Genomic DNA, 144179 nt, shown 5'->3' with positions numbered 1-144179 from the left:
TTTTTGTTCTGTCATTCACTTGTTAATATAGTAAAAATATGATTGACAACTGCTATATACAAGGTTATGATCATTTGGATTTATTACATATAATGTATCATCCATATACTGCTTACTAATTAACATCTACCAAAGCAGTCAACAATGAAGAATCAAGAATGGACACCAACCTATTTGTTCCTCAGTATCTTCATGTTTTATTCTGGATGGTTCTGGATCTCTCATGTCTTCAATCTCCTCTTTAATAAACTCCATCTTTAACAGTCACACAGATTTCAGCTGCTACACCTGGAGTTTGTCCTTCTCTTGTAGGATGATGGGAATATTCCCAGTATTTATTGGTGAATTGTTGTGGGTGGGGCTTCACTGCAGGTGTGAACTGTGATCACTGTGTTTTTATCCAATCTGCATTTAAAAAGTACAGGGCCATCATGTTAAACTGCTGCTGAAAACCTCTTTGTCTCCAAAAGTTCCCTGTTTTCAGCTCATTTATTATGGTGATGTCTGAGATCTTCAGTAAATTGGCACATTAAGCTCATTTTATTGTGCCAACAGGCTGAAACAAACTACAGCATCATCACCTTTAACTTCAGTTCTTGTCTCGGCTTCCATCGGGTCTGAAATAAACACATGAAAATGTGACCCTGTATATTTGTTAGTGTTTTTAAAACATAAGTTGTTAGAATGAGTTCTGGAGGATAAATGTGAATTTTCAAGTGAACCCTGATTTAATAACAGAAAACAAGTGAGATCTGCTTATAACATATTATATTTCTGATGTACCAAAGGTTAATTTTGTAATCCTCTTGTTAATAGTCAAAATGTGAACGACAACTGCTGTACAAGATTATGATATAAGTGCATTTATATTCCTAGATTATTTGCTAATATTTCACAGCTCTTATGATTGGCATGTAATAATATAGCCTATAAAGCATTTTAACTAATATATATATATATATATATATATATATATATAATATATATATATACTTACATAAACTGAACTTACATAAATCAGTCCACAATAGAAAACAGTCCAGGACAGGCAGCAAAGAATCACGAAGAGAATAAACAGTCCAAGAGTAATCCACGGGAAGACAAAAACACAGGCAGAAACGCTCAGAGATGTTCACCAGGGCAAAACAAAACTTCTCAATGAGGAACTTCTTCTTCTTCTTCTTCTTCTTCTTCTTCTTCGATTTTATGGCGGGTAGCACCAACATTAAGCTGCATTATACACTTTGGAGTGTGGACCAGAATTGACCCATTTCATAACATTTTTTATAAAACCCTCTAAATTTTCTTAATCAGCTCTGTTCTCTTGAGATAAAGAAATAAACTCTCTATTCCAAGTAATTCTATTTTTAAGCTTTAAATCATCTATTCCCATCTTTCTAAGTTCATTTCCCATTATATTTGTCTTTCATTATTATACTTTTGACAAACACAAATAACATGTTCTACTGATTCCTCTACTCCACATAATCCTGTTGGATGTTTATTTATTATTTTCAAGGTTTTATTCAGCATAGTATGTCCAACCCTTAATCTTGTTAAAATATTTTCCTCTTTGGTGCTTCTTTTAGTTATCCTCACTACTCCTACTTCTCATTGTATTTCATGTCAAGTCAAGTCAAGTCATCTTCATTTATATAGCGCTTTTAACAATGTAGATTGTTTCAAAGCAGCTTTACAGAGATAAACGTATAATTTAAGGTAAGATTGTTTTGGCTTTATAGCGGTTCTTTAATAAAGTTATTTTACAGCTAAAGTTAGTTTTGATTGATTCGCTTCCATCGCAACGATCATTTGTTATTAAATTAGGGGCCGCCAAGACGACACCATTCTCTCTACACAAACTTTAAACACGAACCTGTGATAAACGCTGATGGCATTCACATGCGCATTAAGAATTGGTTCTATAGTTATGTGCGTTTGAATATATGTGCGCAGGTTTGGAATTCCTTACAAACCAAGCCTAAACAAAGTACTGGTGTTTCCTTATAATTTTGATACAGAATTTTATTTTATTTTAGCAATTCGGGGTAGGTACGCGAATTGAGTTTTCCCGACGACGCTTTATCTGTAGAGTGGTAAAGGGATCATCTATGGCGTTATTTTTTAGTCAAAAGTTATGAGCGTGTAAGACATGCTCACGAGCACATTATGTCATTTCACACGCGCAAAAATGAACCTTCACCTGGCACGATAAAAGTACTCGCGCACAAATTCAACAACCAAGAGGTGTACAGGTAGCTGCGAGCGAGCGCCTGGCATACTCTCATAGGTTAACTCTGCTTGAACAGTGGAATCCTGCTCGCGCGCAGCGGGCTTCTGCTCGCGGAGTGCTGTTTTGCTCGCGCAGTGGATTTCTGCTCGCTCAGCTGATTTCTGCTCCCTCGAGTCTACATGACTTTTGACAATTTGGGGGCGGAAACCAAGGAGGGCACTGACCCTCTTATGATTGGTCACTTTCATCGTAATCACACCCACAGGGACATCCTTGTTCCTTGATTGACAGCTCTCATTACAGGAAGCACGGAGTCAAAGTATCTGACGGAGTTCAGTCATTCAGTTAACACTGCACAGTGGACGGAATGGCGGCGACACCTGAAGATGTAGGCGTAAGTGATATTGATATATGATGGTTTGACAATGTAGCAATTTAATCTGAAATTTGTTTGGAACATGTAAGTAGCTGACATAAGCTAATCAACCTTAAAGGAACACTCCGACTTTTTGGGACTTTAGCTTATTCACAGTATCCCCCAGAGTTAGATAAGTCCATACATACCTTTTTCATTTCTGTGTGTTCTGTAAGTGTTATTTGACGCACCCACCGCTAGCCTAGCTTAGCACAAAGACTGGATATAAATGGATAAGGTAGCATACTAATCCCAATAAGTGACAAAATAATGCAAACATTTTCCTATTTATGTGTTGTGATCTGTATAGTCACAGAAGCCCGCTGCGCGCGAGCAGGATTCCACTGTTCAATCAGAGTTAACCTATGAGAGTATGCCAGGCACTCGCTCGCAGCTACCTGTACACCTCTCGGTTGTTGAATTTGTGCGCGAGTACTTTTATCATGCCAGCTGAAGGTTCATTTTTGCGCGTGTGAAATAACATAATGTGCTCGTGAGCATGTCTTACACGCTCATAACTTTTGACAAAAAAATAACGGCATAATCCTCCATAGGGAGAGACTAGTTGGCACTTCAGCACTGCGTTGTCATCGGGTCCAGGCGAAGGTCCTTCATCAGATCTGGATACGGCCTGGATCCGGCAGGCTGCGGGAAAACCTTGGGATAAACAAAGACACTAAAATTAGCATAGATGTCATTCTTCTTATGATGTAACGAGTACATCAGGATTTATGGGAAGTGTTCCCGGTTCCAGCTGACCTAATCTATGCAGCCTAACATTGAATTATAGAAGTCTATAATGTATTATGTGAATGCTAGGTCAAAGAGATGTGTCTTTAATCTTGCTTTGAACTGACAGAGTGTGTCTGCTTCCCGGACAATGGTAGGAAGACTGTTCCAAAGTTTTGGTGCTAAATAGGAGAAGGATCTACCGCCAGCAGTCGATTTTGATATTCTAGGTCAGGGGTGCCCAATCCTGCTCCTGGCGATCGACTGTCCTGCACAGTTCATCTCCAACCCTAATCAAACACACCTGCCTTTAATTTTCAAGTGATCCTGACGTGCTCTGAAGACTGTTTTGAATTGAATTGGTTGCTTCAGGTGTGTTTGATTAGGGTAGGAGATGAACTGTGCAGGACAGTCGATCGCCAGGAGCAGGATTGGGCACCCCTGTTCTAGGTATTATCAACTGGCCGGAATTTTGAGATCGCAATAGACGTGAAGGACTATAATGCGTTAAGAGCTCGCTCAAGTACTGTGGAGCTAAACCATTTAGTGCTTTGTAAGTAATCAGCAATATTTTAAAATGTATGCGCTGTTTAATAGGGAGCCAATGCAGTTTTGACAGAACCGGGCTAATATGGTCATACTTCCTGGTTCTGGTAAGAACTCGAGCTGCTGCATTTTGAACTAGCTGTAGTTTGTTTATTAAGCATGCAGGGCAACCACCTAGTAGAGCATTACAATAATCTAGCCTTGAGGTCATGAACGCATGAACTAATTGTTCTGCATTTGTCAATGAGAGCATATGACGTAATTTAGATATATTTTTAAGATGGAAAAATGCGGTTTTACAGATACTAGACACGTGACTTTCAAATGAAAGATTGGTATCAAAGAGCACACCCAGGTTCCTAACCGACGACGAAGACTTAACAGAGCAGCAAGTGTTAGACAGTATTCTAGGTTATTACGTGAGGACGTTTTTTTGTCCAATAATTTGAATCTCTGTTTTTTCAGAATTTAGAAGTAGGAAATTACGAGTCATCCAATTTTTTATATCAGCTATGCATTCCATTAATTTTGTGAATTGGTAAGTTTCATTAGGTTTTGAAGAAATATAGAGCTGAGTATCGTCGGCATAACAGTGGAAGCTAATTCCATGTTTCCTAATGATATCTCCTAATGGTAGCATGTACAGAGTGAACAGCAGCGGTCCTAGTACTGAGCCTTGTGGTACGCTATACTGATACTTCATAAAGATGACGTCCTGTATTTACTGTATATCCCAATTATGTTGCCACTCTTTCGTGGTATATGCTTTAATTACTGCTTTTGCTTCATATTTACTAAGTGAAATATTCATGACCTCCAAAGCCTGTTTTGCTAAACTATCAACCTTTTCATTATCGTTTATCCCTCTGAGCCGGTATCCACATAAATATTATCATGATGTTCATATTCTTTAATCTATACAGATTTTCATAAATCTCATTTACTATATCTTTTCGACTGTGAGATGTGAATGATTTCAATGATTTTAATGCCGAACATGAATCTGTACAAATTATAACCTTTTTGATTTGAGTCTCTTCTATCCACTGTAGTACTGTTGCTATTGCCATCATCTCTACTGTGTATACTGATACATGATCTGATGTTCTCCTATTAACATAAATGTTTAAGGATGGAATACTGAATATTAGGATCTTTAGATCCATCCGTATATACTGGGACAAATGCTTGATATACAGTTTGTAGTCTATCTTCAACAACAGCTACAATGTTTCCAGATTCTTTCATTAACTCTAGCATATCAAAATCTATGAGTACTGCAGGAAACAACCAAGGTTATTGATAATGATACTGTTGAAATGTATGTTTTCTGACTTAAAATCATTTCTCTAGCTTTTGTTTCACTATTCCATGCAAAACACTTCCGTTTAGACCTTTCCTTTTCCCAGCACGGCAGGAGTACCTTTACTGTTGGATGACGGTCTTCTGAATGTTCTTGAAGATATACCCAGTAGCTCATCATTAACTGCTTTCGTCTGATTTGTAATGGCATTTCACCAGCTTCTACCTGAAGAGCAGATACAAGAGTCGTTTTAAAAGCACCACAACAAAGTCTCAAAGCTTGGGTCTGTATCACATCCAACTTCTTCAACAAAGTTTTTGCTGCTGAGTCATAAACAATACTTCCATAGTCTAACACTGATCTTATCAGTGCTATATAAATACTTTTCATTGCAACTCTACTCACTCCCCATTCTGATCCTCTTAGACATCTCATCACATTTAAAATCTTTTTACACTTAGTGTCAATCTTTTCAATATGTTCATTCCATGATAATTTTGCATCAAACCACACACCCAGAAACATAAAAACTTTAACTTGTTCAATAGTTTGTCCATAAATCTTTATTTCTGTATCAATGCCTCTTTTCCGAGTGAACATTATTATCTACTGAAAACCTGAATCCCCATGCATATGACCATTTTTCTTCTACTTAAATTGCCTCTTGTATTTTTCCTGTGATATGATTTATATTCCATCCCCGTTTTCACAATGCCCCGTCATCAGCAAACAATTAACGCCCCATGTCTCCATGAACTTGAGAAAATACATCATTTATCATAATTGAAAAGAGAATTGGACTTATGACGCTGCCCTGGGGTGTACCATTTTCTACCATATATCTTCCAGATAAAACTTTCCCAATTCTGACTTGAATAAATCTATCAAATAATTTTTGTTTAATCCAATTATAAATTATACCTGTTATTCCTATCATATCAAGTTTGATCATTAACCCCTCTTTCCAAACCATGTCATATGCCTCTTCGACATCAGAGAAGACTGCCATCACTGATTCCTTAACCTTAACCTTAACTTTTTGCATTCCGTACAATTTTCCTTACCTTTGCTTGCATTTGCTTATATTTAATTAAATTCAGAAAATTATGAGTTCTTCTTAAAATTCTTAAAGCTTTATTTCTTTCTTTAACTACTGCACTGCATTCATCTGTCCACCAAGGGACCATCTTCCTCTTAATTTGTCCATTACTTTTAGGAATTGACTCATTAGCCGTTTCAAGCAATACTGTTTTCAATTTTTCATTAATCTCTTCAATATCTTCATTTAAATCTATTTTGTCTATTTCAGATCGTAAACAAAGGCGGGGGAAGCGCGGAGGACTAAGAGCTAAGCTAAAGCTAACACCACACCGGCTCTCTTTACCCAGCATTTTCCTTGCCAATGTACGGTCGCTGTTGAACAAAATGGAGGAGATTCGACTCAACATCACATACAGCAAGAGACTTTTGAACTGTAACGTCCTAATTTTCACGGAAACATGGTTAAACAGCGGAATACTGGACAATGCTATTGAGCTAGCGGGACGCCATACATTCCGGGCGGATAGAACATTAGATGGCTCCGGTAAGACCAGAGGTGGTGGATTGTGCATTTACATTAACAAAGCTTGGTGCACAAACTCTACTATTGTCGGGAGACATTGTTCAGCTAACCTTGAGTTTCTCATGGTTAAATGTAGACCGTTTTATCTACCGCCGGAGTTCACTTCCACTATTATAACTGCAGCCTATATTCCCCCGGATGCTGATGCCAAGTTTGCTATGAAAGAACTTCACGCAGCCATCAGTAAACAACAGACCGTTCACCCGGAAGCTGCGTTTATTGTTGCGGGTGATTTTAATCATTCAAACTTAACCCTCTGAGGTCTGAGCTGTTTTCTGGGCCCTGGGGGTGTTCTGACATGCTCTGACATTTGTGTTTTTTTTCTGTTACTAGTGACATTTTCATGGCTAAAGTCTAATTACACTGTATTCAGCACAAACTCTGCTACAATAATATATCAGCAGCATGTATGTAAAAGTTTGTAGTTTTGAGATAATGACATTTATGCGTGGTTTGTGAAAATACAAAAAAAAATTCTCACTGAAATAAGGCCATGAAACCCATACTGATTATTTCTTCACAAGACTTTTGAAAATTGTATGACATAGCCTAGAATATTTGCTCCAAAACTATGTGAAAATCACCCTGACTGCTCATTCAGATAAGACAATATATTGATTTAAAATTTCTAAGACGTGTTTTGTGTGACAAAGCCATATGCGAAGAGGCGTGATCATCTCATGAATATGTAAGCCTTCAACACATGAGAAAGACAAAGACACTCCCCTAACTGCCCTATTAGGAGCGATCAGGCCCTGTCATTCAGAGCAACCTTGCACAAAGAATGAGGAGATTTAAAAAAGAATGGCTTTTAGATTGTTTGGATTTATTTACAACACAACACAATCCAAAAATACAAATGACAAAAGAGCACATTGAAAACAATGATCCAAAGACAGAGACCTTTGTGCCATTCCTAAAAACATTGTACATACCTTTCATTTCCAAGTTGTTTGATTTTCACTTTACCATGTTCATGTACAGAGACTCATGTGAATGTTGAAGTCAGCAGGACTCAGTTGCATCTGGTCCCTGAAAGAAAAAAAAAAAGAAAAAACTGTGAACATACTGATATCAAGAGAAACTATAGGGCTGCACGATTTTGGGAATAGATTTTAGATTTTTCTGGTTAAAATTTCTATTTAAAATTCACAGAATACACACACACACACACGTTTCCAACAATATATAATGAACACCAGGTTTGTTGTGCCTTGTAGGCATAGGCTACGTAGTGCTGCATAAAATAATAATAACAATAAATTAAATCTTCCAAAAGATTTCACGAACAACTACGCAAGAGAAAAATATATTGATTATCATATGTTACTTCAAATTTTTCCATTCGTTATGATGATATGAAATGAGATAATAGTAAAAACATAAAGCCTAATGTTTGGTGCATTTTTCCTTTCAAACGCAATCGCGCTCCAAAATATGATACATTAAAACCCACAGCGCGCTCCAAAATATGATACTCAAACCCACAGCGCGCTCCAAAATATGATACATTCAAACGCCATCGCGCTCCAAAATATTAAACATTATGGTTATACATATCTATGTTTGAGACAGTGTTGTTTTTGGCAGCCCTTTTAGTTTTAGTCTTAGTCTTAGTCTTTTGGACGAAAATGCTTTTTAGTTTTAGTCACATTTTAGTCACTTATAAACTTGATAGTTTTAGTCAAGTTTTAGTCGACGAAAACGCAAAAAGGTTTTAGTCAAGTTTTAGTCAATTTTAGTAAAAAAAAAAAAAAAGTAGTCTTTAACAAATTAATTTAGGTTAAAAAGTATTGGAAATGGGCTTAGGTTTGACAGCAAGTGTTGCAATTCATAAAACAACAGTTAACCTTAAAACCTTTGCATAATAAACTAGACTTTCTCATTGATGGAGATGCAGTGCTGCCAAGCTGTACTTCATTGTCGCATTGGGCGGAAACCTTTTATCCCCATATTTCAAGTTATATTTTTTCCATGAATTGATGCTCTTCTAAAATTTCAGCACATTGGCTATTTTCACCAGTAATCACAGGAATAAAGGAATGGTTTACAGTTTAAACAGCAAAAAACTTTGAGCTACTACAACATTACACACAGATAAAGTGGTAACAGTGGAATCACTGTTTTACTCAAAAAAAGCCAGGAATAAAAACATTCTTACTTTGGCAATTGTGGCTTTATTATATAATTAGTTAAATAATAATTTATGTTATAATCTAAGTTATATAATAATTATATATTACTTTGTACCAATTAGCCCACTAAACTAATGCTCGGACACACTCGGTCTCTCTCGCGTACACTCGGTCTCTCTCGCGCGCAGACACACTCGGTCTCTCTCGCGCGCAGACACACTCGGTCTCTCTCGCGCACTTTCGGTCTCTCTCGCGCAGTTCGTTTCGCTTTTGTCAGTCCGGCGCCTCATATCGAAGATGTGTGGCGAGTGACTAGCCGCAGCCGCAGGTGTGTTGTTGTTGTTGTGTGGAATCTGATGCGCGGCATGGCAGCAGCCGGGTGGTGGGCGTACCCAAAACAAGGATAGGAAGCGGCAGCATTGCTGATACTTTTTTTTTTTTTAGCTCAAAACAGACAGATTTCACGCAAATTAGGCAGAAATGACATGCATTGTGAACGTCAGACTTATAATCATTTTCGTTCCGTCTCGTCTCGTCAACGAAAACTCGAAAACGTCTCGTCATGTTTTAGTCACCTTAGAGCCATTTTTAGCTAGTCATCGTCGCGTTATCGTCATAAAAAAAAAGGTGCGTCAACGAAATCATTTCGTTATCGTCATCGTTGACGAAAACAACATTGGTTTGAGCAGATATCCACAAACAGTATTTAACAGGAAACACGGGTCTAAATAGTATAATATTCACCATATATCTAGCAACAGTTCAACTGCAATGTGAAGTTTATGCAACAATACCATAAACTAATAAGTAAGAATTTCTTACCTTACATCTTTCTTGTCTTCAAATCGCGTTCTTCTTCTTCTTAGGTAAATCCAATGTAAGCTCAGACGTGTCTTCCAAACTCGACGAAAAGCAGAGACTTGTGAAGTTTTTTGGTGTTTTGTGTTTGAGGTAACGAGGGCGTTCGCGTCCCATGTGGAGATTTGCATGTGAATCTCTTTTGCGCGAGTGGGCGTGTCGAATTAAAAAGTAATTAGCAAGCGTTTGAGATACTGGACATCCTGTTGGTTTTATACAAATTACTTAAACAGAGAATATTTGTTTTCAGTTTGAATCCGATCATTTAAAAGTACACACTTAAATGTGTATAAAGGTATATGGCTCATAAATGTGTGAGAAGTATTCGCTGAGTTTTGTTTCAGTTTATAGACGTGCTCAAGAAAAAAAAGTTCACCGCGACGGAGAGGCAGAACGCACACCCTGTTTATTTTCTTTATTTTACAAAAGCAAAATGTTTTGATTTGATTGTAAGTGGACACATACAAACGTAGAAATATCACAGATTATTTTTTTATATTTCTTTTTTCTGTATAACCATAAATGACGGAGTAATTTAAGTTTATGTTGCTGCTATGTGAAAAAAATCCAGCAAAACGCGTCGGCGCGTTTCTCGACCTCAGAGGGTGAAAGTCAGTGCTACCAAAATTTCACCAGCATGTTTCCTGTCACACCAGAGGAAACAAAACCTTAGACCATGTTTACACAAACATGGCTGGAGCTTACGTCGCGACACCCCTCCCCCACCTGGGACAGTCAGATCACCTTTCTTTGTTCCTCACCCCCAAATATACACCTCTCATCAATCGCGTGAAGCCATCAGTGAAGACCATCAAGGTGTGGCCTGCGGGGGTAGATTTCTCACTCCAGGAAAGGTTTCTACACACAGACTGTAGCATGTTTGCTTCTCAAGCCACCAGTGGCTCTCACACGGACATTGACTGCTACACCTCCTCTGTACTGGATTATATTAATACCACCATTGGCAGTGTTACAACCCAGAAGCAGATCACCACATACCCAAATCAGAAGCCATGGATGAACGGGGAAGTGCGACTCCTATTGAAGACACGCAATGCTGCCTTCAGATCAGGAGATGCACAAGCCTATAGCACATCCAGAGCAAATCTGAAAAGGGGCATCAAAGAGGCCAAGCACTGCTACAAGCTTAAGATAGAGGGACACTTTTCCAACGCTGACCCTCGGCGCATGTGGCAGGGCATTCAGGCCATCAGTGACTACAAACCCACTCACTCCACCCCCGCAGCCACTGATGTCAACTTCCTGAACGAGCTAAATTACTTTTATGCTCGCTTTGAAAGAGACAACAGAGAAACTGCCACCAAGCTCAAATCCTCAGCTGACCACCCGCCGATCACACTCTCCTCCACAGATGTCTGCAATGCACTGAGCAGGATCAGCGCGCACAAGGCTGCTGGACCAGACAACATCCCTGGACGCGTACTCAGGGCATGTGCGGAGCAGCTCGCTGGGGTTTTTACAGACATTTTCAACCTGTCTCTTGCCCAAGCAGCTGTACCAACATGCTTTAAATGCACTTCCATTGTGCCAGTGCCAAAACACTCCAGCCCGAAGTGCCTTAACGACTACCGCCCTGTAGCACTCACACCCATCGTAATGAAGTGCTTTGAGTGGCTGGTCCTGGCACACCTAAAAGACTCTCTACCATCCACATTGGACTCACACCAGTTTGCCTACCGTAGCAAGAGGAGCACAGAGGATGCAGTTTCCATGGCACTGCACTCTGTGCTCACACATCTGGACAATAAGAACACTTATGCATGCATGCTGTTTGTTGACTTCAGCTCAGCATTCAACACTGTCATCCCAACTAAGTTAATAGCCAAACTTGGAGACCTGGGCATCAACACCTCCATGTGCAACTGGATTTTGGACTTTTTGACCAACAGACCCCAGAATGTTCGATCAGGCTCCAACTGCTCCACGTCCATCACACTCAACACTGGTGTACCACAGGGCTGTGTGCTAAGCCCGTTTCTCTACTCCCTCTTCACCTCCGACTGCAAGCCTGTGTACGGATCTAATTCCATCGTCAAGTTTGCGGACGACACTACGGTGATTGGTCTCATTAGCAACAACGATGAGACTGCCTATAGGGAGGAGATCAAGCACCTGGCCACATGGTGCACTGAAAATAACCAGCTCCTCAACACCACCAAAACGAAGAAGCTCATCGTGGACTTCAGGAAAGTGTCAAGAGGCACACACGACACCATCCACATCAATGGAATGGCTTTTGAGCGTGTCTCCAGTTTCAAGTTCCTGGGGACCCACATCTCGGCGGACATGTCCTGGACAACCAACACCTCCTGCCTGGTCAAGAAGGCTCACCAGCGCCTTTTCTTCCTGAGGACACTGAGGAAGAATCAGCTTTCATCGACTATCCTGGTGAACTTCTATCGCTGTGCAATAGAAAGCATCCTGACCAACTGTGCTACAGTGTGCTAAGGGGGATGTTCTGTTGCAGAGCGCAAGGCACTGAAGCGGGTGGTGAAAACCGCCCAGCGCATCACTGGGACTCCACTACCTGCCATCGAGCACATCCAGAGGAAACGCTGTCTGCATCGAGCTCGCAGCATCCTTAAGGACTCCTGTTTTCTCTCCTGCCCTCCGGCAGGCGTTTCAGGTGCCTCCGGACCAGGACCAGCAGACTAAAGAACAGTTTTTTCCCCAGAGCTGTCTCTTTATTAAACTCTAACCCTCATTGATCCCACTCCCCTCATATACTGATTGACTCTCCTCTCCCTCCTCACACCTGCCTCCATTTTGTTATTTGCAATACTATAATGTTCATTTGCACTGCTGACTGTTATTATAGTAACAACTGTTTACATATGCATCTTGCACTACTTACCTAGACTGGAATATGCTCAATTTGCACTGCCGACTGTTTATTTATACAGTACCAATTGTTTACATATACATTTGCAATACCGTACTTTAACCCTCTGAGGTCGACAAACGCGCCCACGCGTTTTGCTGGATTTTTTTCAGTTCAGTTCAAAAGAAATTAATTTTGCTCTGTTGACTTTGATATTACAAGCAAGTTTCATACATCAATCGATTCTGTTAAATGTGTATTATTTTTGTGTATACTCACAATAAAAACAAAGTGTTGTGCTTTTTGCCAAATAAAGAAAAATAAACGTGATGCGAGTTCTGCCTTCTCTCTGTCAGTGAAGACCATTCTGAAACGCGTCCGAAAATGAACAATAACTCAACGAATACTGAGTCAAACAGGCATACAGTGTTGTGGTTAATTATTTCTTTTCAGGGAAATGACTTCAGAGATTTTCGATACCAGAAATATTAGACTTTATTAACAAACAAAGCTGAGAGACCCTCTGCAGAAAGAGCCCCTGCAGAAAGATTGTCCAGCAAACGTATATACCTTCTCCTTCTCCCAAATATGGTAATACATTCTATAGGTATTTTGAGAAATAGTTTGTACCATGTGACATTACTGAAATAGAATTCTCTGCTGTAACCACACAGCTCTCAGGTTCCAAAGTCACCCAAAGACATACACAGACAGAAAGGAAATAATAGTGTACAAAAAACAGTTAAATTACTTATTTTCTAAATAATAAAATCTTCAACATTCCCTCCTCTGGGGCTTATCTAAGCCCCACATTCGCTATCGTTTTCCAGAGTGTAGTTTCAAAATCCAGTCCCCTCCGTTATACTACCTTAGTGACTAAATTAAATCACTCATTCTTATTTTCAATGACTGAAATTATGCCACCACACTCCTGGAGGAGCAATCGAGCCAAACATCTTTCTCCATACATTTTTCTTTCTTTCAGTTGTTTTTCTTTCTTTCAATGGAGAAAGTAAAAGACTCGAATCCTCCCTAATCAAACATCAAACATTGTTACAAGTGTGTTGATGAAATTGGTTCAGCATTGTCTGTTATTGTCACAGTTATGTATAATATGTCAAACACAAAAATCCCTTATACAATTAAAAGTTCTTTTGTGGTGTAGATATCCTCTTCGACACATACACCCAGGATCTGGCTTATTCATTTTCTTCTTCATCCTTATTCGAAGTACTTCCATCAACGTCCATTGATTGTAAATCTCAGTTTGGTTTATAAGCCCAATCTTAATAATATATGATTTAGTTTCCCTCTCCATTATCTTCTTAATATGGAAAGTACACAACAGAATAATAACCCCCTTTCAATATTACAACTTCAGAAAACATCCCTTAATCTTTAAATCAAGTTTTCCTTAACTTTTTGACTCAATCGTTTTTGCTAATTTTTCTCCAAACATAGGTCATTCTACTTTTTTCATGTAATGTTTTCATTATAATAAAGACAAATCATTATAATAAATCTCTGCTGATTATAATAGAATCATTGGTTTAGTTTGCTTTTTCATTTTGCATAATCCATATGAATTTTGATTTAAAATAGGTCTGGGTAAAAATAACTTTCTCTCTTTTTTATTCGCTTCTTATTTTTATGAAGGAATATCAATTCTTAAATTTGAAGAATCAATCTTTTAGTCAGTCATTTTTAGTTGATTAAACAAACTTAACATTGTAGTGCACCTTCTATCCATTCAATCGCAATATGCTTCGTTATAACGTTTTACATTTCAAATTCTGTCTACTTTATTACCAAATTTAAACAATAAATAAAATGTTTAATCTCACGTGTTGCAGCTTCTTCTCATTATAGCTCCTCAGTTCAAGCATACTTTAACTGAATACCTTTTCTTCCTTTCTACTAATTTCTAAATGAACTATCATGAATAAACTTAATTATGTCACATGTAATCACTCAAACTAAGAAAGCTTTAAGAGCAATGTTACATTTACTTCATAAAAGTCATTCAATAAACTCATTAGACAATTAGAAAAAATAACTCTCAAAAATAACTTTTTATACTATCTTGCATATTCATTGTACGTACATTTATTTTTCTGTATATCTAATTTTAATCTTAATCATTTCAAACATAAAGCATTATAACTTAAAACTTCCTTTCTATAATTTAAGTTTCTGCACACAAATAATTTTAATCTTCAATTTCTCTGGAATGACTGCTGTCCCATTATCTAAACTTATTTCTGATAGAATTTCAAATCTAAGGAATACTTCTCTGGGAATATTTAATTACTTCTCCTGACCCTCCTCTGCTGATTTCATTGCCTTTACCTTTCTCTATCTTGCTCATATAATCCATTACCAGGTGTTTTATTAGCCCTTCTGGTACTGATATATGGCCTATTAGTGTCACTGTTCCTTTTTTACCTTTATTTTTGGCACAAATTTCATATGTGTACAGTCAGAAATTGCCAGAAATGCCTTTTATTTAATTTTCCTTATTCTCAATCCCTCTTTACTCCCCCCTTGCGCACTTTGGTGAAAACCATGCGCATCTGGATTGAGACTATTCAAAAGTATGTTTTTGTGCAATAACCTGTCATTCTTACCCTCCTCTGGTACCATATAAATTGTTCATACTGCCTGTTTGTAATTGAATTCGAACAACTTACAACTGAGGTGGTCATTCTATTAGCTCCATTTAAAATACATTAAATTAGTCAATAGCATATTGAATCAAATCATAATCTTATAACTTAAATTGAAATCAAATGTTTGTTAATAGCCAGTGTTAATATTTTCTTTAATTTTCAACTGTAGCCTTAAATTAATTACTTATACTCCTGTATTGACAAATTACATTCGAGTAGGCCTACCATTTATGATCTTTTTTTTTTTTTTTTTTAAATGTCATTTAGTTCTAGTTGTATTTTCCTTCATGACTTGTCTTAATTCTCACTATGCTATGACAATTACTTGAATTAGTCGCTTATTCATTATTTTGTTTCTTTTTAAATCATTTATAATTTCTTTTCTATGTTGTTTTTGATATATTCTTTAATTCAATATTTTTCCTTCTGGTGGGGTTATTATTAAGTTGCTACTAGTATATTCAAAGGCTTTAACATTACCTTAAAATAAAGTTTGGTTGATGTTGACTTTGAACTTGTACTCATCTCTGTTGATTCTCTTTTCTTTGCACAATTTTTTGTGAGCTTTCCACATTCTGCAAATTTTCATTTTAAGTTCTTCTTGTCGTTTGTCTTCTTTTTGCATTCATGTTGATCATTCAGTTTCACCAGGGTGACTCTTTACGAGCCGTTGCAATGGGCTTCCCCTCGACGGCGAGGGAGGCTGTTACTAGCACGAGCCCTTGATCCCTCACTTCCTGTTGTGCAGGGTTGAGGCTTGTTGGTGTATTTTAAGTTGAGAGGTATGGACTCAAATGTCAGTTTGCTGATCAATGCACAAGCCTTTTCTGAGATGACAAAGCAGTCACTGGTTCTTTTTGTTTGAATCGTCTTAGTAACCTTCCTGGAACTGAACTGTTCTCATCTGTGAATGAAACCTTCATTATTTCTGTTAGTTCAGTTAGTGACAACAACATATTAAATCATCTGCTCATCTGCTCCATTGTCCTTCTTGCTGTCACCTGTAAAATGATCATGTGGGCTGAGTGGTGTTCTGTCCCCTTTTGGGGGTCTTAACCCCCTATATTACTTTTTACAATTAGTCAATTCAGCTCAGTTATCTCATTGTTTTGAGTCCCACTGTTAGCACACTATTTATCAGGCATCTTAGACAACACTCAACCCACTTTACTAAAAGACAATATTTCATACTTTTGACAAAACGTCAGCTCCTTCATGATATGCTGAAAAGAAAATCAGATGTGTTATGCTCCTTCATATTCTGAAAGGAAAGTCAGATGTGTTAGGCGCTGCGCAAATGTGGTATTGTTTTTTCTTTTCTTTTCTATTGTCACTACAGTTTCGACCAGGAAATTAACCAAATCCATCCATTGTCATTATTGGGCAGCTGTGGGCCCACATATCAAATTTAGATACAGCTGTAGGCAAAATAATGGATTTGCCTTGGTGTACACCATCTCTCACTCATTCATACTCAGTCACTCATTGGCCATCACACATTCTTCTTCCTCAGGTTGTGCTCTATATGCGGATCTTGTAAATTTAGCTGTGGAATTCTAAAGGTCTGACGGACACCGTCACACACAGCTACGCAAACACTATTCAGAAGTGTCAGTGATCTTAATGTTTAGTTTAACACCGTTGTTATAAACCCTTTTTTCTTTTTCTTTTTTCAAACTCTAATAGATTAAATATTTCAGAATAATAGGCCTTAGTATGGTGCAGTTGAGAGTAAGACCGCCAATTGTAATTTCTCAAATGCATTTTTTCTTTCATTTGTTTGGTTTACTTTTTCATATTCTTTTTATTTTTGCTCATGAGCTGCTTTAAGAAGAAAATTGGAGATCTCTACCTAATCTTGGATCCATGGCCAATAACATTTCCATCTCATTCTCCCAGTTTCGACAGCATTTTTGATTTCATAATTTTTTCTTCTCCAATTTATCTTTAGAAAATTATTAAAACAAGATGGAGTGACCAGTATCATGGTTTTGCAAACAAAAATAATAATCATTCTTTGACATTTTGTGTCTATCTTTTTCTTTGTCCTATATGTCTAATATAATAGCCCTCACTATACCAAATCCAGCCTCAGTTTTAACTATTTGGTGAGTTGAGCACCCACTTCTCTGTATTTTCTTTTTCTTATAGAGCTGGACTTGTACCTACTGAAAAAGCAGAGAGGGTTAGTTTAGCAGAGAATATAAAGAATTGCTATGAGACCAGTGAATAATCAGAATGAATAACGTTAATATAATAATTAACCAAATTTGAAGCAGTCTCTAGAGTGTTCATAAGTTTTGTCACACCTGTCGTGTCGTAAGGGTCTGTTCTTCTGTTTTTAGCTTGGCTGTCGCTCTGCATATTTTGCCAGCCTAGCTGTCACTCAGGCTATTGCAGAGTGGAGAATAGGCTCTGTTGTCTCTCTGTCTCTTCTTAGTTTGGGCTTTTGATCAATCCTGCCAGTTTTGCATCTCAGGATTTCTATTTGTCCTCAGGAAAAGTCTTCAAGTGAAAGTTTCACCTTTTCCAGTCTTTGCATTAATTCAGTCTTTCTGAGTCTTTTGATTGGTCAACTTCAGGAGGGGAGCTGAGAACCCCTCACCCACTCTCTGTTCTTCTCTTGTTGCTTCCACAGGACACTGAAGCCATCTGCAATTTGAACACTCAGAGATCTGCATGAATCAAATTGAACTTTCACATATAAGCTATTAGCTCTTTATCTACATTCCACTTTTTAACCTGCATCTTTTCACTATTTATTTTTATATAAAAAATCTCACTGGTTGACAATAGCAGTTCCCCAATTCTATTAGTAAAGCAGTTCTTCATTGCAGGAAAAAGCAATCTAGTTCTGTTTTTCTATATCAGCAATAACTCTGATGATCTGAGAATAATACAATTGAATAATTTTCCCTATCATAAAATTAGACTTCAATCTTTCTTCTATATTTGCATGCAGTGTTCACAATAATCTAGTATGTTTCTCAACAAACATCAAGGAATTCCTCTTATTATTTACTCTCATCAACTTCTGAAGTATTCATGACTTTTGAAACTTGGTCACTCAATCTTGTTAACCTTCAGCACTGCACCAGTTATTTTTCTCTGAACACAAACTTATTAATCTGCAATGGAATACTTTTTCCACTCTGTCTTCAGGGATAATGAGATACAAATTTTAGACGTCTTCAGATATAATATATAATATATTAAGCACGTGCAATCTTATTTGTATTCATCTATTAATATATCATTACATTTATTGATTAAACATATATCTTATTATTTTAACTTATTTTATACAATATTCTTTATAGTTAATATCTTGGAACAGTTGTTTTCCCTTACTTTTCTTTCTTAATACACACCATTTAACATCCCTTTCATTCACTGGTCATTCACACGTTCTCTGTCCCTTCAAGCAACCAGGGTCAGAGGTCACTTATTTTCAACCACAGGCACAGTCACAGGATCCTACAGGCACACCAACATGATCTCACACACTTTTTTTTTCTCTACTCTGTCAGATCTGAACAATACATTAAAATATTACACTTTTAACTATCCTATTCCATAAACCTCTGTGATTCACTTCCTCAACACAACAGAGTCATATATGATCTTAATTCCCCTGAGCAAACTCTTATTAGAGTAATAAGGTACCCGGAAATTGACTTAATCTGCAATCATGCTCATTTGTATCCTTCAAGGCCCTCTTACAAATGTCTGCAGATCAACCATCTATATAAGCTAAACTACACCTGTATCAATCAATGCCCACTTACAGGTATAAAACATCAATAACTGATATCCTTATATCAGTACGCTTGTCATCCATCAAGGCCCACTTGACAAGTAAGACAAAACTTCTTCTGTGTTCATGCTATTCTTGTATCCATCAAGGCCCACTTACAAGAACCCACAAATCAATAATTGATATCCTTATCAATAAACTCAAACCCTTTGTGTGCATGCTTTTTGCTCATCATCCTTCAAGGCCCACTTGATGAACAAACACAAAACTTTTACGTACGTACGTCAAAACTCTTAGCGCTAAATCAGCATCCCCAGTAGTTATAGAATCCACTCAGGATTAAACAAGTACTGGCAAACACTATCGGGAGCTCCCCCAAGCTATTACCAACTACTTGACATTTACAAAGACAATGCATGCAATTATTTCTGATATCAAAAATCACTTTTTAAGTTCTTTAAATTTGGAGAAGCTTTTTCTTACCACATCCGGGCCACTGGTGACTAACACATACCTTATTCAAAAGCAAAACTGCTCACCTCAAAGTACAGCGGCCACTGTTGTCTGTGTCAGTCACCAGCGAGCCCTTCGTGGCTTCTTCAGCTCCTGAGCCACGTCCTGCCGGGGTCGCCATTTGTTGTGGTTAATTATTTCTTTTCAGGGAAATGACTTCAGAGATTTTCGATACCAGAAATATTAGACTTTATTAACAAACAAAGCTGAGAGACCCTCTGCAGAAAGAGCCCCTGCAGAAAGATTGTCCAGCAAACGTATATACCTTCTCCTTCTCCCAAATATGGTAATACATTCTATAGGTATTTTGAGAAATAGTTTGTACCATGTGACATTACTGAAATAGAATTCTCTGCTGTAACCACACAGCTCTCAGGTTCCAAAGTCACCCAAAGACATACACAGACAGAAAGGAAATAATAGTGTACAAAAAACAGTTAAATTACTTATTTTCTAAATAATAAAATCTTCAACAACAGTCACACAGGCATGAAGCTTGAATTCTCTTCTTTAAAATGAGGTAATTTATATATAAAAAAAATATTCTCATCTTGTGAAATCTGTGTTAAAAGAGAGCGATTCCAGTCGAGCTCATTAGAGCTCATTCAAAGGTAATATGACTCCGCCCATGGAGAGCGCGCGCTATTCAAACGCAAATTACTGAGGCAAACCTGTGAACGCCCCCATATCAGCTCGAGAAAACACAAGTTTAATCATATCATTGTAGCCTACGTGTTTACACCATCTGGCAGCGCTGTGAGGAATAATAATAACGGAAAATCTACCTCAGAGTGCGGGTATTGCAGGAGAGAGGATCCGAATATGTAGTAAGTTTTTTTTCCTTCTCAAGTTAATCGCGTTTCTGTGAATGAATGAACGGCAGCCGCAGAGATGCGCGCTGTTTATCACAGCTCGTAAAAAGACAGTTTAAATTTAAATTGCGTCTCTGTGTGAATGAATGATGATGTTTTAGCAAACTGTATTGCTATACTCAGATGAGTAAACTGAAAATTAACATTTATATGCCCTAATATTTCATAAAAACAACGTTACAGTCAGGCGTTTCTGTTTGTGAATGAATGTTTCGGTTTTAGCAAACTGTATTGCTATACTGAGTAAAAATCGACTGAAATGTTGAAATAAAATGTATTTGTATAAGCAACGTATTAAACTGCAAATTAACATTTATATTTCTTATAATAAAAACGAAAGACCTATGTTACAGACATATGAAAGACAACATTTCGTTGATTAGTTTTGGATAGATTATACATTTTTACTGTAAAATATCTGCCAACTCAAATAAGCCAATATTTGTTTGCCAATATTTGCTCATGTTAAATATAGTATGTTTTGTCAAAAATAAAGTAATCAAATAATCAATCAAATCCTTAACTTTGAAATATGTATGATAAAATGTATACTTTAGTTTTTACAAAGAAAGATTACACTTGAATTGTTGTTGTAATTGTAACCTTTTTAATAAAAAAATATATTTACAAGGTAGATGTAAACAAACTATTAAAAGGTAATAAGGTAATAAGCCTTTTCTTTAAATAATTTTTATTGTGTTTTATTAGTGACAAATTTGGGGAGAGGATAAATATTCCAAAACTGAAAATACAGTATGAGAATTAACTGCACAATTACTAGACATGTTTTCCTTGGATATTATAGGCCAAATTGCAAGCACACTATGTGGAAAAATAAAAAATAATTGAGATGCTTCCAACTGTTGCTCTTGCATTCTTGTGGCTCAGTGACTCACCTGAATGAAAGGGTCATTAAGTATGCAGGCCCCATTGTCTCCTAAGGTGTGAACCACTAAATATGCATGATCGTTGACGCCCACTCCGCATATTGCCTTTCCAAACAGAAAGTGCTTTGCAAAATTCAAATCAATGTATTGTGTTATGTGAATGATAAGGGCAGGATGATTTTCACATCATTTTGAAGAAAAAACACTAGGCAATGACATCTATTAGACAAAAGTCTTATTGGCACATATTTAGTATGTGTTTTATGGCCTTATTTCAGAAACTTTAGTTTTTAGTTTTTTCAATAACCACGCATAAACATTATTCTCTCAAAAATGCAGACATGTACATTCTTGTTGCTCACATATTATGGTAGCCCTGTTTGTGCTAAATAGTGTGTAATTTTTTTTTGCCATTAATATGTTTATAAGCAACTGAAAAAAGCACAAATGTCAGGGCATGTCAGAACATCTCAAGGACCCCAAAAACCCCTCAGACCTCAGAGGGTTAAGCCACTAGACTAGAGACATACGAGCCAGCGGCAAACGTCAGCAGCACTAGCCGAGGAAAGGCTGTTCTCGGCGGGGTACATGAGCGCCGAGCGTCCGATTAATTCAAATTTTTTAAAGATCAAATTTTCAAATAGGCACTCTTTATAAATAAACCAAAGATTTGAGCTTTAAACAACTACATTCTCACCTGAAAAACTACATTTCGTGACACAATAACAGTAGCATTTTTAAATTATGCGGGTTTTCTAATCTGCTATTGACGCTTGCTAGTTGGTGTGAGAAGCATTCTGGGAAACCTGGCTGTCTCAAGTCCACACAAGTCACCTCTCGATGCCTCCTCGGTAAAAGGGGTGGATCAAGAACACATCCGGGGATTTGAACTGGACTTGGTTAGATGTGAACTTTGAATTGGAACAGTACTTGGGCAGCGACTGATGACGTTTCACAAGAACAGACAAGTACGCATATTGAGAAACAGCTTATTGCTCTTTTGGATTAGCGATCGATCACACTACACGGCTTGGCGGTCATTGACTGTTTGTGGAGATATACTTGCTGGATTATTTCACCTTGGAGATCGCCTCACAGGACAGCGCTGTTCCTCATCGTGTGCACGGACTTAAAACGGCTTACCGGTGAGGTCGATTCAATGCACACATACACAACATTGGACTGGAACACACACTTACATTTTTGGATATTGATTTTCAGTGCTTTCTATTTAATACACTTTGGGTGGTCACTTGATCTTGCTTGTTTTGTTTACATTGTGAGCAATTCTATCCAACGCTTTCATAGAGGGTCTAGAACGTATATTTTGTGGTGTATCCTGCCTTGTATAGGCAGAACGTTACAAATTTAGATGGCTTAGGCAGAAACTTGGCTTGTTTAGTTCAAGTCAAGAATCTCAATGCACAAAAGAAAAAGGTTTAGTAGGGCAGAAGTCAAACTGAGAACAGTCATGAAACATCCAACTCCAGACAGAAATGAATACCAAAGAGAAACATGTTGAGTTTCATGAAGTTTATTAAAACACAAAAATTCACTTGACCAGGTTAACTTGTCCACTAGACACCACAGTTTGCCCACTAGAGATGGTCTTGACATGCGTGTCCCTTCCTGTAAAAAGTGGTAGAAGCATGAGGGGCATTTAAAAAAAAAAATCTCAGTTCCTGAAGTCAACTTACAGCAAGCACTCACTTTTCCTAGTGCAACTTTGCTCACAGGAGCCAGAGGAGGGATGGCACACCGCTGTACTACAGTGGATGAAGATCTAACAGAGGGGGAAAGGGTTAAGCCATAGAATTCACTGTAAAAAGCACTAATATTAAGGGTTGAGGTAAGGCTGCAGAGCATACGGTTTCCTGCAGAGGAGCCAGTGATGCTGGATCTACAAATGTGAACATCTTCACAACAAAGCGCTTGTAGTGGGTCGGGAACTGAAGACCAGATGATCCAGCCACTGGAACCAATGTGGTCAGGTAACGATCATCCTGGTAAGGGCATCTGAAAGGCAAAGAGGCAGTCAGAAATGCCTTACAGCACACTAGATGGATAAAGACTGGCCTTACTCACCCATCAACCAGAAGATCCCATTGGGGTAGACTGAGTGGACTGGGGGTTGATGTCGCCCAGCAACGTCCCAGCATCAGGACAATGTTGGGGTCGGTCCTCTCCAAAATGTGCACCTCAACATACACAGGCTCCCGCAGGACTTTTGTAACTGGATAATCAGCATCACTGTAGTAGGACGTGTACGCCTCATCCCCTGAGGAAGAATGCAGTGTTTAACTAGAAACTGGAGTTTTAGAAAGGCTTTAGGCATACTTGGGACAAACACTTACCTTCTGCACAGCCTTTGGTGACACATTGACCATTTGCCAGTCTAAGCTCCACCCTGAGGGGTCCAGGAGCAGCTACTGGTGGAGGTGGAGGAACGGTGTTGACCTCCACAACCAGAGCTTCCACAGAGGTACCAGAGTACCTACACTGGAAGAGAAGCCTGGACAACAAACAGTGAGCTTGTAGCACTTGTCAATGATTCACGTTTATGATAAAGCATACGTCACTTACTCAAAATGGCTGTCCCTTGTAATGGAACCAAGTGGTCCGATACCCACTTCATATGAGGAGGTCATTCTGTTTTCATACACCACATATCCACTGTCCTCCTGCAAATAGTAACATTGTTGGCATCCAATCCATTCTAAGCCATGCAGAACAAAACCAAGAGCAGCTACTCGCCATCATGCTTGTGCCACATGCAGTGACAGGGAACTGGTATATAGCAAAGAAAGGTGTGGATCCCACAGGACTGCAAGCTGGATCACTTCCACCCAGGAGACGGACTGAATCCAGGCTCAATCGAGGCAGCGTAACATCTCTAGCCACCACTACCACAAACTGACCATCTCTTATACACTGGACAGTCACTGGAACAAGTTACAAGAGCAGGTTATTGCTGAGGATCAGTTTAACATGAATGCCTCTACATTGACTCTACACTCTTACCTGCCTTCCCATAGTAACACTGCTGTCCATTAAAGCAGCAGTTGATAGCAGCACACTCAGCACCACTGATACCAGGTGGTCCACATTGAATCTGCTCATAATCCGCTACAGTACATTTGTCAAAGGGCTCTGCCTGTGCCACTGGCTGCTTAGGCTGAAACTGCTGAGGAAACTGTTGACTAGCTTGCTGTTGAACTGACTGAGGAAACTGTTGACTAACTTGCTGTTGAACTGACTGAGGAAACTGTTGACTAGCTTGCTGTTGAACCTGCTGAGGAAACTGTTGACTAGCTTGCTGTTGAACTGACTGAGGAAACTGTTGACTAGCTTGCTGTTGCACTGACTGAGGAAACTGTTGACTAGCTTGCTGTTGAACTGGCTTTTGAACCTTCTGAGGAATCCATTGACTAGCTTGCTGTTGAACTGGCTTTTGAACCTTCTGAGGAAACCATTGACTAGCTTGCTGTTGAACTGGCTTTTGAACCTTCTGAGGAAACCGTTGACTAGCTTGCTGTTGAACTGACTGAGGAAACTGTTGACTAGCTTGCTGTTGAACCTGCTGAGGAAACTGTTGACTAGCTTCCTGTTGAACCTGCTGAGGAAACTGTTGACTAGCTTGCTGTTGAACTGGCTTTTGAACCTTTTGAGGAAACCATTGACTAGATTGCTGTTGAACTGGCTTTTGAACCTTCTGAGGAAACCGTTGACTAGCTTGCTGTTGAACTGGCTTTTGAAACCGCTGGTCAGTTTGCTGGAACATCAGCGCATCAGGATTCAGGGGCAGATCACTCCACTTCGGAACAGCATGACTAAACGCACAGAACCAAACACAAAGTGCCAGAGACTGAACAGCACACCAACTTCCTGCCATTGTTCAACAGCTAGTCACACTGTTGAGGTGCTGCTTTTTGGTCCTTTTGTACTCTACAGACTTTGGCTAATTAATGATAATCCCACCCTCTTCATTAAGTCATGATGCTCCAGACTTGCACGAGTGGGAGTTTATGCAACTAGGTGATTCTATTGTTTCTTAAGTCAATTTTTTCCCTTTTGAACATACATAAAACCACATTGAGCTGGATTCAGAATAGTATGCTAGTACTATTTCTGTCATTCTGAATTCAGCCTTTTTTATATTAGATGTTTTAGCTATTCTGGATTGTTTTTCTCTCTCTTTGAAACACATCATAGTTTTCTCATGGCAACAGGCCTGTATATTTTAAGAAAGTTTAAATCACACCTGCTAGCGCACTTCTTAAAATGTTTACGTACTAGGTCAGTAGGCGGTAGAGTACACCGTTTTGCGGCTGTTCGAACACATTCAACCACATGAGCATCTACTCTATGAAAGCAATCTGGTCGAATGTGTTGGACTACCTCTGGAAGTGGCCAAAAATAGACAAGCTAAAAAAAAAAAAAGCCCCTTTTTTACACCTTCATTTACCACAGTCCACTTGTGATCCGATTTACAAAAAATGCTTCTTAGTACCAGGTGTAAACAAGGCCTTGGACAGCTACCTAGTTGGGATACAACAGTTAAGGGATGAATGCTTAAATGAAAGCAGTCTACATTACTGGGACTAGCCTGAAATTTAAATAAATAAATAAACAAAATTCAGTATCAACCAATCCTTTATCCCAAGATATGATTCTATACTTGCGTGACTGTAAAAAAGCATTACAAAAAGCCAATGAGTGACCTCAGAGGGGTTTGGGCATCAATATATGCAGTTATGCTAGTCCAGCCATAAAGTCGTATGTAAAGCCTCAAACAGACAGAAGCTAAAACCTTAATTATATGTGAAACATGAACAGGGGCCCAAGTTAATGACTAGAACTTGGCAAATAGTAAAGTTGTAGCGTGGCCACATAAAGGGGATATTTATAAGACGGCTTATTAAACTAATTAAAGAGTTATACATGTCAGTTGTTCTTATATTAAAGAATTCCTGGGTTTTTGTTCTGTCCAGTTTTGGTCTTACTGTTTTTTCTGAGCAAGAGTCTTGATCGTTACACCTGGGAATCCCCGTGACGTCATACTTCAGCTGATCAACTTCACTTCCGTTAAAGGGAGCCGGCTCACCGGCATTCGGGAGCAACTTTACTATGGCCGTTTCTCAATACCAAGTACGCAAACTTCGGACTTGAGTCCTTGGTAGTTCGGACTTGACAAGTTCGACTCAGGAGAATGAACTCCCGAGGACGGTAGGGATGGGGAAATGAAGCCTGATGAATCACTGAGGCTTTCTCCTGACTGTTCCGGGAAAAGATTCAAAGCTTCGAGAGTGTCGAGAACAGCGCCCTCTGGTGCTTATTTAAAATAAAGCAGCCAGAAGCCTGTGTTAGAAGCTCTGGCAGATGAAGCAACCACAACACACTCCATAGTTTCAATATTATGTGTACAAATAAAAGCCTTACATGTTTGTGTTTTATTTGTTCATTAAATAAATTCATTTTCTCTCCTCACAAACCCATCAACCAGACTGAGCCAACAATGACTCGTTAAATACATAGACAGTAAATAAACTGGACACAGCGACCCCATTGGATTCAACGGAGACAAGTGAAGTCAATTAGAAGCTCTCACTTCCTGGGGGTCGAGCGTACTGCGCAGACTCAAACTGAGTTTGACGACGTAGATGTGACGTGAGCAACCCGTCTGTCTTCTAGTAGCTGTGCCAAGAGAAATCTGAATCATTCCCTTCCGAAACTTGCAGAGACGGAGAGTGTGAGTAGGAGCTGTCCATGAGCTAGGAGCAGGAGCAACTTTTGCTAAGTATTCTGATTACTTATTTTGTCATTTTGCCTCCACGTCCCCCCGATCAAAATGAATGGGAGTCAATGGAATGCTAACAGCAGGTGGGGGTCGGCTAATCAATGGCGGTGCCCGGGGAAGCTTCAAAATAATATGAAACCCTGCCCCCCTGGTTAAATAAGATCTGGGGTTCGAGCCTTCTGACACCCAAAGCGAAACGCGCACGTGATTGGACAGAAAGTGAGGCTCGTCGATCACGTGACTCTAGTAAACCAATACACACCCCGATACGGGGCTTCACTAGAAATTGTGTCGCATGTGTGATACGCACATCGAAGCTTCAGTGTCATACGTAACATCACTAGAGGACGGGAGGACGCAAGTCCGATAATTCTGCAAATGGAACAGCGACGTACTTGATAGCGTCACTCAGCTCGCTCTGGCTACTCCGGTTATCTCTTTATGTATATTTAGGCTACAATAAAACAAAATATGTTATAAAACACCACTCTGCCTCTCTTCATTTTCATTAAAAAAAATCTTAAACATATTAATTGCCACTGTGGTTCAGGCAACGCAATTGATTATTTTCACTGCATATATTTATAACAACACGAAATATAAAACACAACCCTGACTCTTTTTGTTTTGATACATAAAAAACATTATAATATTGATCATTAAAACTGACATTTAGCAAAAATATTTTATTATATATGTACATACAGTGAAGAGAATAGGCAACATGTATACATTTCTCCCACCTCTCCCACACTTCTACCATCACTCACACACATCATCAACTCATCCCTCCATACTGGCACCTTCCCTACAGCATTCAAGCAGGCTCGGGTTACTCCACTGCTCAAAAAACCAACGCTAAACACATCATTTGTAGAGAATTACAGACCTATCTCTCTCCTACCATTCATTGCGAAGACACTTGAAAGAGCTGTCTTCAACCAACTAACATCCTTCTTGTCTCTAAACAACCAGCTGGATGTCAACCAATCTGGCTTCAAGAAAGGACATTCAACTGAGACTGCATTACTGTCAGTCACAGAAGCCCTACGGATCGCAAAAGCTGCTTCCAAATCTTCAGTCCTCATTCTCCTGGATCTGTCTGCTGCCTTCGACACGGTGAATCATCAGATCCTTATGTCCACCCTCTCATCACTGGGCATCACAGGAACTTCACTCCACTGGTTTGAGTCCTATCTCACAGGTAGGTCCTTCAAGGTCGCATGGAGAGGTAAGGTATCCAGAGCACATCAGCTGACCACAGGTGTTCCCCAGGGTTCAGTTCTTGGTCCCCTCCTCTTCTCCATCTACACCACATCACTGGGACACATCATACAGGCACACGGTTTTTCCTACCACTGCTATGCTGATGACACGCAGCTCTTCCTCTCCTTTCAACCAGATGATCCCACAGTAGCTGCACGGGTCTCAAGCTGTCTGGCGGACATCTCCACATGGATGAAGGAACATCACCTGCAGCTCAACCTGGCAAAGACTGAGCTTCTCGTCCTCCCTGCCAATCCATCTCTACAGCACGACTTCACCATCCAGCTAGAGTCATCATTAATCACCCCATCAAGATCGGTCAGAAATCTTGGAGTAACGTTTGATGACCAGCTGACCTTCACAGATCACATTTCAAAGACAGCTCGATCATGCAGGTTTGCACTGCACAACATCAGGAAGATCAGGCCTTTCCTAACTGAGCATGCAACACAACTTATCGTCCAGGCCCTGGTCATCTCTAGGCTTGACTACTGCAATGCTCTTCTGGCTGGACTTCCAGCATGTGCAACCAAACCCCTACAGATGATCCAGAATGCTGCAGCTCGTCTTGTCTTCAACGAGCCCAAGAGGGCCCACGTCACTCCTCTGTTCATCTCTCTGCACTGGCTACCTCTCGCTGCTCGCATCAAGTTCAAGGCACTGACGCTTGCTTACAGAACTATCACAGGCTCAGCTCCCTCCTACTTTCACTCACTCCTACGAGTCTACATCCCTACCAAACACCTACGATCGGTCAACGAGCGACGTCTCGTGGTTCCATCACAGAAAGCCACAAAATCACTTTCCAGAACATTCTCATTCACAGTTCCATGCTGGTGGAACGCTCTCCCCACCCTCATCCGGAATGCAGAATCCCTGACAACATTCAAAAGACAGCTGAAAACCAATCTCTTCCGTGAGCACTTAACCTTATATAAAAAAATATATAAAAAAATTTTTTTTTTTCTTTTGCCTTTGAAACATCACTTATCAGGCTTATGCTACTCTGAATAATACCTGAACTTTGTATTTTGAGCACTTCTTGCGTTGTTGTTGCTTTTGCCTCTTTATGATGACTCGCTGAATTTAGTCCTAATTTGTAAGTCGCTTTGGATAAAGGCGTCTGCTAAATGACTAAATGTAAATGTAAATTTATCAAATAAAATTACATAACCTTTTTTGTTAAATGTCAGTTTTAATGATCAATAATAGCCATTATAAAAGTACAAGTAGCCTAAAAGGTATAAGAAGCTTTACAATAATAAAGCAAACGATTCAGTCAAACATAATTCAGCGCTCTAGGCTACAACATAAAGTTAAATAGACTAAATATATAAAGCTATGAAACTTCACTTTGCCCTCAGCCAAAACGTTTTGCCAGGGAACAAATGATAGACTGAGACAAAAATAAATAAATAAAATAAATAACCCGTTAGATATACACAAGACGATTTATATCTCATGTTAAACCACTAGACTAGAGACATACGAGCCAGCGGCAAACGTCAGCAGCACTAGCCGAGGAAAGGCTGTTCTCGGCGGGGTACATGAGCGCCGAGCGTCCGATTGCCTGGATCTCACAACTCCGAAAACGTCAGATCAAATTTTCAAATAGGCGCTCTCTTTATAAATAAACCAAAGATTTGAGCTTTAAACAACTACATTTCGTGACACAATAACAGTAGCATTTTTAAATTATGCGGGTTTTCTAATCTGCTATTGACACTTGCTAGTTGGTGTGAGAAGCATTCTGGGATACCTGGCTGTCTCAAGTCCACACAAGTCACCTCTCGATGCCTCCTTGGTAAAAGGGGTGGATCAAGAACACATCCGGGGATTTGAACTGGACTTGGTTAGATGTGAACTTTGAATTGGAACAGTACTTGGGCAGCGACTGATGACGTTTCACAAGAACAGACAAGTACGCATATTGAGAAACAGCTTATTGCTCTTTTGGATTAGCGATCGATCACACTACACGGCTTGGCGGTCATTGACTGTTTGTGGAGATATACTTGCTGGATTATTTCACCTTGGAGATCGCCTCACAGGACAGCGCTGTTCCTCATCGTGTGCACGGACTTAAAACGGCTTACCGGTGAGGTCGATTCAATGCACACATACACAACATTGGACTGGAACACACACTTACATTTTTGGATATTGATTTTCAGTGCTTTCTATTTAATACACTTTGGGTGGTCACTTGATCTTGCTTGTTTTGTTTACATTGTGAGCAATTCTATCCAACGCTTTCATAGAGGGTCTAGAACGTATATTTTGTGGTGTATCCTGCCTTGTATAGGCAGAACGTTACAAATTTAGATGGCTTAGGCAGAAACTTGGCTTGTTTAGTTCAAGTCAAGAATCTCAATGCACAAAAGAAAAAGGTTTAGTAGGGCAGAAGTCAAACTGAGAACAGTCATGAAACATCCAACTCCAGACAGAAATGAATACCAAAGAGAAACATGTTGAGTTTCATGAAGTTTATTAAAACACAAAAATTCACTTGACCAGGTTAACTTGTCCACTAGACACCACAGTTTGCCCACTAGAGATGGTCTTGACATGCGTGTCCCTTCCTGTAAAAAGTGGTAGAAGCATGAGGGGCATTTAAAAAAAAAATCTCAGTTCCTGAAGTCAACTTACAGCAAGCACTCACTTTTCCTAGTGCAACTTTGCTCACAGGAGCCAGAGGAGGGATGGCACACCGCTGTACTACAGTGGATGAAGATCTAACAGAGGGGGAAAGGGTTAAGCCATAGAATTCACTGTAAAAAGCACTAATATTAAGGGTTGAGGTAAGGCTGCAGAGCATACGGTTTCCTGCAGAGGAGCCAGTGATGCTGGATCTACAAATGTGAACATCTTCACAACAAAGCGCTTGTAGTGGGTCGGGAACTGAAGACCAGATGATCCAGCCACTGGAACCAATGTGGTCAGGTAACGATCATCCTGGTAAGGGCATCTGAAAGGCAAAGAGGCAGTCAGAAATGCCTTACAGCACACTAGATGGATAAAGACTGGCCTTACTCACCCATCAACAAGAAGATCCCATTGGGGTAGACTGAGTGGACTGGGGGTTGATGTCGCCCAGCAACGTCCCAGCATCAGGACAATGTTGGGGTCGGTCCTCTCCAAAATGTGCACCTCAACATACACAGGCTCCCGCAGGACTTTTGTAACTGGATAATCAGCATCACTGTAGTAGGACGTGTACGCCTCATCCCCTGAGGAAGAATGCAGTGTTTAACTAGAAACTGGAGTTTTAGAAAGGCTTTAGGCATACTTGGGACAAACACTTACCTTCTGCACAGCCTTTGGTGACACATTGACCATTTGCCAGTCTAAGCTCCACCCTGAGGGGTCCAGGAGCAGCTACTGGTGGAGGTGGAGGAACGGTGTTGACCTCCACAACCAGAGCTTCCACAGAGGTACCAGAGTACCTACACTGGAAGAGAAGCCTGGACAACAAACAGTGAGCTTGTAGCACTTGTCAATGATTCACGTTTATGATAAAGCATACGTCACTTACTCAAAATGGCTGTCCCTTGTAATGGAACCAAGTGGTCCGATACCCACTTCATATGAGGAGGTCATTCTGTTTTCATACACCACATATCCACTGTCCTCCTGCAAATAGTAACATTGTTGGCATCCAATCCATTCTAAGCCATGCAGAACAAAACCAAGAGCAGCTACTCGCCATCATGCTTGTGCCACATGCAGTGACAGGGAACTGGTATATAGCAAAGAAAGGTGTGGATCCCACAGGACTGCAAGCTGGATCACTTCCACCCAGGAGACGGACTGAATCCAGGCTCAATCGAGGCAGCGTAACATCTCTAGCCACCACTACCACAAACTGACCATCTCTTATACACTGGACAGTCACTGGAACAAGTTACAAGAGCAGGTTATTGCTGAGGATCAGTTTAACATGAATGCCTCTACATTGACTCTACACTCTTACCTGCCTTCCCATAGTAACACTGCTGTCCATTAAAGCAGCAGTTGATAGCAGCACACTCAGCACCACTGATACCAGGTGGTCCACATTGAATCTGCTCATAATCCGCTACAGTACATTTGTCAAAGGGCTCTGCCTGTGCCACTGGCTGCTTAGGCTGAAACTGCTGAGGAAACTGTTGACTAGCTTGCTGTTGAACTGACTGAGGAAACTGTTGACTAACTTGCTGTTGAACTGACTGAGGAAACTGTTGACTAGCTTGCTGTTGAACCTGCTGAGGAAACTGTTGACTAGCTTGCCGTTGAACTGACTGAGGAAACTGTTGACTAGCTTGCTGTTGCACTGACTGAGGAAACTGTTGACTAGCTTGCTGTTGAACTGGCTTTTGAACCTTCTGAGGAATCCATTGACTAGCTTGCTGTTGAACTGGCTTTTGAACCTTCTGAGGAAACCATTGACTAGCTTGCTGTTGAACTGGCTTTTGAACCTTCTGAGGAAACCGTTGACTAGCTTGCTGTTGAACTGACTGAGGAAACTGTTGACTAGCTTGCTGTTGAACCTGCTGAGGAAACTGTTGACTAGCTTCCTGTTGAACTGACTGAGGAAACTGTTGACTAGCTTCCTGTTGAACTGACTGAGGAAACTGTTGACTAGCTTGCTGTTGAACTGGCTTTTGAACCTTCTGAGGAAACCATTGACTAGATTGCTGTTGAACTGGCTTTTGAACCTTCTGAGGAAACCGTTGACTAGCTTGCTGTTGAACTGGCTTTTGAAACCGCTGGTCAGTTTGCTGGAACATCAGCGCATCAGGATTCAGGGGCAGATCACTCCACTTCGGAACAGCATGACTAAACGCACAGAACCAAACACAAAGTGCCAGAGACTGAACAGCACACCAACTTCCTGCCATTGTTCAACAGCTAGTCACACTGTTGAGGTGCTGCTTTTTGGTCCTTTTGTACTCTACAGACTTTGGCTAATTAATGATAATCCCACCCTCTTCATTAAGTCATGATGCTCCAGACTTGCACGAGTGGGAGTTTATGCAACTAGGTGATTCTATTGTTTCTTAAGTCAATTTTTTCCCTTTTGAACATACATAAAACCACATTGAGCTGGATTCAGAATAGTATGCTAGTACTATTTCTGTCATTCTGAATTCAGCCTTTTTTATATTAGATGTTTTAGCTATTCTGGATTGTTTTTCTCTCTCTTTGAAACACATCATAGTTTTCTCATGGCAACAGGCCTGTATATTTTAAGAAAGTTTAAATCACACCTGCTAGCGCACTTCTTAAAATGTTTACGTACTAGGTCAGTAGGCGGTAGAGTACACCGTTTTGCGGCTGTTCGAACACATTCAACCACATGAGCATCTACTCTATGAAAGCAATCTGGTCGAATGTGTTGGACTACCTCTGAAAGTGGCCAAAAATAGACAAGCTAAAAAAAAAAAAAGCCCCTTTTTTACACCTTCATTTACCACAGTCCACTTGTGATCCGATTTACAAAAAATGCTTCTTAGTACCAGGTGTAAACAAGGCCTTGGACAGCTACCTAGTTGGGATACAACAGTTAAGGGATGAATGCTTAAATGAAAGCAGTCTACATTACTGGGACTAGCCTGAAATTTAAATAAATAAATAAACAAAATTCAGTATCAACCAATCCTTTATCCCAAGATATGATTCTATACTTGCGTGACTGTAAAAAAGCATTACAAAAAGCCAATGAGTGACCTCAGAGGGGTTTGGGCATCAATATATGCAGTTATGCTAGTCCAGCCATAAAGTCGTATGTAAAGCCTCAAACAGACAGAAGCTAAAACCTTAATTATATGTGAAACATGAACAGGGGCCCAAGTTAATGACTAGAACTTGGCAAATAGTAAAGTTGTAGCGTGGCCACATAAAGGGGATATTTATAAGACGGCTTATTAAACTAATTAAAGAGTTATACATGTCAGATGTTCTTATATTAAAGAATCCCTGGGTTTTTGTTGCCCCTGTCCAGTTTTGGTCTTACTGTTTTTTCTGAGCAAGAGTCTTGATCGTTACACCTGGGAATCCCCGTGACGTCATACTTCAGCTGATCAACTTCACTTCCGTTAAAGGGAGCCGGCTCACCGGCATTCGGGAGCAACTTTACTATGGCCGTTTCTCAATACCAAGTACGCAAACTTCGGACTTGAGTCCTTGGTAGTTCGGACTTGACAAGTTCGACTCAGGAGAATGAACTCCCGAGGACGGTAGGGATGGGGAAATGAAGCCTGATGAATCACTGAGGCTTTCTCCTGACTGTTCCGGGAAAAGATTCAAAGCTTCGAGAGTGTCGAGAACAGCGCCCTCTGGTGCTTATTTAAAATAAAGCAGCCAGAAGCCTGTGTTAGAAGCTCTGGCAGATGAAGCAACCACAACACACTCCATAGTTTCAATATTATGTGTACAAATAAAAGCCTTACATGTTTGTGTTTTATTTGTTCATTAAATAAATTCATTTTCTCTCCTCACAAACCCATCAACCAGACTGAGCCAACAATGACTCGTTAAATACATAGACAGTATATAAACTGGACACAGCGACCCCATTGGATTCAACGGAGACAAGTGAAGTCAATTAGAAGCTCTCACTTCCTGGGGGTCGAGCGTACTGCGCAGACTCAAACTGAGTTTGACGACGTAGATGTGACGTGAGCAACCCGTCTGTCTTCTAGTAGCTGTGCCAAGAGAAATCTGAATCATTCCCTTCCGAAACTTGCAGAGACGGAGAGTGTGAGTAGGAGCTGTCCATGAGCTAGGAGCAGGAGCAACTTTTGCTAAGTATTCTGATTACTTATTTTGTCATTTTGCCTCCACGTCCCCCCGATCAAAATGAATGGGAGTCAATGGAATGCTAACAGCAGGTGGGGGTCGGCTAATCAATGGCGGTGCCCGGGGAAGCTTCAAAATAATATGAAACCCTGCCCCCCTGGTTAAATAAGATCTGGGGTTCGAGCCTTCTGACACCCAAAGCGAAACGCGCACGTGATTGGACAGAAAGTGAGGCTCGTCGATCACGTGACTCTAGTAAACCAATACACACCCCGATACGGGGCTTCACTAGAAATTGTGTCGCATGTGTGATACGCACATCGAAGCTTCAGTGTCATACGTAACATCACTAGAGTACGGGAGGACGCAAGTCCGATAATTCTGCAAATGGAACAGCGACGTACTTGATAGCGTCACTCAGCTCGCTCTGGCTACTCCGGTTATCTCTTTATGTATATTTAGGCTACAATAAAACAAAATATGTTATAAAACACCACTCTGCCTCTCTTCATTTTCATTAAAAAAAATCTTAAACATATTAATTGCCACTGTGGTTCAGGCAACGCAATTGATTATTTTCACTGCATATATTTATAACAACACGAAATATAAAACACAACCCTGACTCTTTTTGTTTTGATACATAAAAAACATTATAATATTGATCATTAAAACTGACATTTAGCAAAAATATTTTATTATATATGTACATACAGTGAAGAGAATAGGCAACATGTATAAATTTCTCCCACCTCTCCCACACTTCTACCATCACTCACACACATCATCAACTCATCCCTCCATACTGGCACCTTCCCTACAGCATTCAAGCAGGCTCGGGTTACTCCACTGCTCAAAAAACCAACGCTAAACACATCATTTGTAGAGAATTACAGACCTATCTCTCTCCTACCATTCATTGCGAAGACACTTGAAAGAGCTGTCTTCAACCAACTAACATCCTTCTTGTCTCTAAACAACCAGCTGGATGTCAACCAATCTGGCTTCAAGAAAGGACATTCAACTGAGACTGCATTACTGTCAGTCACAGAAGCCCTACGGATCGCAAAAGCTGCTTCCAAATCTTCAGTCCTCATTCTCCTGGATCTGTCTGCTGCCTTCGACACGGTGAATCATCAGATCCTTATGTCCACCCTCTCATCACTGGGCATCACAGGAACTTCACTCCACTGGTTTGAGTCCTATCTCACAGGTAGGTCCTTCAAGGTCGCATGGAGAGGTGAGGTATCCAGAGCACATCAGCTGACCACAGGTGTTCCCCAGGGTTCAGTTCTTGGTCCCCTCCTCTTCTCCATCTACACCACATCACTGGGACACATCATACAGGCACACGGTTTTTCCTACCACTGCTATGCTGATGACACGCAGCTCTTCCTCTCCTTTCAACCAGATGATCCCACAGTAGCTGCACGGGTCTCAAGCTGTCTGGCGGACATCTCCACATGGATGAAGGAACATCACCTGCAGCTCAACCTGGCAAAGACTGAGCTTCTCGTCCTCCCTGCCAATCCATCTCTACAGCACGACTTCACCATCCAGCTAGAGTCATCATTAATCACCCCATCAAGATCGGTCAGAAATCTTGGAGTAACGTTTGATGACCAGCTGACCTTCACAGATCACATTTCAAAGACAGCTCGATCATGCAGGTTTGCACTGCACAACATCAGGAAGATCAGGCCTTTCCTAACTGAGCATGCAACACAACTTATCGTCCAGGCCCTGGTCATCTCTAGGCTTGACTACTGCAATGCTCTTCTGGCTGGACTTCCAGCATGTGCAACCAAACCCCTACAGATGATCCAGAATGCTGCAGCTCGTCTTGTCTTCAACGAGCCCAAGAGGGCCCACGTCACTCCTCTGTTCATCTCTCTGCACTGGCTACCTCTCGCTGCTCGCATCAAGTTCAAGGCACTGACGCTTGCTTACAGAACTATCACAGGCTCAGCTCCCTCCTACTTTCACTCACTCCTACGAGTCTACATCCCTACCAGACACCTACGATCGGTCAACGAGCGACGTCTCGTGGTTCCATCACAGAAAGCCACAAAATCACTTTCCAGAACATTCTCATTCACAGTTCCATGCTGGTGGAACGCTCTCCCCACCCTCATCCGGAATGCAGAATCCCTGACAACATTCAAAAGACAGCTGAAAACCAATCTCTTCCGTGAGCACTTAACCTTATAGAAAAAAAAAAAAAAAAAAAAAAATGTTTTCCTTTTGCCTTTGAAACATCACTTATCAGGCTTATGCTACTCTGAATAATACCTGAACTTTGTATTTTGAGCACTTCTTGCGTTGTTGTTGCTTTTGCCTCTTTATGATGACTCGCTGAATTTAGTCCTAATTTGTAAGTCGCTTTGGATAAAGGCGTCTGCTAAATGACAAAATGTAAATGTAAATTTATCAAATAAAATTACATAACCTTTTTTGTTAAATGTCAGTTTTAATGATCAATAATAGCCATTATAAAAGTACAAGTAGCCTAAAAGGTATAAGAAGCTTTACAATAATAAAGCAAACGATTCAGTCAAACATAATTCAGCGCTCTAGGCTACAACATAAAGTTAAATAGACTAAATATATAAAGCTATGAAACTTCACTTTGCCCTCAGCCAAAACGTTTTGCCAGGGAACAAATGATAGACTGAGACAAAAATAAATAAATAAAATAAATAACCCGTTAGATATACACAAGACGATTTATATCTCATGTTAAACCACTAGACTAGAGACATACGAGCCAGCGGCAAACGTCAGCAGCACTAGCCGAGGAAAGGCTGTTCTCGGCGGGGTACATGAGCGCCGAGCGCCTGGATCTCACAACTCCGAAAACGTCAGATCAAATTTTCAAATAGGCGCTCTCTTTATAAACCAAAGATTTGAGCTTTAAACAACTACATTTCGTGACACAATAACAGTAGCATTTTTAAATTATGCGGGTTTTCTAATCTGCTATTGACACTTGCTAGTTGGTGTGAGAAGCATTCTGGGATACCTGGCTGTCTCAAGTCCACACAAGTCACCTCTCGATGCCTCCTCGGTAAAAGGGGTGGATCAAGAACACATCCGGGGATTTGAACTGGACTTGGTTAGATGTGAACTTTGAATTGGAACAGTACTTGGGCAGCGACTGATGACGTTTCACAAGAACAGACAAGTACGCATATTGAGAAACAGCTTATTGCTCTTTTGGATTAGCGATCGATCACACTACATGGCTTGGCGGTCATTGACTGTTTGTGGAGATATACTTGCTGGATTATTTCACCTTGGAGATCGCCTCACAGGACAGCGCTGTTCCTCATCGTGTGCACGGACTTAAAACGGCTTACCGGTGAGGTCGATTCAATGCACACATACACAACATTGGACTGGAACACACACTTACATTTTTGGATATTGATTTTCAGTGCTTTCTATTTAATACACTTTGGGTGGTCACTTGATCTTGCTTGTTTTGTTTACATTGTGAGCAATTCTATCCAACGCTTTCATAGAGGGTCTAGAACGTATATTTTGTGGTGTATCCTGCCTTGTATAGGCAGAACGTTACAAATTTAGATGGCTTAGGCAGAAACTTGGCTTGTTTAGTTCAAGTCAAGAATCTCAATGCACAAAAGAAAAAGGTTTAGTAGGGCAGAAGTCAAACTGAGAACAGTCATGAAACATCCAACTCCAGACAGAAATGAATACCAAAGAGAAACATGTTGAGTTTCATGAAGTTTATTAAAACACAAAAATTCACTTGACCAGGTTAACTTGTCCACTAGACACCACAGTTTGCCCACTAGAGATGGTCTTGACATGCGTGTCCCTTCCTGTAAAAAGTGGTAGAAGCATGAGGGGCATTTAAAAAAAAAAATCTCAGTTCCTGAAGTCAACTTACAGCAAGCACTCACTTTTCCTAGTGCAACTTTGCTCACAGGAGCCAGAGGAGGGATGGCACACCGCTGTACTACAGTGGATGAAGATCTAACAGAGGGGGAAAGGGTTAAGCCATAGAATTCACTGTAAAAAGCACTAATATTAAGGGTTGAGGTAAGGCTGCAGAGCATACGGTTTCCTGCAGAGGAGCCAGTGATGCTGGATCTACAAATGTGAACATCTTCACAACAAAGCGCTTGTAGTGGGTCGGGAACTGAAGACCAGATGATCCAGCCACTGGAACCAATGTGGTCAGGTAACGATCATCCTGGTAAGGGCATCTGAAAGGCAAAGAGGCAGTCAGAAATGCCTTACAGCACACTAGATGGATAAAGACTGGCCTTACTCACCCATCAACAAGAAGATCCCATTGGGGTAGACTGAGTGGACTGGGGGTTGATGTCGCCCAGCAACGTCCCAGCATCAGGACAATGTTGGGGTCGGTCCTCTCCAAAATGTGCACCTCAACATACACAGGCTCCCGCAGGACTTTTGTAACTGGATAATCAGCATCACTGTAGTAGGACGTGTACGCCTCATCCCCTGAGGAAGAATGCAGTGTTTAACTAGAAACTGGAGTTTTAGAAAGGCTTTAGGCATACTTGGGACAAACACTTACCTTCTGCACAGCCTTTGGTGACACATTGACCATTTGCCAGTCTAAGCTCCACCCTGAGGGGTCCAGGAGCAGCTACTGGTGGAGGTGGAGGAACGGTGTTGACCTCCACAACCAGAGCTTCCACAGAGGTACCAGAGTACCTACACTGGAAGAGAAGCCTGGACAACAAACAGTGAGCTTGTAGCACTTGTCAATGATTCACGTTTATGATAAAGCATACGTCACTTACTCAAAATGGCTGTCCCTTGTAATGGAACCAAGTGGTCCGATACCCACTTCATATGAGGAGGTCATTCTGTTTTCATACACCACATATCCACTGTCCTCCTGCAAATAGTAACATTGTTGGCATCCAATCCATTCTAAGCCATGCAGAACAAAACCAAGAGCAGCTACTCGCCATCATGCTTGTGCCACATGCAGTGACAGGGAACTGGTATATAGCAAAGAAAGGTGTGGATCCCACAGGACTGCAAGCTGGATCACTTCCACCCAGGAGACGGACTGAATCCAGGCTCAATCGAGGCAGCGTAACATCTCTAGCCACCACTACCACAAACTGACCATCTCTTATACACTGGACAGTCACTGGAACAAGTTACAAGAGCAGGTTATTGCTGAGGATCCGTTTAACATGAATGCCTCTACATTGACTACACTCTTACCTGCCTTCCCATAGTAACACTGCTGTCCATTAAAGCAGCAGTTGATAGCAGCACACTCAGCACCACTGATACCAGGTGGTCCACATTGAATCTGCTCATAATCCGCTACAGTACATTTGTCAAAGGGCTCTGCCTGTGCCACTGGCTGCTTAGGCTGAAACTGCTGAGGAAACTGTTGACTAGCTTGCTGTTGAACTGACTGAGGAAACTGTTGACTAACTTGCTGTTGAACTGACTGAGGAAACTGTTGACTAGCTTGCTGTTGAACCTGCTGAGGAAACTGTTGACTAGCTTGCCGTTGAACTGACTGAGGAAACTGTTGACTAGCTTGCTGTTGCACTGACTGAGGAAACTGTTGACTAGCTTGCTGTTGAACTGGCTTTTGAACCTTCTGAGGAATCCATTGACTAGCTTGCTGTTGAACTGGCTTTTGAACCTTCTGAGGAAACCATTGACTAGCTTGCTGTTGAACTGGCTTTTGAACCTTCTGAGGAAACCGTTGACTAGATTGCTGTTGAACTGACTGAGGAAACTGTTGACTAGCTTGCTGTTGAACCTGCTGAGGAAACTGTTGACTAGCTTCCTGTTGAACTGACTGAGGAAACTGTTGACTAGCTTGCTGTTGAACCTGCTGAGGAAACTGTTGACTAGCTTGCTGTTGAACTGGCTTTTGAACCTTCTGAGGAAACCATTGACTAGCTTGCTGTTGAACTGGCTTTTGAACCTTCTGAGGAAACCATTGACTAGATTGCTGTTGAACTGGCTTTTGAACCTTCTGAGGAAACCGTTGACTAGCTTGCTGTTGAACTGGCTTTTGAAACCGCTGGTCAGTTTGCTGGAACATCAGCGCATCAGGATTCAGGGGCAGATCACTCCACTTCGGAACAGCATGACTAAACGCACAGAACCAAACACAAAGTGCCAGAGACTGAACAGCACACCAACTTCCTGCCATTGTTCAACAGCTAGTCACACTGTTGAGGTGCTGCTTTTTGGTCCTTTTGTACTCTACAGACTTTGGCTAATTAATGATAATCCCACCCTCTTCATTAAGTCATGATGCTCCAGACTTGCACGAGTGGGAGTTTATGCAACTAGGTGATTCTATTGTTTCTTAAGTCAATTTTTTCCCTTTTGAACATACATAAAACCACATTGAGCTGGATTCAGAATAGTATGCTAGTACTATTTCTGTCATTCTGAATTCAGCCTTTTTTATATTAGATGTTTTAGCTATTCTGGATTGTTTTTCTCTCTCTTTGAAACACATCATAGTTTTCTCATGGCAACAGGCCTGTATATTTTAAGAAAGTTTAAATCACACCTGCTAGCGCACTTCTTAAAATGTTTACGTACTAGGTCAGTAGGCGGTAGAGTACACCGTTTTGCGGCTGTTCGAACACATTCAACCACATGAGCATCTACTCTATGAAAGCAATCTGGTCGAATGTGTTGGACTACCTCTGAAAGTGGCCAAAAATAGACAAGCTAAAAAAAAAAAAGCCCCTTTTTTACACCTTCGTTTACCACAGTCCACTTGTGATCCGATTTACAAAAAATGCTTCTTAGTACCAGGTGTAAACAAGGCCTTGGACAGCTACCTAGTTGGGATACAACAGTTAAGGGATGAATGCTTAAATGAAAGCAGTCTACATTACTGGGACTAGCCTGAAATTTAAATAAATAAATAAACAAAATTCAGTATCAACCAATCCTTTATCCCAAGATATGATTCTATACTTGCGTGACTGTAAAAAAGCATTACAAAAAGCCAATGAGTGACCTCAGAGGGGTTTGGGCATCAATATATGCAGTTATGCTAGTCCAGCCATAAAGTCGTATGTAAAGCCTCAAACAGACAGAAGCTAAAACCTTAATTATATGTGAAACATGAACAGGGGCCCAAGTTAATGACTAGAACTTGGCAAATAGTAAAGTTGTAGCGTGGCCACATAAAGGGGATATTTATAAGACGGCTTATTAAACTAATTAAAGAGTTATACATGTCAGATGTTCTTATATTAAAGAATCCCTGGGTTTTTGTTGCCCCTGTCCAGTTTTGGTCTTACTGTTTTTTCTGAGCAAGAGTCTTGATCGTTACACCTGGGAATCCCCGTGACGTCATACTTCAGCTGATCAACTTCACTTCCGTTAAAGGGAGCCGGCTCACCGGCATTCGGGAGCAACTTTACTATGGCCGTTTCTCAATACCAAGTACGCAAACTTCGGACTTGAGTCCTTGGTAGTTCGGACTTGACAAGTTCGACTCAGGAGAATGAACTCCCGAGGACGGTAGGGATGGGGAAATGAAGCCTGATGAATCACTGAGGCTTTCTCCTGACTGTTCCGGGAAAAGATTCAAAGCTTCGAGAGTGTCGAGAACAGCGCCCTCTGGTGCTTATTTAAAATAAAGCAGCCAGAAGCCTGTGTTAGAAGCTCTGGCAGATGAAGCAACCACAACACACTCCATAGTTTCAATATTATGTGTACAAATAAAAGCCTTACATGTTTGTGTTTTATTTGTTCATTAAATAAATTCATTTTCTCTCCTCACAAACCCATCAACCAGACTGAGCCAACAATGACTCGTTAAATACATAGACAGTATATAAACTGGACACAGCGACCCCATTGGATTCAACGGAGACAAGTGAAGTCAATTAGAAGCTCTCACTTCCTGGGGGTCGAGCGTACTGCGCAGACTCAAACTGAGTTTGACGACGTAGATGTGACGTGAGCAACCCGTCTGTCTTCTAGTAGCTGTGCCAAGAGAAATCTGAATCATTCCCTTCCGAAACTTGCAGAGACGGAGAGTGTGAGTAGGAGCTGTCCATGAGCTAGGAGCAGGAGCAACTTTTGCTAAGTATTCTGATTACTTATTTTGTCATTTTGCCTCCACGTCCCCCCGATCAAAATGAATGGGAGTCAATGGAATGCTAACAGCAGGTGGGGGTCGGCTAATCAATGGCGGTGCCCGGGGAAGCTTCAAAATAATATGAAACCCTGCCCCCCTGGTTAAATAAGATCTGGGGTTCGAGCCTTCTGACACCCAAAGCGAAACGCGCACGTGATTGGACAGAAAGTGAGGCTCGTCGATCACGTGACTCTAGTAAACCAATACACACCCCGATACGGGGCTTCACTAGAAATTGTGTCGCATGTGTGATACGCACATCGAAGCTTCAGTGTCATACGTAACATCACTAGAGGACGGGAGGACGCAAGTCCGATAATTCTGCAAATGGAACAGCGACGTACTTGATAGCGTCACTCAGCTCGCTCTGGCTACTCCGGTTATCTCTTTATGTATATTTAGGCTACAATAAAACAAAATATGTTATAAAACACCACTCTGCCTCTCTTCATTTTCATTAAAAAAAATCTTAAACATATTAATTGCCACTGTGGTTCAGGCAACGCAATTGATTATTTTCACTGCATATATTTATAACAACACGAAATATAAAACACAACCCTGACTCTTTTTGTTTTGATACATAAAAAACATTATAATATTGATCATTAAAACTGACATTTAGCAAAAATATTTTATTATATATGTACATACAGTGAAGAGAATAGGCAACATGTATAAATTTCTCCCACCTCTCCCACACTTCTACCATCACTCACACACATCATCAACTCATCCCTCCATACTGGCACCTTCCCTACAGCATTCAAGCAGGCTCGGGTTACTCCACTGCTCAAAAAACCAACGCTAAACACATCATTTGTAGAGAATTACAGACCTATCTCTCTCCTACCATTCATTGCGAAGACACTTGAAAGAGCTGTCTTCAACCAACTAACATCCTTCTTGTCTCTAAACAACCAGCTGGATGTCAACCAATCTGGCTTCAAGAAAGGACATTCAACTGAGACTGCATTACTGTCAGTCACAGAAGCCCTACGGATCGCAAAAGCTGCTTCCAAATCTTCAGTCCTCATTCTCCTGGATCTGTCTGCTGCCTTCGACACGGTGAATCATCAGATCCTTATGTCCACCCTCTCATCACTGGGCATCACAGGAACTTCACTCCACTGGTTTGAGTCCTATCTCACAGGTAGGTCCTTCAAGGTCGCATGGAGAGGTGAGGTATCCAGAGCACATCAGCTGACCACAGGTGTTCCCCAGGGTTCAGTTCTTGGTCCCCTCCTCTTCTCCATCTACACCACATCACTGAGACACATCATACAGGCACACGGTTTTTCCTACCACTGCTATGCTGATGACACGCAGCTCTTCCTCTCCTTTCAACCAGATGATCCCACAGTAGCTGCACGGGTCTCAAGCTGTCTGGCGGACATCTCCACATGGATGAAGGAACATCACCTGCAGCTCAACCTGGCAAAGACTGAGCTTCTCGTCCTCCCTGCCAATCCATCTCTACAGCACGACTTCACCATCCAGCTAGAGTCATCATTAATCACCCCATCAAGATCGGTCAGAAATCTTGGAGTAACGTTTGATGACCAGCTGACCTTCACAGATCACATTTCAAAGACAGCTCGATCATGCAGGTTTGCACTGCACAACATCAGGAAGATCAGGCCTTTCCTAACTGAGCATGCAACACAACTTATCGTCCAGGCCCTGGTCATCTCTAGGCTTGACTACTGCAATGCTCTTCTGGCTGGACTTCCAGCATGTGCAACCAAACCCCTACAGATGATCCAGAATGCTGCAGCTCGTCTTGTCTTCAACGAGCCCAAGAGGGCCCACGTCACTCCTCTGTTCATCTCTCTGCACTGGCTACCTCTCGCTGCTCGCATCAAGTTCAAGGCACTGACGCTTGCTTACAGAACTATCACAGGCTCAGCTCCCTCCTACTTTCACTCACTCCTACGAGTCTACATCCCTACCAGACACCTACGATCGGTCAACGAGCGACGTCTCGTGGTTCCATCACAGAAAGCCACAAAATCACTTTCCAGAACATTCTCATTCACAGTTCCATGCTGGTGGAACGCTCTCCCCACCCTCATCCGGAATGCAGAATCCCTGACAACATTCAAAAGACAGCTGAAAACCAATCTCTTCCGTGAGCACTTAACCTTATAGAAAAAAAAAGAAAAAAAAAATGTTTTTTCCTTTTGCCTTTGAAACATCACTTATCAGGCTTATGCTACTCTGAATAATACCTGAACTTTGTATTTTGAGCACTTCTTGCGTTGTTGTTGCTTTTGCCTCTTTATGATGACTCGCTGAATTTAGTCCTAATTTGTAAGTCGCTTTGGATAAAGGCGTCTGCTAAATGACTAAATGTAAATGTAAATTTATCAAATAAAATTACATAACCTTTTTTGTTAAATGTCAGTTTTAATGATCAATAATAGCCATTATAAAAGTACAAGTAGCCTAAAAGGTATAAGAAGCTTTACAATAATAAAGCAAACGATTCAGTCAAACATAATTCAGCGCTCTAGGCTACAACATAAAGTTAAATAGACTAAATATATAAAGCTATGAAACTTCACTTTGCCCTCAGCCAAAACGTTTTGCCAGGGAACAATTGATAGACTGAGACAAAAATAAATAAATAAATAAATAAAATAAATAACCCGTTAGATATACACAAGACGATTTATATCTCATGTTAAACCACTAGACTAGAGACATACGAGCCAGCGGCAAACGTCAGCAGCACTAGCCGAGGAAAGGCTGTTCTCGGCGGGGTACATGAGCGCCGAGCGTCCGATTAATTCAAATTTTTTAAAGATCAAATTTTCAAATAGGCGCTCTCTTTATAAATAAACCAAAGATTTGAGCTTTAAACAACTACATTCTCACCTGAAAAACTACATTTCGTGACACAATAACAGTAGCATTTTTAAATTATGCGGGTTTTCTAATCTGCTATTGACGCTTGCTAGTTGGTGTGAGAAGCATTCTGGGATACCTGGCGGTCTCAAGTCCACACAAGTCACCTCTCGATGCCTCCTCGGTAAAAGGGGTGGATCAAGAACACATCCGGGGATTTGAACTGGACTTGGTTAGATGTGAACTTTGAATTGGAACAGTACTTGGGCAGCGACTGATGACGTTTCACAAGAACAGACAAGTACGCATATTGAGAAACAGCTTATTGCTCTTTTGGATTAGCGATCGATCACACTACACGGCTTGGCGGTCATTGACTGTTTGTGGAGATATACTTGCTGGATTATTTCACCTTGGAGATCGCCTCACAGGACAGCGCTGTTCCTCATCGTGTGCACGGACTTAAAACGGCTTACCGGTGAGGTCGATTCAATGCACACATACACAACATTGGACTGGAACACACACTTACATTTTTGTATATTGATTTTCAGTGCTTTCTATTTAATACACTTTGGGTGGTCACTTGATCTTGCTTGTTTTGTTTACATTGTGAGCAATTCTATCCAACGCTTTCATAGAGGGTCTAGAACGTATATTTTGTGGTGTATCCTACCTTGTATAGGCAGAACGTTACAAAGTTAGATGGCTTAGGCAGAAACTTGGCTTGTTTAGTTCAAGTCAAGAATCTCAATGCACAAAAGAAAAAGGTTTAGTAGTGCAGAAGTCAAACTGAGAACAGTCATGAAACATCCAACTCCAGACAGAAATGAATACCAAAGAGAAACATGTTGAGTTTCATGAAGTTTATTAAAACACAAAAATTCACTTGACCAGGTTAACTTGTCCACTAGACACCACAGTTTGCCCACTAGAGATGGTCTTGACATGCGTGTCCCTTCCTGTAAAAAGTGGTAGAAGCATGAGGGGCATTTAAAAAAAATTCTCAGTTCCTGAAGTCAACTTACAGCAAGCACTCACTTTTCCTAGTGCAACTTTGCTCACAGGAGCCAGAGGAGGGATGGCACACCGCTGTACTACAGTGGATGAAGATCTAACAGAGGGGGAAAGGGTTAAGCCATAGAATTCACTGTAAAAAGCACTAATATTAAGGGTTGAGGTAAGGCTGCAGAGCATACGGTTTCCTGCAGAGGAGCCAGTGATGCTGGATCTACAAATGTGAACATCTTCACAACAAAGCGCTTGTAGTGGGTCGGGAACTGAAGACCAGATGATCCAGCCACTGGAACCAATGTGGTCAGGTAACGATCATCCTGGTAAGGGCATCTGAAAGGCAAAGAGGCAGTCAGAAATGCCTTACAGCACACTAGATGGATAAAGACTGGCCTTACTCACCCATCAACCAGAAGATCCCATTGGGGTAGACTGAGTGGACTGGGGGTTGATGTCGCCCAGCAACGTCCCAGCATCAGGACAATGTTGGGGTCGGTCCTCTCCAAAATGTGCACCTCAACATACACAGGCTCCCGCAGGACTTTTGTAACTGGATAATCAGCATCACTGTAGTAGGACGTGTACGCCTCATCCCCTGAGGAAGAATGCAGTGTTTAACTAGAAACTGGAGTTTTAGAAAGGCTTTAGGCATACTTGGGACAAACACTTACCTTCTGCACAGCCTTTGGTGACACATTGACCATTTGCCAGTCTAAGCTCCACCCTGAGGGGTCCAGGAGCAGCTACTGGTGGAGGTGGAGGAACGGTGTTGACCTCCACAACCAGAGCTTCCACAGAGGTACCAGAGTACCTACACTGGAAGAGAAGCCTGGACAACAAACAGTGAGCTTGTAGCACTTGTCAATGATTCACGTTTATGATAAAGCATACGTCACTTACTCAAAATGGCTGTCCCTTGTAATGGAACCAAGTGGTCCGATACCCACTTCATATGAGGAGGTCATTCTGTTTTCATACACCACATATCCACTGTCCTCCTGCAAATAGTAACATTGTTGGCATCCAATCCATTCTAAGCCATGCAGAACAAAACCAAGAGCAGCTACTCGCCATCATGCTTGTGCCACATGCAGTGACAGGGAACTGGTATATAGCAAAGAAAGGTGTGGATCCCACAGGACTGCAAGCTGGATCACTTCCACCCAGGAGACGGACTGAATCCAGGCTCAATCGAGGCAGCGTAACATCTCTAGCCACCACTACCACAAACTGACCATCTCTTATACACTGGACAGTCACTGGAACAAGTTACAAGAGCAGGTTATTGCTGAGGATCAGTTTAACATGAATGCCTCTACATTGACTCTACACTCTTACCTGCCTTCCCATAGTAACACTGCTGTCCATTAAAGCAGCAGTTGATAGCAGCACACTCAGCACCACTGATACCAGGTGGTCCACATTGAATCTGCTCATAATCCGCTACAGTACATTTGTCAAAGGGCTCTGCCTGTGCCACTGGCTGCTTAGGCTGAAACTGCTGAGGAAACTGTTGACTAGCTTGCTGTTGAACTGACTGAGGAAACTGTTGACTAACTTGCTGTTGAACTGACTGAGGAAACTGTTGACTAGCTTGCTGTTGAACCTGCTGAGGAAACTGTTGACTAGCTTGCTGTTGAACTGACTGAGGAAACTGTTGACTAGCTTGCTGTTGCACTGACTGAGGAAACTGTTGACTAACTTGCTGTTGAACCTGCTGAAGAAACTGTTGACTAGCTTGCTGTTGAACTGGCTTTTGAACCTTCTGAGGAATCCATTGACTAGCTTGCTGTTGAACTGGCTTTTGAACCTTCTGAGGAAACCATTGACTAGCTTGCTGTTGAACTGGCTTTTGAACCTTCTGAGGAAACCGTTGACTAGCTTGCTGTTGAACTGAATGAGGAAACTGTTGACTAGCTTGCTGTTGAACCTGCTGAGGAAACTGTTGACTAGCTTCCTGTTGAACTGACTGAGGAAACTGTTGACTAGCTTGCTGTTGAACTGACTGAGGAAACTGTTGACTAGCTTGCTGTTGAACCTGCTGAGGAAACTGTTGACTAGCTTGCTGTTGAACTGGCTTTTGAACCTTCTGAGGAAACCATTGACTAGCTTGCTGTTGAACTGGCTTTTGAACCTTCTGAGGAAACCATTGACTAGATTGCTGTTGAACTGGCTTTTGAACCTTCTGAGGAAACCGTTGACTAGCTTGCTGTTGAACTGGCTTTTGAAACCGCTGGTCAGTTTGCTGGAACATCAGCGCATCAGGATTCAGGGGCAGATCACTCCACTTCGGAACAGCATGACTAAACGCACAGAACCAAACACAAAGTGCCAGAGACTGAACAGCACACCAACTTCCTGCCATTGTTCAACAGCTAGTCACACTGTTGAGGTGCTGCTTTTTGGTCCTTTTGTACTCTACAGACTTTGGCTAATTAATGATAATCCCACCCTCTTCATTAAGTCATGATGCTCCAGACTTGCACGAGTGGGAGTTTATGCAACTAGGTGATTCTATTGTTTCTTAAGTCAATTTTTTCCCTTTTGAACATACATAAAACCACATTGAGCTGGATTCAGAATAGTATGCTAGTACTATTTCTGTCATTCTGAATTCAGCCTTTTTTATATTAGATGTTTTAGCTATTCTGGATTGTTTTTCTCTCTCTTTGAAACACATCATAGTTTTCTCATGGCAACAGGCCTGTATATTTTAAGAAAGTTTAAATCACACCTGCTAGCGCACTTCTTAAAATGTTTACGTACTAGGTCAGTAGGCGGTAGAGTACACCGTTTTGCGGCTGTTCGAACACATTCAACCACATGAGCATCTACTCTATGAAAGCAATCTGGTCGAATGTGTTGGACTACCTCTGGAAGTGGCCAAAAATAGACAAGCTAAAAAAAAAAAAGCCCCTTTTTTACACCTTCATTTACCACAGTCCACTTGTGATCCGATTTACAAAAAATGCTTCTTAGTACCAGGTGTAAACAAGGCCTTGGACAGCTACCTAGTTGGGATACAACAGTTAAGGGATGAATGCTTAAATGAAAGCAGTCTACATTACTGGGACTAGCCTGAAATTTAAATAAATAAATAAACAAAATTCAGTATCAACCAATCCTTTATCCCAAGATATGATTCTATACTTGCGTGACTGTAAAAAAGCATTACAAAAAGCCAATGATGACCTCAGAGGGGTTTGGGCATCAATATATGCAGTTATGCTAGTCCAGCCATAAAGTCGTATGTAAAGCCTCAAACAGACAGAAGCTAAAACCTTAATTATATGTGAAACATGAACAGGGGCCCAAGTTAATGACTAGAACTTGGCAAATAGTAAAGTTGTAGCGTGGCCACATAAAGGGGATATTTATAAGACGGCTTATTAAACTAATTAAAGAGTTATACATGTCAGATGTTCTTATATTAAAGAATCCCTGGGTTTTTGTTGCCCCTGTCCAGTTTTGGTCTTACTGTTTTTTCTGAGCAAGAGTCTTGATCGTTACACCTGGGAATCCCCGTGACGTCATACTTCAGCTGATCAACTTCACTTCCGTTAAAGGGAGCCGGCTTACCGGCATTCGGGAGCAACTTTACTATGGCCGTTTCTCAATACCAAGTACGCAAACTTCGGACTTGAGTCCTTGGTAGTTCGGACTTGACAAGTTCGACTCAGGAGAATGAACTCCCGAGGACGGTAGGGATGGGGAAATGAAGCCTGATGAATCCCTGAGGCTTTCTCCTGACTGTTCCGGGAAAAGATTCAAAGCTTCGAGAGTGTCGAGAACAGCGCCCTCTGGTGCTTATTTAAAATAAAGCAGCCAGAAGCCTGTGTTAGAAGCTCTTGCAGATGAAGCAACCACAACACACTCCATAGTTTCAATATTATGTGTACAAATAAAAGCCTTACATGTTTGTGTTTTATTTGTTCATTAAATAAATCCATTTTCTCTCCTCACAAACCCATCAACCAGACTGAGCCAACAATGACTCGTTAAATACATAGACAGTATATAAACTGGACACAGCGACCCCATTGGATTCAACGGAGACAAGTGAAGTCAATTAGAAGCTCTCACTTCCTGGGGGTCGAGCGTACTGCGCAGACTCAAACTGAGTTTGACGACGTAGATGTGACGTGGGCAACCCGTCTGTCTTCTAGTAGCTGTGCCAAGAGAAATCTGAATCATTCCCTTCCGAAACTTGCAGAGACGGAGAGTGTGAGTAGGAGCTGTCCATGAGCTAGGAGCAGGAGCAACTTTTGCTAAGTATTCTGATTACTTATTTTGTCATTTTGCCTCCACGTCCCCCCGATCAAAATGAATGGGAGTCAATGGAATGCTAACAGCAGGTGGGGGTCGGCTAATCAATGGCGGCGCCCGGGAAAGCTTACTGAACTGACTGAGGAAACTGTTGACTAGCCTGCTGTTGAACTGACTGATGAAACTGTTGACTAGCTTGCTGTTGAACCTGCTGAGGAAACTGTTGACTAGCTTGCTGTTGAACCTGCTGAGGAAACTGTTGACTAGCTTGCTGTTGAACTGGCTTTTGAACCTTCTGAGGAAACCATTGACTAGCTTGCTGTTGAACTGGCTTTTGAACCTTCTGAGGAAACCATTGACTAGATTGCTGTTGAACTGGCTTTTGAACCGGCTTTTGAACCTGCTGAAGAAACTGTTGACTAGCTTGCTGTTGAACTGGCTTTTGAACCTTCTGAGGAAACCATTGACTAGATTGCTGTTGAACTGGCTTTTGAACCTTCTGAGGAAACCGTTGACTAGCTTGCTGTTGAACTGGCTTTTGAAACCGCTGGTCAGTTTGCTGGAACATCAGGGCATCAGGATTCAGGGGCAGATCACTCCACTTCGGAACAGCATGACTAAACGCACAGAACCAAACACAAAGTGCCAGAGACTGAACAGCACACCAACTTCCTGCCATTGTTCAACAGCTAGTCACACTGTTGAGGTGCTGCTCTTTGGTCCTTTTGTACTCTACAGACTTTGGCTAATTAACCCTCTGAGGTCTGAGCTGTTTTCTGGGCCCTGGAGGTGTTCTGACATGCTCTGGCATTTGTGTTTTTTTCTGTTACTAGTGACATTTTCATGGCTAAAGTCTAATTACACTGTATTCAGCACAAACTCTGCCACAATAATATATCAGCAGCATGTATGTAAAAGTTTGTAGTTTTGAGATAATGACATTTATGCGTGGTTTGTGAAAATACAAAAAAAAATTCTCACTGAAATAAGGCCATGAAACCCATACTGATTATTTCTTCACAAGACTTTTGAAAATTGTATGACATAGCCTAGAATATTTGCTCCAAAACTATCTGAAAATCACCCTGACTGCTCATTCAGATAAGACAATATATTGATTTAAAATTTCTAAGACGTGTTTTGTGTGACAAAGCCATATGCGAAGAGGCGTGATCATCTCATGAATATGTAAGCCTTCAACACATGAGAAAGACAAAGACACTCCCCTAACTGCCCTATTAGGAGCGATCAGGCCCTGTCATTCAGAGCAACCTTGCACAAAGAATGAGGAGATTTAAAAAAGAATGGCTTTTAGATTGTTTGGATTTATTTACAACACAACACAATCCAAAAATACAAATGACAAAAGAGCACATTGAAAACAATGATCCAAAGACAGAGACCTTTGTGCCATTCCTAAAAACATTGTACATACCTTTCATTTCCAAGGTGTTTGATTTTCACTTTACCATGTTCATGTACAGAGACTCATGTGAATGTTGAAGTCAGCAGGACTCAGTTGCATCTGGTCCCTGAAAGAAAAAAAAAAGAAAAAACTGTGAACATACTGATATCAAGAGAAACTATAGGGCTGCACGATTTTGGGAATAGATTTTAGATTTTTCTGGTTAAAATTTCTATTTAAAATTCACAGAATACACACACACACACACACACGTTTCCAACAATATATAATGAACACCAGGTTTGTTGTGCCTTGTAGGCATAGGCTACGCAGTGCTGCATAAAATAATAATAACAATAAATTAAATCTTCCAAAAGATTTCAAGAACAACTACGCTAGACAAAAATATATTGATTATCATATGTTACTTCAAATGTTTCCATTCGTTATGATGATATGAAATGAGATAATAGTAAAAACATAAAGCCTAATGTTTGGTGCATTTTTCCTTTCAAACGCAATCGCGCTCCAAAATATGATACATTAAAACCCACAGCGCGCTCCAAAATATGATACATTCAAACGCCATCGCGCTCCAAAATATTAAACATTATGGTTATACATATCTATGTTTGAGCAGATATCCACAAACAGTATTTAACAGGAAACACGGGTCTAAATAGTATAATCTATACTATCACCATATATCTAGCAACAGTTCAACTGCAATGTGAAGTTTATGCAACAATACCATAAACTAATAAGTAAGAATTTCTTACCTTACATCTTTCTTGTCTTCAAATCGCGTTCTTCTTCTTCTTAGGTAAATCCAATGTAAGCTCAGACGTGTCTTCCAAACTCGACGAAAAGCAGAGACTTGTGAAGTTTTTTGGTGTTTTGTGTTTGAGGTAACGAGGGCGTTCGCGTCCCATGTGGAGATTTGCATGTGAATCTCTTTTGCGCGAGTGGGCGTGTCGAATTAAAAAGTAATTAGCAAGCGTTTGAGATACTGGACATCCTGTTGGTTTTATACAAATTACTTAAACAGAGAATATTTGTTTTCAGTTTGAATCCGATCATTTAAAAGTACACACTTAAATGTGTATAAAGGTATATGGCTCATAAATGTGTGACAAGTATTCGCTGAGTTTTGTTTCAGTTTATAGACGTGCTCAAGAAAAAAAAGTTCACCGCGACGGAGAGGTGAAATATCACAGATTATTTTTTTATATTTCTTTTTTCTGTATAACCATAAATGACGGAGTAATTTAAGTTTATGTTGCTGCTATGTGAAAAAAATCCAGCAAAACGCGTCGGCGTGTTTCTCGACCTCAGAGGGTTAACTGTAATATGCAATTACTTTTCACTGCACTTTTACTCGGATAGCTTCTGTCCAAACTTTTTTTGCACTACTTTAAATCCATTGTTATACTGCTCATCTTAGCCTAACTTATTACATATATCTATCTGTAAAACTCTGTTTATAGTAATAGCCATCTATATATTATGCTCACATTCTGTTTATAGTAATAGCCATCTGTATATATATTCATAGTACATATTCACCTGTATACTCTGTTTATAGTAATAACCATCTGTATATTATGTTCATTGTACAGATCTATCTGTAAAAATTCTGTTTATAGTAATAGCCATCTGTATATTATGTTCATTGTACAGATCTATCTGTAAAAACTCTGTTTATAGTAATAGCCATCTGTATATTATATTCAGTACATATCTAGCTGTAAATTCTGTTCACAGTAATAGTTATCTGTATATTATATTCATGGGACAAATCTATCTGTAAAATTCTGTTTATAATACTATTTAACTCTATATTTATTCAGTACATATCCATGTCCTGCACTTGCTGCTATTGCACTTCTGGTTAGACCTAAACTGCATTTCGTTGCCTTGTACCTGTACTTGTGTAATGACAATAAAGTTGAATCTAATCTAATCTAATCTAATCTAATCTAATCTAATCCATCGCGCTTGTTGTAACCTTTCTAGTTATTTCGGATCGAACCACACAGACACCAGATTTAACTTCATCCATCCTTTATCTCCACTTTGTACGTAATGACGTTGATGACGTCACATCAATGCACAACATCCCCCCTCTACTTGAATATGAATTTACCCCAACTGAACAAGTTCTCATTCACATTTTCTTAACTCTTAAGACAGTTCAGAACATTCAAAGTACATGTAACATTGTACATCTTAATAGAAAATCAGCAATGCTTTCTGAACAGGTGCACCACACCACAACATAACTCTTAATCTGATTTTTACTTGTTTTCCTTCTTACATAACCTAGCCTTTATCAGTCACTCAACAACATAGTCTCTAAACCTTTCAGGCAATCTGATTAGTCTCTGGGGTCTGCAAGATTTAGGAATCTGTTCCTCTCTCTGAAATGTTTCACAGTTCTCTTTGCTTTCCTCTGAACTTCCCTTTTGCTCCTTATCATAACTTGGCTCTTCAGCACATATCATTTCACCATCCAATGTTGGTGTTTCCGCACACAGAAACTTCTTGACAAATGTCGTATTCCGTGCATACTTTGCTGCAGTGGGTGACTGAACGACAACGCTGTTACCTTCTCTGCGTACAACCTTGTGAGGAGTGCTGTGAAATGTTGTTGTGAATTTGTCTGTTTTATCCTGTTTCACAAGCACTTGATCTCCAACCTCTATGTCTGATGTCTTAGCACCTTGTCTGTGGTCTGTGTATATCTTGGCTTTTCCTTTCTGCTCTGCGTCTTTGTCTCGAGCTTCAAGGTCACTGTGTGGAGTTGTGATGTCTGGTAACTTTCCTCTGATCTTCCTCTGAAAAAGAAGTTCTGCTGGGCTTTTGCCCGTTGTGGCATGTTGTATGGACCTGTAGACAGTCAGATATTTGCGTAGCTCTTTTTTCCAATCCTGGCCCTCAGCTTGGGCAATCCGTACCTGTTTCATCAGTGATGCATTTTGTCTTTCCACTTCTCCATTTGCTTGCACCCACTTTGGAGTTGTTTTGATATGGTGTATTCCGTTCTCCTGACAAAAAGCCTGAAACTGACTGGACTTGAATTGTGGGCCACAATCTGACCTGATTGTTAAAGGAAGTCTGTGCCGACTGAAAATGTCTTCCAAACGGTCGATCACTTTTTCCGCCGTTGTTGACTTGAGGATTGCATATTCATAGTACCTGCTGTAATTGTCGACAACAACCAGAATCGAATGTCCATCCGGTAAAGGACCAAGTAAATCTGTGGCTAAGTTTTGCCATGGCCCTTCAGGCATCACTGTGGGCAACAGTGGTTCAGGAACATCTGGTTTCGCTACCAACTGACAACCGTGACATGTCCTCACAAGTCTTTCTGCGGCCCTGTCCATTCCGGGCCACCAAACCTTTGTTCTCAGGTGTTGTTTTGTTCCTACCACACCAAGATGACCCTCATGTGCCAACTGTAATGCTCTTCCTCGCAGCGACTGTGGCAAAACAATTCTTGTTCCCCTGAGTATTATTTGGCCAATGACACATAGCTCACCTGCAATATGTCTGTATGTAGGACAGTCATCAAAACAACCTGTTTGAATAGCAGTTCTCAGTCTCTGTAATTCCACATCATTTGCTGAGATCTGCTCGACTTCCTTGGTGGTGAGGGCACTAGGTGTCGCACAAACTGCTATAAACCGCACATATTCCTCTGCTTTATGTGTGTGCATCTCACCTTTGGCTGATGGGCCCAGCAGACGTGACAGAGGATCTGCAATGTTGTGTGTTCCAGGTATATGAATCACCCGGAAGTCATAAGGCTGTAATCTCAAGACCCACCTTTCGATTCGTGCGCATGGTTTTGAGCGAGGGCTATAAATTGCTTCCAATGCTTTGTGGTCTGTGACGAGATCAAACTTCCGACCATAAACATAAGGGTGCAATCGTTCACATGCCCACACCAGAGCAAGTGCTTCGCGCTCAGTTTGTGAATACCTTTGTTCGCACTCTGTCAAGCTCCTGCTCACATAGCAGACAGGAACCATTCCTTCACGTTGTTCCTGAACTAGTACTGCTCCAACGCCTTTTGGTCCAGCATCAGCAATGACTTTTGTTGGTGCGTCCTTGTCGAAGTAAGCCAGTGTTGTTGCCTCGGCCAACTTATCTTTGAGAGTTTTGAAAGCTTTCTTCTGATCAGTTCCGAAATGAAATTTGGTGTCTTTCTTTGTCAGTCTGCGCAGAGGTTCTGAGATGCTCACAAACTGAGGTATGAAACGGCTACTATAGCCAGCTAAACCAAGGGAACTTCTCACCTCTGAAACGTTTTCAGGCTCTCTTGCCTCCACAACTGCTCTCACTCTCTCTGCCGTCGGGCCTGTGCCTTTCACTGACAGCAGCATGCCCATAAACACCAATTTGTCCATGTTAAACTGGCACTTCTCTACATTCAGAGTCAAGCCGCAGGTTTCCAGTCTCTTTAGTACTGCATGCATTCTTTTCTCATGAGTTTCTTTGTCAGGTGCATGGATGATGATGTCATCTGATATGTTCTTTACTCCTTTGATGCCAGCTAGAACAGTGGCTACTTCATGCTGGTACTGCTCACTAGCTGATGACACTCTTTTGAACCTATATATACCATTATGAACGGCGAATGTGGTGATGTCTCTTGATTCTGGGGTCAATTCCAGCTGATGGTACCCCCATTTCAGGTCTAGTTTGCTGAAAACGACTGACCCATTCATTCCTTGCAACAGTGAGGATCGGGAACTGCCCACGAATGATTGCCGTGTTTGCTTGTCTCATGTCCAAATACATCCTTATTTCCCCATTCGCTTTGGGTACAATGACAACTGGGTTTACACAAGGGGTTGCTCCATTGACTTTCTCGATAATGTCCATGTGGAGCAGCTCATTTATTTTTTCCTCAACAGCCTCTCTGAGGTGGAACGGAACGCGCCTAAGGGGCTGTGCAACTGGCGTCACTGTGCTACCTATGTGTAGGCTAATTTGTAGGCTAATTCCGACCTCACACCAGAAAATTCCTTTCACTGGTAGGGGTTCACTTGATGAGAATGCATACAGTTTTTTGTCTGATTCGGCGGAACTGCATTTGATCTTTTTTCCTTTAAGCATTTCCCACGTTCCTTCATCCACTATGTTGCTTGTTGCTCCTGAGTCAACTAACATGGGTAGTCTGACACCTCCAACTGAGAATGTTATTCTGTCCATGTTGCTCTCTTCTCTTACAACAAATGCAAAGTCTTGATTTTTCACATCTGATTCAACTCTTTTCACTGTCTGTCTAACACTTTCCTTTGTTTTACACATTTTTGCAAAATTATCTCTTCCATTGCACTTTCTGCATGATTTTCCACGTGCGGGACATTTATAATCTTTTGCAAAATGACCTGTCTGTCAGCATCTGTAGCAGGTTTTGTTTGAATCAGCATTACCTTTACTACATTGCATTCGTTTTTTTCTGATCCCTCACTCCTTTTCTGGATACCAGACTCACCGTCTCTTTCACTTCTGTCTCTGGAGAAATGTGCAACGCCGCCATCTGCAGTTCAACACGTTCGCACTGCGCTGCGATTTCTAGAGTGCGAGCAAGTGTCAAAGCCGTTCCTTCCTCCAGCAATTTTCTACGCACATACTCAGAGCTGCACCGACTCAGAACAGCATCCGTTATTTGATTGTCTTTATCAGCTCCAAAATCACAATCTTTTGCCGCTTGCCTTAAACATGTGGTAAACTGTTGCACGGTCTGTCCCGTTTTCTGCTTTAGCTGATAAAACGTCTGTCTTGCAAACGCCGTGTTTATCTGAGGCACAAAGTATGCGTTCAGTGCTGTTACTGCCTGCGCGTAGTCTGTTGGCCCTCCTGTGTCAGCGAGGGTGGAGAAAATATCCTGCACATCTGTCCCAGCGTGATGTAAGAGCAAGGCTCTCCGTCTTTGCTTTGTAGCGTCGGGTGCATCGTGAGTCAGGATCAAACCCTTTCCATCGGCAAAAAGTTCAAATGCATTTAACCATCTTGTCCACCGTGGACCCAACGTGGCTGGATTGCTGTAGCAGTTGAACTTGGGAACAGTACTGTCCATCTTTAACGCGCGCCACCTATCTCCACTAAACTTTTCAGTTAACTGAGATATAGTCAGCTTTAACTAACTTTCAGATTTAACTAACGAGTGAGTCCTTGTTGCAACATCCTTGTCGCCAATGTTGTAACCTTTCTAGTTATTTCGGATCGAACCACACAGACACCAGATTTAACTTCATCCATCCTTTATCTTCACTTTGTACGTAATGACGTTGATGACGTCACATCAATACACAACAGCGCTCTTTAAGATCACTAAATTTGAGGCTTCTGGTCATTCCTAGGATATCTAAGTCCACTAAATGAGGGATGGCGTTTTCACATTTAGCTCCTAAACTCTGGAATGGCCTTCCTGATATTGTTCGAGGCTCAGACTCGCTGTCCCAGTTTAAAACTAGATTAAAGACGCATCTTTAGCCAAGAATTCACATAATACTTACCTTTTATACTACAGTTGAATCAGATCGAATGCATTAATATTATGAACAGCAGCTATGCTAATTATTTCCCATCTGCTTTTCTGTTGTTATCTGGTTTTCTGGTAAATAGTTCGTCAGCTCCAGTTTGTATCCAGCCTCTCATGGAAACTTCAGATGCCCTAACACCCGTGAAGAGATGACTCGACGCCTGTGAAGAGAAGACTCGACGCCTGTGAAGAGATGACTCAACGCTGGCGATATGTTATGCCCTAAATTAATACATGATTAACTAACTGTATTTTTCTACATATCAAAAATTATTATTTTTATTATTGCTGTTGTCATTATTAGAATTATTATTATTGTTATTATTGTGCAGAAGGACTGGGATGAGTAATGTGTGTGTGTGTGTGCAGCCCGATCTCATCCCAAGTCGTCATATACTGACGCTTTTGACATTTCGTCTACATCGAACACACATGGCACCCTTTAGCGTCAATATGAGACGCAGATAGATATGGGCCAGAAGGCGCCTCCTAGCGGTCTAACCCTAACCCTACCCCAGACCTGAACCTACCCATAACCGAACAAAGCTCTGTGCGTCTCATATTGACGCTAAAGGGTGCCATGTGCGTTCGATGTAGACAAAATGTCAAAAGCGTCAGTATATGACGACTTGGGATGAGAATGCGTTGTGTGTGTGTGTGTGATTTAGTCTGTAAACCTATTTTCTGATTCACACTCCGGAGCAGAAGGTGGCGGTAATGTACCGATAAACTGGATGCCAACCGCCGTAAAATAGCAACAAGTCGAAGAAGAAGAAGTTCCTCATTGAGAGGTTTCGTTTTGCCCTGGTGAACATCTCTGAGCATTTCTGCCTGTGTTTTTGTCTTCCTGTGGATTACTCTTCGACTTTTTATTCTCTTCGTGATTCTTTGCTGCCTGCCCTGGACTGTTTTCTATTGTGGACTGATTTATGTAAGTTTGCTGCCTGACCTTATGCCTGTTTTCGCATTACGAGTTGCTTTGTAATCTCCACATGTAATCTCCACATATCATTTTGGTGGAGTGAGTCTGTGGAAATGTTGTTTAAATGGGTTTAACTTATTTTTACCAGGCAAAAAATCAGGCCTGGGAGGAGTTTGGTGAGGCCATTGAGAAGGACTACCGGTCGGCCTCGAAGATATTCTGGCAAACCGTCCGGCGCCTCAGGAGGGGGAAGCAGTGCCCTACCAATGCTGTTTTCAGTGGAGGTGGGCAGCTGTTGACCTCGACTGGGGATGTCATCGGACAGTGGAAGGAATACTTCGAGGATCTCCTCAATCCCACTGTCACGTCTTCCATTGAGGAAGCAGAGGCTGAGGGCTCAGGGGTGGACTCGTCCATCACCCAAGCTGAGGTCACCGAGGTAGTCAAGAAACTCCTCGGTGGCAAGGCACCGGGTGTGGATGAGATCCGCCCCGAGTACCTCAAGTCTCTAGATGTTGTGGGGCTGTCTTGGCTGACACGCCTCTGCAACATCATGTGGTGGTCGGGGACAGTGCCTTTGGACTGGCAGACCGGGGTGGTGGTCCCTCTTTTTAAGAAGGGGGACCGGAGGGTGTGCTCCAACTATAGGGGGATCACACTTCTCAGCCTCCCTGGAAAGTCTATGCCAGTGTACTGGAGAGGAGAACATGGCCGATAGTCGAACTTCAGATCCAGGAGGAACAGTGCGGTTTTCGTCCCGGTCGTGGAACACTGGACCAGCTCTATACCCTCTCCAGGGTGCTGGAGGGTTCATGGGAGTTTGCCCAACCAATCCACATGTGCTTTGTGGACTTGGAGAAGGCATTCGACTGTGTCCCTCGCGGCATCCTGTGGAGGGTGCTCCGGGAGTATGGGGTCCGGGGCCCTTTGCTAAGGGCTATCTGGTCCCTGTACGACCAGAGCAGGAGCCTGGTTCGCATTGCGAGGGAAGGATGGAACGGGAGATTGACAGACGGATCGGCGCAGCTTCTGCAGCAATGATGTCGATGTACCGGTCTGTCGTGGTGAAGAAAGAGCTGAGCCGCAAGGCGAAGCTCTTGATTTACTGGTCAATCTACATTCCTACTCTCACCTATGGTCATGAGCTGTGGGTCATGACCGAAAGGACAAGATCCCAGATACAGGCAGCCGAAATGAGCTTTCTGCGCAGGGTGGCTGGGCGATCCCTTAGAGATAGGGTGGGAAGCTCGGTCAGTCAGGAGGAGCTCAGAGTAGAGTACTGCTCCTCCACATCAAGAGGGGCCAGCTGAGGTGGCTCGGGCATCTTTTCCAGATGCCTCCTGGTCGCCTTCCTGGGAAGGTGTTCCGGGCATGTCCCACTGGGAGAAGGCCCCGGGGAAGACCTAGGACACGCTGGAGGGACTATGTCTCCCGGCTGGCCTGGGAACGCCTCGGTGTCCCCCCGGAAGAGCTGGAGGAAGTGTCCAGGGAGAGGGAGGTCTGGGCATCCCTGCTTAGACTGTTGCCCCCGCGACCCGGCCCCGGATAAGCGGACGAAGATGGATGGATGGATGGATGGATGGATGGAGAATAAGAAATAAAATAAATAAAAGTTCAGAATAATCCAGAATGTCTAAAATCAGATATATATTATAAAAAATTTGCCTTTTTGTGTAGAAAGTCAGATTGACATTCATCAATTAAATTATTCAAAACACATTTTAATCTTTTTGATAAAACCAAAGCAATCATTTTATAATCGTTATTTAGCAATGTAACTGGCCGCCAATTATCAATTAACAAGGGATCTTTATTTGGTTTTGAAATTAAAGTTATAAGTCCTTGACACAAAGTCGGAGGAAGCAGGGCTCTTTCTATACTCTTTTTGAAAACTTCAATCAAAAAAGGGGATAAAAGTTTGCTAAAAGCTTTATAAAACTCAGCCGTTAACCCATCTGTTCCCGGAGACTTATTATTTTTCAAAGAGTTAAATTGCATCAGTAATTTCTTGTAAACTAAGAGGGGCTTCACATATATTGAACTCTTCATTATTAATCTGTTTCATATTATTTATTATTCTCCTAAGTTTAAGCTTCTGTTCAATAAGTTCTGCTTTATCGAATTCTGATAGTTCTTCTACTCTTTTGGATATTTTAAATAAAATGTTATCCTCTTCAGCTTTCCTCTTTTTTGCAAACTCGCTACAGTACTTCCTAAAAAAAAATCCCACTTCAAATTTGAGAAGTTACCAATTGCTACAATACTTTTTTTTACATTTTTGCTTTATTTCAATAAGTCAAAATTATTTTTTCTATGCCAGTGATTACTTCTTTATGTTTTAGTACTGATTTATTTAATTTCCAGTATCCAGACTTTTGAGTTAAATTTACAGAAGAACTAAAGGGAATACTTATTGAAATAGCCTTGTGATCAGAGAATGGAGATGGTAATATATCAGTAACAATATTAACTAAATCCTTAGATGTAAACCAATAATCAATCCTGGACTGACTAGATAAAGAATTATTACTCCAAGTAAAGCATTGTTGTGTTGGGTGAGATTTTCTGCATGTATCAATTAAGGAAAATGTCTCCATAAATGTAATTACATAATTAGGACTTAGATTTCCAGCCTGAGGAGGCCATCTATCTAACCTGTTGTCCAGGGCGACATTGAAATCACCTCCAAATATCAGATAAGGTATATGGCTAACATACGAGTCAAAAAAGGCATTATTTTCTCTTTGTAAGTTGAAACCATATACATTAAGAACAATACAGGTTGAATTTAAAATTTCAAGGACAAGTAAAATGTAGCGTCCAGACATATCACACTCAGAACTTATTATTTTCCCTTTAAAATGATTTTTCAAGATACAAACCCCCAGCAGAATGAGTAGTTCCGTGAGCTAACCTTAAATCTAGTCCCCATTGCGACCTAAAAAAATTTACATCTTGACTATCCGAATGGCACTTGTAATAAATTGAGGCCAGACCGTGCTTAACAGAACTGTATAAATTTACTCTGTCATTCTCGTTGGCATAACCACACGCGACAGCATACAGTCATTTCTTACTTCCCGCAATATAATAACCAAGGACTCTCTTAAAGTGACAGCATAACATAAACTAGAACCTTCCTTAAAGGTACCATAACCCATTATCATAACATCTCTCCCCCCTAAGAATCAACGTTACCAACCCTTAACAGCCCAATCAGAACGTCTCTTTTTTTCTTTTCTTTTTTTTTTCTCCAGTATTCCCATACAAGCTATTTAACAGTTAACCCTACTATGACCTAAAGATTAAGCCTATTAAGTGCTTTGTTTTGGCGTCCTGATCTCCTTAAAGTCTTTGAAGTTTCCTCAGGGATGGTTGGTACACTTCCTGGAGGCACAGGTGCACTTGTCCCTTTCTGTCCAAGCTTTGATCTGCTTCGCGCTCACTGGTGAGTCACTCAACTTTTCCAGCAGGAAAACAGTTTCAGGAGGCAGAGGAGTGGGGACAGGGGTGCCTGGAAGTGGCAATCAGCTTAATGCATCCGCATTGGCATTATCCTTCCCTGCTCTGTACACTATACGACATTGATAGGCAGACAATGTCAGTGCTCACCTCTGGATATGAGCTGACTCCATGGAAGGGACACTCTTATGCTCACTGAACAGGCTCATCAACGGCTTATGGTCGGTGAAAACTGTGAAGGAACGGCCATAGAGATATTGGTGAAAACACTTCACAGCAAATACCACGGCCAAGCCCTCTTTCTCTAGTTGAGAATAACCCTTATCTGCTTTTGTAAGCGTCCTTGACGCAAATGCAATGGGTTTCTCTGAGCCCTCCTCCATTATGTGCGACAGAACGGCCCCAATGCCATATGGAGAGGCATCACACAACACTGTAAGCTCCTTCTCAGGGTCAAAACGGACTAACACACTGGCTGACTGCAGCAGATTTTTGACTTTGGTGAAAGCAGCCTCCTGCTTCACTCCCCACTTCCACAGGCAATCATGATGTAACAGCCGGTAGAACGGGGCCAGCACAGTTGATAGCTTCGGCAAGAACTTCCCGAAATAAGTTACCATCCCCAGGAATGACTTAAGCTCTAACACATTTGATGGCCCTCACTTTTTCTGCCACTGGAAAGAGGCCATGGGCTAATATTTGATGTCCCAAGTAGGTTACACTCTCTGCCTGGAATGTACATTTGCATTGTTTTAGCTGCAGCCCTGCTTCCGACATCCTCTCGAGCACCTGGTCGAGGTTACTGAGATGCTCCTCTTCTGTCTTCCCTGTGACCAGAATGTCATCAAGGTATACCACCATGTTTGGAATTCCCTGCAACAGGTTTTCCATTGTTCTTTGAAAAATGGCCGGGCTAGACGCCGCCCCAAACACCAGCCTGTTATTTTTAAACAGCCCTTTGTGAGTGTTGATCATGACGTATTGCTTTGACTCCTCATCCAGCAACAACTGTTGATAGGCATGACTCATATCAAGCTTAGTGAAAGTTTTGCCTCCCGCCAGCATTGAGAACAAATCTTCCACTCTTGGAATAGGTTATGTCTCCACCTTCGCTGCTTGATTGATTGTCAGCATATAGTCTCCACAAATGCGGAATGTACCATCCTCTTTTAGCACGACAACGATTGGGGCTGCCCAGTTTGAAAATTTAGTTGGCTCAATGATACCCAGCTGCTGAAGCCTCTCAAGCTCCTTTTCCACTTTATGCTTCATTGCATATGGGACAGACCGGGGTTTAAAGAAGTGAGGTGTAGCATTGTACTAAGTTTCACCGTGGTGCCCCTTAGGGTGCCCAGCTCATCCTTAAACACCTCTGGATACCTCGCAACCACATCCCCAGCACAAAGCCCTTTTATGAGTCTTATCTCTCCCCCAGTTTAACTGAATTTTACTGAGCCAATCACGCCCCAGCAGGCTCGAGCCTGTTACCTTGAGTTTCGGTCTCATTCAAGTCTTTAAACAGTATAAGGAGAAGAGTATCTCACTTTTTAAAGCAGAGAAGAAAAATAAATAAATTTGTATTACAAACAAAACACTTTGTTTTGAACTAGAGTCTAAGTCTCACTCGAGACTTTAAACAAAGAAAGAAGGAGAGTACCTTTGCACTGAAAGAGGCCGTAAACATGTATTTTCTTCCAGTTTCATTTACCTTAATCACAGTAGGGCATCTCTCATAGTTTAAGTGGGTGGATGAATCTCAACGCCATCTACAATAGCAAAGCCACCGACGAAGGAAGCTTTCTTGTTTTCCTTACGTGCTTTTTCGACAGCAGGCCATAATTTCAGCCTCTTTTCTCTGTCGGCAGGAGACAAGTCCTCAGAGATCCTCAGGTGGTTGTTCTTCAGAAAGTCTGCCTCAGACAGCATCCCTGAAAAAACGTGATGTGAACTGAAATATAATACCTCTAGAAGTGCTGCTTCCAGGTTTGATACGACCGAGGCGATGTGCAACATTTGCAACGTCAGGTAGTTTATCTTTATGGTGGACGACAACACACACATGCATTATATTGCATTGCATATAATGTGTGCTGGTCAACTAGTCTATAATTAAGAAACCCCTAGAAAACAGTAAAAAACAAAACAAAACAAAAAAACAAACAAACAAACAAACAAACAAACAAAAAACCATAGGAAAATTGTGTACAATTAAGATAGGCTACTTAATTTATTATTCCAATATCCAAATATGATACTAAATACCACAGGGAAAAGGGCTTCTATTTGTGACATGTTGTCTTATTCTAAAAATAATATCAAGTATAAGTAAGACGAATCTGACATAATGAGGGCCGTGTTAACAGTAAAACGTCCGTCATTTAACGAATTTTAAAAACACGGATGGATAATACAAAATGCTTTCTGACATTTTGACAGAAAAAAAACAAGCAAGAACAACATTTAAACTTAGCCCGTCAATTTTCATTTTACAATTATCTTCTCGCTCTCTGTGTGCGCGCGTCCGTTTTTGTGAGAGAGCTCGTGCAGCACTGATACAACGGTACTTTTTAACCCATAAGTAACTAATGCACTAGTTTTCATACAAAATAAATATGTAACATAATTAGATACTTTAACACATGAAGGCTACGTTTCTCAACACTGAGAATGAATAAATAAACGCCTGTTTCTCCAGACTCACGCTTATCGGTAATCCACAAATCACATCACTTTCATAATCACTAAGCCATACCGATTTCAAATTTATTAAGATTTATTTTTCAGCATTACTTGAGCATTTTATTATTTGCGTGGCTGAATGATGTCTTCCTCTTTCCTGAGTGACCATGAATAACAGAGTATTTTAAGATAATCCATGTGATCATCGAATCCATAGGATTAAGTTTACTCAATACAATATTTCAACTTTCCACATCGAGCCCAGGCCGTTTACCTTCAGGAGTCAGAATACCGTGACTACTGTACTGTCCTCACTTGTGAAATCAGTCAGACTGCGGGCCGCGGGAGTGGAAGAGGGATCGAGTGGGATTCTTTATTGCTGTCGATTTTCAGTCTCTTTTAAATGATAGGCCTTACGCATCAATCATCATGAATGAACCCAGCGTTATGATTGGTCGAACTCTTCTTCTTTTGCTGTTGCTTGATTTGAGGACTGCGCGTGCAGAGGCGTCACCAGGTTTTTGCGTAGTTTAGAGTAACAAATCGTACCAGCATACTTTGAAGTCAAAATGCGTATCTGCTACGCAAAATGCGTACAGGTTGGCAGGTCTGAGAACTGCCTTACACTGACAGCTAAATGACAAGTCAGAAAGTTACAATTCAAAAACAACTTCCACAAAACTAACGTCACAGATCTAAAGTTTATTTCACTATACGTTTGCTTTATTTGAATCTGTTTATTTTAATTGTTGGATCTGTAGAAACATTTTACTCACAAAAATCACACATTGTCAGTGAAATGGTCATTTTATTTGTTGTTATTTTACAGAGTTATTGTACATACTATATACGTTATTGTTTATACATCTGTTTATGTAATAATAAGCTTTATGTAACTAAGAAAAAAAAAAGATCAAATTCAGGGAATTGTTTCTTATATTAAAGGGTTAGTTCACCCAAAAATTTAAATTCTGTCAGTAATTACTCTCATACCCTTTTTATTAAATCTGAGAGCTGGATCACTCCTCCATAGGCTTCTAAGGGAATGCAACTTGCCGGTCCAGAAAAATTTATTAAAGACATCGTTAATATAGTCCAAGTAACTACAGTGGCTCAATCTTAAGTTTATAAAGCGACGAGAATACTTTTTGTGTGCAAAAAACAAACAAAAATAACGACTTTAGTCCACTATTCATTTCCTTCTCTCTGGGCCTCGAGTGAATTCACGTAGTATGACTGGAACAACATGAGGGTGAGTAATTACTGACAGAATTAAAAATTTTGGGTGAACTAACCCTTTAACAAATAACTGATTGTTGTTGTTTTTCTACATTTCTGTCCAGTCTCTTTTAATTTTGGTATTTCTTTGAGTAAGCGTTCAATCAAAATCATTTTCAATAAATTTCTTTCTTGTTCTCTAATATAAAACACAAATATTGTGGCATTTTACAGCAACACTAGTTTATTAGTTAACTAACTACACATTTACTTTATGTGAATCAAACAAAACATTTGCTCGCTGTGACACAGAACAATGCTTTCTAATATGCTTCACTAGACTATGTGATCGGGTGAAACTTTTCTCACATTAGTACAGTCGTACGGCTTCTCTCCAGTATGAACTCGCTCGTGTGATTTCAGAGATAAAGAATGAGTGAAACTCTTGTCACAATATGAGCACTTGTAAGGTTTTTCTCCAGTATGAATTCTTTGGTGCTGTTTCAGATTGCCCAGTGTCGTAAAGCTCTTCCCACAGTCCAAACACACATGATCTCTCACTTCATTGTGTGTTTTCTGGTGCAGTTTAAAACTGTCCGGCCTTGAAAAACTCTTTCCACAGAGAGAACACACATAAGGCCTCTCATCTGAATGAACTATCAGGTGTTTCTTTAAATTTGATAATGAAATAAAATCTTTACCACACTGATCACAGTTGAATGGTTTTTCTCCAGAGTGAATACGCAGATGATACTTGAGACCTGATTCACCAGTGAAACTCTTTCCACACTGAGTGCATGTATACGGTTTCTCTCCAGTGTGAATGTACAGATGAAAACTGAGAGTTGATGCTTGAGAAAAACTCTTTCCACACTGAGTGCATGTATACGGTTTCTCTCCAGTGTGAATTCTCATGTGTATGTTAAGGTTTCTTTTCTGTGAGAAACTCTTTCCACACTGAGTGCATGTATACGGTTTCTCTCCAGTGTGAATTCTCATGTGTGTATTAAGGTGTGCTTTCTGTGTGAAACTCTTTCCACACTGAGTGCAGGTGTGCGTCTTTTTGGCTTTTGTTCTTTGAATTGTAAAGTTACGATGTTCCTCCTCCACTTCATTCAGTTCTTGTCTTTGCTCTTTCACTCTCACCTGGTCTAAAATACACATCAAGTTAGAATCAATTCATGTGAATCCTTATTTAATAGCAGAAAGCAACAGAGATCAGATCTTTCACTTTTTGTTCTGTCATTCATTGTTAATATAGTAAAAATATGCTCGACAACTACTATATACAAGGTTATGATCATTTGGATGTATTTCTCCATCATTTATCATCCATATACTGCTTATTAATTCACATCTACCAAAGCAGTCAACAATGAAGAATCAAGAATGGACACCAACCTATTTGTTCCTCAGTATCTTCATGTTTTATTCTGGATGGTTCTGGATCTCTCATGTCTTCAATCTCCTCTTTAATAAACTCCATCTTTAACAGTCACACAGATTTCAGCTGCTACTCCTGGAGTTTGTCCTTCTCTTGTAGAATGATGTGAATATTCCCAGTATTTATTGGTGAATTGTTGTGGGAGGGGCTTCACTGCAGGTGTGAACTGTGATCACTGTGTTTTTATCCAATCTGCATTTAAAAAGTACAGGGCCATCATGTTAAACTTCTGCTGAAAAACCTCTTGGTCTCCAAAAGTCCCCTGTTTTCAGCTCACTCATTATGGTGATGTCTGAGATCTTCTGTAAATTGGCACATTAAGCTCATTTTATTGTGTCAACAGACTGAAAGAAACTACAGCATCACCACAAAGTTTATTTCACTCTATGTTTGCTTTATTTGAATCTGTTTATTTTAATTATTAGAAACCTTTTACTCACAAAATCACACATTGTCAGTGAAATGGTCATTTTATTTGTTATTATGGTACAGAGTTATTGTACAGATGTACGTAATTGTATGCATCTGTATATGTAATAGGCTTTATGTAACTAAACAAACAAAAGTAAAAAAAAAAGAAAAAAAAAGGTTTGTTTCATCAAAAACAAACTGGGCTCACCAGCACCACAAAACATAACAAACTGTTCCAGCCAATAACCGACAAGAAAACTTTGGGGGTGGGGTTTGGGGGGTTAGTGCGCGGATGAGGAGGAGGAAAGGTCTAGCTATAGCCTCCGTTTTGTTTGACAATACTTTAAACGTCAACAAGAAGTGACATCAACCAACATCACCTAGAGCACCTTTAAGCACTGACAGCATTTCTTTATATTCGAGTCCAAGTTCAAACACTATGAAACACTCAGAGTTGTCAAGTTACGAAGTACAAATACTTCGTTACATTACTTAAGTAGAAATTTTGGGTATCTATACTTTACTGGAGTAATTATTTTTCAGACGACTTTTTACTTCTACTCCTTACCTTTTCACGCAATTATCTGTTCTTTCTACTCCTTACATTTTAAAAATAGCCTCGTTACTCCTAGTTCATTTTGGCTTGTTTTCATTCTGGCTTGTCGTCGTTAAAAAAAAAAATTGCCCAATTACACAAACGGTTAATAGATCTGAGTCCCGCCTCCTGAGCACACATCGCTAAACTGATTGGCTTTGTGTTTTCTTTCTAACTTGTGAGAGGCTGTAGTCGGTTGTGCGAAGCGCCAAAACTCCTCCGAGTCCTAAGGAAACCTAGATGCGGTAAGCGAGGGATATATTTACAATATAATGACAATCGTAACATAACACTAACATAATCGTTAGTGTGTGTGTGTGTGTGTGTGTGTGTGTGTGTGTGAGTGTGAGAGAGAGAGAGAGAGAGAGAGAGAGAGAGAGAGAGAGAGAGAGAGAGAGAGTGTGTGTGTGTAACTCTACATTATAGGGTCAAAATATCCCCACAAAGATGTCAATATCCGAAATCCTTGTCCTTTTGGGGATTTTTTTCTTCTTCAGAAAACAGCTTATAAATCAGACTTTTGTTTTTTGAAAATGTAAAAATGCAGACAGTTTTCTGTGAAAGGTAAGGTTAGTCTTATGGGGGGTAGAATACACAGTTTGTTTGTACAGTATACAAATCATTATGCCTATGGAAAGTCCCCATAAAACATGAAAAAATAACATTGCTTGGTCTGTTGAAGACTGGTCTTGTTGAAATGAGAGGCCTGTTCTTCCCAGTCTCATCAGCTGGACTGAAAGAAGTTCCAGTGCTCTTAGGAAACTGAAAACATGGCTCAGAGGTCACAAGTGACACTTGACAATATTGCTGTGTGTCGTGTCCAACAGGCCAAACTAGACAGTATTGACGTGAAACATATGCCAACAGTTCATTTCTGTTAAATGATTAGTTCACTTAGTTAAAAATGAAAATTCTGTCATCATTTACTCCCTCTCGAGTTGTTTCAAACCAGTTTCTTTCTTCTGCTGAACACAAAAGAAGATATTTTGAAGAATGTCGATAACCAGACAGTTGATGGTAGCCATTGACTTCCATAGTATTTTTTTTTCCTACTATGGAAGTCAATGGGGTCCATCCACTGTCTGGTTATCGACATTCTTCAAAATATCTTCTTTTGTGTTCAGCAGAAGACATAAATTCATACAGGATTGAAACAGTTTGAGGGTGAGTAAATGATTTTCATTTTGGGGTGAACTATATCCCTTTAATGAAAGATGCAGTGTGTTTGGCCTCTTCAAAAAACAAGGAACAAGACAGTATTGCACTATTGCATTGCACTGAGCGCAGTAAAGTTAAGTCTCTGTTAAACTGCCACCATGTCTTTATTAGTTATTTGTAACATTACAGAATTAATTAATTTATGTATTGTTAAGGTCAATATAGACTAAAAACCTTAATACATTATCCTATTAATTTCCTGATTCCTCCGCTTATTTATTTAGAAAATTAATTTTCTATGGGCATATATACGGCTGAAACAGGTAGCCTAGTGCATCATCCCAAATTTTTTCAACATCAACATTTTAATATAATTATAGTCAAATATGGCCTTTAGAAAAATGTGTTTTTTTGAGGAGCTGGGGTAGTGCACTATATAGGTCCCTGTGGCACGGCCTAAGCTTTTGTCATTAATGGCATTTTTTTCCTTACATTACTTTTACTTTTATACTTTAAGTAGTTTTGAAACCAGTACTTTTATACTTTTACTTGAGTAAAAAGCTTGAGTTGATACTTCAACTTCTACAGAAGTCTTTTTAAACCCTAGTATCTATACTTCTACTTGAGTAATGAATGTGAATACTTTTGACACCTCTGGAAACACTCCATTAACGTACGGAGCTCTGAAACACTGCCAGCGGGACATTAAACAGGAAGTGTCGGTCCGAGCTCAAAAGCAGGTTTTGCGTGGGAACGCAAATATGTTTGCGAGGGAACACAAAAGATTTAAAAAAATAAAAATAAAATAATTCTCCCATCCTACATTTTTTTCCACCACCACGTCCCTTTAGGGGCTCCGTAGAATTCCTCTTATTTATTTTATTTTCTTTTTCTATTATTGAATCAACAAATCCAATTTACTACAATTTTAAGATTCCTGTAAAGTATTTATGCCTGTTTAAACTTGGTCACTCAATCTTGCTAACCTTCAGCACTGCACCAATTATTTTTCTCTTAACACAAACTTATTTATCTGCAATGGAATACTTTTTCCACTCTGTCTTCAGGGATAACGAGATACAAATTTTAGACGTCTTCAGATATAATATATTAACCCTCATTTGTGCTTTGGGGTCTATGACCCCAAGCGACTTTTCTTTAATCAAAAAAAAAAAAAAAAAACTGGGCTTGCTTATGTATAAAAAAAATAAAATAATAACACTCATGACCTTTGGGGTCAATATGACCCCACATTGAAATGAATGGGAAAATAAAAAAAAAAATAAAAAAAATTAATCCAGAATAAATCTGAAAATTTCAGAACCACAATGAAGTTCTGGTACTAGAACACAAATGCAATGTGGAACGAACATGATCACTTGCACACACACACACAGGTGTGACTCCAATAGAAAGCATTTTTATAGAAATTGACAAATAAAATCAATAATTCCAGCATAAATCTGAAAATTCTCACACATAAATGAAGGCCTGGTACTAGAGCACTAATGCAATGTGGAATGAACATTATCACAGACACATATGCGCCCACACAGACACAAATACACACACACACACATAGAGAGAGGGGTGTGACTGCAATAGAGAGCATTTTTATAGAAATTGGGAAATAAAATCAATTTCTGCATAAATCTAAACAATTTCACACATAAATGAAGGTATGGTATGAGAGCACAAATGCAACGTGGAAAGGACATGACTACACACAGAGACACACACACACAAACAGGTGTGACTGCAAAAGAGAACATTTTTATTGAAACTGGTAAATAAAATCAATAATTCCAGCATGAATCTAAAAATGTTCACACATAACGCTCGATGGTGTTTTAGGCCCCCAATGGCTCCTTAGAGGCAGCTAACCCTACCCTCAACCTTAAACCTACCCATCCCCTCGCTGCCTGGAAGGCGCCGTTGGGGGCTTAAAACACCAAGTGCCTAAATACAGGCCTGGTACTAGAGCAAAAAAACAATGTGTAATGAGCATGATTACACACATGCACATGCATGCACACAAACACACAGGTGTGTATACTCTTCACCAGGGCTCACTGTAAAAATGACAACTCAAAATTGTTCACCTTCCTAAGATTTTTGCATTCACTGACACTAAAATTGCTAGTTGGAACTTGAACTATCTGTTGTAAGCCACTTGAACTCACTTTCAGACATTTCTGAGGAAAAGTTCATCTTATTTTATGAATGGAGTTGATTTTATTTTGAAGTTGTAGTTGACACCCAGTTAGAGTGAGGTCAACTTATCTGCGCATGCTCATTTGAAATTTGTCATGGCAACCGGCTGCGACGGGGTTTCCAAGGATTTTCCCAGGAGCTCCCTTCGAAAGTTTGCGTCCGCCATCTTGTCACGATGCCAGCGATAACTTTCCCTGATGTCTTTGTCGAAGAGAAACATTTATTCTAACGGGTAAGCTAATCATATGAATATGTATATGCATTTGGTATTTGTATTACATTTCATTGTGGGAAACAAAATTGATTAATCATAACCAGGTGAGGCGTTTATGGCAATACAAAATCCCCCACTAGCTAATCGGTTAGAAGCTAGCTTATTTTGAACAGCTAAGCTCAATATAATTATTGTCCACATATTAATTGAAAGATTTGTGTTGCCGTTATGTTTGTTACTCTCGATGAATGATGGCATTGTTTTATGCACGTCTGCTTTGCTCATTGACATGAAACCAAAGCACCGGCGGTGGTTATAGTTCACATTGTTGCTCATGACCATGCGCTGCAACCAAGGTAGAACTAACGTGCTAAAACTGATGCAAAACTTCGGTTTGATACGGTAGTTAACTAGATAGATATAGCTTCTAGCAATAGATAATTGCCTCGATACTATCGAGTATCGAAAAATGACATGTTGTTCGGTTTCAGATTTCAATACCTAAGGAGTTAACTCGTCAACGTCAGTGCTCAAACAAATACATATGAAATGCACAACGACACACATAAAGTCGCTCACGCACATACACGCAAACTCTACACACACGAGACGCGCGGAACTCTCCGCGCACATACTCATATGAGATGCGCGCGTCACTCAACTAAGTGAGGGAAAGAGAGAAAAAGGTTAAAACAAATCTCAATTGAAAGGATTTTTTTTTTTTTTTGAAAAGCTGGTTTAAACTCGTGATGTGTCACTCAACTGAGTAAGGGAAAAAAAGAGAGAGAGGTTAAAACCAATTTCAATAAAACAAGAAAGAAAATTCTTAAGTAGGAGAAATATTATTTTTCTCGTAAATGCTTCCTATCGGTGAGAATCTGTTTCCAGAAAGGTAAACAATATTATTGCTTATGTTTACAAGGAAAAATAATACAATAATAATGCTGATACCTTTTTCCGAGTTTTACAGGATTGACACCACACACCGTCAGTTGGACCGCTTACAGCTGGGATGCTATGAAGGCGACGGTTGCTCAACACTGGTCTCTGTTAATTGATCTTGGATAAGATGTTAAATTGTAAATTGCGTTTACAAAGACAGAGAGAGTATGGAGAACAAGAGAGGGTTTGATTACAAATCAAATACCTAATAATTGTTTTCTTTGGAAAAATTATCTTTCTCTTTCTTTAGACTCGATTGATGGTTCTTCCAGGTTTGTTTCCTACAAATGTGAAGGATGGGAAATCAGGACAGAACAGGAAGGATGTAAGAAGGAAAGGAGGGAAGGAGATTGGATCCACAAATGGCTCTGGAGCCTTTGTCGAACTACAAGTATAGAATTGATAGTTGCCAACCAACTAAACATTCAAAAATAAAGCTTTGTAAAGAGAGGGTTATCTCTGATTTATTTGAAACTTGTAGTGAGATACCAATATCTCCTATTGAGGCTCAGGTGTGTCGCTCCACAGCGACAAAAAGAGGTAAATGGGTAAAATAGAATGGTTAAGTTTATAACCACAACTTGAGAAGGAGGTTACAACGCAATAACAATAAATGAGCAAGTAGGAGTCTAACAATATTTGAAATAGGGAAATGTGGGTTGAATAAGTTTACTTAACTTTCAAAGTTCAAAACGTATTCACCTTAAGTGATTAAATCTAAAAGAGTAATTTAGAAATTATGAAAATTAGATTTATTAAAAATAAATCTAGAAATCATTAGAAATTACCTGTTTAGAAAAATAGATTTTCAATTTTAATTTCCTTTTTTAAATCAAATTAGAATTTGACAATTAATAATCATAAACCAGTATTTTCTTTTTCAAGTAAAATGCAGGTAAACGAAATTAATAATTGCAAACGAAATTTCCTTTTCACGGAAAATATGGGTAATTAAAATATTAGACAGGTAAAATAAGAAAGAAGAAAAGACCAACAGGTGTAAAAATCAAGGTGTTTAAATGGTTAAATCACTTTAACGTTGTTCAAACAGACACTGTATTTAACCACTGATGTTAATACAAATGACAAACGTAAATAATGCTTAAGGCTTTAGCATATAGGCCTCACTGTAAACAACTGCCTAGGTTAGGTTAGCTTAGCCAAGGGTTAGCAGCTAGCTTAGCCACCAAAGGGTTTGTTTACACTGTGGTCAGGGCTTTGCTGTGGCTCTGATCATGCGAGGGTCAGAGTTCCCCCGGAAGCGTTGGTTAAGACTTCCGTGTCACGATTGTAACTATGGCGACAAAACAACGCTAGTGGGCAAACATGTGAATTGCAGTTTGTAAACAGTAATGCATGTTACATGAAATGTCGGCACATTTCAACAATGTTCAAAGAATATGCACGTCGATCATATTACGTGAAATGTCGGCGCATTTCAAAAATACAAATAAAGGACACCACTCGTAGTTTTTACGACGTGGGGCTTCACTCAGTTGTTTAAGAGTGAGATTAACTTTAAAGGGCAGCTTTGCGCTGTAATAGATGGAACAATAGCGATCTCGGCGGATCGTCTCTGTGCAATGTTATCTGAGCACACAAAAACAACAGGGTTCCTAACTGTTGGTTAAGTTTCAACGTCAAGCTTTACTTGAACACAACTTTAAATAATTCCTATTCAACTACACTCGGACATACGCAGTGTTTACGCGAGAATTAATTGAACTGACACAGATAAGCTTATAGTTTATCACGGGGATTGCCGTGGGACACGCACGGACAACCTGAGAAATAAAGACTAATCTGTGAGGAGAATATTCGTCCTTGCAGTGGAACACGCACTGAGTGACAATCAGATAAATAAGGAACGTTAGACGAGGGACACGCTCATCCGTCCTTTACATGGTTATTTTAATTACTGCAGTATAATTTCGTTAAGCTCTCTGGCTGCTACAAACACACATAAGTTACAGCTTTGAAAGACGCTGGAACACGCAGACGTCAGTAAGCTATAATCAAAGTATTTCAGAGATTGAGGGACACGCTCAATCCTTACCTTATCATTGTGTGAGATCTTATATCTTGGGTTATTTTACTGCAGTTTAAAATAAAATAAAAATAGGCAGGCAGCCTAGACTAGAGTAACAGCTCTCTCTGTGTATTCACATTCATTCAAACAGGGCGCGCGGCGCTCGCTGCATACGTCATACACACAGACTCGGAGGTTCGGATCTCTCCGCAAACTATGAAAATATAATTACTTCGTATATGCTTACAATTTAGGTTAAACTGCCCGCATTCTCCACCAATTTAATGTAGCGTTTATACGCCCACGTATAAATATTATTAATTATTATTCATAACGGAATATGACCAATAATTAATATTTTAATTATTTTTAATTATCTTCAGAATTTACTGTAGCAGAATCAATAGTATGATCATTTTATCAGTTCATCCAATGAACAGAAAGCATAAACAAGTATTAACTCTAGGAAATATAATATCTTCCTGGTCAAGAAAGAATTAATCCCCAGCTAACAATAAATTACGAAGTAAATTAAGGGTAACAGCATAGGTAGCTTAAATCGAAGTTCAAGACAATAAATCTGATAAGCACACACGAGTAATCTCTTTTAAATACAAACAATACTTTATTGATTATATAGACTACTAACACATAAAGCTAATATCTAACACAAACACACGCACACACACACACATTCATACTCGTTGCAGAAAGGGATAGAGTGAGGAAAGAGTGGGTTTAAGAGTGAAAGGATGAAATCTCACGATTTCATATACACTAGACATGACCTGAACAAACCATCAATCATTAATTTAACCCTTCTATCGTTTTAGGCAGGTTATTAAAGTTATATAAATACACCAGTTAAGATTTTAGCCTGCATGGAGGTACTTGCGTATTTGCTTTTGGGGATTCCCTTTTTGTTGCGTGAAAGGGGTTTTCCCGGTCCGTTCGGTCTCCTCGTGCCTGATGTCTGGATCACGGGGTCAGTCACGTGGTGTGCTGGCGGAATGAGAGTCTTTGTTTGAAGCTGGCTTTGCAGAAGAAACGTGGCTCGAAATCTTGTCGCAAAACTTAACTTAGAACCGACACTCACAACGGAAAAGAAATGAAACTAAGAAAAGAAAGGAAATTGAGAGTAGATGATGATGGCTTGAATGAAGCTATTTAACCCATGTTCTTCAGATCTTGATTTGGGTTATTTCGTTTGCGCGTTTACATGGTTCCTATAGAGAGAGAGAGAGCTTCGAGAGCAGCGAGAGAGAGAGCGAGAGAGAGCAGCGAGAGAGAGCAGCGAGAGAGAGAGCTTTGTTTTTGGGTCTAAGGTTTTAAACTAAAATTTTGTCCAACCTCCAGGATGAGTTCTGGCCAATTAGACACTGGCTGAATTTAGGAGGTGACGTTCTTTTCAGTTCTGATCGTAAATCATGCTTATCTGTGCTCTCCTTACTAACAGAGAGAACAGGGGCCACAGTTTAGACATGATTTCTAATTAAAAGAAGATCAAAACATATTACACCGATATCATTCAAGCCATCTTGCTAGTTGTGTTCGTAAGATAGCATTGATATGAAACAGTACACACTTTCATTCATTCACTCCTTCTAATAGTTAATATAATAACTATTACCTGAATTAAATGGGATCAAAACATATTATCTTATTAAAATATACATATAAGTGGTGGAAACAACCCAGGATTAGGTAGTTGCATGATTGTTTGATCATGAGTCCATTGAAAATTGTTCTTGAATGATTTTATGTATAGTTATTGATAAGAATCAGTTCTCTGGTGAAGAGACAGAACTCTGTTTGTTCAGAGGTCTTAATGAGGAGGTGTTCAGGAATGTAGTCGGGGGTTTCAGTAACATCTGCTGGTGTCGATTCTTCTTCTAAAGGGTCTTTTGCAGACTCTCTGGCACCGGGATGGGTGACTTATGGCTCTGGTCTGTGCGGACACTGTCTTTATCTTAACCAGTCCGTATTAGGCCACAAAGCTAGCCATTGACCAGTTATGTGATAGTGCCGGGGGCTCCTTCAATTAGTCAGACCGGTGATGATCATGAGACGTTCTGAACAAATCTTCCCCCCTCAGTCATCGAGAAGTAGAGAATTTGAATTAATATTCAAAAAGAAGATTAGTTGGTGGTTGCTTTCTACCCATTGTCGTTACAGCGCGCACGCACAAACTCTCCACGCGCATACTTATATGACCAACCAATTGTTGTTTCAGTTGTGTTGAGCTATTGAAAATATCCTGGTTTGGTTATTTTATCAAAAAACCTTCAAAAGTGTGTGAATTTTGCTTAAAAACCAACAATTCTTGAGGTGCGCCAATACTTTTGGCCATGACTGTATATGGCTTCAGTTTAAAGTGTCATGCAAATATCTGTTCTTCTTTTGTCCTCACAGGCTTTGCTGTTCTGGTCCACATAAATCCCAAACTCGTCCGTAAGATTCGGCTGTCCGTAAGATTCGGCTGACCAAAGCTCCTGAAACTTTAGAGGAACTGTACAATGAACTGCGTCAAAAACTTGAACTTGTGGGTGAATTCTGTATACAGTATGAAGACTCAGACTTTGGCCAGGCAGTTTGCAACCTGATTGACATAGAAGAGTTACCTTCAGAAAAGGCTGTCTTGAATATTCTGTGGAGCAATGAGGACATGCCGCCATCACCACCACCTCCAACACCAACTCGGTCATCCTCCATCTCCTCCCTTGACATAGCCATCATTGGATCTCCAGACTCAATCCACAGCTTATCTTCAGTTGTGTGGACATATAGGAGGAACGTTTCACAGTGGCCCACTCCATTCCCAGTAGCAGAATTCTCATATGATGTTGAACTGATACTCCGCAAGGGGAATGACACGTTTGAAATATTAGGGAAGGGTTTACATGTAACCAGAGATGTGAAAAAATAGATTTTGGACAAGTTGGCACAAGAAATATTTTCTGTGAAAGCCTACCCTGAAAAACATGAGTTTGATTCTGTTGCTGCTGAACTTGTCAACAAACATCCCTGGATATCCCTGGTACTGGATATGCAGGATGGACAACCAGCATAAAGTACAAAATGGGGAGCTACAGATCAAAACTACGTCAAGCTGGATGTAATGAGGTTGGTGTCAACAGGAGATCAAGAAGGGAGGAGGCGGATGATCATGGTGTCAACAGGCGAAGAAGAGATGATGATGATGATGATGATGGGGATGGTGGTGCGGAGGGAAGGTTTTCCTTAATTTTTTTTTTTTTAAACGAGGTGAGGTCAACCATGTACCAGATCATCCTGAAAGCTACACTGAGGATGACTAGGAAGACCTGAGGTCTTACCTGGTTGAAGCCATGAAGAAGAAAAACAAGGACATGGAGTTCATCAGACAGAAGATGGACATCACATTCTCCCTTAGGAGAATGGAGATTGTAGAGATGGAGGCCATGGTCTCAGAGGTTCTGGAGAGGTGGCCCGGTCTATTTCTTGAAGAACAGGTAAGGCATCTTTTTTTTTTTTTTTTTACTTGGTGCATTTGTTTATATTTGTATTATGTTTTTTCATAATAGTGTATGTAGGTTCATTTGTATCATGGCTTTGAGTTTGCAGTCTTAATTATAACAATGAAATCACACTATCAGCTTGTTGTATTTGTATTGCATTTGTTTCATTCAGATTTGTCAAGAGTTCACTCGTGTGACCACCAAGGACCTGATGGGAACATTTAAAGCTGCCCTTGAGATGTTCACCCCTCGTCTGCTGAAATTGTATCATGCCAGGAAGGGCGCCTTCAGTCGAGAGATGGAAACCCTTTTGGAAATGCTTGACAAACAGGTTGTTATATTGACTAAAAGGCCTTTTTTTCAGTTTGTCCACTAATATTTAAACCATTAATCAAGAAGGAACTACCAAGCTAGCACTCTGCACTTAGGGATGCACCGATACCGATACCAGTATCGGGTATCGGGCCGATACTGAGCTCATCTACTCGTACTCGTAAAAATGCCCCGATACCAACAACCGATACCAGGCAGCGTGTGTACGGTGTTTGTGTCCAGACAAAGAAACACTGACAACAGAAATTATAATGGTGATAAAAAAAGAAGGCTGTCTATGAGGTAAATATATCTTATTAGTGAAATATTAAACAGAATATAGTAACGCCTGTGGTGCGCGAGCTGATAAGAGAAAAACACGCAGTGGATTGAGCGCGCAAGCGGCACAGACGCGCGAGCTGGTCGAGCGCATCAGACGTCAGTGGAAAGTTTGTAGTTCAGTCGGATGTCAATGGCAAAGAAAGTAAAACGAGGCATGTAGCTTATTATTAACGTTAACTGACCAGAGAGAGAGAGAGAGAGAGAGAGAGAGAGAGAGAGAGAGAGAGAGAGAGAGAGAGAGAGCACTTCTGTTGAATGCTCTTGATTGCTGATCGTTCACTCAGCACGTGTTATTTGGATTAAAACTAAATCGTATATGTAAGTAAAACATGAAGTGTTACCTTATTTATGTTTAACGAGTGGTTGCCTACATTATTACAGGACATTTGCAGGTCAAGAAGTTACATGAACTTCAAACATCCAAAGCGCGCGCCCCGAAAACCATCGCCTCAGACAGCGCGCGATACTGAATGGAAGTCTTTCACGTCTTGCGCTTGTATGGATGAATTCATTTTTCACTGTTGGCGAGTATCCTAGTAAACAAAGTCTGTTATATCTCAAGTGAACGTAGACAGTAAATTGTCTCTGGTATAATTCAAATGGGGTCCGTGCGTTCGGTCTTAAAGGTGCAGCAGTTTAATTAATCTGCTGCTGTGTTTTAATGTTAATCAAACAAAGGACAAATAAATTACTCACTGCTCTTGACTAAATTGACTAAATAGCTATATTAAATAGTCAATCAAGATGGAACTCGCTCACCAATGTAGCTGATGCAAAAAAAAAGAATTAAGTTATATTACATCTAGGGATGCACCGATACCACTTTTTCCAGACCGAGACCGAGTCCGATACCGATACTTTAATTTTTTGTACTCGCCGATACCGTAACCGATACCTGTATTTAAAATTTTCAATTAATTTTTAATTCATGCATTTGTAATTTTTTTTATGTATTGGTAGAGAAACCAAAAGCATATCAATCATATTAGTTGTTTATTAAATTTAAACTTAATTTGTTCATCAACTATATATTTAATGCACTGCATATTCATTACTGTAAAGAATAAAATATAAAGTCGGCAACACCTAAGCTCCAAAATTATCAAAAATATTTATTTTCAAGACAACTATCGCATAGCGAATGTTACGTTTCGAGCACGCAGGCTCTAAAAAAATTACAAATGCATGAATTAAAAATTAATTGAAAATTTTAAATACAGGTATCGGTTACGGTATCGGCGAGTACAAAAAATTAAAGTATCGGTATCGGACTCGGTCTCGGTCTGGAAAAAGTGGTATCGGTGCATCCCTAGATGTAATATAACTTAATTCTTTTTTTTTGCATCAGCTACATTGGTGAGCGAGTTCCATCTTGATTGACTATTTAATATAGTAATATTTAAAGGATACGTTCATGGTTTTGCACTTTGAGCCCCCTCTCTGGATTGATGAAATAGAGTGTTTGACACCAGAATTTTGACTATTGGTCCAGTCTTGAGCTTTTGGCTGATTTAGAATCGGCCCTGCCATGCTTCAGAATGGCTAGCTACATGCATTCACAAACCTGTCTTTAAATCAACCCTAAACGTTCGTTTTCAAAGATGTGCAACTCACCGATTGGTTAGTGGTGTTCGTTGAGTGTTCGTCAAACACTCTATTTCATCCAAGATAACCCAGAAAGGGGGCTCAAAGTGCAAAATAGTGAACTTATCCTTAAAAGACAAACTAACAGAGCCTGCAATTATTTTATCTGCCTACATGCACAATTATAGAGATGGGAATACAAATGGAACAAGTACAAGCACAAGTGCACATGCACAAGTACATTTCACAGAGCTAAACAAAAGTATTTGTTTGTCTTTATATTCTTCCAAAACAGACATCTGACATCACAAGTCATCGCAGACAGGCAGCTGTGGAAGGTCTTCCCATATTTCTGTGGGAGAATACTGAGAAGCTTTTCTCTAGATGCCTGGTGAGTGCAGCTTGGAAGAAATTCAGCTTTTAGTAGTGTTGTATAGCAAAGAGGCCATACACAAATAGACATCACTCTTTATTGACAAGTTTTCTACAGGACATTATTTCAGTGGTGTTTTTGTTTTGTCAGGCAACTGATGCAGATGACAAACAGATGAAAGGCATCAAGATGGGGGTCCTCACTAGCCTGGCTAACGTCAGACCTCTTTCTCATTGAAACGTGGTCTGGGAACCACATGTTCATTTTCTCGTATTTGAGGCGTGGTTTACGAATGCCCAGAGCCGTTTTTTGGGCGCTACGAATGTCTATCAAATGCGCCTGTACGTAGCTCATAGCCAATCGTTTCAATTATACCAGATGACGTATGTAGAGCGACAGAAATTCGACGAGGAAGAAGACAAAATAAACTTGCGGTCTAAACTACTTAGAACACTATCTAAGGCTGCATCGAAAGGTAACTTCGCGTCTGATGCCATGTTGGATCCATAGATATAAACAAACTGCTTTGGTGTGTCGCATAGACGTCGTCATCGTCTTGATGCTCCCTCCCCATTCTGTGATTGGTCCCCTCGCTTTTTTTTTAATACTATCATACCGGACATCCTCTTCAGCAAACTCACAGATCTGGGCTTTCCTTTACTCACCTGTAATTGGATCAGGAACTTCCTGACGGACCGCCCTCAGACTGTTAAACTCGGTCCCCATTTCTCTTCCACGCGCACGCTCAGCACTGGCTCCCCTCAAGGGTGCGTGCTGAGACCAATTCTGTACTCTCTCTGTACGCATGACTGCCGCCCAGTCCATCACCAGAACAACATCATCAAATTCGCAGATGATACTACAGTGGTGGGTATAATTTCAAAGGGGGACGAGGCTGCCTATAGAAATGAGATCCTGAGATTGTCAGAGTGGTGTTCATCCAATAACCTGACACTAAATACAACCAAAACAAAGGAAATCATCCTCAACTTTAGAAGGCACAGGGCAGACCCCGCTCCCCTCTACATCAATGGAGACTGTGTAGAGAGGGTTCAAACATTCAAATTCCTTGGCACAACCATCTCAGCAGACCTCAAATGGTCAGCCAACACCACAGGAATCATCAAGAAGGCACAGCAGCGCCTTCACTTCTTGAGAGTGTTAAAGAAGACCAACCTAAAGGAGAAGCTGCTGGAGACCTTCTATCGCTCTGCAGTGAAGAGCCTGCTGACATACTGTATCTCAGTATGGTACTGTAGCTGTACTGAGGCAGAGAGAAAGGGAATACAGCGGATCATTAACACTGCACAGAGGATCATTGGCTGTCCTCTTCCCTCCCTGAAGGACCTTTATAACTCCCGCTGCCTCAACAGAGCCCAGAACATTGGAAAAGACCACTCTCACCCTGGTTCCCACCTGTTTAAACTGCTGCCCTCTGGTAGGCGCTACAGATGCCTTAAGTCAAGGACAAATAGACTCAAGGACAGCTTTTTCCCCAGAGCTATAATTACACTGAACACACATATGCACTGAACACTCGGATGCACTGACATTTTACTCAGCACAATATGTGTATTTATGTATCATATTTCTGTGCAATCTCCATTTCTTTATACCTTCAGTCTAGTACAGTCTAGTGTTGTCAAAAAATATTGATATTTCGATAAATATCGATACTGAAATATCTGAACGGTACCAATACTAATTTCCCGTAGTATCGATACTAGCCGAGCTGTCACTTTCACTTCTCTCCAAAGGCGTGTTGACAAACACCACACGCGCACTCGTCTCATTCGCTCTGATTAAATAGCAAAAGTGAAGTGAATGGGGCCGATCACACCTGACGCGTTTTTTGCAGTGAGAGGCACCTATTTTCAATTGGTTTCCAGCGAGCGTTCTGCGCGCTGTTTATGCGCTTGCTGCGCCTCGCGGGCCTCCGTTTTAGTGATGAAAGCTAGTTGCTTGAATGCCGGAGAGTGCGATGATGGAGGATAAACTTGGTGCTCTCGCGGGTTACCAGGAGCTTAACGACTTCACGAACCGTAACTACCACTATGTTAACAGAAAGTAAATAAATGTTAATAAAAGGCTGATTTGACGTTTACTTGACTGACAGGACAGCTGTTTCAGTGGTTGCCTAGCAACATAACAAACGCAGCGCACTGCTCGTTCTGTGTGATGAGTGCTGTGTGCCTCGCGTGTTCAAACCTGAAAAAAGCGTTAGGTATCTAATATATCAAAGCACCTGAAAGACCGACACCCGGGATCTATATAAATAATTGAGAGGTTGGTAACTCTTCTCATTTTAACATTTCTGAAACATTAACCAAGATGGCCTAGTATTGTTGTTGATATGAGTGTGTGTCGTCTCGTTTTTTCACCGTAATTCTTAAAGTTAATATAATCTGACTGAGGAATCTTAGACAAGTGAATATTTTAACTGTGGTCAAATGTAAATTAACTTGTGCTTATTTAACTTTATTAAAAAAAAGTATTATTTAATTCTGCAATTTGCCTTCATTAGCGATTATCATCAATTTGATTACACGGATACTAATTAAACTAAACTGAGCTAGACAATGACATCTCTCAATTCAATAATGATATGCCTTTAACTGAAAAGTGCTTTAAGTTAAGTGCTTTGACACAATCTGTATTGTTAAAACCACTATATAAATAAAGGTGACTTAACTTCATGTCGATCCAGTGAGCAGTGTTTCGCGTGTGATGCACGTTTGCGTTTAAATCTGTTCATCAAATAACGTTAATGTATTAACCAGCATTTATGCTTTTGAACCAGTGCACTACCTCAGGACATTTTTGTTCATGTAAAATATACCTCATTGTCATGTTCTAGACTAAGTCTTGTTATATTTAGCTTTAAATAAAAAAACAATACCCCCTTAATATTGTGGCAGTTTTTTTCTCCGTGGAATCGAATATCGATATTTTTCAAGGTATCGTATCGAAGTTAGAAATTCTAGTATCGTGACAACACTAGTACAGTCTTGTATTTCTGTGAAATATCTTCACTTTTTGTGCAATGTTTTTTATATTCTCATTCAGAGTCAGAAGTCTACCTCATATTAGGGCATTAATCATTTTGACAAACTGTGGCTTATTATTATTAGGGGTTCAAGCATGAAATGCTGAAACCCTATTGTAATTGTAAGGATTCGTAAAACGCATCGTGCAGGACAAACCGTAAGGCCTAGAGACGTGAAACCTGGCCAGATGGTAGGCCTCAATTTGGGGACAACCTATCAGAGTATGACCCCAATTGGCCCATAGGTGGCGCTACAGCAACCAAAAGTACTAAATCGCTCATAACTCTTAGACCGTTTGTCCCAGGATCAAGTGTCTTATAACGTTGGAATCCTTGGCTCAAGCCGGACAAAATGGCTATCTCCGATTTGGATGTAAGCAGGGAAAATTTTCTGCTATGTCGGATTTTGTCCAAAACCTACTTTTGCGAACTAGTCCCTGGTTTTTGGCCCGATCGGAACCAAACCAGTCTAGGACAATTCTCTGGACTCTCTAGATCAATAATTATCGAAAAAAAGTTGAACTTTTGCATTTGGGTGGCTGTAACAGGGTCATTTAGAAAAGGGGCGTGGCAAAATACACTAAAAAGCCTATAAATCCCAAATGAAAACTCAGAACTTCACAAAAATTGATGAGCGTATGTGTCAGAACATGGTGAGGAAGCATGCAGAGTTTCATGGAGATCGGACCATAGGTGGCGCTATAACTGGCAAAAAGCCTTCATTCTTATTAGGGGTTCAAGCATGAAATGCTGAAACCCTATTGTAATTGTAAGGATTCGTAAAACGCATCGTGCAGGACAAACCGTAAGGCCTAGAGACGTGAAACCTGGCCAGATGGTAGGCCTCAATTTGGGGACAACCTATCAGAGTATGACCCCAATTGGCCCATAGGTGGCGCTACAGCAACCAAAAGTACTAAATCGCTCATAACTCTTAGACCGTTTGTCCCAGGATCAAGTGTCTTATATCGTTGGAATCCTTGGCTCAAGCCGGACAAAATGGCTATCTCCGATTTGCTCGCCCTTCAGGCGCCAATTTCGAGTAAATTGCATTTTTTTGAAAAACCTATTTTTGCGAACTTCTCCTAGGTTTTTGGCCCGATCGGAACCAAACCACTGCAGGAATATTCTCTGGAGTCTGACAATCAATAATCATCCAAATAATTCAAAATTTTAATTAACGGTCGATAAGGGGAACCAAAATATTTGACGGCACCAGGGCCACTTTTACTAAAACGGTTATAAATTGTGAACGGAAAGAGATATTTTCGCAAAACTTGGGACACATGTTCATCAGCTCAATCTGAGGTCATGTGAAAAAAAATCATGACAATTGTCCACTTGGTGGCACTATAAAATGGTTATAACTTGTGAGCGGAAAGAGATATTTTCGCTAAACTTGGGACACATGTTCATAAGCTCAATCTGAGTTGACATGAAAAAAATTGTGACAATTGGCCAATTGTTGGCGCTATAACAGTGAAAAAATTCATGAAAATAGCTATAAGCGCACCCAACTGTTAGTCTACTGAAAATTGGCACGCAGTGTCTTTGTCCAGGGTGCCATGATAGTCTATGAGAACATTGGTGTATCTCAAAAAACTCAGTATACGTCATTGACACAATGCCAGTGTTTTTTCACAGGAGTGACCTCCTAAGACTCCTGAATCCTTGCCGAGTCCAACAATACCAAACATGACAGGTTTCGCCTTATGGTTTTTGTAAGTGTCATTTAGAGCTTTAAAAAATTGTGTTTATCTTCAAAGCCGTTAGTCCGATCGAGACAACAACAAAAAAACAATGAAAATTTGAAAACATAGGTAAATAGCTAAACAATAACACCAAAATGTTAAAATTATGATAGGAACTGACAAAAAAATGAATTAAATCCAATCAATTTCACCCATGGATCATTTTGATGCTCTCACATGTTTGAAACGAACAATGATGGATTGTGATGGAATTTGTTTTGAATTGGGACTGGCGAATCCCCGTCCATACTGTCAATGACCATTCGCAAAGACCCGCCCACTTTAGTTACTGTTGCTATGTCTGACAAGCGACGCCACTCTCACACCACACCAAGTTCTCACGCAGTGAAAAATACATTGCGGATCAGAGAGAAGACTGCGCGTCTGACAGACAAGTACTTTTGATATGAAACAAATGGCGCTTTTCCACTACACAGTGTAACACAGTGTACTTTTTCCACTGTATAAAAGTTGTACCTGTACCTGCTTCCAGGTACTTTTTTTCGTACCACCTCCGGCGAGGTTCTAAGCGAGCTGAGGCGATACTAAAATGTGACGTGAAAACACGGCAGACTGCTGACTGGTCAGAGAGAATCGTCACTATTCACTGCGTCATCATTGCACGCGCCAGACGGAGTATCCCGAATAAAAAACAGCAAAAACAAAAACATCCAAAAACAGCATACACTCGATTTCCTCCTTTGTCCTGTGTGTGTGGCAGCGGATGTATCTCGAGTAGAAGATTAAGTCACAGCAGTTTCCTGCGGCGTCGCTATGACGACCAGGTACTATTGTGGAGGTACTATCTGCAATGGAAAACGGAGCGAAAAGCGAGTCGAGTCGAATCGAGTCGAGTTGAGCTGGTACTGGTAATGGAAAAGCGGCAAAAGTCTCACCTTTCAAATGTAGTCACTTTTTAGAGACATTTAAACAATAAATACTGTTTTGTGACTTCACAGTATTAAATTAAAATAATACAACAAAGTTTGTTTCAAGAGGAATTTATTGATTGATCAAATTAAATTAAATATCCCCAAAATATCCAGATCTGACAGATCGCTGTAGACTCGAGGCTCAGTTAAAGCTGCTCGTGAACCAATCATCTCTTCCTTCTAGTTAATTTATAGCATTAAAATAAACATGAATGAACATAAAAGGAATGTTGTTTTAAAGTGCTAAGACGTCAGTACACTTTGTTTTTCAAATTTAAATCCTCCAATGTTAATCTACTAACTCTCCTGACTGCTTTGTGGGACAAAATGGCGGATTATGATTAGTCAGATCGCCTGTCAATCAAACTCCCTGCAAATGGTCAATTGAGAATGCCCGTGCGCACAATCCTGATCTAATCACCAACTTTGCAGTTGCACATAGGAAAGCCCGGAAAATCCCGCTATAATGTAAGAGAGCATCTTTTTTATGTATTTGGACCTAGGCCTAACAATGTGTTATGGTGCGCTGTCACCAGTGTTTTTTTGTTTGTTTGTTTTTTGGTGAGCGTAGGCTCCTCCTGATTTTGTTAGTCATCTCATCTCTTATATGCTGTGTATGATCATATCCTGCCCTATTCATGGTAGCTTACTCGCGGACATTGCGTCATCAATGTCATCAATTGCGTCATCAAGGGGCCCGCCTTGATAATCCTACTTAAGGGCCCGGTGTTGGCTTGTTACGCCACTGAATATAATTGTCTAAACTCCTTATCAAAATAACATATTTACAACAAATTTGACACATATATATGGGCACACTTTGAGTACTACTAATAAAAGTGGTGGAGATCAGGCAAGACTGTAAGAAGACTCAGGCAAAAAGGTGCTATAACTGTCAAAAAGCTTTGAAAACCATATATTTCCTATGGTAAACTGCCTGTATTGGCTGTAAATGGTCTTTTCCATCATATATGTCAGTGGTTAAATGCTTGCTAAATAAAACTTAATAACTTTTGATGCTTTTGTTCTTAAAGGCCTTAAAGGCCTTAACAGCTTGAACCCCGATAAATGCTGCTTGCAGCTTTAATTATTATTATTATTATTATTACTCTTATATACACAAGTAACTCTTTCTATGTTCTTTTTCTTTATTCTTTGTCAAGCTTAAATATTTTAATTGTACATCACTTCGTATTATGTATATTTTATTTATTTATTTTTATGTACCATGCACCTTATGCAGAAGCTCTGCAATTTTGTTGTATCTTGTGTACAATGACAATAAAGAAATTCTAATTCTAATGAGGCGAAAATCCGGTCCATGGTATCCAGGCTGCCTATCAGCGTGAATAAAATCACGCTGCGCTCAAGGCAGCATGGGGAAACCCAGGCTAGGTCCTCACAGTGCTTGATGATGATGACGACGCACACTGTTAGCAATTGATGTAATTTTTACAATAGATTTTACAACAACATGTTGTATTCATGTTTTTATTGTAAATGCAAATGCATGATGGGAAATTTATGGACATTCCTGTAATTTTATTGTAACTACACTGTAGAAGCATTATTTTACAGCCACCGCATAGCATTGTGGGATCACTCCTGTTTGAATTTTGAAATTGCGCGGCCAACGGTACAGGAGAATCAAACATTTTTGGAAGAAGAACACATCTCAGGTATGAAACGTTAACATGAAATCTATTTTATAAGTATATGGATATATTAAATCCGTTGATTTGAGTGAGTGCTGCTGATTGTTTCGTTTGGTATATTTCAGTGACATTAGCTTCAGTGACGTTCGCCCCGAGTCGACTGAAAACAACCTGAACTGACGCAGTGAAGTGGCGTCTTCTTACTCAATCCATACGGAAAAGGACCACATGCAGGTGTAAAGGTATGAGATATTCACAATTTTTCGTTTGGTATATTTCAGTGACATTAGCTAGACACGTTAGATCCCTATAACGTTAGCTCAACTCGCCCCGACTCGACTCGCTCACTCCCGGTATAAACAACCTGAACTGACCCCGGTGAAGTGGCGGCGTCTTGCTCAATCCATAAGGAAAAAGGTAAGCTACCACATCAGGTACAAGACACTAGATATTCACAATGGAAAAACAAACATGGTGAGTAGAATCGAGTCGAGCTGAGCTTGTAACGTAACGTTAATGGAAAACCACCACAATGACGATAGCTCAAATAACGTTATCCCAGACTGTAAAAATAAGCATTAACGTTAGCCCGGTAAGCTTCCTTAGCTCAGGTTATTATTGCATTGATTACACTTGCTACCGGACAGGCTGTTGTAACGTTATTAGGACTTCTGTTTTGCTGTCTTGTAATCGGGGGTCTTGAAGTCGTGGTTTGCACACTAGCATAAACGTAGCTTGTAGATTTTACGGTCACTGAATAACATTACTTAACTTACAGAATTTAACGAAGATACCAGGATTGTAATTTAATTAATATTTCAAATAACGAGATTGAAATATGGGCTTTAATTAAATTACAATGTTGGTATCTTCATTTAATTCTGTAAGTTAGCTATAACGTTAACTGTGATAAAAGCTGAATATAGCATCTGGTATGTTCAGATGTTATAACTTTACTTTGTGCTTGGCCAACCAGGGTGAAAGAGCAGGCATGTAAGCTGTTTTTATCTAAAATAAACTGCGCGTGCGCAACTTAAACCAACCAGCATCGTCATTAAATATTTTTAAGCCTGGGTTCTGTGGACAGGCTTTCACTGCTCTCTTTGTGTTCAGAGAAGGCAGCAAATTATCAGTAGTATAAAAATCAAGTTAACCATTTTGTTTGTCTCAAATTATATGTGGCTGCCTGGCAGACTGTATGGAATATTAAAATAATAATAGATTTGTAATTGGTATTTGTTGTGCAATTGGTAATACATTTGGTAATGTTTACATTTTTTATTCCCTTGCCCTCTGCCACAGCTGCTGGGTATATAAGGTATATATAGGGGTGGTGGTGGCGCAATGGATAAGACACATGCCTTTGGTGTGAGAGACCCGGGTTCGAATCCACTGTGAGACACCAATGTGTCCCTGAGCAAGACACTTACCCCTGGTTCACACCGGATGCGGAAGCGTCGCGGAACGGAAAATCACGCGCGGTCCGGCGCCTGCCTGTTCACACTAGACGCGTATTCTCCGCGGCGGTCGACAAGCGCTTCTGCTCAGTTGTTGTTTATTCAGAGCTATTTTTACATCATGGGTAAGTAAATAACCTCATAAAATGAATACACCATGTTTCTGTAACCAAGAAGTTTGTACACTTCTTTTATTAATCCGTTTGTTTTCATCTTTCTAGTCTGTTTAGATACAGAAATATGATCGCATTTGTCACTCGCGGTATTTTAATTTGAAAATTGCTTTTATTTTGACAATTGACCGGATGTCTCGTGTTTCTTGGTGTGACTTCCTGCCGGAATGGACGCGAATCACTCGCGGCTCGCGCAAAAAATAGACCAGACGCCGAAACTGGCGCTCCACGGCGCGGGCCGGCCGCGGCATGCCGCGGCGCTCCGCGTCTGGTGTGAACGACACCATAGGTTAACATGGGCGCCGAAAGGAAGCGGCCTCCGTTCCGCGCCGCTTCGGCGTCGCTTCGGCGGCCGGTGTGAATGGGCCGTTAACCCCTAGTTGCTCCAGAGGCGTGCGACCTCTGACATATATAGCAATTGTAAGTCGCTTTGGATAAAAGCGTCAGCTAAATGAATAAATGTAAATGTAAATATTCTTCACTTATTTTGTTAAAAGGGTAGTTCACTTTTAAATGAAAATTACCCCATGATTTACTTACCTTCAAGCCATTCTTTCAGACAAATACAATCTGAGTTAGTGGATCAGTTTGAAGCTCAAAAAAGTGCATCTATCCATCATAAAAGAGCTCCACGCGGCTCTGAGGGGTTAAAATAGGCCTCCTGAAGCGAAGAGTTTGTGTAAGAAAAATATCCATATTTAACACGTCACAAAGTAAAATTCTAGCTTACGGCCATACACAGTCTACTTGCATTGAAAGTGCAACTTACGCAACTTATGACGTCAGAAGTAGCGTAGTGCGTCATGGCGTAGTGTAAATATCAGCAGTACGTTGCATAAGTTGTGCTTAAGAGTAAAATCTGTATGTTATTGTTCTTTTGGCCGGAAGCTAGTAATTTTACTTCATGTAAGAAAAATATTAATATTTAAAACTTTACAAACTCATTGCTTTGCTTCTGAAGGCCTTTATTAACCCCTCAGAACTGTGTGAAGCACTTTTATGATGGATAGATGCACTTTTTTGAGCTTCAAACTGATGTTGCAATCCACTGCCATTATAAAGCTCGGAAGCATCAGGGTGTTTATTAATATAACTCTGATTGTAAATATATTGTGAATTTGATCCGTTTCTAGGTCAGGATTTCTTTTTCAAATGGTTAAAATGTGCATTAAAAAGTTGGATGGAGACCCAGCTATTACTGTTAAAGGGATAGTTCACTTTGAAATAAAATTTTGGTATGTTTTAGCTTACCTCAAGGGCATCCAAGATGTAGGTGTCTTTTTTTCCGCAGTAGTTTCAATTTTGATATTTTTAGGTCAAACTGTTCTTGTCTGTCAGTCATATAATGCAGGTCTATGGTCACGGTCTCAAAGAGCATGCACAGAGTCCAAATTAAAACAATTCCCCGTCGTCCAAATTAAACAATTCCCCATCGTAAGTACACATTGATGGCCCAAGACACGAAACGAGCGGTTTGTGTGAGAAAACGAACAGTATTTATATCGTTGTTACCTCTTGTACACAGCCACGTCCAAATGATCTGAGAGCGTGGGCGGGTATAGATATATACACTAGATGTCGCCTTGGCTACTGCAGTTCATTGGAACGAAACCGTAGCCAAGGCGACTTCTAGTGTATATATCTATACCCGGCCGGGCTCTCAGATCACTTGGACGTGGCTGTGTACAAGAGGTAAAAACGAAATACTGTTCGTTTTCTCACACAAACCGCTCGTTTCGTGTCTTGGGCCATCAATGTGTACTTACGATGGGGAATTGTTTAATTTGGACGATGGGTAATTGTTTTAATTTGGACTCTGTGCATGCTCTTTGAGACAGTGACCATCGACCTGCATTATATGACTGACAGACAAGAACGGTTTGACCTAAAAATATAAAAATTAAAACTACTGTGGAAAAAAAGACACCTACATCTTGGAGGCCCTTGAGGTAAGCTAAAACATACCAAAATTTAATTTCAAAGTGAACTATCCCTTTAAGTGTCTGTTCTATGTTCTAAGTTGATATTCCCATGCAGGACATTTATGTGTAAACAGAAGAGTCTGACGGACATCAGTTTAACATTACGACTTTGATTAATTAATTAAATAAAACATTTTGAAGTGTGGTTAAGGTATTTAGCAGATGCTTTTGTCCAAAGCGTCATTCAATATACAGTGCATGCATACAATGACATTATATATTTACAAAAAACAATGTAAAAGCCAATGTAATTCTAAATGTTAAGTTAAGTTGTTAATATTAAATAAATACATCAAAATCATTTTCGTTTATGAGAAAGTAGGAATAGGTTACTTTTGTTTTTTACACAGTATTTGTAATTATTTAACAGATATGAAAACTTAAAACTTTTTTTCCTCTCTCTCGGTTTTCAGAACTTTTTGTGGAATCAACTCCCAGACGGGCTGCAAAGCAGAGGAGAGATACGGGCTCAACGCACCTGTTTACACCCTCCTAAGAAAACAGTTTTTAATAAAAGATTAAAAAGATATCATTGTTGTGTTTTAATTGCCTAATACGGATAATTACAGCATTGTATTGTAATATTTACAAATAACAGGATATATACAGTACATTGAAATACAATATAAAATTTTTAATTCTGTCCTGTAAAAATACAGGAAATTCCTGGCAACTGAGTTGCAGTAAATATACAGTAAATTGAAATAAATTACATCATTTTACTGTAATTATGCTACTATAATCACAGTAGCACTGCTGTATAAATACATTACTTTATTGTAATCGTAAACAGTAATAATCCTGTATATTACTTGCTGTAAATTTACTGCAATTAGTTGCCAGGAATTTCTTGTAAAATTACAATACATTTTTAACAGTGCAGTCATTAATATTGCCCTTGTGTTGGAGGAAACCATTGTCCTGAAAGACATCCCAGACACCCCAACTGCGCTTGCGTATCTTTTTGGCTTGCTTTATGCCCTCAACATGGAGTTCCCAAAAGACATCAGGTATACCTTTGAAACTATCCAGCACATTTTCATGGAAATGTCCACCAATTGCTCAAAGCGTGTCCGGAGCTTCAAGACCAAGCTGTTAAACCAGTGATTCATTTTTCATGATTTATTTTATCATGTCTGTTCATTTATGTTTGGATATTTTGTAAGTCTTCACATAGACCACCTTATAGTTTTTATGTTGTTCCTTTTGATTTCTCAAACTTATTGACATGTGCCTTATTTGCTCTGGACACAAGTGCTTTATTTGAACTAAAAACAAATCTTTTATGTGTAGCTGTCATATTACTGTCAAGAGACTACGGTATTGATTGTTCAGTAGAAGCAAGCTGTGTTTCACCATTACTGTTATAGCCTGCATGTTTGCATTTTTGGCTAATTTCAAAGTTCAGATAATTCAGAAAGTTCAGATAATTTGGCTTTTTCAGCTGGGGATTTACACATTTGCTGAAGGATTTAATTAAATTCAAAATAGTAAGTTATTACAGGGGATGGCAATCTGAACTCAAAATAGTAAGCTTTTACAGACTTGAAAGTTCCAGTAACTTAAATTAAAAAACTTAGTTGTCAGAACTTGAAAAACTTAGCTGACGCAACTTAATAATTGTAGTTCTTCAAAACTTAAAAAATTAAGTTGATATCTTCAACTCAAAAATTCTGTGCAGTCGGTTGCCTTGAAAATTTTAGTTGAACTAACTTTTAATTTTTTACAGTGTAGAGTGCGACCAAATTTTGTAAGGGTGCGACTAAAATTTTTCCTAGGTCGCACCAGTGCATCTAACCTCCTTGCATCCGCTGCTCTCCACAAACTAAGCGTTTGTTCTCCTTTGACGGAACTCACACTCTTCTCTCACGCGGTGCCACAGCTCGCACAACACTACAGCCCTGCTTAATGAGTGACGACGGAGGACAGAATTAAACATTCAAACGTAGCCTGCTGGTTACCACTTAAGGTGTGTGATATTAGTCTTTATTTTAGATTTCGGCTTCCAAAGATTATAAAAAATAATATATTGAGGTAAAACCATTAAACTATAGCCACATTCTGTCTAGCGCAACTTCTTCCCTTCGCAGCATTACACTGTCATTTCTCCTTAAACTCAAACTTAACGACAGAATCAGCACAATCTGTGATTGTTGTAAAATGCAGTCTAGCTACTGTTGCTAAATTGCGGATCGCGTTAAATAATTAAAAGAGCTATTACAAGCACAAAAATCTGCGCAAGAGATGCTGTTCGCAAGAGATGCTGTTCGCAAGAGATGCTGTTCACGCTCCGAAACAGACAGAGACAAGCAAATTATACTTTGGGTTTCATGTGCACGTCTAAACGATCAAATGTACACAAAAGTATGTCAAAATGACCGGCTTGAAGATTCACTAAAAACAGTTTATGTCTTAAATGGACGTAGTTATGGAAATAGTTGGGAGAATATGGTGCATCAGTTGCCTATTAGATCTGCACTCGGTCTTAAAGGGGCCGCAGTCTAATAAACATGCTGAAGATTGCGCCATTACTGCGACTCAAACAACAAGAGAAAAATCACTCACAGCTGTTGAAAGAATAACTTCAGCTTTAATAAGCATTAATCTATTTATGATAAATTATGCAGTGTTATTTTACATTTGATTACTTTATTAGATTTCTTTTTAGAACATACCTGAACAGTAATGTTAGTGGACCTTTCTGAAATTAAAGCACTGTGTAGGCCTATACACAGTATAATGTGTATCTTTGTTTAATTGTATGCATGTATGTATGTATGTATATATATATATATATATATATATATATATATATATATATATATATATATATATATATATAAAAAACAAAAAGAACCGATAAGAATACAGTTAAAGTACCGGATCGATAAGCAGTATCGGTAAGAGTAGGAATACCGTTAAAACCCTACTCCCTGGTCAATGCTCCGACAACAGCCCAGACATGGAGCTTCTTCAGCCACCAGTCTCCCCAGTCCCTGGTAAGATGCCAAGCCCTGGTCCTTCGTCAGAGATGGCATCCGGCTCAGAGACAGAGGTAGAGCCTACCACGCCTGAGTGACTCAAAATTGTTAGTTTGGCAGCTCAGTGAAGCACTTTAAACTTTTTTTTATTTTGTAAAAAATATTTTTATATACAGTATAATTGTGCTTCACATAAAAAAAAACCTTACCTAAACCTTATTCTTGTTTAAAATCACTTACATATTATATATGAATGTTTATAGAGCGTGATAAAAAGGTGACCTTGAAATTGTGGCGTTAAAGGTGACGCGAGCCAAGGAAAAATGTGGGTGCACGCAAATTTTGTGCTGGTGCACCTAAATAAAAAAAGTTAGGCGCACCAGTGCAACCAAGGCAAAAAGTTAGTCTAGAGCCCTGTTCACTCCTATTCCTATCCGCCTGTTTGCATTTTGCTAGCTTTTTGTTTGCTAGTTGCTTTTACTTTTTAAAAATTAATTTCTTATTCTAAAGTTAATCATTTTATACATTTCGATTATTGAAATAATATGTAATTGCAATGAAGTATTTTCTTTTAGTGGCAACTTATGTGACATTATTGCAAATTTATATAGCATTATTGCAATAACAAGACACTTCAAAAGACCTCAAACAACAACAAAAAAATTATTTTGACAAAATACTGATTTAATGTATTTTAAAATGTTTAAATAAATATAATTCATAAAAAAAAGCTGTTATAAGAGCAATAGCCTAAGTCACATCCAGAAAAATGAATGGATCTCTATGGGGCCTCTGCTGGAAGTATATGATAATTACACTTTCTGGCTAAAACTATTATCTACAAAAATATCCAGAAACAACTCATTTAAATTTGATCATCATTAATGTGTTTTTTTAATTATTTTTTTTTATAAAAATTGTATATTTCATATGTATGCTAATGGTGTAGTTGAGGAATTTTGCAGTAAATAGGTAAAAAAAGTACTTCATATCCCCAAAACACAGCATAGAAATATAGATGAGAAGTAAAAAAAAAAAAAAAAGTAAAAAAAAAAGATATAATTTGTATTATTAAAATGTATATTTTTTGTACAATAGCTCTATGCATTTTTGGGGTCATATAGACCCCAAATGCACTGAGTGTAAACAGGAAACTAAGAGCATAAGAGGGGTTAAGCACTTGCAATCTTATTTGTATTTATCTATTAATATTTATCATTAGGCTACATTTATTAAATAAATATACAGGTGCTGGTCATAAAATTAGAATATCATCAAAAAGTTGATTTACTTCAAGAATTCAACTTAACAGGTGAAACTAATATATTATATAGACTCATTACATGAAAAGTGAGATATTTCAAGCCTTTCTTTGTTATAATTTTGATGATTATGGCTTACAGCTTATAAAACCCACAAAATCAAAATCCCAGAAAATTTGAATATTACATGAAATCACACAGTAATTACACAGTAATACCATGGTCATTGAACCAGGTTTTGGTTCTTTTGGCAGTGTGGGCAGGTGCAAATCCTGCTGGAAAATGAAGGAAGCATGAAGTGCTCTGGAAATATCCTGGTAGACGGCTGCGTTGACTCTGGATTTAATAAAGCACAGTGGACCAAAGTCCTCTTTTCTGATGAGAGCAAATTTTGCATCTCATTTGGAAACCAAGGTCCCAGAGTCTGGAGGAAGAATGGAGAGGCGCACAATCCAAGATGCTTGAAGTCCAGTGTGAAGTTTCCACAGTCTGTGTCGGTCCACTCAACGCAGCCGTCTACCAGGACATTTTCAGAGCACTTCATGCTTCCTTCAGCAGACAAGCTTTATGGAGATGCTGACTACATTTTCCAGCAGGATTTGCACCTGCCCACACTGCCAAAATAACCAAAACCTGGTTCAATGACTAAGGTATCACTGTGTAAAACTGTGTGACTTCATGTAATATTCAAATTTTCTGGGATTTTGATTTTGTGGGTTTTATAAGCTGTAAGCCATAATCATCAAAATTATAACAAATAAAGGCTTGAAATATCTCACTTTGCATGTAATGAGTCTATATAATATATTAGTTTAATCTGTTAAGTTGAATAGATTGAACTTTTTGATAATATTCTAATTTTATGACCACCTGTTTATCTGTTTATGACCACCTGTTTATCTTATTATTGTAACTTATTTTATACTACAATATTCTGCTAAGTTAATATCTTGAAAAAATTGTTTTCCCTTACTTTTTTTTCTTAATACACACCATTTCATGTCCCTAAAGCTCATTCACACATTCTCTGTCACTTCAAGCAACCAGGGTCAGAGGTAACTATTTTTAACCACATGCACAGTCACCTGTCAGGATCCCACACACACTCTTCTTACTCTCCTCTCTGTCAGATCTGAATTTGCTACGGGCAAATGTCCGGGCGAACCACACAAACTTAAGCAAAAACTGCTTACCTATGGCCACTTTGTTTGTTTGTCTCTCGTCCAGAAGCCCGCTGCGGTTCGTCACCAGCTCCTAAGCCACGTCCCATCTGGGGTGCCAAAATGTTGTAATTTAATTCTTTCTTTTCAGGGAAATGACTTCAGAGATGCCAGAAATATTAGGCTAGACTTTATTTCACAACAAAGCTGAACGCCTCCTCTGCAGACCAGGCGCTCCCGAAAAAGTGTCAAGCTTAACATATATACCTACATCCTTGTCCCAAATATGGTAATGCATTCTATAGATTATTTTTTGGGTGAGAGTATGTACCATGTGCCTTTACTGAAATAGCATTCTCTGCTGTGTCACATTCCTGCTCTCAGGCTTCCAAAGTCAAACCAAAGACACACACACAGAGGAAATAAATAGTGTACAAATGTATAGCTGAATTACTTATCTAAATAATAAAATCTTCAACAATAGTCAAAATATAAACAACAACTGCTGTACAAGATTATGATATAAGTGCATTTATATTCCTAGATTATTTGCTAATATTTCACAGTTCTTATGATTTGCATCTAATAATATAGCCTATTAAACATTTTAACTAATTAAAAAAATATAGGCCTATATATAAAATCAGCCATCATTGTTTTTAACGTTGAAAATTATGTTTTGTGTAAAAGGTAACTATAGAATTAAACAAGATAATCTGGTTATTCAGATAATAGGCTAAATGTTTTGTCTTTGAACTTTCATTATACAAATCAAAATTACACATCAGTGAATGTTGTCAAAAATGTCTTGTAAATATATAGCAGATTTCACCCAGCAACACAAATGCACCACATCTGCAGTTTATTGACAGAGGACAGACAATCAACACACACACACACACACACACACACACACACACACGTCTTCAGATTCACTGTCTTTCAGCTGAAGGATGCATGAGAAAAGACATGTTAATTACCGTCCTCCCTAACAGTAACTGCAATTCATCTAATACACAGGTCACACATATGGCTATAATAAACATACATTAACATCAAAATGAAAGCTAAACCCATTTAAACGGCATTTCCACAGACTCAATCCACCAAAATGATGTGGAGATTCTTTTATTTTTATTTTTTTTACGCGCGTTAATAAAAGTCCACAAATACATCAATAACAATACATCTGTTGGCAGAAAAACGCATACATAACCTTATCCCGGTTTTATGGCACTTGCCCACTTCCATAATATAAACTCAATACTTCACTTAATTGTAACGAGGCTTCAGCAAAGTGAGGATCCATTTGCAGCTTTATTGTGATCTTGGTTCGTACAATCAGGGTCAATCACCAGCAAACACAACAGTAGAGACAAAGCAACTCGTAATCCGAAAACAGGCATAAGGTCAGGCAGCAAACTTACATAAATCAGTCCACAATAGAAAACAGTCCAGGACAGGCAGCAAAGAATCACGAAGAGAATAGACAGTCCAAGAGTAATCCACGGGAAGACAAAAACACAGGCAGAAACGCTCAGAGATGTTCACCAGGGCAAAACAAAACCTCTCATGAGGAACTTCTTCTTCTTCGACTTCTTGCTATGTTACGGCGGTTGACATCCAGCTTATCTGTGCATTACCGCCACCTTCTGCTCTGGAGTGTGAATTAGAAAATAGGTTTACAGACTAGGCTAAATCACACACACACACACACACACACACACACACACACACACACACACACACACACACACACACACACACACACACACACACACACACACACACACACACACACACACACACACACACACACACACACACACACACCTGCGGTCTCAGGACACTCAGAGTAACTCAATGGACAAAATACAGTGATATAAAAGACCAAACTCCCACCTTATTGGGGATGTAGGCTCACTGATTCTTGAGAGTCGGGACAAAACACGTTTTAAAAAACTTAAAAAAAAAATACACAATATATCAATTAGAGTTATATGTTTCTGCAGAGAAAGGTCTTAGCTATTTAACCATGTAAAGGAACAGGTTCTAAATAAAAACACATTTTTAACAAATAAACATGTTTCCCTTCAGAACTGGATTTGTGTCAACTCCGTCAGACACACTAAAAAGTATTCAATTTTAATTCTTCAAATCAAACAAGAATCTAAAGTTCTGAAGTATATTGTAATAGTGTTTAGTTACTCTGATATGTAAAAAAAATACAATATATAAACTTAAGTTGTGATTTCACACTCTTCTGAAAACTCAGATTTCTAAATATTTGCATTTTCAAACTTTGATTTTAATTTCAATATTGTAAAAACAAAATCCTTAAATAACTAAAACATAAGAGGACGTAGATCAGATGGCCCTTTATTACAAAAACAACATAAACTGAAGGAAGAATATTTTTTCCCCCAAAAAAATTTACAAAAACATACATACATCCAACGCTGTTGACGAAGATCTAACGGTGTTGATGAAAAACTGACGGTGTTGACAAAAAATGTTTGAATGTTTTACCTCAGATTTGTGAAATGTTCACCTGTTTTTCATGATATGTTCTGACAATAAAGAGTAGTTTAAAACCACAATTAACGCTCTGTTTTCTACAACTTTCACTTAGGAGCAAAAATCTGCCTTTAAACTTTAAAGAAATAAAGATTTGACATTTATCGTGATATTATTTAAAAAATTATCGTGATAATTTTTTTGGGCCATATCGCCCAGCCCTACACTGGCTTCTCATTTCTCTATCTCTGTCTCTACATATATAAATATATTAAAGTGCTGGCAAAGTTACACGTTACACAATAATAAGCAGACCATTACCCATTATCTACAAGTCAGATGCGTATGGTTAAATAATGTAATGCATGCTATGTATGTGCATTTATGTGTAAATAAAACCCTGAAATAACAGTTTAACCCTTCACTACAGTGCCGGCCCGAGCCTTTTGGGGGCCTTAAGCAGAATTTGATTTGGGGGCCCCCTCCCACCACGCAGAGTCACCTGCTTGACGATTATTGACACAAATTTCATATAATGTTACATTACAAATTAATACAATGAGGTTATGTATTAATACAAAATAAATACTTCATAAAAAATAGATACTAAAAAAAGTTGTAACTTTTTCTTTACTCTTTTACTAACTCTTTGAAACTTCTGAAAACAAAATGTCACAAAACATATCAAAAAAAATATTTGCAAAATATCCTCCAACGTTTTGCAACACTTTGCAGTTTGAATGATGTCTTGTATGAACATGACGGAGTATGTTTTTATGTTTCCACTGTTCGATCGCGCCCGCGCCTCACACACACACACACACACACACACACACACACACACACACACACACACACACACAACATGTTCCAGCATTGCAATCTTGACATTGCAGCCTGTTCGTTATAGCCGTAATAAAATACAATAATAAAATAGTCAACCATAAAAATTACACTGCTGTTTAAATAGTCAGTAGAACAATTCATACCATTCAGCGTAAGCTCCGCTCCACTGTGATGTTTCCAAGCACATTTTTGTGTGTGTGAAGAGGATTATTTTTTCCGTCGATATTGGAAAGTGAGTGAAGTACAAAGCCTATGATAAAGAATAGTTTACCATCCAAATCCATTGCGAATGTTTAAACATTTTGATTCTAATGAGAGAGATACGTGAGCCCAACGCCGCTTAGGCTTACTTTCACTTTCGCTTTAAATTATTTCGTTTTGGCTTGTTTATAGTTATTTTTTTATTCTTGTTCTGTTCTTAATATTATTACATTTAAAGGATAAATCATTTATCAAATCTAATTTTTTGTGACATGGCTTAACTTTACATTACCGTGACTGCGCACGAATTGTCTATGCACGCGAGGTTATGCGCATGACTCAAACACTGGCAGACACGCAGCAGTTGTAGGTAGGTATATTGATCATGAAATCAGAATTTTCTTGTCTTGAATTATTAATCCTTTCATTCATTTATGTCACTTGTTTAAGTTAATTAGGCTAATATGTAAAAAAATTTAATAAAAAATAGTCGATTGGGGGCCCCCTGGTGGCGAGGGGGCCCCAAGCAGCCGCTTAGTTCGCTTATGCCTCGGGCCGGCCCTGCTTCACTATATTCACAAATAATATTATATTCGCACATTAAGAGGTTATTGGTGGATTTGTCAACTCCGTCAGCTTACAGGTCAACTCCGTCAGACATAGAACCTGACGTAGTTGACGTCTGACGGAGTTGACGTAAGGGCATGTATTTTCCCGCCAAAACATGTATTGTACACTGCAGCTAGGTAGTTTTTCCTCAGTTGCTAGCTGTCCCAATATCCTCACTAAAATGCTTAAATTCAATCCACTATGGTTTAAAAAAAGTATCTTAACAGAAAGATGGTATTGACATGGTGCAGCTGTGACCATAGAAATATTGACATTGTTTGTCTAAAATGAAAAAAAAAAGTAAACCGCACCAGAGCATGTGTGGTAGTGCTGCATTCACCACAGGCAGGGAGATGAAAAGGGGTCCTCAGGGAAATAGCTGACCATGCTATTTCCTGATTTAAAGAGCTTTATGAAAAAATCTGATGGAGTTGACAGAAACTGAGGACACAACTTTAATAGGCAGATTTTTATGGAAAATATTGTTTGATGTTCACTTCATGCATTGTTTTTTATATTTCTACCCCTTATTTTTTATTTGATATAAATGTTTTCACAATTGTAGAGCTTTTTTAAAGTTTTTTGGGATGGTTAATATTGTGACCTCTTGCTGAGGACAAGTGCAATAACATGGACCTTCTAACCACAGACCATACATTTAAACAAATTTTCCCCAAAAAGATAAAAAAGTTTATTCTAAAAATCAGATAGGTATATACAATTCCTTTAGATTTAACTTTGTAAGTATGTCAATCATGATGAATTTCTTAATTTTTGCTATAAATTAGACTTTTCTATGTGGGACATGTTTTGTCCCGACTCTCAAGAATCAGTGGGCTATATGCAACAGGCAAGCAGATGGACCAGAAAATGAACGTAACGCGCAAAGTTTCACACTAAGCGTTTCCCAGTGATATACTGGCATAAGTTCGCCTGACACTGGATATTCACACATTTAGGGACCATCTCTAAAGTTACATACAACATTGGTACACACGTTTCTAACTTCAATAGCATTTGAAGAGAATGACTTACGGTCATACAACCAAGTGTTCATGTAGGTGTCATGATGCACACTTTTTAGATATTTGATATTAAAATAAATTTGTGCTCATGTGGTACTGAAAAAATAGCAATATGTAGGCCTACACATGATTTGACAGTTTATTTGATTAAATATCAAAAATCAAAAAATGTGCTTCATGTCTGGCACCTACATGATTACAGTTGGTCGTATGACTGTAAGTCATTCTCTTCAAATGCTATTGAAGTTAGAAACGTGTGTACCAATATGTAACTTTAGAGACGGTCCCTAAATGTGCGAATATCCAGTGTCAGCCCAGCAAACACAAAAACATTTTAAAACCTTTTTTTTTTTTCACATCGTGAAATGTAATAACGTTTTTATCCGATATATTTATTTCATACGGGAGAATACGTTTTTACAACGTTGCATAAACGTTGTAAAAATGTTGCAGAAACGTTGTTTTTTAACATTGTTAATTTGATGTTCTTAAAAGGTAAATATCACTTCTTACTTTCTGGACGTCGTCTTGGTTATAACACATTCACCCGAAATCACCAAAATGAGGTTCCCAGGTTGCGCTTTGGATGTAAATTACCTGTTCCTTTAAAACACACTGCATGTGTTCTACATCGGCCTATTGTGATTCCATTGTGAAACGTAGTCGACCCGTTAAAAATATTGAAACGTCAGAGTTAATTCTTAGGAACTAATTTTACTTAACTTATTACATTAAAAGTTATGGATTGATTAATTCAACATTATGCAACTACCCAACAAGGTGTCCAAAAAACTAAAGTGTACTCAAAAAAGAAAATAACTCATATCTCACAAAAAAAAATATTTAATACAAAAAAATAAACCAATATAGCAATATAAAATATATTAGAACTTTTATTATGTTATATATTAACCATGTTTTATGGTGTGTCCTTTAATCATTACACCTTTTACCTATTTATTAATTATTCTCAGGTAGGTAAGGAAAGTCGAATCTGGAAAAACTATAAGCATTTAAATATTACTTACAATTTACTCAGAAGACTTCCCCGTGGTCAGTTCCTGCTTAAGGCTTTTCAATAATGTAATATAAGTTTTTATTAAAGTTAACAAAAGTTATATAAAAGTACAATAGTAAAGTTACAATAATAAGTTTCAATCAAGGTACAATCAGCTGGTATCATGCGTCGAGAGATACTGCGCTATTCAGTATCCGTCCGTTCAGTCTCTCTCTCAGTCTTTTATACGTAGACGGTCAAACGCTGGTGCCAAGCTCTCTTCTGACGTCATCACATGGAGTGCTGCCAAATCCTCCGCCAATGCCTTCAGTTCTTTACGGTGCATTCCTTTCCAGTATCTTCGAGCCCGTTTTCTCTTCTTTCTTCTCTTCTTCGTCTGTAGGATATATCTTAACTACTACATTTTCCATTTATCATAAAAACTATTTCTAATACACAAGTGTTTTCTACTCTAAATCAGTCAATACATATATTTCATGCAAGTAAGTAGTTTTCTTAATAATAGTGAAATCACACAATACATTTTCTGTGCAGCATTATTGGGTAACATACATCTACTTAAAGGTGCTCTAAGTCATGTCACGCGTTTTTTAGGCCAAAACATTTTTTGTCACATACAGCAAACATCTCCTCACTATCCGCTAGTTGCCTGTCCCCTGAACACACTGTAAAAAAACGCGGTCTCTGTAGACACCACAGGCTCCACAAACGGCAGCAAAAACAAACTGGGCTCACCCGCACCACGAAACACAACAAACAGTGCTCCAGCCAATCACCGACAAGAAGTATTTGAGGGGTGTGGTTTGGGGGTTAGTGCGCGTGGACATGAAGGGGGTGTGGAGGAGAGACGAGAGAGAAGCATGAAGAGGGAAGTTTGAATTATGGCCGACACACGACTAAAGAGACGACGTTCCGATGAACAAATTGTAAAGAAGAGGGACAAGGATAAGGAACGCGCGAAGTCCCGAATTTACATCGGAAAAACCCTCGAAATGTGGCGAGAACTCCGCCGGCAGAAGCTAACGTTATCTTGCTATTATTGCGTCCTTGTATGGGAGCTAACGTTATAGTTATAACCTCAGGTGGCGAAACGATTTAAGACAATGTTTCTCTTTTTCTGCATTCTGTTCTGCAATATATAAAAGCATTTATCTAACTTGGTGACATTACACATTGAATGAAGTATCAGTAAAACTTAACTTTGTTTTTAGTGACTACTTTGACTTTCCTTTATGCCGGAAGGGAGGGGAGGAGGGAGGAGACGGGATGAGGAGGAGGGAGGGTCTAGCTAGCCTCCGTTTTGTTTGACAACAATTCGAATGTCAACACTCCCAGCATCACTTGCACCTTTAAGCAAAAGCATTATTACTACTTAGGTTACATCAATATAAAGCAAATCAAGCATTAATCAAGGCAGTATAATTGCAAAATCATCATCTCCATTAACAACCAATATTGCAAAATAAATTTAATTAAAAGAAAAATACAGTGGATAACAAAAGTTAATTCCCAATCATGTTGACAAAACCAACTATACAAAGAACACACAGATACACAGCTGTAATAAATAATGCTAAAAGTATTGATATATGAAAAAAAAATAAAAATGCAATGTTGATTAATAGGGCTGTAACGATACGTGATATGAAACCGAAATCTTTAAAGTGAATTTCATTTTGTATGAATTGTATTTTAATTTTAATCAATGTTTCATCAACCAGATACCTGGATAAATATAGCAGACAATAGATAATCACAACACGGAGGCGCCGGCACCTGAACTAGAGCTTATCTCATAAATTAACCGAAACTCAACTTATAAGGTAGCATACTTGCCTCACAGACCTGATAAATATATCTATATTGAAATGTCTACTTTTAAACAGAACAATTCAAAACGAAAGAAAACAGACTGCTCTCTGCTTATGTAATCCGTATGAAATGGGCATTTCTCTCCGGCGCGTTCACTACTGCGAAGATCGCCATCAGCATCGTCAACTTCATTACAGCCGACACTGACAGAAAACACTTATTAATAAACAATTAAAAAGTCTCCTTGCTATATTTGACATATTCATAATCATTGCTTTTGCCGGTTCATTGTGACAGCTTTTAGGAGCTTTATTGGCAGAGCCACGCTTACAAACATGAACGCGTGACTACCGCATCAGAGACTTTTTTTTAGACAATAATCGCACAACCTATTCGATATTCTATAATTAAATACTCAGTGACACATCCCAACCAAATATTCAAAAAAAATGTTTTACTTGTAAGCGTAGGAGAAGAAGTGTTAGAGCTTTGGCTATTTATTTATTTTACTTAGGTATATATTGTTAATAATTTGCATAGGCCTAGTTAATATTGTTCTTTGGTGTTCAGTATATACAGGTTTTTCAAATGTTATTTAATAAAACTATATATATTTTTCTCTCAAAATCTCAGAAAACTGAATTAACTACATAAAAAGTACATTTAATTAAAACAAAATGCCAAAATTAGCTACACTTTCATTTTCTTCTTCGTGATTTGTAATTCAGATATCTTCTTTGTAATTTGGTCTGTGAAGGTCAGCTGCTCATCAAATATTACTCCAAGATTTCTGACCGACCTTGATGGGGTGATTGATGTTGAATCTAGCTTGATAGTCAAAGACAGCTCGATTATGCAGGTTGGCACTGCACAACATCAGGAAGATCAGGCCTTTCCTAACTGAGCATGCAACACAACTTTTCGTCCAGGCCCTGGTCATATCTAGGCTTGATTACTGCTATGCTCTTCTGGCTGGACTTCCATCATGTGCAACTAAACCTCTACAAATGATTCAGAATGCCGCAGCTCGTCTTGTCTTCAGCGAGCCCAAAAGGGCCCATGCAATATGAGCACTTGTAAGGTTTTTCTCCAGTATGAATCCTTTGGTGCTGTTTCAGATGCTCAGCTGTAGTAAAGCTCTTCCCACAGTCAATCCACATATAATCTCTCACTTCATTGTGTGTTATAAAATAAACATATTTTTACTGCTCGTGGCGCCCCCATGTGATATGAAAAAATGTCGCCCCGGGCAGCTGCCCAGTTCGCCCATGCCAAAAACTGCAACTGGGTCAATGCCTTGAACTTGTTGCGAGTAGCGAGTGGTAGCCAGTACAGAGAGATGAACAGAGGAGTGACGTGGGACCTTTTGAAGACAAAATGAGCTACGGCATTCTGAATCATTTGTAGAGGTTTAGTTGTACATGATGGAAGTCCAGCCAGAAGAGCATTGCAGTAATCAAGCCTAGATATGACCATGGCCTGGACGAGAAGTTGTGTTGCATGCTCAGTTAAGAAAGGCCTGATCTTCCTGATGTTATGCAGTGCAAACCTGCATGATCGAGCTGTCTTTAATTTGTTCTGTGAAGGTCAGCTGGTCATCACATATTACTCCAAGATTTCTGACCGACCTGATGGGGTGATTGATGATGAATCTAGCTGGATGGATTGGCAGGGAGGTCAAGAAGCTCAGTCTTTGCCAGGTTGAACTGCAGGTGATGTTCCTTCATCCATGCCGAGATGTCCGCCAGACAGCTTGAGATCCGTGCAGCTACTGTGGGATCATCTGGTTGAAATGAGAGGAAGAGCTGTATGTCATCAGCATAGCAGTGGTAGGAGAAACCACGTGCCTGTATGATGTGTCCCAGTGATGTGGTGTAGATGGAGAAGAGGAGGGGTCCAAGAACTGAACCCTGAGGAACCCCTGTGGTCAGTTGATGTGCTTTGGATACCTCGCCTCTCCATGCGACCCTGAAGGACCTACCTGTGAGATAGGACTCGAACTATTGGAGAGGAGTACCTGTGATGCCCATTGATGAGATGGTGGACGGAAGGATTTGTTGAATCAAAGTGTCGAAGGCAGCAGACAGATCCAGGAGAATGAGAACTGAAGATTTGGAAGCAGCCTTTCTCTTGAGAAAATAAACACAGGAATATTCTACCGGATGATTTCACAATCTAACCCCCTGCACCTTTAACTTGAGGGGTCAAAGTACACAGTTCTCCTTGGCAGACTGACACTCTCAGAATACACATTAAAATGCAGCCATAGTATGGTTTGTTTTCCCTTACACGCACATTTGAAAAACCCTTCTATAAGCATGTCTCATATAGGAACATAAAAAAAAAAATCCATCAACACTTGGTTTGCGTATGTCTGTATCATTTCAGACCCAAATACAAATAATGAAATTCACTTCTCATTTAAAAAGAAAACAACAGTTATACATTTAGAATCCCAAACATTTGTCCAGGTCTCCACGTTTATATTAATTTAAAAGCAAAGTTTAATTTTACTTGTCAATTAATAGGCTATAATATATGAACATATTACATGAATCAAAAGTAATTATAATTCATGTACTATATAAAATAGCAGCAAAAGATGGACAGTTTGCTCTCTAAAGTTTGTTTCACACTATAAACTGCTTTGATTTGGAGTGAGAGATACAGGGGGAGTGGCTTTATTGTATCAGATACATGTCAATGCACTGATTGGTCCAGATTTGGTCTGCAATTTCTAACCCAGAATAAAACCTGCTCCAGAGGACAGGTTAGCCGTGTAGCGTAAGTTACCATGATGATGATCACAACTAAAAACCAATACACTTTCTTGTGCCCGAAAAAGTCAGAGTTTGCAAACTAATCTCAAACTTTACCTGTTAGCAAATGAAACCAGCTTTGTGCAACAGGCCACAGGACATTTTTGTTGTTGTTGTTGTTGTTTTTATTTATTTTTATATAACACTTTCGAATGTACTACTGTACACCCAAAGCACTTTACAGTCATATCAGGGGATCTCTCCTCATCCACCACCAGTGTGCAGCACCACTTGGATGATACGACGGCAGGCACAGTACAGCGGCGCCAATGCACTCACCACACACCAGCTATAGGTGGAGAGGAGAGAGAGTGATAGAGCCAATTCAGTGGATGGTGATTATTAGGAGGCCATGATTGTCAAGGGCCAATGGGTGGAATGGTTACACCCCTACAGGTTACACCCCTACTCTTTACGAGAAGTGCCATGGAATTTTTTAATGACCACAAAGAGTCAAGACATCGGTTTAACATCTCATCCGAAGGACAGTGCTTGTTACAATATAGTGTCCCCATCACTCTACTGGGGCGTTAGGACCCACACAGACCACAGGGTGAGCGCCCCCTGCTGGCCTCACTCACACCTCTTCCAGCAGCAACCTGGTTTTCCCAGTCTCATATCTAGGTACTAACCAGGCTCAGCCCTGCTTAGCTTCAGTAGGCAACCAGTCTTGGGCTACAGGGTGATATGGGTTTTTTACTTGAGACAATGACAGCTAAATGACAAGTCAGAAAGTTACAACTCAAAAACAACTTCCACAAAAATATTTCACTATACGTTTGCTTGAATCTCAGTTTATTTTAATTATTGGATCTGTAGAAACCCTTTACTCACAAAATCACACATTGCCAGTGAAATGGTCATTTTATTTGTTATTATGGTACAGAGTTATTTTACAGATGTACATTATTGTATATACATCTGTTTATGTAATAGCAGGCTTTATGTCTCTAAACAAACAAAAGCAAAAAAAAAAAACAAACAAAAAAAACAACAACAACAAAAAAAAACACCTGATCAAATTCAGGGAATTGTTTCATATATTAACTAATAACTGATTGTTGTTGTTTTTCTACATTTCTTTCCGGTTTCTTTTAATTTTGGGACTTCTTTGAGAAAGCGTTCAATCAAAATTATTTTCTTTCTTGTTCTCCAACATATAAAACACAAATCGTGTGGCATTTTACAGCAACACTAGTTTATTAGTTAACTAACTACACATTTACTTTATGTGAATCTAACAAAACATTTGCTCACTGTGACACAGAACAATGCTTTCTAATATGATTCACTAGATTCTTTGATTGGGTGAAACTCTTCTCACACTGAGTACAGTCGTACGGCTTCTTTCCAGTATGAACTCGCTCATGTGATTTCAGAGATCCAGACTGAGTGAAACTCTTGTCACAATATGAGCACTTGTAAGGTTTTTCTCCAGTATGAATTCTTTGGTGCTGTTTCAGACAAGCAGATGTAGTAAAACTCTTCCCACAGTCAAAGCACACATAATCTCTCACTTCATCATGTGTTTTCTGGTGCAGTTTAAAACTGTCCAGCCGTGAAAAACTCTTTCCACAGAGAGAACACACATAAGGCCTCTCATCTGAATGCACTTTTAGGTGTTTTTTTAGATCTGATGATGAAATAAAATCTTTACCACAATGATCACAGTTAAATGGTTTTTCTCCAGTGTGAACGTGCAGATGATACCTGAGACCTTTTGGATCTCTGAAACTCTTTCCACACTGAGTGCATGTATACGGTTTCTCTCTAGTGTGAATTCTCATGTGTTTCTTTAGGTTTCCTTTATGTGTGAAACTCTTTCCACACTGAGTGCAGGTGTGCGTCTTTTCGGCTTTTGTTCTTTGAATTGTAAAGTTACGATGTTCCTCCTCCACTTCATTCAGTTCTTGTCTTTGCTCTTTCACTCTCACCTGGTCTAAAATACACATCAAGTTAGAATCAGTTCAAGTGAACCCTGATTTAATAGCAGAAAGCAACAGAGAGCAGATCTTTCATTGTTCTGTCATTCACGTTTTAATATATTAAAATATGTTTTACAACTGCTATATACAAGTTTATGATCATTTGGATGTGTCAACAATGAAGAATCAAGAATGGACACCAACCTATTTGTTCCTCAGTATCTTCATGTTTTATTCTGGATGGTTCTGGATCACTCATGTCTTCAATCTCCTCTTTAATAAACTCCATCTTTAACAGTCACACAGATTTCAGCTGCTACTCCTGGAGTTTGTCCTTCTCTTGTAGGATGATGGGAATATTCCCAGTATTTATTGGTGAATTGTTGTGGGAGGGGCTTCACTGCAGGTGTGAACTGTGATCACTGTGTTTTTATCCAATCTGCATTTAAAAAGTACAGAGCCATCATGTTAAACTGCTGCTGAAAAGCCTCTTTGTCTCCAAAAGTTCTCTGTTTTCAGCTCATTCATTATGGTGATGTCTGAGATCTTCTGTAAATTGGCACATTAAGCTAATTTTATTGGTGTCAACAGACTGAAACAAACTACAGCATCATCACCTTTAACTTCAGTTTTTGTCTTTGCTCTTTCACTTCCATCTGGTCTGAATCATATTAAAACATTAAAGGTGCCCTAGAATGTGTTGAAATAATATTTTAATTTTGTCTCTGATATCTAAATAGAGGGTATGGCTTATTTAAGGGCATTTAAAATGTCCAGATATGGTTTTACAGGTCCATTTTCAACCCTAGAAATTGGCCCTAGAATGAAATGGTCTGTTTTTACCTTATTTGGAAGGGTTATGTGTCACAGTGTGTGTGTGTTTTAGTGTGTGTCACGGAGTCCTTGTTGTATGTATCATGCATGCCACTTCAGAGTTCTGTTCTTGTCTGTTTGTATTGTTCTTGTTGGATTGCTACTTTGGTTTTGACCCCTGCCTGGACTGTTTATGAGATTGGATTACCCTAATAAATAATACTTACTGCATTTGGATCCTATCCTTGTTTTTGTGTGTGGAACGTGACAGAAGGACTCCGTCACACAAAGGATCCAGCGGTATGTTTTCCGGTGTTTCTTCCCCAGCCTGGGAGAGAAGGATTGGTTTTGAGGGAACCCGCCTAGTCATTTTCCGTGGGACCCGGGGAGGTCGCAGAGGAGTGAGTGGTCGAGAGGAAAGCCAACATCACTCTCCGCCATGGCCCCCCTTCGACCCTGGACTCGTGAGGGATGGATCGGAGCTGCCGTCTCGCCATCGCGGATGGAGAAGGGGGAGGAGGCACACGTCTGCCGATCCAGAAACTCGTCACGTCTGTCGATCCAGAGACCGTTCACGTCACGTCTGCCGAGCCTGTGTCTTCGGACAAGATGGCCGCTGACACATTATTGGATTATTTTTCTATGCTATCCAAGATCCTAGAGATACCCAGGAGTGTTCACGTCACGTCTGCCGATCCAGAGACCGTTCACGTCACGTCTGCCGATCCAGAGACCGTTCACGTCACGTCTGCCGATCCAGAGACCGTTCACGTCACGTCTGCCGAGCCTGTGTCTTCGGACAAGATGGCCGCTGCCGAGCCTGTGTCTTCGGACAAGATGGCCGCCGCCGAGCCTGGGTCTTCGGACAAGATGGCCGCTGCCGAGCCGGGTCCAGTGTCTGCGGACAAGAGGGTCTCCGCCGAGCCTGTTCACGTCACGTCTGCCGAGCCGGTGTCTTCGGACAAGATGGCCGCCGCTGAGCCGGTGTCTTCGGACAGGATGATCACCGCCGAGCCGGTGTCTTCGGACAGGATGATCACCGCCGAGCCGGCGGTGTCTGTTCCTGTTCCTGAGCCGGCGGTGTCTGTTCCTGTTCCTGAGCCGGCGGTGTCTGTTCCTGTTCCTGAGCCGGCGGTGTCCGTTCCTGAGCCGGCGGTGTCCGTTCCTGTTCCTGAGCCGGCGGTGTCCGTTCCTGTTCCTGAGCCGGCGGTGTCCGTTCCTGTTCCTGAGCCGGCGGTGTCCGTTCCTGTTCCTGTTCCTGAGCCGGCGGTGTCCGTTCCTGTTCCTGAGCCGGCGGTGTCCGTTCCTGTTCCTGAGCCGGCGGTGTCCGTTCCAGTTCCTGAGCCGGTGGTGTCCTTTCCAGTTCCTGAGCCGGAGCCGATGGTGTCTGTTCCTGTGCCATGGCCGCCCGAGGGGTCGTCCCCGCCCTGGCCGCCCGAGGGAAAGTCTCCGCCCTGGCCGCCCGAGGGAAAGTCTCCGCCCTGGCCGCCCGAGGGAAAGTCTCCGCCCTGGCCGCCCGAGGGAAAGTCTCCGCCCTGGCCGCCCGAGGGAAAGTCTCCGCCCTGGCCGCCAGATGGACTGTTCGCTCTGCCCTGGTCGCCCGATGGACTGGCCGCTCCGCCCTGGCCGCCTGAGGGAGAGTCTCCGCCCTGGCCGCCCGATGGACTGTCACTCCCTGTCCCCGTTTCCCTCCATGGACCTGGTCCCCCATCCCTACCCCTGATCCTCCACCAGTCCACCTCCCGCCTGAACGTTTGTTTTGTCTGTCACGTCTTGGAGCGTCTGGTAGCCGCTCCGTAGAGGGGGGGTTATGTCACAGTGTCTGGGTTGTGTGCCCTGGGTCACCACTAGATGTCCTCCTTCCCCACGGTGTCTGGCACTTTCTGAACTACATTTCCCACGATTATTCTCATTGCACTCAGCTGTCCCTTATCACTGATCATTGCACTCAGCCAATTCCCCATTATCATTGTCGTTTCCCTGTGTATATAACCCTGTCTGTTTTAGTGTGTGTCACGGAGTCCTTGTTGTATGTATCACGCCACTTCAGAGTTCTGTTCTTGTCTGTTTGTATTGTTCTTGTTGGATCGCTACTTTGGTTTTGACCCCTGCCTGGACTGTTTATGAGATTGGATTACCCTAATAAATAATACTTACTGCATTTGGATCCTATCCTTGTTTTTGTGTGTGGAACGTGACATTATGAATAGTAATGAGTTCTGCTCTTATTGGCTGTTTCACTGCAGGCTCATTACAGTAGCTCAGAGTGACAGCAAAAAGGTCCCTGATGTCCAGCGTGACAATGGAGAGATTAGGCGTTCAACCGTACATCAGAGTCCTGCACGGGTCCGATTTGTAAATCCGCACCCGCAGTGCTTCAAACCGCATCCGACTCGTTTTCCGACAGCAGCACTAATTAAAATCCGCACACGACCCGCTTAAAATAGAACCGATAGGGCCGCACCCGAAATAAAATAAGTTTAGCCAATCACATTATAGACACAATTACAAAAATGTTTATTTCCAGGTCATACAGAAGTTATTACACGGCAATTAGTGCTAACACAAGGACAACTTCAGCCGAAGCTGTAAAAAGGCCGGTACATGAAGAACATGGCTAACGTTACCACAAAACTGAGTAGCCTTATCACATTTTACCAATCGAACAGACGCGGCTGCAACACTATATCTGCCACGCAACTTCGTCTAGCCTACATCTGACAATTTTGGGTTCAAACACACCTTGCACACCACACATACTTAACGGTGTTAAATTTGAAAAATACTGTTCGATAGAACTGCTTGGTTTGTTACCACAGTTTTTACGTGCTTCCTCGGCGATGAAGTTCCACATTTGCGGCTATCCAACACGAAAACATGCAGTAAAGCCTTTCACAATATTTTCTTCAGATAACTCCAAATTTCTCCCACACACTGGACTAGATTTTCGATGACGTATTGTCGACAACTTTACAATCTCCACTAGCTATTCTTTTCTTCAACTCCTCAGCATCCATCTCGACCACTGCAAGCAGATACTGTGCTTGGTTTGTTACCACAGTTTTTACGTGCTTCCTCGGCGATGAAGTTCCACATTTGCGGCTATCCAACACGAAAACATGCAGCAAAGCCTTTCACAATATTTTCTTCAGATAACTCCAAATTTCTCCCACACACTGGACTAGATTTTCGATGACGTATTGTCGACAACTTTACAATCTCCACTAGCTATTCTTTTCTTCAACTCCTCAGCATCCATCTCGACCACTGCAAGCAGATCGCGAGCGCAGTTATGATGAATTTTTAAAAGTGAAAGTAGCCTAGGTAACGTTATAGGTCCTGGGAGGGCGCAGTTCCGCCTGGCATATGCACATTTTTGGAGGCGCACATATTAATGATCCCGACTGTTGCGTCACAGTCGGTGTTATGTGGAGATTCGAGAAGGAGAAGAAAACAATGGTGTTTGAGACTCACTGTATGTCATGTCCATGTACTGAACTCTTGTTATTTAACTATGCCAAGATAAATTCAATTTCAAATTCTAGGGCACCTTTAAGTTGTTAGAATGAGTTCAAGGAAGATAAATGTGAATTTTCAAGTGAACCCTGATTTAATAACAGAAAACAAGTGAGATCTGTTTATCAAATATTATATTTTTGATGTACCAAAGGGTAGTTTTGTAATCCTCTTGTTAATACTCAAAATGTGAATGACAACTGTTGTACAAGATTATGATATAAGTGCATTTATATTTTTCTAGATTATGTGCTTATTTTTTACAGCTCTTATGATTGGTATCGAACAATATATATAAATTAAGCCAAACAGCCAGTGATCATCATGCATTTGAACTAACTGAAACAAATCATAAAATCAGCTATGATTTTTATTTTTTTATTTTATTTTTTACATTGTAACGGATGTTTTGTGTAGAAGATAACTATGTAATTAAACAAGATAATCTGGTGATTCAGATAATAGGCTTAATGTTTTGTCTCTGACCTTTCATTATACAAATCAAATTACACACCAGTGAATATTTGTCAAAAAAAATTTGTCTTTTAAATATATAGCAGATTTCACCTAAATGAACCACATCTGCAGTTTATTGACAAAGGACAGACAATAAACACACACACCTTCAGATGCACTATCTTTCAGCTGAAGGATGCATGAGAAAATACATGTCAATAAACTTTTTTTTAACTCCATCATACTGCCCCCATCATTAAGAGACAGCAAACTGTTATCAAAACAGTTAAAACCTGGCAGGAGGAAGCATCCTCACAGCTGCAGGACTGCTTTCAAAGCACTGACTGGAGTCTGTTTTCAACTCAGGACCTAGACGAATATACATCTACTGTGTTTTTTTTATATCAGATACTGCGTGGAAAGTGTAACCATCAACAAACGCATCCGTGTCTACCCAAACAGGAAGCCATGGATGACTAAGGAGGTTCAACTTCTTCTGAAAGACCGTGATGCAGCTTTTAGATCTAGTAATAAAGAACTGTATAGTGCTTCCAGAGGGTGTGCATCATATAACCAACTTCAGGGGCAGCAGAGAACCACTGACCGCATGCAGCACCATGTTGGCTGAGGAATTAAATTTGAGAGAGAACCGGACAATGCAGCATCACCACACCACACCACATACCCTCCAAACACATGAGGTCACAAGAGTTTTAAAAACTGTGAGTGCCAAGAAGGCTGCTGGACCGGATGGGATCCCGGACAGGGTCCTCCGGGATTGTGCCCATCAGCTTGCAGAGGTTTTCACAGATATTTTTAATCTCTCACTTGCACATACGGTCGTACTAGACTGCCTGAAAACTGCTACCATCATTCCAGTGCCAAAGCAGTCCAACATCACTTCCCTGAATGACTATAGACCAATAGCACTTACACCTACATATCTAAGTGCTTTGAAAGATTCATTCTGAGACACATTAAATCTGCACTTCCTCCCACATTAGACCCCCATCAATATGCATACAGATCAAATAGATCTGCAGAGGATGCAATAAATTCTACTCTCTATTCTGCACTGAAACACCTGGAGCAGGAGGATACATATGTAAGGATGCTCTTTGTAGATGTAAATGTCTGATAAACTGCATTAATATTCTCCTAAACAGTATAATATTTATGTTAAAAAGACATTGTAGTTCTACAGTGTCACTTGTCTGTTCTGTTTTTATTTTGAAAAGCGCAGTTTTTCTTCTTCTGATGTTTTTTGTGATGCTAAACTTCCCGCAACTCTCTCTTCACAATGTGGTGCTCACGCGTCGTCGGAAGAACAGTAAAAACTTGTAAACACGTTGGTTGTTTATCATGTTCATCCATTTCGAGTCCTGTAAAGAAGGAGTTTACATTGTGATTTACTTTATTATTTTTGTATTGTTCGTACATGTTATTTCTAGAGAGCGTTCGTACATGTGTCGAGCTAGAGAGCGTGCTGATGGCGGAAACTCTTTGATTAACGCCCTTGGAGAGCGGAATGAGGTATGAAGGAAAATGTGTGGAGTGTGTATTATTATCAGAAGAGATTTTGTTTAAGGAAAAGAGAATGTCATTACTTCATTTGTTAATGGGTTAATTGCACATGTCATCAATATAAAAACAATACATTCTTTCTGTGAACAATTATAATGTATTGTATTTCATTTAAAGGAAGCATGTGATATTTTATTTGTCATAAAGGCTTAAAAAACATATTTCATATAGGTTATTGGGTAAAACTATTTGAATTGGGTGTACACATGATTAATATGTGAACACAATTTATATGCAAATTATTTGTGAAGCTACATAGAAGCATTTTTGTATTTCTTCTGTTTATTCTGTAACGGTGTTCATGGTGCTTGTGGTGTATGGTGCTCGTTGAGAGGAAGAAATAAATCGACACCCGTTTGAAACTCTCTGCGTCTTGATCAATAAATCCAAGGGGCTGCTACAGTTGATTTTTGTTCTGGTTTTAATACCATCATCCCTAGCAGATTATTCAAAGATGCTGGATCTGGGCCTCAGCAAACAACTGTGTTTGTGGATCATGGACTTTCTCAGAGAAGCTATTTTTATTGTTTTTATTGTTTTAAATGATTGTTTTTATGTATGTTGGTATATGTGGGTAATATGGATGAATACAGTTTGTTTTCTCTGAGAGATGTCAAATTTCATTGTATACGATGCAATGACAATAAAGAAAAAAAAAAAAAAAAAAAAAAAAAAAAAAAAACTAATTACCGTCCTCCCTAACAGTAACTGCAATTCATCTAATAGAGAGTTTCACAACACGTCATCAGTACGGAAGTCTGGACGCACTGAACGTAAACAATGCCACTGAACTGAACGGACTCACAAATTTGGGTGATTATTGCTGCTGAAAAATGGTTGTGTTTTGGTATTTACTAATCGGTTGCACTGGGAAAAACATTTGTAGTTCTATAGACTGCCAAAACTTAAAGAGAAGAGTGTGAAAAACTGAGGAAATGTGTTTTGTGGTTGAGAGAGGCACAGCATCAGCTCATCAACCACATGTGTATATGAAGCGTTGACTATGGCTAAAATGTTGACGTAAAGTAGTTCACTATGGCTACGTTCACACTGTCAGTCCAAATCCGAATATTTTTGTATACGATTGGAATCTGATCTAAAATGATGTCCACACTGTGTATCACAACTGTTCTGGGCCGGGTTTCCCGATAATGATGTATCTTAGCTCTTAAGAGCGCTCTCTACGTGCAAGGTTAAGAACGCTCGCAGCAATTCCATGCGCGTTTCCCAAAAGTGCACTTAAAGTCGGCATGAAATCAAATTTGACAAATCTTCTTTTTATATGTAATATTGTAGTGTTTATTATAAATGATTTATCTGTGCACTTCATTATTTTTTTTAAATTCATTTACCCTTATAATCTTTAATCAAATACATTACCCTTCCCTCCCCCCTCGAAACGACCTCTCTTCTCTTTCGGTCACGTGCCATGGCGAAAGGGTGCGGCCAGAGCCGATGAGGGTGCGGCTATCGTATCTGACTGTCTGTCTGTCTCGTTTTGAGTCAAGTCAAGTTATCAGTCAAGTTCACCCTCGAGAGCATCTTGAAGTGTCCGAATGGTAGGCTATCTGTCTTATCTAAATCTAGTTATTTACTTATCGGACACGTCAAGATGCTCTCGATGGTGAACTTGACTGATAACTTGACTTGACTCATCTTGGTTCGCGGGAGGCTCATATAAATATGGGCTGATTCCTGCCTGAAAATGTAGCTGCTCGTCCTCGTTCTCGTCGCCGGGCTCCTCAATAAAAAATACTTCATGGGAGGGTAACGGTGGGGAGTCCGGTGGAGAGAAATCCTCCACAACTGAATGTAAACTGGCATTCAAATCTGCCTCCATTTTGTTTGCAACGCCCAACCTCCAACGATCCAATCAATTCCCGAAGAACGAAATCAAGCCCCACCCTACATTTTTCGCTATTTTCAGAAGCCGTTTCACTCGGATATACGTCACAACAAGGAAAAAAATGACAATCTCAACTTCCGTTTCATGCCGACTTTAACATGAACGCGTTTTACGCGCTACTTAAGAGTCGCTGTCCATTCGCGAAGTGCTGAAATATAACCTTATATGGAAACGTATTCTGAACGTTTAGCCTTAATTATTAGGTTTAACCTAATAATCGTCATCTGTGGATTAGCAATCAAGACAAGTCTAAAGTCTACATTCAGGCGGAGATAGCCTACTGACAAAATGTATGAACAAAAAAACAAGCAAGAAAAAATACCTTTCAAAAAAGATTAAATTAATGTAGGCCTAATTTTAGAGGAGATAGAGCGAAACAAAGATGTTATTTTGAACAGATTTAAAGGACACCATACAAATAAGGAAAAACAAAACATCTGGGTGGACATTGCAAACTAACTGCAACCCGGGGTGTTCAAAGATCATGGAAGGTGGTCTGCAAGAAATGCTCAATACATGGCTGGTTTTCGTGCACGTCAGCAAGTCCTTGACAGATATTTATTTTTATTCATCCATATTTTGCCCAGTCTTTGAAGCATATTTCCCACATTACTTTGTTCTTTTGATTTTTTTTTTCATTCATTTAATTTAGATGTGTATTTTTTTTCTTCCCTTTTTTATTATTTAATTTATACATTCATTTAAACAAAAAACAAGTACAATAAAGTGTACAATAAAAAAGTACAATAAAAACCTTATATTTTTACTCACTTTGCAGTGTAATCTGTTAAATCTAGATAAAAGTGTAATCTGCCGTTTGTCCTGCAGGTGACCTCATAAATCTGTCTTCTGACGATGCACTTGGGGATTTACGATTACTCCAGAGCACTCGTAGATCTACGATGATTTTTAAGTGCTACTTAAGTTACGATGCTTTTGGGAAACAGACCGTAATATTAAGATCAGTCCTACGATCGTTTTTACGAACTACTTAGGCTTACGATGCTTTTGGGGAACGCAGCCCAGATCGATTTGTGTGTCCATGCAGCTCTTTCGCTTTCCGGAATATCTGCATTGGTTTATATGGCAATGACGTTAAGTTGATGGAGGGGTTTGCATTTGCAATAGAGATGTTGTCTTATTTAAATTTTACAACAAGGAAATGTGTATCCGCTGTGCTGGACTACTGTCTTGAGCCTGCTGCAGAACTGTAGGAGGCTGGTGTGCACAGCTTTTTTTCCACGCTATTGTGTCCGCCTTGTTTCGGCAGTGACTTTCAGCATGTTTCCTATAACAACGTCTGACGTTCCCATTTTACATGACGTGAGAAAGTCACATAAACCACGAGAAATCTGATCAGAGCGTTCAGACTGAAGCGGACTTCCTGATAAGGATGTAGCTTAAAACTGATTTTTTTACTGTTCACGTTAGCTAATTCTGATCAGATTTCAATCAGATATGAACAAAAATCGGATTTGGACTGACAGTCTGAACTATGTCGGGATAAGAAATAGAAGTAAGGATTGTCGGGTCGTCAGTCCACAACTAAGAAGCTATAGCTCGTTCGGATCTTTACCACATATTAACTTTAGTTTGTCAAAATGTCACGCTCTTTCCTGCTTACTAAGTCCTTATATGTTTTATCAGCTTCTACGTGTTTTTTCCATGGTTTAGACACCATAAATTAGTGTAAATGTGTTCAATAGTACATAAACAGTGCAATCCATGCTGTTGTTTACATCCGAGTATCTCCAATATGGCCGCGCATCCGGGTAACTGGCCAAACCATGACGTAGGTGCAAAGACTCTATACACAGGTCTCAGATATGGTTAGAAAAATACATTAACATCAAAATGAAAGCTAAACACATTTTAACGACATTTCCTCAAACTTAATCCACCAAAATGACGTGGACAATTTTCTTTTTTAAACACACGTTAATAAAACTCCAAAAATACATTGAATCTGTTGACAGAAAAACACATTCATAAACTTGTTCTGGTTTTTTGGCACTTCCATAATTAATATAAACTCAAAACTTCACTCAATACAGCATATTTTCACTCTTTAATGTAGAGACATACCCGACTGACTCTCTCCAGTCACAGGCTGTTCTGACTGAGCGAGCGCGCGACCGGTCCAATACAAATGACGTCACTCACAGAACAAATTCAAAATAATATTTATAAACAAAAATATATATATTTCCCTCTGTCGTGCACAACAAAATAAGTAAAAGAATACAAACAAAGTATATGCTTTTGTTTAAAGCATATAATTAATTGTTTCAGAATTGTTTTTACCAACTCAATATTAAAGCAGGGCTCAGTAGTTTCAGGATTTCTTCACTGTATTCTCGCTTTTTGCTCGCAGGTTTCTCTCTAGAGCTCCCCCCACAGCTTCGGAATAGATATTTGACAACACTGTTGTAAAAACTCGTTGGCGATTCTCAGACACCAGAGGCTAGTAGATCAACGACATCAAAGCAGATGTGACATTCTTTAAAACGTCTTCTTCATTCGGGTTCGAACAGCGTGAGGGAGTGCAATAATGACAGAATTTTAGCAGATTTCTTTTGGCCGTAAAGCAATTATTTACATCGCGAGACCTGATATCACGCGATACTTCCTGACGCGGCGGCCGGCGGCTCGCCACCTCAAAGTTGCAAGTGCGGATTTTCCGCTCACGGGCACCAGGGGGGTGCGAAACGACCACCATTCAACCCGAAATAAGTAATATAACCATTCCAATGACTCCGAAGCTGTTCAGTTAAGGTAAAAAAGTTACTTAGTTCACCTTTAAAGGAGAACTCGGCAACTCTAGCGAACTCTAGTCACTTCTTCGCTGATTTTTCCTTTTGTTGTCGCATGTTTTCCCCACGAGCTCCCCCTACAGCTGTGGGGGGGCGTATATTTCACAACACGGTCGTAAAAAACTCACTTGCGGCGACCTCCTCTCCCTCGCTACCGCTGCTCATGTGCGTTTGTTTTGATCGGAGCAAGCCAACTGTATCGTGTGGAGCTATGTCTACCGAGGTGGGTCATCTGGTAATACATCATACATGCGTGTGTGTTTATGTCGAATTGCCGTAAAGCAATTCGTGTTTCGCGCTCGTTCTCGTTCTCGCTTCTCACTGCCGGGACGGTAGTCCCCAAGTTGCAAGGTTGGTTTTCCGCCTGGGAACGCTGGGGGGAGCGGGGAAAGTCACCAATATCACCAGAACAGGTTGTTTAACCATCCAAATGAATTCTAGACAGTTTTATTAAGTTAAAAAAGTTCTAAGTTCTCCTTTAAAACACAGCCTACACAAAAGTTCACTGTAACAGTAAAAAAATTTAATAAAATCTTTCAACACTACAAATGTGACCCTGGATCACAAATCCAGTCACAAGTCGCACGGGTATATTTGTGGCAATAGCCAACAATACATTGTATGGGTCAAAATGATAGATTTTTCTTTTATGCCAAAAATCATGAGGATATTAAGTAAAGATCATGTTCCCTGAAGATATTTTGTAAATTTCCTACCGTAATTATATAAAACATTTATTTTTGTAAGTGAATGCAGCACAATCGCCAAAATAAATGAACAACTATAAAGGTGATTTTCTCAATGTTTCGATTTTTTTGCACCCTCAGATTCCAGATTTACAATAGTTGTATCTCGACCAAATATTGTCCTATCCTAACAATGTCACAGGAACACACGGGAAATCAGGTAGATCCAAATGCAGCATATTTATTATTAGGGCAATCCAATTCATAGTCATCCAGGCAGGGTTCAAAGTCCATTTTAGCAATCCAAACACAAGAAACAAAACAAGAAACAGGCTAGAACACAGACCAGGGGCCTGTACCATGAAGGTAGCTGAACAAACTCGAGGTTACAGGATTAGTTTTGAGTTGACAAAACCAAACCGATGTAATCAGGCTTTATTGGTACCATGATGCAGCTCATCAACTTTCTGTGTCAACTCAGGCTTTGATCCTTCAGCTATGATTACTCCACGCGCGCGTGCACATAAAAGAGTGACATCGACACTGAACAACCAATCGCGGGTAGAGCGAGAGCGATATATTTTTCTGCGGAGGAGCAAGAGATAATCATTCAGAATAACGATGAATTTAAATATGTATTTCAAGCTCGAAACAATATGGTCTCTGCTGCCAAAGCAAGAGAAGACTGTTGGAGAAAGATTGCTGATTGTTAATGTGTAAGTTAAACAAATACGTTCTATATTTATGTAAAATTATGTATGTATGTGTAGCCTATATGTGTAATATAGCCTATAGCCTATTTTAATAATACATAAAAAATTATACATGCACATTTTTTATATATTATAAAAATAGGCTATAGGCTATATTACACATATAGGCTACACATACATATATACATAATTTTACATAAATATAGAACGTATTTGTACTACTAAGAAAGCTAGGGAATCCTATCATAAGATTAACAGAATAATAATAAAGATTTAAAATAATTCTTAACATGTATTATATTGTATAGTACATTTGTGCAATTTGCTTTAAAAAAAAAAAATGTGTTCATGTGATGTCACCCTATCAATATATCTTACCGGCAAATTTATAAAAGCCCTCTTTTATGGACATGGCCGATAAATGTCCGGGGAACACTATTAATGAAACTATTCATGTACTCCTGCAGAGCGAGGACCACCTTACGAATGGTTCGTCAAACCGTGTTTTCCCCGAGCTTCTGTGCGTCACCCACCGTACAAGAATGTACCACTTGCAAAAAAACGCAACGCAATACCATTTGCGGTACAGTAAGTGCATGAATTCGACGTGTTAAATTCTTTATGTGCGGCTCAAGAAGTTCGCAAAGATAAGACATTCCTTCCGCGGAAAATCTGTATCTTTCATACAAGTAACTATCAGGAAAGGCAAGGGGATTTTGTCTGGCTAAAAACTCTTTCTCTACGAAGTGCTCGTCAAACAATTTGCGCTGAGATGTCCACAGGATTTGGAAGAAAAGGTGAAGTCATTGTAACAGACACTGGGAATAAGTTACGTCACCATATGTTTCTTTGCTCTCAGCTGATTGGTCAAACTTCAGTCTGAGATCTTGAATCCAGAACATAACCTGTCCCGGAGCAGGTTAGCCGTGCAGCGTAAGATACCATGGCAACGAACACCGATTAAAGCCAAGCTACTTTCATAGTACCTAAAACCCAGGGTTGGCGGAAACTAAACTGAAACATAGCTGGCTAGCCACCTAAACCGGCTTCATGGTACAGGCCCCAGAAGTGTAGTGACAAATAACAACGACTCCGTGACATGGACTGAAACAGACAAGGGTATTTATTAGGGCTGTCCCCGACTATGGATTTTCATAGTCGAATCAGAATCGTCATGTCTTGCCTATAGTCGACTAATAGTCGAATCATAGGGGTGGGGCTGGGGGCGGGGCTTTAACGTTTCAAAGCCGCGATGTACAGAAAATCACACAAAGATATATTAGAAAATGTATAAAAACATTTTTGATCAATAAAACTAAGAAATAACATAAATAACTCCAGAAAGGCCACACTGCAGATTTGCATTTCACATGCAAATCAAATTAAATCGGCTAAATTACCTGTGCGAGCAGGCCAGCCTACAGCACAACATTGATGCACCGAAGAAATAAACAATTAATTTACTAAATTAAATTAGAACAGAATATTCCTTTCTAATAAATAAAAATACAAAACGAAATAAATCAGAATCAAGTCACAGGATGAGCAGCAAATGTGTGCAAAATGCCTAAAGTGCAGGGGAACATATTCAAAACACAAGCCACAAATAGTTAGATTAGATAACCCTGACAGATTAATAAATAAAATAAAAATAAAGAAATTATTAAAATAACGATAGTAGCCAGAATTTTCAACTTTGTCTTTTTAACTGCAGAAACAACAATAAATGCTAAACTGGAGAGGCAGTCTTTTTAGCTAAAAATGTTCACAGCATCCAAAAATAAAATTAGAACCGGCTGAAAAGTTTTTAAATCACTTGTACCTGATCGAGAGAACAAATCCTGAAAGTATTTCACTCTGTCTGTCCGTTGGAGTCTTTTCAAATTGTGCGCGCGGATAAAATACATTCTAACGTGAAACCCAGTCTATGCGTGAAACATGTTAACGTTGGCCGGCAGAAGTGCGATCATGGTTTTCCTGATGCTAAATCCAGCCTTGGAGAATATCCTTTCTGATGGTGTACATCCACACTTTAGATTTTCTTATCCCAGACATTGTTAAAGATTTAAATCCTTGCCGCGAAGACGCTCCTCTGTCGGTCACGGATTGAAAGTGAAACTTAAATCTGTCACGGGGTGTTTGGGTTTATTCACGCACGTTAAAAAATATTTATTAAAAGCTTCTTTCTTTGCACATTTTTTTATACAGCATTATCATAATAGGCTGAATATTAACATATTGACATAAAAGCTAGTTCTATGTGAAATCAGACATTGACCGCCCTCATATAGCCAAAGTCGCATGATCCTCGTTTCATAACACCTCTGCGAAGATTCGACCGTGAGATCGGTAGTCGAATCAGGCTCCTCCTATCGAAGCATCGAATCTTCGACTATTCGGGGTCACCCCTAGTATTTATACACAGAACTAAACAATGTAATGGGAAACAGCTGCGTGCAATGATGAGTGTTGAGAACAGACAAAGGATTGTGGGAAATGCAGTTCCAGAATGAATGGTGACAGTAAGGGAGAGAGACCTCTAGTGGACACCCGGGGAAACACAAACCAGACACTGTGACATAACCCCCCCTCTACGGAACGGCTACCAGACGCTCCAAGATCCACAAAAAACAAACAAAACAAGAGTCCAGGAGGGAGGTGGAACAGTGGAGGATCAGGGGAGGGATGGGGGGCCAGGTCCATGGAGGGGAACAGAAACAGGGGGTGATGGCTTAGCCAGCGGTCAGGGCAAAGCAGACGACCCATCGGTCGTCAGGAACAGACACCGGCTCAGGAACAGACACCGGCTCAGGCTCAGGAACAGACACCGGCTCGGCGGCGGCCATCTTGTCCGGAGGCACAGGTTCGACGGCGGCCATCTTGTCCGGAAACACTGGCTCGGCAGACGTGACCTGAACAGTCTCTGGATCGGCAGACGTGACCTGAACAGTCTCTGGATCGGCAGACGTGACCTGAACAGTCTCTGGATCGGCAGACGTGACCTGAACAGTCTCTGGATCGGCAGAACTCCTGTGTCTTCTCCATGCATGCAATACTGCCAATGCATAAAAAAGGAAGACAGCCCTCTTGGCCGTGGCAGGACTGATGGTGGGCAGCTCCGGGACGATCTCCGGGATGACAGCGGGCTGCACGGGGACGACCTCCGGAACGACAGCGGGCTGCACGGGGGCGGCCTCCGGAACGACAGCGGGCTGCACGGGGACGGCCTCCGGGACAACAGCGGGCTGCACGGGCACGGCCTCCGGGACAACAGCGGGCTGCACGGGGACTGTCACCGGGACAACAGCGGGCTGCACGGGGACGGCCACTGGGACAACAGCAGGCTGCACGGGGACGGCCACCGGGATGGTCTCTGGTTCACTGGGGAGGCAGGAAGTCTTCCTCCTCCTCCGCCGTTTTTTATGGTGAGGTGCAGGCTCCGGGCTGGACAGGACCAGCGTCGAAGGGTGCTCTGGGCTGAGCATCACCGGCCCATGGTCGGAGAAAGACCGAAGTGGAGAGTGGTTCCGGGGCTCACCTCTAGGACCTCCTCTCCTGCGGCCTCCACGAGTCCCTGAAAACTTGGCCAGACGGGTTCCCCTAAAAGATTCTCTGTCATCGGTGGAAGGGTGCTCAGGGGAATTGACCGCCATGGCCTCCTCAGTCTGGCGGGCCCACAATGCAAGGCACTGAAAAATTTTCATACAGGGGGGAATCTCTTCAACCTGCGAATTCCCCCTCTGCTGCCTCCTCTCCCTTTCGGCGGTTGGGGAAGATCCACGAAAGTCCATATTGCTGGATCTATTTGTTGTCGGAGTTGTTCTGTCACAGGAACACACGGGAAAACAGGTAGATCCAAATGCAGCATATTTATTATTAGGGCAATCCAATTCATAGTCATCCAGGCAGGGTTCAAAGTCCATTTTAGCAATCCAAACACAAGAAACAAAACAAGAAACAGGCTAAAAACACAAACCAGAAGTGTAGTGACAAATAACAACAACTCCGTGACATGGACTGAAACAGACAGGGTATTTATACACAGAACTAAACAATGTAATGGGAAACAGCTGCGTGCAATGATGAGTGATGAGAACAGACAAAGGATCGTGGGAAATGCAGTTCCAGAATGAATGGTGACAGTAAGGGAGAGAGACCTCTAGTGGACACCCGGGGAAACACAAACCAGACACTGTGACAAACAAACCATACATCAATTGAAAGCTTATTTATTCAGCATTCAAATGATGTGTAAATCTCAATTTCAACCATCTTAAAATCAAGAAAACAACTCTACTTTTCAGTATGTTTAACATTTTACAGCTTTTATTATTTTCTAACTAAAGCAAATGACTCTTGTACAATCAGGAAACAATATAGTAAATTGATAAATAAGTAAATTACATGAATATGTCTTAGGCCCCGTTTACACGAAGGGAAGACGCAGATATTTCCCTGCGGTTTGGCCTCTCATTTACACGAAAGCCCACATTACACGTTTACACGTTTTTATCACAGAAAACGTATTTGTATCTGAGAGTGCAAACAAATCTAAACATTGACTGACAAAAATCGCCTTTAAAGTTGACGTTGGTAGGTTTATGTACTATATCCCAGCCACTGCACTAGTCATTATTATTAATCGATTATTAACCGACGGAGATGTATGTGTGTTTTCCAAGCATTAATGGTAAGGAACGACCCTTATTATACTTAAGAGTGGCACATATGAGGTGTTTCTGGGTGTTTCTCCCTCATATCTGCTTCGAGATCTTGATTGTGGGTTGATTGTTTCCATTGCAGTTTTGCGAAATATTTCTTTTTCGAATCGCATGAAAAACCACCTCATGTGAGCATAAAAACATTTTTGCGATAAATGGGAGCTTTTGTGAAATTGACGTGTTTCCATTGGGCGTATTTTCAACTTTCAATTTCAATTTGCGCAATTAAAATGCCGCCATTGTATGATTTGTTTTCCCTTACACACACATTTGAGAAACCCTTTTATAAAAAAAAATAAAAAAAGTCCACCAACACTTGGTTTGTGTATGTGTGTATCATTTCAGACCCAAATACAAATAATGAAATTCACTTTTCATTTAAAAAAGAAAACGACAGTTATACATTTAGTACTCTTAGTAGCAGCTTAGCCGTGTAGCGTAAGTTACCATGGTGATGAACACAACTAAAACCAATCCACTTTCCTGAGCCCTAAAACGTCAGAGCTCAAAATAATCTCGAACTTTACCTGTTAGCAACTGAAACCGGCTTTGTGCAACAGGCCACAGGACGTTTTTGTTGTTGTTGTTTTATTTTTTATTTTTATATAACACTTTCAAATGTACTACTGTACACCCAAATCACTTTACAATCATATCTCGTATCTCTCCTCATCCACCACCAGTGTGCAGCACCACTTGGATGATGCGACGGCAGGCACAGTACAGCAGCGCCAATGCGCTCACCACACACCAGCTATAGGTGGAGAGGAGAGCGAGTGATAGAGCCAATTCAGTGGATGTGGATTATTAGGACGCCATGATTGGCAAGGACCAATGGGTGGAATGGTTACACCCCTACAGGTTACACCCCTACTCTTTACGAGAAGTCAAGTCAAGTCAAGTTTATTTGTATAGCGCTTTTCACAATACAGATTGTATCAAAGCAGCTTCACAGTATTAAATTAAAATAATACAACAAAGTTTGTTTCAAGAGGAATTTATTGATTGATGAAATTAAATTAAATATCCCCAAAATATCCCCAACTGAGCAAGCCAAAGGCAACAGTGGCAAGGAACCGAAAAACTCCATCAAGTGACCTAATGGTGTCCTAAAACTCCATCAGGTGACCTAATGGAGAAAAAAAACCTTGGGAGAACCCAGGCTCAGTCGGGGGCCAGTTCTCCTCTGGCATTTATGAGCTAGAGGCCGGATTGTAGTTTGAACTGTAGGATTATATGAATGCCTGGCTGAAGAGATGCGACTTTAATCTAGTTTTAAACTGGGAGAGCGAGTCTGAGCAACGAACAGTATCAGGAAGACTATTCCAGAGTTTTGAATTTAGTGATCTTAAAGAGCGCGATGGATTATAGGGTGATAGAAGATCTGTTAAATAGACTGGAGCTAAGCCGTTTAGGGCTTTATAAGTCAGTAGCAATACCTTATAATTAATACGGAGCTTTATAGGTAACCAATGCAGTGATGATAAAATCGGTGTTATATGATCATATTTTCTTGATCTCGTAAGAACTCTAGCGGCGGCATTTTGGACTAACTGTAGCTTGTTTATTGAGGATGCAGGACAACCAGCTAATAAAGCATTACAGTAATCCAGTCTCGAGGTCATGAATGCATGAACTAACTTTTCTGCATCAGAAACTGATAGCATATCAGCATTGCTAAGCTATCAGCTTAGCAATGTTTCTAAGGTGGAAAAAGGCTGTTTTTGTAACATATGAAATATGATTTTCAAAAGACAGGTTGCAATCGAGTTTAACACCCAGGTCTTTTACTGTAGAGGATAAAGTAACAGGACATCCTATGATGTTAAAGTTGTATTGTGCAAGGTTTTGTGGGCGGTTTTTTGAACCGATAAGTATTACCTCTGTCTTGTCTGGATTTAATAAAAGAAAATTACGCGTCATCCAATCTTTTATATCTTTAACACACTCTGTCAATTTGGAAAATTTAGCGTTTTCATCCGGCCGTGATGAAATATATATTTGAGTGTCATCAGCATAACAATGGAAACTAATTCCATGTTTCCTTATAATATTTCCAAGTGGCATCATATATATTGAGAATAACAGAGGGCCTAACACAGATCCCTGCGGCACTCCATAGTTTACTGGAGTTATGATCGATTTTTCTCCATTTAAATAGACAAAATGGTAGCGGTCAGATAGGTATGATTTGAACCAGCTTAGTGCTTGTCCTTGAACACCAGTATAATTTTGTAGTCGATCTAAGAGTAATGTGTGATCTAGAGTATCGAACGCAGCACTAAGATCAAGTAAAACTAGTATTGAGATACAGCCTTGGTCAGAAGCTAAAAGTAAATCATTTGTGATTTTAACGAGTGCAGTTTCAGTGCTATGATGCGGTCTGAATCCAGACTGAAACTTTCATAGATATCATTTTGTTGCAAGAAAGAGCCCAGTTGAGCGGACACCACTTTTTCTAATATTTTCGACATAAATGGAAGATTTGAAATGGGTCTATAATTTGCTAGATTATTATGATCTAATTGTGGTTTCTTAATGAGAGGTTTTATAACTGCCAGTTTAAATGTTCTTGGAACATGACCTAAAGATAAAGACGAGTTAATAATATTGAGGAGAGGCTCTTCCACTACAGGTAACACTTCTTTCAGTAGTTTAGTTGGTATAGGATCTAATAAACATGTTGTTGTTTTAGATGAAGTGATAAGTTTATTTAACTCTTTTTGTTCTATAGTTGTAAAGCACTGTAATTGTTCTTGCGGGGTGATAATTGAAGCTGAATTATAAGGCGCGATTGAAGATTGAACGTTTACAATTGTGGTTCTGATGCTTTCTATTTTCTCAGTGAAGAAGTTCATGAAATCATTACTACTGAACTGTAACGGGATATTTTGTTTGGGTGACGTCTGTTTATTTGTTAGTCTAGCCACGGTGTTAAATAAAAACCTTGGATTGTTTTGGTTGTTTTCTATTCGTTTGCGGAGGTGCTCAGCCCTGGCCGCTTTTAGTGCCTTTTTATAACGTGACATACTGTCTTTCCACGCGATTCTAAAGACCTCTAAATTAGTTTGTTTCCATTTACGCTCTAAAATATGGGTTTCTCTCTTGTATTGTTATACCATGGTGCTTTATTTTTCTCTCTGACCTTTTTTAATTTAATAGGTGCAACCACATCCAATGTTCTAGAGAGAATGGTGCTCATAGTGCTAGTTAGTTCTTCTAGTTCATCTGTTTGTTTGGGTTCAGGCAGCAGCTGAGACAGATTAGATAAGCAATTTGAGAAATTATCTATGGTGGATGGGAGGATTGTTCTGCCTGGTTGATAACGCAATGCCGCATGACATATTACAGCAGTACGTAATATGCAAGTTACCATGTAGTGGTCAGTGACATCATCACTTTGTGGAATGATATCTATATCGGTTGGATCGGTTCCATGTGATATAATTAAATCGAGTGTATGATTAAGACGATGTGTTGGTCCGGTGACGTTTTGCTTGACCCCAAATGAATTTAATAAATCTGTAAACGCAGCTCCTAACGCATCATTTGGATTATCTACGTGTATGTTAAAATCTCCAACAATTAATGTTTTATCGACATTGACTAATAGGTCTGAGAGAAAATCTGCAAACTCTTTTAGGAAATCAGCGTAAGGCCCTGGCGGTCTATATACGGTAGCCAAGGCTAGAGATAATAGGGATGTTTTTCTAACATCTAAGAGCGTAACATTTAGTACAAGTACTTCAAATGAAATAAACTTATAACCCGTTTTCTGAGTAACATTTAGAATATCTCTATAAATGGTTGCAACACCTCGCCACGACCAGTCAGACGGGGCTCATGCTTATAACAGTATCCAGGAGGAGTAGACTCATTAATACCGAAATAATCATTTGGTTTAAGCCAGGTTTAAGTAAGGCAAAGTACATCGAAGCTATTATCTGTGACTATTTCATTTACAATAACTGCCTTAGGTGTGAGTGATCTAATGTTTAGAAGACCTAGCTTTAGAAATAGTTTTTGTTTACCAATAGCAACATTTTCTGTTTTAATAACAATTAGATTTTTCCTAGATCCTGCAGTAGATTTATTATTTGATCTCACTAAACGAGGAATAGACACGGTTTCTATGCAATGTTCTACACTAGTATTTATATCAGTTAAATTGGTGCAGCAGAGACTTTGATTTGGACTTTTGGTTACTAGTCAAAGGGTATTTAACATTTTGGAGATGTTATCTGACAGAAGATCCGCTCCGAATCTGCTTGGGTGTAAGCCATCAGCACGGAAAAGCCTAGGACGCTCCCAAAACAGATTCCAATTATTTACAAAGAGCAGTTTCTGCTCATTGCACCATGACATTAACCATTCATTTAGCGCAAATAATCTGCTGAACTTTTCATGCCCTAATCGGTACGTGGGAAGCGGTCCTGACACAATGATCGTTGTTTCAGGCGATGTGCTGTGTACCGTATCGATTAGATTCCTGAAGTCTTTCTTCAGAATCTCCGCCTGGCGCAGCCTTATGTCGTTCACTCCCGCGTGCAGGACCACAGTTCCGACGCGCTCGTCACCGTTCAGGATCTCGGGAACGCGAGCAGCGATTTCAGAAACACGAGCACCAGGAAAGCAGTGACTGTGCACCTTACTTTTACCTAACGTAGCGTGTACGTGCCGAACGATGGAATCGCCGATGATCACAGCATCGCGTTCTGTTTCGCGTAGAGGGGAGAAGCGGTTTTGTGTGGATAACTCGAAAACCGGGAGGGTCGGAGAAAGTCTTGGTCTAAACCTGACTCGCGTCTTCCGCTGCGGAACCACCCAGGCTTCGTGGTGGCGTGTTGGAGCCGGAGTGAACGAGACCATGGCTGATTGCGACCGATGCTGAGGAACGCACGGAGTAGACGCGGTCGGAGTCAGCGGGTTAGTAACGTTAAACACTGATTTGTGTGCATCGGCGCGTGATGTTTCAAGAGCCAAACACCGGTCTCTCAGCTCGGCCTGTCTCAATAAAAGGTCGTGGATCTGTTTCTCAACAGCTTCCAGCTCAGACTGCAGTGCGTGCAGCTCAAATGTGTCCTCACCTGCACCAAAAGGTAGACTACTTACATCTGATATATTCACCATTTTAACAGATGGACAGTGAGTTAGCAACGAAGCTACCAGTGATGCTATCAATATTAATACTAATTTATGACTGAAGTCTTGGATATAATCCGTTTATTTTATTTTATTTTTTATTTTATTTTTTAGTGTAGAGTAGACGCACGATAGGCGAAAAAAATTTTTTTGTTTGTAAGTGAGTGTGGAGAAGCCGTGATCCACGGGCGTACCTTTAAGAGTATCCAGCGTTGGATCACTATTAGGCTTGAGACGCGTCTGCTCAACAGTCCGCGTTGTAACTATGAGGTTTTTTAGGTTTTTTAGTGGTAGAGGTGTAGAGTAGACGCACGATAGGCGAACAAAAAATAAATAAAAAGTTTGTTTGTAAGTGAGTGTGGAGAAGACGCGTTCAGCCGTGATCCACGGACGTACCTTTAAGAGTATCCAGCGTTGGATCACTAATAGGCTTGAGACGCGTCTGCTCAACAGTCCGCGTTGTAACTATGAGGTTTGAGCAGTAGTGCTTCTCAGTGAGGAAAAGTAGAAAATGTTCGTTGTAAGCGAGTTTAAAGAGAAAAATCAAGAATTATAAATCAAATCGATAGAGCTCCAAAAACAACAACGCATTCAGACGCGACGCATGATAATAACAGGACAAGACATTACTCACCGTGTTTGTTGAGTGATTCTTACTCACCTGAGCTTTTATAAACTCAAAGGCGCGAGAGAAAATAAATAAATAAAAATAGCTGAGCGCACGGGTGGCGCGTTAACAGGCTAGCGAATTACTAGCGTGTTGTGCTAGTAGTAACGGAAGCTATGTCAGGTTAATCTGAGATGTTGGGTAAGCTGTATTTAGTTTTAGTATAAGCAACTAGAAATTGTAGTAAATGATGGTTCAAAACAAGGAAATACGAGGCTTACAGAAGACGGAGCTTACAGCACCGAAGCAAACACACTCACAGCAGGCAGCGAGGCAGACAGGAGCAATCGATCGATCAAACAGTGCATCGTAAGAAGACAGATTTATGAGGACACCTGCAGGACCTCAGGTGTCCTCATGAAGAAGAAGTGCCATGGGATTTTTTAATGACCACAAAGAGTCAAGACATCGGTTTAACGTCTCATCTGAAGGACAGTGCTTGTTACAGTATAGTGTCCCCATCACTCTACTGGGGCCTTAGGACCCACACAGACCACAGGGTGAGCGCCCCCTGCTGGCCTCACTCACACCTCTTCCAGCAGCAACCTGGTTTTCCCAGGAGTCTCATATCTAGGTACTAACAACGCATTCTCATCCTTGGGCGTCATAATACTGACGCTTTTGACATTTCGTCTACATCGAACGCACATGCCACCCTTTAGCGTCAATATGAGACGCACAGAGCTTTGTTCGGTTATGGGTAGGTTTAGGTCTAGTGTAGGGATAGGGTTAGACCGCTAGGAGGTGCCTTCTGGCCCATTTCTATCTGCGTCTCATATTGACGCTAAAGGGTGCCATGTGTGTTCGATGTAGACGAAATGTCAAAAGCGTCAATATATGACGCCCTAGGATGAGAACGGGCTGGTACTAACCAGGCTCAGCCCTGCTTAGCTTCAGTGGGCAACCAGTCTTGGGCTACAGGGTGATATGGCTGTTTTACTAGAGACAATGACAGCTAAATGACAAGTCAGAAAGTTACAACTCAAAAACAACTTCCACAAAACTATTTCACTATACGTTTGCTTGAATCTCAGTTTATTTAAATTATTGGATCTGTAGAAACCTTTTAGTCACAAAATCACACATTGTCAGTGAAATGGTGTTTTTATTTGTTATTATGGTACAGAGTTATTTTACAGTTGTACATTATTGTATATGCATCTGTTTATGTAATAACAGGCTTTATGTATCTAAACAAACAAAAGCAAAAAAAAAACCAAAACAAAAAAAACGGATCAAATTCAGAGAATTGTTTCATATATTAAAGGTATAGTGGAGAATTTTTCCGAATTTTAGAAAAGAACCACCCTCTCCACTTGCTACCTGCTCCTAAGAGGGAACGCCTATTAAACGTGTGCAAGAGAGCATGCACGAGCCCAGTTCTCCTCTACAATTTTTGCTGACGAGCACGTACGACGGCCTTACGTAAACATATCACCAGAATGATTGACAATTAGGAGGACCAATAGTCTTGATGATCCACCAGGAAAAAGAAAATCCTCCACTATACCTTTAACTAATAACTGGTTGTTGTTGTTTTTCTACATTTCTTTCCGGTTTCTTTTAATTTTGGGATTTCTTTGTATAAGTGTTCCATCAAAATAATTTTCTTTCTTGTTCACCAACATATAAAACACAAATCTTGTGGCATTTTACAGCAAAACCAGTTTATTAGTTAACTAATTACATATTTACTTTATGTGAATCTAACAAAACATTTGCTCACTGTGACACAGAACAATGCTTTCTAATATGATTCACTAGATTACTTGATCGGGTGAAACTCTTCTCACACTGAGTACAGTGATACGGCTTCTCTCTAGTATGAACTCGCTCGTGTGATTTCAGGGTTCCAGACAGAGTGAAACTCTTGTCACAATATGAGCACTTGTAAGGTTTTTCTCCAGTATGAATTCTTTGGTGCCGTTTCAGTTGACTAGATGTAGTAAAACTCTTCCCACAGTCACAACACATATAATCTCTCACTTCATTATGTGTTTTCTGGTGCAGTTAAAAACTGTCCAGCCGTGAAAAACTCTTTCCACAGAGAGAACACACATAAGGCCTCTCGTCTGAATGAACTTTCAGGTGTGTTTTTAGTTGTGATGAAGAAATAAAATCTTTACCACACTGACCACAGTTAAATGGTTTTTCTACAGAGTGAATGAGCAGATGATACCTGAGACCTTTTGGATCTCTGAAACTCTTTCCACACTGAGTGCATGTATACGGTTTCTCTCCAGTGTGAATTCTCATGTGTCTGTTAAGGTCTCCTTTCCGTGTCAAACTCTTTCCACACTGAGTGCATGTATACGGTTTCTCTCCTGTGTGAATTCTCATGTGTGTCTTAAGGTTTCCTTTCTCTGTGAAACTCTTTCCACACTGAGTGCAGGTGTGTGTCTTTTTGGCTTTTGTTCTTTGAATTGTAAAGTTACGATTTTCCTCCTCCACTTCATTCAGTTCTGGTCTTTGCTCTTTCACTCTCACCTGGTCTAAAATACACATCAAGTTAGAATCAGTTCAAGTGAACCCTTATTTAATAGCAGAAAGAAACAGAGAGCAGATCTTTCACTGTTCTGTCATTCACTTTTTAATATGAATCGATGTTAGATGAATAAATACTTGTCAGTGGTCACTTTCATGTATGTATATATGTATGTATGTATGTATGTATGTAGGTATATACACACACACACACACACACACACACACACATATATATATATATATATATATATATATATATGTATGTGTGTGTGTGTGTGTGTGTGTGTGTGTGTGTGTATGTATATGTGCATAGATGCAGATAACAAAATAATAATAACATAAAAATTGTTCACTGAAGGAATGTAAGAATTAAAGGGGTAGGAGTACTCATCCCAAGTCGTCATATACTGACGCTTTTGACATTTCGTCTACATCAAACGCACATGGCACCCTTTAGCGTCAATATGAGACGCAGATAGATATGGGCCAGAAGGTGCCTCCTAGCGGTCTAACCCTAACCCTACCCCAGACCTAAACCTACCCATAACCGAACAAAGCTCTGTGCGTCTCATAATGACGCTAAAGGGTGCCATGTGCGTTTGATGTAGACGAAATGTCAAAAGCGTCAGTATATGACGCCCTAGGACAGGGAACGGCAACTGGCGGCCCGCGGGCCAAAACTGGCCCGCCAGCAATATTTTCTGGCCCGCCGGATTATTTTGGTAGTCCTAAATGCTTCACAAAACTCTTCCACTACTTGAGAAAAGCCGTAGTCGCGCGGTGATTTCACCGCCACATACTGTGTGAAACACCCATAGGGAATCATGCGGCGCGGGATTACATTTTAAAGTATAACTGTGCGTTCATACCGGACGCGAATAGCGCGGCAAATTCGCGCCTGCCGCGTCTAGTTATACGCTTGACCACTTTGTGTCCATTCGCGCGTCAAAAGACGTTAGCGGTCAGAACTCTGGTGTAGGCTACTGTGGACGGAGCGGGCGGTCTGACTGACAATAGCCCACTCGCACTCCCGACATCTTTTGACAGCGTATCCGCACTTAATTCTGACCACCTGTACACCTCTGAGGAGCTGTTTGGTACTGAAACCATTGTCAGTCAACAACATTCTTTTTTTGCAAGGATGTTTGAAATAGTTCGGCAGAAAATAGCCTACTTCATTTCGTCAGTAGGGCAATATGATTTTCGTTTATGTTGCTTAGAAATTTGAGTGATAGGCTTTGTCCTATTTAATTTATGTTATTTATATTTCTTTTTTTTCTTTTTTTTCTGTGGCATTTTTTTTTTTCTCTGCTGACAGTACAATGTTAAAATAGTAGGGCTGTCCCCGACTATGGATTTTCATAGTCGAATCAGAATCGTCATGTCTTGCCTATAGTCGACTAATAGTCGAATCATGTGTATGGGGGTGGGGCTGGGGGCGGGGCTTTAACGTTTCAAAGCCGCGATGTACAGAAAATCACACAAAGATATAGAAGAAAATGTATAAAAACATTTTTGATCAATAAAACTAAGAAATAACATAAATAACTCCAGAAAGGCCACACTGCAGATTTGCATTTCACATGCAAATCAAATTAAATCGGCTAAATTACCTGTGCGAGCAGGCCAGCCTACAGCACAACATCGATGCACCGAAAAAATAAACAATTAATTTACTAAATTAAATTAGAACAGAATATTCCTTTCTAATAAATAAAAATACAAAACGAAATAAATCAGAATCAAGTCACAGGATGAGGAGCAAATGTGTGCAAAATGCCTAAAGTGCAGGGGAACATATATTCAAAACACAAGCCACAAATAGTTAGATTAGATAACCCTGACAGATTAATAAATAAAATAAAAATAAATAAATTATTAAAATAACGATAGTAGCCAGAATTTTCAACTTTGTCTTTTTAAGTGTGGCAGTCTTTTTAGCTAAAAATGTTCACAGCATCCAAAAATAAAATTAAAACCGGCTGAAAAGTTTTGAAATCACTTGTACCTGATCGAGAGAACAAATCCTGAAAGTCTTTCACTCTGTCTGTCCGTTGGAGTCTTTTCAAATTGTGCGCGCGGATAAAATACATTCTAACGTGAAACCCAGTCTATGCGTGAAACATGTTAACGTTGGCCGGCAGAAGTGCGATCATGGTTTTCCTGATGCTAAAATCCAGCCTTGGAGAATATCCTTTCTGATGGTGTACATCCACACTTTAGATTTTCTTATCCCAGACATTGTTAAAGATTTAAATCCTTGCCGCCAAGACGCTCCTCTGTCGGTCACGGATTGAAAGTGAAACTTAAATCTGTCACGGGGTGTTTGGATTTATTCACGCACGTTAAAAAATATTTATTAAAAGCTTCTTTCTTTGCACATTTTTATATAGGCCTACAGCATTATCATAATAGGCTGAATATTAACGTATATTGACATAAAAGCTAGCTCTATGTGAAATCAGACATTGAGCGCCCTCATATAGCCAAAGTGGCATGATCCTCGTTTCATAACACCTCTGCGAAGATTCGACCGTGAGATCGGTAGTCGAATCAGGCTCCTCCTATCGAAGCATCGAATCTTCGACTATTCGGGGTCACCCCTATAAAATAGCCTACTATTTATATTGACACGAACACAATTTTTGTATAGCATTTATAATTATTATAGGCTACTTAATCTCCTTCTTTCCGTTAGATACATTTGAATGTGAGATTATGGAAACTAGATCTAAATTTTGTGGACCCGTCAGGTCGGGAAATAAAGCAGGTGAACACCGAGTATATTTTAAGCGGTTGCGAACCTTGTGGGAGCGGGACAGAAAAAAAAACAGTCCCGCGCAGACCTCCTTAAACCTTAGGTGTGTATGTGTGTGTCCCCGAATAAGTAATAATAAAAAAAAAGGAATAAAATTCAAAAGTCGGACTGTAAGCGAATGAGTATGATTGCTATTCACACCTTTATTAAAATGGCTGTAATCTGTTACCACAATAGTACTTGATCTGTTTAAAATGATTTCCTTGATATATGCATAAGGTGTTAAATTAAAAATTAAAAATCAAAATTAAAATTTGTCTAATCCAGTAATTCATTTTTTCTATTTTTGATCTGAGCACAATCAGAAAATCAGAAAACCCGTCCTAATTCGTTTTTTTCATTTCAGTTCAGGAAATAAATAATGGAAAAACAAGTCGTTTTTCATCTTTTTATTTTTGGTTTTAATTTGAAAAAAAAAAGATTGAATGAATGATCCACGGACGGTGACGGACACATCATATTCCACAATTATAGGCCTATATAAGAGTATTTAATTTGTATCCATAGGCCTACTCCGTGTAGCTGGCCCGCCATCTACTGGCTAAAAAAAATATTGGCCCGCGGCCAAAGTTACTTGCCGACCCCTGCCCTAGGATGAGAATGCGTTGGTACTTCTTACTATATTAGAAGTTACTTACTTAGAAGTTTACTTCTTCCTACTCCTTTTCGCACATGAGATAGAAGTATGTTAACACAGGAAAGTTGGGTACTTTGTTAGCTACTGATCTGTTGCTGTTTTTTTTTTATGTTTTTGAACATTGTTTTATTTTATTTTATATAGTTTTCTTCATGTTCGAAATAAAGATTTCAAATCAAATCAAATATATTAAAATATGTTTGACAACTGCTGTATACAAGGTTATGATCATTTGGATGTATTTCTCCATCATTTATCATCCATATACTGCTTATTAATTCACAGCCACCAAATCAGTCAACAATGAATAATCAAGAATGGACACCAACCTATTTGTTCCTCAGTATCTTCATGTTTTATTCTGGATGGTTCTGGATCAGTCATGTCTTCAATCTCCTCTTTAATAAACTCCATCTTTAACAGTCACACAGATTTCAGCTGCTACTCCTGGAGTTTGTCCTTCTCTTGTAGGATGATGGGAATATTCCCAGTATTTATTGGTGAATTGTTGTGGGAGGGGCTTCACTGCAGGTGTGAACTGTGATCACTGTGTTTTTATCCAATCTGCATTTAAAAAGTACAGGGCCATCATGTTAAACTGCTGCTGAAAAGCCTCTTTGTCTCCAAAAGTTCCCTGTTTTCAGCTCATTCATTATGGTGATGTCTGAGATCTTCTGTAAATTGGCACATTAAGCTCATTTTATTGGTGTCAACAGGCTGAAACAAACTACAGCATCATCACCTTTAACTTCAGTTCTTGTCTTTGCTCTTTCACCTCCATCTGGTCTGAAACATATTAAAACATTAAGTTGTTAGAATGAGTTCAAGGAGGATAAATGTGAATTTTCAAGTGAACCCTGATTTAATAACAGAAAACAAGTGAGATCTGCTTATAGGCACATTCGATGTCACATTTCGATGTACCAAAGGTTAGTTTTGTCATCCTCTTGTTAATAGTCAAAATGTGAATGACAACTGCTGTACATGATTATGATATAAGTGCATTTATATTCCTAGATTATTTTCTTATTTTTCACAGCTCTTAAGGTATCTAACAATATAAATAAACTAAGCCAAACAGCCAGTGATCATCATGCATTTGAACTAATTGAAACAGTTCATAAAATCAGCCATAGATAGATAGCCAAGATACATTTATTAATCTGGTGCACTTTAAGTCACCTGAATCCCCTGTTGAAAATAAATAATCCTATGATATTCTCTGATTTAGATATCTGCATCTGATCATCATTTTACAATTATTCAAATTCTCAGTGTTAAGCATGATAATATTGCAACATATCACTGTGTATGATTTAAAAAAAAATAACACTTTAGTTTAGGATCTAATTCTCACTATTAACTAGTTGCTTATTAACATGCATATTACTAGGATATTGGCTGTTTATTAACACAGGGTTTTATAATAAGTGAGGTCCCAAATGTGAGGCAGTTAGGGGGATTCAGGGGCTCCCCCGAGACACTTTAGATTCTTCTGATCTATGTGCATTTTAAGATGTTTTGAAGGCCAAAAAAAAAAAAAAAGGATAACAATAACCATGTCAGCGGGCAGTAGATTATTTGTCAATACATGCTCTCTCCTCATTTCCATCACTCTTTCTTTTTCTCTCAGTATCCTTATCTTGCCCTGTCTCTTCCCCTCCTAAAGCTGGTCTTTTTTAATTTACTGAAGACTACAAATTATATTATAATATTTATTCTCAATATGTACACATTCATATTAACCTGTGCCTTATATGATGAAAACGGCTTTGTTAATGTTTTTTGTCCCCTTCCCTCACAATGACAGTAACGTTAGCCTTAACTAATTATTACATTAAATTACATGAATCACGTTACATAGGCCTATTTTCAGTTACAACAAATGGCGAAATTAGACAAACGTTTATTAGTTTGCCTGATTATTTCTAACATGTATGACCTAAAACAACTGTCGAATATGAAATGTTTAGTTTAGCTACTTACATATCTCGCACTTGAGCATAAACTATTGAAGCGTCGAGTTGCGCCTCGCGCTGCTAAACTTTGCGCTCTGCAACGTCTGTGAACATAAAGCCCGCCTGCTTTGATTTGATTGGTCATCTCAATTATTCAGACATTGACGGGCAGTGACGGACCAATGAGGCTCAGATGAACACACACACCCTGTCCTCTGTTTCTGTGCGCTCGGTGCGAAGCTCGATTTAAAAATCAAATATTTTTCTCCCTCGCTGTATAATTTTTTGGGGGGGACAAATGCGACTGTCTCCAATATTGGGGGGACACGTCCCCCCCGTCCCCCCCGTTGATTACAGTGAAGAACGTCCCGTCTGGTGAAAGATCCTCACGGGCTTCTCACTCCTCTAGTAGCTAGTTGCCATTGGCTGTCCCGGTGGAGCTTCCGGAGCCGCCTCGTGCGTTGTCTCCTTTGGGGGGCCGCCTGAGGACCAGATGTCGATCGCGGCATCGGAGGGAGAGCGTTCATCTTCTGGTGATGACTCAGTGGGACTACCCCCTTCGGGTGTGGTGGCTCCCGCTGAGCAGGATCTGGAAATGGCCGCTATGCTCGAACGGGCGGCCACGAATGTCGGGCTCGTCTGGAACCCTCCACCGGGTCCCGAACGTTCGCGGATGGATGATTGGTCTCTCGGAGCGGGCCGTGTGGTTGCCCCTCAGTCCGCTCCGGTACCATTCTTCCCGGAAGTGCATAAGGAGTTGAGGAAGTCTTGGCTGGCCCCTCTGGCGACCAGACGCAGACAACCTCGCTCCTCCTTCCTCACCACTCTCGATGGCGGAGCGGCGCACGGGTACGAGGGAATCCCCCCAGTGGAGCGGTCGGTTGCGATGCAGTTGTGTCCGAAGACTGCTTCCTCCTGGGGGGGTGCCCCTTCACTCCCCTCCCGCGCCTGTAGGTTTTCCTCTGGTCTGACCAGGGACGCCTACATGGCGTGTGGAGACGCTGCTTCCGCCCTGCATGCTATGGCTCTGTGGCAGGTCCACTAGGCCAAGGCACTCCATAGCTGTGTCCCAATGTGAAGGCTGCATCCTTCGAAGGAGCAGCCTATGCGTCTGTAGCACGCCCGCCGTCCGGCTGGCGGTACTGCAGTAAATGTTCTGTTTGATTAAAACAAAGAGACACAGACAGTTGTGCTGTTGTTAGCCACGAGTCGCTCTTGTAATCTTTATT

The 144179-nt window shown here is 40.1% G+C and overlaps 6 protein-coding genes and 3 long non-coding RNA genes across 18 annotated transcripts in view; 1 reads left to right on the top strand and 8 right to left on the bottom strand.

Moving 5' to 3' along the window:
• LOC309506536 overlaps positions 1-1152 on the bottom strand; it is a 1410-nt gene extending 258 nt beyond the window's left edge. The window contains exons 1-2 of the long non-coding RNA XR_014208846.1: positions 1013-1152; positions 171-405 (exon numbers count right to left, since the gene is read on the bottom strand). This is a non-coding gene — a long non-coding RNA (uncharacterized lncRNA). The remainder of the gene's footprint in view (positions 1-170; positions 406-1012) is intronic.
• Positions 1153-22895: 21743 nt separating this feature from the next.
• LOC309506952 (zona pellucida sperm-binding protein 4-like) lies at positions 22896-25264 on the bottom strand. Its single transcript, XM_082180986.1, has 9 exons — positions 24961-25264; positions 24405-24840; positions 24138-24325; positions 23967-24064; positions 23738-23895; positions 23469-23661; positions 23252-23399; positions 23094-23166; positions 22896-23012 (listed from the first exon to the last, which is right to left on the bottom strand). The coding sequence occupies exons 1-9, from the start codon at positions 25162-25164 to the stop codon at positions 22936-22938; spliced, it is 1575 nt and encodes a 524-aa protein (XP_082037112.1). The 5' UTR covers positions 25165-25264; the 3' UTR covers positions 22896-22935.
• A 5647-nt stretch (positions 25265-30911) lies between these two features.
• LOC309505621 (zona pellucida sperm-binding protein 4-like) lies at positions 30912-33241 on the bottom strand. Its single transcript, XM_082179033.1, has 9 exons — positions 32940-33241; positions 32420-32687; positions 32153-32340; positions 31982-32079; positions 31753-31910; positions 31484-31676; positions 31267-31414; positions 31109-31181; positions 30912-31028 (listed from the first exon to the last, which is right to left on the bottom strand). The coding sequence occupies exons 1-9, from the start codon at positions 33213-33215 to the stop codon at positions 30952-30954; spliced, it is 1479 nt and encodes a 492-aa protein (XP_082035159.1). The 5' UTR covers positions 33216-33241; the 3' UTR covers positions 30912-30951.
• A 5713-nt stretch (positions 33242-38954) lies between these two features.
• On the bottom strand, positions 38955-41410 carry LOC309505366 (zona pellucida sperm-binding protein 4-like). The gene is made up of 10 exons (XM_082178729.1): positions 40982-41410; positions 40886-40945; positions 40462-40729; positions 40197-40384; positions 40026-40123; positions 39797-39954; positions 39528-39720; positions 39311-39458; positions 39153-39225; positions 38955-39071 (listed from the first exon to the last, which is right to left on the bottom strand). The coding sequence occupies exons 1-10, from the start codon at positions 41303-41305 to the stop codon at positions 38995-38997; spliced, it is 1587 nt and encodes a 528-aa protein (XP_082034855.1). The 5' UTR covers positions 41306-41410; the 3' UTR covers positions 38955-38994.
• Positions 41411-47070: 5660 nt separating this feature from the next.
• LOC309506690 (zona pellucida sperm-binding protein 4-like) lies at positions 47071-52088 on the bottom strand. Of its 9 annotated transcripts, none has more exons than XM_082180596.1 (11): positions 51906-52088; positions 51714-51845; positions 48846-49325; positions 48578-48725; positions 48311-48498; positions 48140-48237; positions 47911-48068; positions 47642-47834; positions 47425-47572; positions 47267-47339; positions 47071-47187 (listed from the first exon to the last, which is right to left on the bottom strand). In XM_082180596.1, the coding sequence occupies exons 1-11, from the start codon at positions 52071-52073 to the stop codon at positions 47111-47113; spliced, it is 1863 nt and encodes a 620-aa protein (XP_082036722.1). In that variant the 5' UTR covers positions 52074-52088; the 3' UTR covers positions 47071-47110. The 9 variants fall into 9 exon arrangements, with proteins under 9 accessions (XP_082036722.1, XP_082036718.1, XP_082036723.1 ...); XM_082180592.1 differs by having other exon boundaries at positions 48578-48845; positions 48882-49325; XM_082180597.1 differs by having other exon boundaries at positions 48578-48845; positions 48990-49325.
• Positions 52089-67317: 15229 nt separating this feature from the next.
• LOC309506541 lies at positions 67318-111882 on the bottom strand. Its single transcript, XR_014208851.1, has 2 exons — positions 111092-111882; positions 67318-67425 (listed from the first exon to the last, which is right to left on the bottom strand). It is a non-coding gene; the product is annotated as an uncharacterized lncRNA (long non-coding RNA).
• Positions 68769-100842, bottom strand: LOC309506478. Its single transcript, XR_014208789.1, has 3 exons — positions 100689-100842; positions 99295-99371; positions 68769-69383 (listed from the first exon to the last, which is right to left on the bottom strand). It is a non-coding gene; the product is annotated as an uncharacterized lncRNA (long non-coding RNA).
• Positions 78935-91521, top strand: LOC309506412 (uncharacterized protein). 2 transcript variants are annotated; one of them, XM_082180341.1, is made up of 5 exons: positions 78935-80245; positions 80424-80582; positions 82785-82880; positions 83013-83057; positions 89987-91521. In XM_082180341.1, the coding sequence occupies exons 1-5, from the start codon at positions 80102-80104 to the stop codon at positions 90026-90028; spliced, it is 486 nt and encodes a 161-aa protein (XP_082036467.1). In that variant the 5' UTR covers positions 78935-80101; the 3' UTR covers positions 90029-91521. The 2 variants fall into 2 exon arrangements, with proteins under 2 accessions (XP_082036467.1, XP_082036468.1); XM_082180342.1 differs by lacking the exon at positions 89987-91521 and having other exon boundaries at positions 78941-80245; positions 83013-83389.
• Positions 111883-127252: 15370 nt separating the features above from the next.
• LOC309505868 (uncharacterized protein) lies at positions 127253-128311 on the bottom strand (the record flags this gene model as incomplete). Its single annotated transcript, XM_082179331.1, has 2 exons — positions 127253-127798; positions 127877-128311. The coding sequence occupies 2 exons, from the start codon at positions 128309-128311 to the stop codon at positions 127253-127255; spliced, it is 981 nt and encodes a 326-aa protein (XP_082035457.1).
• Between the last annotated feature and the right edge of the window lie 15868 nt (positions 128312-144179).

This window comes from Leuciscus leuciscus (assembly GCF_965113295.1).
Source record: "Leuciscus leuciscus genome assembly, chromosome: 9".
Taxonomy (NCBI): domain Eukaryota; kingdom Metazoa; phylum Chordata; class Actinopteri; order Cypriniformes; family Leuciscidae; genus Leuciscus; species Leuciscus leuciscus.
This window is presented reverse-complemented; position numbering and strand designations above follow the sequence as displayed.

Excerpts from the sequence above, each read along its gene's own strand:
- LOC309506952 (XM_082180986.1), bottom strand. The coding sequence starts at position 25,164 with ATGTTCCAGCAAACTGACCAGCGGTTTCAAAAGCCAGTTCAACAGCAA. Across the intron at positions 24,841-24,960 it reads GTCAACAGTTTCCTCAGCAG|GTTCAAAAGCCAGTTCAACA; the intron begins GTTCAACAGCAA and ends TTTCCTCAGAAG. Across the intron at positions 24,065-24,137 it reads CATGTGGCACAAGCATGATG|GAGGACAGTGGATATGTGGT; the intron begins GCGAGTAGCTGC and ends TACTATTTGCAG.
- LOC309506690 (XM_082180591.1), bottom strand. The coding sequence starts at position 52,073 with ATGTTCCAGCAAACTGACCAGCGGTTTCAAAAGCCAGTTCAACAGCAA. Across the intron at positions 47,340-47,424 it reads TGGCTCCTCTGCAGGAAACC|ATCTTCATCCACTGTAGTAC; the intron begins GTATGCTCTGCA and ends CCCCTCTGTTAG. Across the intron at positions 47,188-47,266 it reads GCAAAGTTGCACTAGGAAAA|GAAGGGACACGCATGTCAAG; the intron begins GTGAGTGCTTGC and ends CACTTTTTACAG.
- LOC309506412 (XM_082180341.1), top strand. The coding sequence starts at position 80,102 with ATGAAGAAGAAAAACAAGGACATGGAGTTCATCAGACAGAAGATGGAC. Across the intron at positions 80,246-80,423 it reads GTCTATTTCTTGAAGAACAG|ATTTGTCAAGAGTTCACTCG; the intron begins GTAAGGCATCTT and ends TGTTTCATTCAG. Across the intron at positions 82,881-83,012 it reads AGCTTTTCTCTAGATGCCTG|GCAACTGATGCAGATGACAA; the intron begins GTGAGTGCAGCT and ends TTGTTTTGTCAG.
- LOC309505366 (XM_082178729.1), bottom strand. The coding sequence starts at position 41,305 with ATGTTCCAGCAAACTGACCAGCGGTTTCAAAAGCCAGTTCAACAGCAA. Across the intron at positions 39,721-39,796 it reads CACCAAAGGCTGTGCAGAAG|GGGATGAGGCGTACACGTCC; the intron begins GTAAGTGTTTGT and ends ATTCTTCCTCAG. Across the intron at positions 39,072-39,152 it reads GCAAAGTTGCACTAGGAAAA|GAAGGGACACGCATGTCAAG; the intron begins GTGAGTGCTTGC and ends CACTTTTTACAG.
- LOC309505621 (XM_082179033.1), bottom strand. The coding sequence starts at position 33,215 with ATGTTCCAGCAAACTGACCAGCGGTTTCAAAAGCCAGTTCAACAGCAA. Across the intron at positions 32,080-32,152 it reads CATGTGGCACAAGCATGATG|GAGGACAGTGGATATGTGGT; the intron begins GCGAGTAGCTGC and ends TACTATTTGCAG. Across the intron at positions 31,415-31,483 it reads TGGGATCTTCTTGTTGATGG|ATGCCCTTACCAGGATGATC; the intron begins GTGAGTAAGGCC and ends TTTGCCTTTCAG.